Consider the following 129,374-nt stretch of genomic DNA (forward strand, 5'->3'; position numbering starts at 1 on the left):
ATATATGAAGCCCTAGAACATGCCCATAGTAGGTCCTTAAGAGTCTTTCCTTTGAATCTTTTCCTAAAGTTGGTAAGAATGTGTCTCACACAGAACCTATGCTCAGCATGAGGAAACATTGTCTCAACAACAGGCATGAGTCCATATTACCACATTTAACAATGAATCAATCACTAATAACAATAAACAAAAAATATGTATAACACAAACTAGATAAAAAAGAAACATTTAACTGTAATACATACCTTTTGTCTGTTGCTCATAAAGAACCATCCATGGCTATTGTTGATAGGCAATTCATCTGCTAATAGCCTGAGGAACCACATCCAGTTATCTTTTGTTTCCCTATCAATAGTACACCAAGCTATTGGGTATGTGTAGTCATTAGCATCAATCCCTACTGCCGCAAGCAATTTCCCACCATACAAGCCTTTAAGCTAGCATCCATCCACTAATATAACCCTTCTACAACCATCCATAAATTCATCCCTAAGAGGTCCAAAATAGACATACATTCCCATAAAAACAGCCTCAAACCTTTTGAACATAATTGATGAATTAGGATGTGTCCTAATTAGCTCAAGTCTATAGTCATTCAACCTTTTCATCTTCCCACTCTCATCACCATTCAGTAAATGAAGAGTCAAACGATTAGCCCTAAGAACAGGTACTCGTCCTATATTGCTTTCTGATTGGATTTCACTGCCTGTATTATACCATTAAAGGACCAATTAGGGTCAGCTCTAAATTGCTCCAAGTACTTATGTACAATCCACTTTGGATTCATATGCCTAATGTTATGATCCCTAGTACATTCATTCTTCAAAACCCCTGATTTAATATGAACTGTAAGCTTATCCTTGTTCATTAAAGATGCCCATAACTTGAAAGGACATCCTTTCTTGCAATAGGCTTTGCATCTGACCTTATCATTAGGCCTAAACTTCATCACATAATGATTCTTGATCCCATAGTTTCTCACTGCCTCTTTAAACTGTGCAAAACTTCTAAATTGCATGCCAATTTCAAATTTTGGATCTTCCATGTTTTCATCCTTGAACTCGGAAAACCTAGGTTTATGTGACTCAATATCCGAGTCATTTTCTTCATCTGAATGCAACTCATCAGATTCTGCATGATGGGAATCATTAGCAGCCTCATCAAAACCCACATTTGCACATGTAGATGCATCATTCACTGCCTCATTTGTACCATCGGCATTTGCATTATCTTCTTTATCAACGACTGCAATATCCTCTAGCTGCACATCCCCATCTCTATTCATACTAGAATCAGAGTTGTAGTCAGAATCAAAACCCTTGTATAAATCATCATCAATATCTCCTTCTCCATTCTCATCAAAATCATCACCATTTGCACCTTCATTCTCATTGGCACCACCAGATTCCCCCACCCTGATTCAAACACACATTTGTGGTATCTACTAGATTCTCACCCACATCACTGCCCACAACTACATTCACACTTAGTTCATAACAAGCATGAACATCTAGCATTTTATTCGCATCCACACTAAGTGCCATCCTTAGAAAATCTGTGTCAGTGCGAAGACATTATAACCTTAGACTTAAATATTTATGACATTGGTAGAACTTATACCTACCATCATCTGAACCTAAGCCCAAACTAACAGCCATACATATCAACTCTGACATTGACAAATTTATAGCACTACAATAATCAATAAAATCCAAAATCTTATTATCATACCCAATTACAGGTCACATTATTATTTTATAAATTCTCATACTGAAATACAGGGAGTAAGGTGCTGTGACAAATAAACAATTTAAAAAAAATAACACGACGCTCGTTAACCTCAGTGAAGTACATAATATGCAATTAGGGGAAGAACTTACCATGAATTAGAGCTGGAGATCCTTCCCAGCGGAGTCTCCAATTGCGGTCCATCCATTCTGCAATTTGGGATTTCACTCGTCGCTTCGGAACTCAGAGAAAAAACTTGACAAAAGAAAAGAAACAGAGAAACAATTTTAGGGTTTTTATAAGAAAAGGCAACAAAAAAGGGAAACAATTTTAGGGTTCATAGAAGAAAACTATTTTAGGGTTTATAGAAGAAAATAAATCAATTTTCGGGTTCAAGGTAGATAACAGGAATGAATCGATTTTAGGAATCAGGGAATGAATTTGAAAGTTAAAAAATTAAAACGTTGCGTTTTGTTTAGGGTGATGTGGCTATCTTATGTTGCTGACATGGAGGGGAGAGATTTGTGAGCCTATTCTGGCTTGCCATGTAAGATTAAAACGCTGCGTTTTGTTGTAAGAAGGGTAAAAAAACGGGAGAGTGACATCCCTGTGTAATAAATAGCCAACGTTGATGACTTGTAATAAAATTGACTTTAGTGACCTTTTGTAGTTTTCGAAGACTTGAGTGATATAGGGAGTTTAATATCCAAACATAGCCTATAAAAACATATATACACAGACATCAGGTACTATATAAACCATAATTGAACTACTGCTGTTACAGGCCACGATTGGTCTACCATAGACTTTTGCAGCTTTAGTGGAAGGGCATACACTATATATGGCAAAAGGAGACTTATGGAACAAGGGTGGATGCTCAACCACTTCGTATACAATAAACTTGAAAGGAAACACTGTTGGGAGGTCAAACAATACTGAGTGCGATTACACGTTACTAGTGGTATTATCCAAAATAACACCGCATTTAAAACAATATATATATATGAACATATATTATATTCCAAGTATTAGATCCGATAAAAACCCTAATCCTGAATATAACCTGAACTATGTACTTTTCTAATAGTAACGAGCAATATTAACTTTCTTAAGTCCTTATGGTAAGGTCCCGAGATAATTCAACCTAGTTAACCTATCCCATGTGGTAGACTCCCGAGATAATTCGACCGAGTTAAACTATTACCATTTTTTGTAAACCAAACGATCGATTATTATGAGTCCCGAGCTAGTTCGACCGAGTTCAACCCAGTAGACACAAGTCCCGAGATAGTTCTACCGAGCTTAAACTCGTGTCTAATACAACAAGTTAGTCTATTATAATATCTAAGACTTACCCAACACTGGTGATCACACAGTCTTATTAATGTCCAATAGGTAGCTCGTTCCCTCAGATCGTACACTGGTTTTTCATACTTATTAATAATCAACGATATAATAGAATCATACAATATGCGATGCATTCGAGAATAGTACTTATAATATATCAAATAGCTTTAAGTAATATTACACAAAAGTAAAGTGTAACTCACAATGACTGCTATCCATATCACGTAAATTCTAAACGTCGTTCGATTCCCTTAGCTACTCCCATTCATCGATTTGATAGTTCGTCGATCGATCTCTTCAATAAGCAATCTTGTCGACTCGGTAATTCTTCGGATCTTCTTTTGTGATACAATGTCAGAATACATCTAATCAATAGACGCTAGTTCTGGTGATAGCCCTAGGTTTAAAACTAATATCATGCCATCTTTTATTAATCTTTTTCCCCTTTATGTTTTCATAAATCTTGGAATGTAAACCTTTATTCACTCGACATAACTTTAACTCGTTTGACTTATTTTTTACTTAACAAATCTATAGTCTAACACATCATTAGATCTTTTTTTACCAAATCAATAGTCCACACTTACCTTTTGATGTCAGTTTAATCAAGAATCGAGTGTACTATTCAAACGCACTTAAAACGTCCAACTGCCGACGTATCTGCATTGCTGTGAGCCCGCACAGTCCTTTAGATGTGTGTTTTACACAGCCACGGGACTGTTTCCCGGGCTATTCCGTCATGATTTTGGCTAAAAATGCTCCAAATTTGATACATGATCTATACCCAACTCAAAACAACATTCAAGCGACATAACGACATCAAAATGTCTAGGTTATGGTGATTACAATCCAATCAAACCTAACTTTTACTAAAACAGCCCATAAACATCCAAAACGCAACCCACAAATGTGATCCTTACCTTGATTCATAGCTCTAGTACGATAGAGGATCGAATTCTTGAAACAACGGCGCAAGAATCGCTCGAATCAGACTTGAAACGAGCAAACCCTAGCCTTTGCACTAAACCTTAAAAAAATGGTGAAGTTTTGGTTTTTGGAATGTGAATTCCATTTCATATCAAATGCTTCTTATAGTGTGGTTAATATGCCGCTTTAGTTCTTCACTTCTTTCAATGATGCAAATTATCTTTTTAGCTTTTCTTTTAATCAAAACAATCAATTAAACACTTAAACTCAAATTCTCATGTATTTTTCTAAACCATTTGAATAATAGTATTCTGATACTCTATAAAATAATATCCATTAGTCTCTTATAAATTAATCTCGAACGTAACACTTAAATTTCCATTTCGAGTCATAAATCTTGCTTAATAAATATTATTTTTTTTATTCTCATCACTTTTTATTTTAATAAATGCCAATACCCAATTTCCTCCATAGGACTCGATAAACATAAACATCCGACTTTAATAATATTCATTCTTTTACTATCAATTATTCTTTATTTTGCAACTCTGTTCCCTCCTCATAGGACACAAAGCGCACTATTACACTTAAACTTACGGGTTATTACAATTACTTAGATCATTATAATTGTTAAATAAACTATTAAATTTTTATTATTATTTTTATTTTAAAATTTAAAATTTTCAATTAACATTTAGTTTTTTTTTTGAGATTTTATCATTGTAATAGTTATTTTTTAAAAAGAGGATATATATTAAAAACCAAAATGGTTATTGATTTTTTTTAATGAAAATTAAAAAATTAAAGAGGTTAAGTTTCATAAAATATAGTATAAAGACATATTTAAAATGTAATAGTCAATTTTAAATGTATGGAAATATGATAAATATTTTGTAATTTTCAATATCTTTTACTGATAAGTTGGATACAATTGTTGCACATTTGCAATTGACATCGTATTTAATAAGCAAAGAGTTAATCTGAAGGGAAATAGTACTTTTAAATAGTTTATAAGAAAATATGCAAATGAAACTAGAAAACCCACCAATTGTTCAATTCAAAACACAAAGTAAATTACTCCTCAACTAAAAAAATTAAAAATCTTCTAAATTTAAAAGGTTTACAGGTTGAATCAACATCTTGACTTGACCCTACATCATCATCATCGCCATCGTCCATTTCCCTAAATCAAATAAAATAACAGTAACTATTAAACGCTTATAAAAATGATATTATTATTAGTCTAATGGTAGATATCGTGTTTCTATAAAACTTAATATATCAATTTAAAAAAAATTGATGTACTTATCATTTTCGTAATGGAACATTTGATTTGAAGAAATTTTGATGGACTTATAATTTCCGACATTATCGAATTGTTTCCACTTTCTTCATTTTTCTGAGACATCGGAGGATTTGTTCCTTGAGTGATGGACATTGCATCATTATCTTTAACATCTTCACCTTTTAATTTTTTTTCCTCGATATTGCTTTTCTATAAAATTAAAGTACACTTTGTAAATATTATTTTAAATTATAAAAATACATATTAAAAATAATTAATATTATTATTGAAAATCAACTTACATGTGACTTCAAAAACTTTTTATATAGCGACTCGTCCATAATTTTGTTAACAGTGAAACTATCAATCTTAAAACGGCGATTGAACGCATTAATTTTAATATGTAAGTAAAAGCATTTTTCAATTAAATTTTGAATGGGTGTTGGATAATTCTCGTTCTTATCATCTTTTGTTTCTTTTTTTTAACCTCTTAATTCATCTTCTTTTTTGGAGATTTTCTATATAAAAGAAATTAATAAAAGTCCAAAGAAAAGAACATGCAATGAGATTAGCTATAATTCCTAATTCATGTTGGAGTTTAATTTTTCCATTTTATCTTGAAGGGTGAGAGCTGATACATCAAGTATTTTTTTTTCCGCAACCTGATTAAGCAAAACAAAGTTTTTATCTGCAAAACAATCTTTCACTTGAATCTCTAACTTATACCGACAAGAAAGTATTAGAATGTACAGTCGACCCTCTGATAATTAATACACATGGTGGATCAAAAATTTATTAATTATTAGAATTATTAATTTATTGAATTTGTATAAAGAAATTTATAAAAGATATTTTAAAGCATCTACATCAATAGACCTAATATTAATATTATATTATTAAAAAAACTAATTAAATACACTTTATAATCACTCAATTTAAAAGAAAGAATTTTATATTCAATTTAAAAAATATCAATTGATATCAAACCAAAAAATAATTATTAAGAAGTTGTATTCATAAAATAAAATAATTTTTAATATTTTTATATTAGAAATACTTTACTTACTTTAATTTGTTTATCTAATAACTTCTTTTAAAATTTCTCAAAAAAATAAGAAAGTCATATTTTGATGGTATTTTAACTTTCACTTTATGAATTAAGGTTAGTATTACCTCAAATAAATCATCAATTGTTATATATTTCGTTAAAAAAATCTCTCTAATAATTAATATTCATGTATAATTATATTTTAAATTTTATTAATTATTAGATAATAGAATTATTAATTATCCGACGTGGAACGAAGTTGGTTCTCTCAATTTTCTATTAATTATTAGAATTATTAATTTATAGAATATTAACTATAAGAGGGTTGACTGTATATCATCTAATAAGCAGAAAAACTTTATTAATATGAATGTTCAAATTGATTTACCTATTCACTATTATTCAATTTGTTTATCATATTCCTTACATTTGAAAGATGACTCTTCCATTGTTAATTTTCTTTTGCACTGATTGTATGAAACATAATACCATCCATTTTTTTCAATCAACCCGTAAATAGTTGCATAATCATAGAAATATCGAATCTTTTGTAGTATCGTGTAAAAGGAAGTAAAAGTTAAGTACCATTAAATGTAATCTTATTTTCAAATGGAATAAGTAAAATAGTGATCGTAAGTATTTTACCGTCTCCACCGCTAATTGAGAGTCGTTCAATATCTCTATATTTTAGGTCATGGAAGATATTTTTCCACTATTGGTAGACTGGTTAGGCATATTCAACTTCTTAATCTCATAGGTGTCGTCAATAAATCTAATTGTCTAAAAATGTTAATATAAATAATAAAATTCTTCTAAAATAATGTTCATATTAAAATTTAAACATTGATGGCGACCTTTTTTCAAACTCTTTAAGTTGAGAAATTTCGTGGTTGAAGTAGATTTTAATCGATTTTGATGAAGACAAATAAGTGTTATCTGAATGGAGAAAACATAAAAATGTAAATAATTTAATATACATATAAAAGTGTATATTTGATATAATTTATAAGAATATCTACTTTGAAACTCTTTCACCAATGTTGATGTGAAAACAACAATTTTAATTTCATTTTGTGATAAAACTTTTTATTTGTTGTATAGTTCAATCAATTCATTTCAAATGCTCATTACAATAGTAACCATCCTACAGGTGTGATTAATAATCATCGACGGACCCTGACTTTTGAATCTCCGATCACTAAATCCCTGATCTTTATGGCAGCGCTTGCTAAATCTTCTGAGGATGAAAATACCTCAGGCGCCGTCTTTTTTGGTCAACTGACATTTTAACAAAAGAAATTGGCGGCGCCATGTCAGCTGCCACGCCATCAAAATATCTTAAAAAAATTAAACATCCAAAATATCTTTAAATTGAATTAAAAAAATGAACCCAACTCAATCTAACCAAACCACCCGGTCAGCCTGCCCGCTCGCCGCCGCCCGACTGCCGTTGCATGCCGCCAGAATCCGGTCATCTTTTCTGATATGTTCTTGAAGAACAGATCTGCCATGGATCTGTTCCTCGTGAAATTAATAAAACTTAGACTTCCGTCTTAGGTTTTGTGCATGTAATCAATGCAAACCAGTCATACTTTTGCTATTTGCTAGAAACTGTCAAAATAAACTAGCGGCACCGCCACTGACATTGGCGCCATAATGGTGCCGCCAATCCAACCCAACTCAATCTAATCCAAACCACTCGGTCAACCCGCCCGCCCGCCGCAACCCAACCGCCGAAGCATGCCGCCAAAATCCGATCATCTTCTCTGATCTGTTCTTTATGAAGAGATCCATGGTGGATCGCCAAGAACAGATCCGCCATGGATCTGTTTCTCATGAAATCAATCGAACTTAAACTCCCAATTTAGGCTTTATGCATGTAATCAATGCAGACTAGCATGACTTCTGCTATTTGTTAAAAATCGCCAGAATAAACTGGCGCCGCCGCCAGTGACACTAGCGCCATAATGGTGGCGCCAATGATCTTCTGGCACGCGTTCTCTGGGCTCTTTCTGGCTTTTTCCTGTTTGATTTCTGATGATTTTGACTCTGGTTTTGATCCTTTTGTGTTTTCAAGGGAGGGATCCGTTCCGTACTTCTACGAACTTTGTTGACGCGCGCATATGGTACGATTCTTTGCGCCCTGCTATCCGTTCTCGGATGGATACTGCATGCTTTCGATGTTTTGCTAGCGGTCTATTTACTGTGAAGAGAGTATGTGACAATGTTTCCCTGGGTGCGGTGGTGGATGGATACCGCCCATACTTTTCACTCGCCGGTTGGGGAGTTGACAGTGACTCCTTCAGACTTCTCGCTGATCACGGGAATGACTTTTGAGGGTCTGCCCGTGCCTTTTGATAGTGGTTTGGCGTCCTATGATCAGAGAGACGCATATATTTTGGAGATGTTAGGTTTTATGCCGGAGATGAAGAGTCGTAGTCTCCGACATAGTGAGTTGTACGAGCATTACCGAGAGTGCATTCCCAAGACTAGTAACGAGGTCGATCTGATTGCCCGTGCTTTCATCTTCTATCTATTGGGGTCCATATTGTTATGTAGCTCAGGTGCAACTCTGCCTCTTTGTGTGCTGCCGGCCTTGGAGGACTTAAATCAGGATGGGTCTTACGATTAGGGGTCCGCTGCTCTAGCCTATATGTACACTAGCATGGACCGAATGGTTAGTGAGGGATCTCGTCTTTATGGGATGTGGCCCGTTATACATGCGAGTTCTTTTATTAAACCAATTTTTACTTTCTCCATCTTATTTGTTTTTTTTGTTTCAGAACTGGGCCATCCTGATGGGCATCTTGACTATTTTGGCACCCTTCCGAAGTTGGAATTCTCACTGTTGAGATTTTAGAACTTCTTTCATACTTTGACGCAGAGTTAGGGAGCTGAGAATAGAGTCGTTGAGCGAGGTGGCATGGATAGATATGAGTACTGGACTCTGTTCTTGAATTATTTCTGTATCTAAACTATGATACTGACTCGTATTACTGATTGCACGTGGACACAACTTGGAACATTCCACCTAGAGCTCGTTGGCCTCAGTGGGTACAAGGAGCTGTGGATAGGTCGGGCATGCGTTATCTAATGCATGGCCCGAGTTATTGGTCCTAGTTTCTGGGGAGCGTGTTCTCCATTGGTGAGGTGGCCCATATGCACGTATGGTCCCTATTGGACCTCCTCTATCGATTCTACGCGGTAGAGATGTGGTATCGCCCGCTTTTCGACCGGACCTGAGGAGTTATATGGCTATAGATCTGGTATTTGTCCCTCAGTTGAGTTATTTTGACGGCTTCGCGAGATATCGTCTTTTAGGGAGGCTGCCTCTGGATGGAGTGACCGTCATTCAGGTTCAGCGGGCGGCCGTAGGGCCACAGGTATGTGTTACTTTTCTAGTTTTCTTTTTCTAGATTTCTATAACTACTTGAGTTTTCTTTCTAGTGTTCTCTCAGGGAGGATCTAGACGTGGGACTCATGTCGTTCGTGCTAGGGTAGACATTCCCAGGTCTCCTAGTCGAGTCCATACTGGTGGGCGAGCTGGCGCTGCTGACATGGTCTCTGGGTTTTTTAGGCAGATACCGGAGAGATCTTCTCGCTATGGTGACGTGCGCGGGCCTTTGAAGGATTATGTCCCTCTGTGCTACATGACACATTCCTTTACGAACGACGACTGTACTCACGTGAGTGTCTTACTGTGTTTTTTGTTTTGAGTAATTGTTTTCACTCTTGGACTGAGCGTCCTCTTCTAGTTTTCAGGTACCGGTGTTTGCGGTGGTCCAGCTGGATGACGCTGCCTACTACTGGCGTGATCGCTTGTGTGTTGTCTCTTCACAAATGAGGGTGAAACAAAATTGCAATATGTTCTATCCTATATGTACGCATGTATGCAATTTTATAGCTTTGACTGCTCTTTGGCTTATTCCGTAGTTATGCATCGACGATCTTGAGGAGCGGTTACGTCTGGCCGAGCTGGGTCTTACTGACAGTGACATCCCCCCTGGGTTCCCTGGTGGCGGAGGCGGTTTTCGTGCCGGCGGTCGTGGGCTAAGAGCCGGTGGTAGCCGAGGACTTAGCGTCCGTGGAGGTCATGGAAACTTTGACGTGGAGGTCATGGAAACTTTGACTTGTCTTCTAGTGGTGCGCAGACTGGGCGCTATGCTGGTGACACGATCTGTGGGAGCTGCTACAGAGATTTAGAGACATTAGAGCAGGATTCAGACTCTGATGATTAGGCTTTTGTATGTTTGCTACATTTAAGCATTTGCATTTGTCGTGACTGTATATGTTGGCACAATATTTCATACCTCTGGTATCCTAAGTGTCCTGTTTTTATAGCATAGTTTTTCTTTTTTGTTATGTCTATTTTAGCTTTCCCAACGTGTGTAGCTGTATTTTTTTATTCCAGTATTGAGTTGTAGGGGACTTCTGTCTCTCAATTTTTGGCTTCTGGTTGGTGGAGATATGATGCCCCTTGGTTTCTGGCTGGTAGAGGCCCGATGCCCCTGCTTTCTAGTTGGTGGACACCTGATGCCCCCGGGTTCTAGTTGTTGTGAGTAGAGCTTGTCTTGATTCTGAGGTGAGGCTGGCATCTGTTCTGATTCTGTAGGTGGCCGAAAGCCCGTTCTGATTTTGTAGGAATTATTCTATAAATAGAGGCCTGATGCTCGTTGCAAGGACTTTGATGCCCCCTGCTGTCCGGATATCCATCTCAGGGTGGTGGTGGCGTAGCACCTGTTCTATGTACTTCTAAATGGTGGGGACCTTACGTCCCCAGTTTTCTAGATGAGGAGTTCTTCTACCCCCTGCTGTTTAGTCGAGGAAGTCTTTTGTCCCACTATTTTCTGTTATTGAAGGAATTTGATTCCTCCTACTATCGAGATTTCCATCTCTATATAGCGGAGGCATGTCGCGTGTTTTGTGTATTTCTGGAGGTGGAGGCACGTCGCCTGTTTTGAGGGTTTTGATGGCCCCTATTGTCCGGATTTCATCTGCGGGTAGTTAAGGCATGTTGCCTGTTCTTGGGTGTTTCTGAAGAATGCAATCTTAGCGTCTGTTGATTCTGGTGTTGAGTTGTGAAGGTAGTCCTTTAAATTCGGGATTATGTTGTTTATACTTGTAAGAGGGGCTTTAAATGGCCACTCTAACTCTCATCCTTCCTCAGACTGTTTGATTGCATCGCCATGTAAGATCCAACTTAATTTAAATATTATTCTTAGCCAAAAAACACCAATTTAATTGTTAAGATCTTCTCGAAACTAAATAAATTATTAAGATGATAATAATAGTACAAAAAATTTGTATTAATCCCTTTTAGTTAGCCCTGGATAAGTAGTGTACATGGGCTTTAAAAGGCCACTTTAAAGTCATGGCTTAAACCCTATCCTTCATGTTTCGACTCGTCTCGTCACTCCCATCGCCAAACTTCCGCTGTCTTCCTCACAAACAAAACACAGATCCACAAAATGTATAATATCTCAAGAACAACAAACAAAACCCTTCTTCAATCATTAACCTCCCAATTAAACCAGCGTTGCTCAGTGAGTCGAACCGCAAAAGGCAAATCAAAAGACGTCCAGCCAAAGAAAAGATCAAAAATCACAATTAAAAAAGGCGGTTCATCTTCACCACCAGACCCAGCTTCAAAATCCCAACAATCCAACCAAAAAAACATCTTATACGACCAATGCCTCAACGCCCCGACTCCGGTCCGCTTCCTCAAGCCGAAGGAACGCGCCCGCGAAGCGGAGCGCGCAAAATTAGGGTTGGAAAGCAAGGAGAGACAGCGAGAGAAGGCGATCATGAAAGCGGGCGGGCGACAAACTATGGGCGTACCCGATGAGCCGCTCTTAATGGGTACTGCTGGATTGGATTATATCTCACTTGGGTTGGTTGATGCTGAGAAAATTCCGAGTTATGAGTTGACTGAGGAGGATGGGAAGAGGCTGGCTAAGGAGTATAGTAGGGTTTTGATGAGGAAACATAGGGCTAGACAAGCGGCGGAGTCGGGTCTTTTGAGGTTGAAGAAGGAGGCTATTGATGCTTTGCCGGATAAGTTGAGGGAGGCGGCTTTGGTTCCGGATTTGAGTCCGTTTCCGGCGAATAGGTTTATGGCTACTTTGACTCCTCCTATTGAGGGGTATTTGGAGAAGGTTATGGAGGCGGCCAGGCGTAGCTCCGGCAAGGAGAAGATTAGATGAGGTGATGTATAGCTTGAGATTGTTTGATTTGTTGTTTATATTTGTTTAGTTTTCTGTTTTTATGTTGGTTATATTAAATCCCTTTGATTGCATGATGAATTTTTTTGTAGTGATGAATCTGTTTCTGATTGTTCTTATTCTAGGTTAATTAGTACTTAGGAAGTTCATTCAACTAGGAATTTGGTAAGAATTTATGGAAGTCAATTGGGTCTTCAGGACTTCTTTTTTTCATTTGTTGTTATGTTCAATATTGCGTAGCTTTTGTTCGGATTGTGCCATTTCTATTTCTGTTATCTGTAATCAACGAATGAGGATATAGAAAGCGTATGTGCTGTTTGTTTGTTTCTTACTGGTGAACTCTTTCATTAAAAATCAGTGGATGATGTTCATGTTTCTGAAGCTAAAATTAATTTGCTAGCATTAAACAACACAGTCAATGTCTTTATTTTCGCCGTGTCACCTGTCTCCTGGTACATTTGTTTTCTTTCTTTTTCAAAATTCAATATGATGGTTAGATATTATGATCTTAGTTTAGTTTATCTAGTATATTCTTTAGGTAATTAAACGATACTGTTTGTAGAAATTTTATAATGTATACATGATGCTATACGTCATTTGAATTCTTTCAATTCTCAATTAATCTTTTTTCATAACAAAACTGCTCACATTTTAGATTTTGTGTTGGTGTGATCTCATTGTTTGTGTTGGATTACAACTTGAAGTACTCCAATAAGATAGTAGTGAAATTGGGAATATATGCAAGATCATCATGAACTTAGATTTTGATGGACCAAAAACAGAGTAGACATTGAACTGTCGGCAGTCGAATACATGGAATACATGATGCTTCATTCCGTATGGACTTATATGTTCTAATGCAACCTAGATAAAGAGTATTGTGCCTTTAACCTGTATACATCTTATCAATGGTGGTGTTACGCTGAAAGGTGGTAATTCTGGAGTCTGATATGATTATAGTCAACAGAGAAGAGCAAAGAGTGGTTTTCGTTAGTTAAGTGAGCAGGTTCCCTTTTTAGTAGAAAAAACAGTCGCCAGGGCTTTGATTATCAGGCGATTATATTTTTTTGACCTGAAACCATAGCTTAAAAACAAATTCTCTATAATTTTAGCCTATTAGAGAATGGGAGAATAGAGTATTTCTAATGTTTTCTCACCCTCCAAAATTTGGTCTTATTCAGCAATAGAAGTTTAGTACTTGTTATAGTTATGTCAATTCTCCCTTCCCATATTTCTTCATTCCAACCATTATACTCTCTTTTTGTCCTAGTATTTGTTTGTCTACAATTCTTTAAATTTTTAACATGCTGATAGGAGTGGTTTTTTTTTGTTTGTCTTCCTTCCTACAGAATATATTGAAATGTTTTTGCTGTCGATTCATTGAACTGAAATACTTATCATGGGGCAGGTTTGGGTTGAGTCTAATCGGGTCTCATTTTTTATATGCAAGTCCAAATTCGATCCAGGTCTGAATTTAATATATGCAGACTAAGTTCTGGCTTTTTAGGGCCTGAACGAATTTTTCGCTAAATATAAAGGTTTAAATTCGGTCTCGGGTTTGGTAGTACAATTAAGTATCCAAATCGAGTACACGATAGATATCCAGTCCATTGAACTCGTGCTTTCTATGTGCTGCAAATTATGCAATGTGTGTTGAGTTGTTAACATCTTTGGGGATTATGTTATCTGCAGTTAAAAGAAGTTGGAAGAATGATCATAATTCAAGTTAAAAGACCCTCTATTTGCAGTTTACAAAAACCGGAGAGCAGTTGCAATAAATGTGTAAAACTAGAGCTTCTTTTGGTGTTTCAGCGGTAGATCAAATTTTGCTGTCTTTTTATTGTCTGGATGAGCTTACTTCTCATGTAAATCAGGGACTGAGTGATCTTTTAGTGAGCTAGAGTTGTTTTTAGTGAGCTAGAGTTGTTGTTCGATGTTTCAGAACCTTTTTTTTTATTGCCGGCATTGCAGCAACCACTTTAGAAAGCGAGATTATCTTCTTTTTAATTTGATTTTATCATTCAACTATACTAGAATTTGGTATTGTTGATCAGTGACATCAATTGTCCCGTGGCAGAGGTTACGTTGAACCAAATCAAAATAATTCTATAGCTTTTGGTCTAGTTGTAAGCGTTTGATTTAATAGGGCCGGAGTTTGATTTCCGACATGAGATTGTTGTTTAAGGCGAGATTGTTGGACCAAGTAAGTGATGTTAATTATCCTCGAGTTTAATAATAAGTGACATTAGACTGGATACACTTAAAAAAACACTTTTCAACAGGTATTGTTTGTTCTTTTTACAAGGATCAAACATGTTTTCTTAAATTAATTTTTGTTCCAGTAGTCCTTTCTATTTTCTTTCTTAATTTTGTAATTCTGATATAATGATGAAAAAAACTTGTATGAATTGTTTATAGACTTATTGGTATTCTGCTTGTCACTAAACAGTTGCAAAAGAGATTTTTATTTGCAGAGTGTAAGCAAATTTCAGGATGGCAAGTACTTTTCTCTCCATTTTCTTGCTCAATAGTGAAAAGGCTAAGTTTCTCAAGTATGTTTTTGTTATTTGTAAGGAAAAACAAATTATTCTATTCAAAAATATAATCTATATTAAATTTTCTTAATTTGATCCATCTTTTTTTTATTTATAACCAAATATAATAACATAACATGATACTATATAGCTAAGTAAAGTGGATTTTGTATATGTGAATGTATATCACAATTCAAAATCAAACTGGTAGAATTTAAAATCGTAATAGATTTCCCATTTTGTGTCCAGAGGCTTATAAGTTCGAAGGCTCCAATGAGTCTGCATGCCATGAATATGCACATCTATAGAAGCATAATAATGGTGCTTGAAACATGATTTCATTTTTCAATTATATATAAATTATTATATTTTAAACAATGGGTCTCTTAAAACTGTTGTGAAAAAATTGTTTTTTAATTTGTCCTATTCTTAATTTGTCCTTTTGTGTTATTTCAAAACAACATAAATCCCACATGGAAAATGTAAAGCTTCAATAATGAGTTTATAAGGGTTTATACAATATAGGCTCATAAGTGTGTTGAGGGGGAAGCAATGGGCTCGCACGCCCCCCCCCCCCCCCCCCCCCCCCCCCCCTCTCCGGAGTAGGCTTGTGGGTTGGGGTTCGGGATGAAAGTCAAGTGAGCTTGTCCGAGACTTGACTAATCTTTTTGCTATCCGGTTTTATTATTATTTATTATTTATTAAATAATAATTATAACCTTATGTGCAGTGTTTTAAAACCCGGACCGGACCGGCCGGTTCAACCGCAAACCGGAGGCCAGTCCGGTCCGATTGTCTACTAAAACCCGGATTCCCGGTTCAACCGCATTGAATCGGAAAAACCCGCATATAACCGGTAACCCGTTTAACCGGTTGAACCTTAAAATTCTCCGGTTAAATCTTAATAGCTCCTCAACGTTGAAAATGGGTTTGCTTTTGATTTCAGATCAGAATTAGATGAAAATGAAATTCTCCTTTTATACAAGCGTTTTCCACCACGGCTTATTCTTAAATTTTAGTGAAAAGACATGAAAGAAAAAGATGAAAAAAGTAGAAATATAGAAAAAAATTATTCACACCCACCAACATCACACGAAATAAAGAAGTAAAAAAAGAAGTCCATCAGATATAATATCTAGTGCGAGCTAACGAAAAATAAGATCTCTGTATAGTCTGTATTTGTGTTATATTAGTTGAGCATCCATGAAAATGATGAAGAAAAAAAGTCACAAGATAACCTAAACAACACTAAATATATGTAGCCCTAATATTGTGTAAACAGGCGGCTGAATTAATAATTTTGTGCTGGACTAAAGTTCAAGAAGAAAAGCCCAAAAGTTAAAAGTTTTGAATTTGGAAAGATATACATTCTCTTATATGTCTCAATTCAGAAAATCTTATACGTCTATTTTTTAACTATCCGGTTGGACCGGTTCTAAAACCGGTTGAACCGGTTCAACCTCGAACCGTTCACCACACCGGTTCTCTTGCCGGTCCGGGTTTTAAAACATTGCTTATGTGAGAAGGCCTTATTTTAGCATGTGTAACATAATTTTTTGTTGAGGCCTAAAAATCCGGTAACAAACTTTGACTAAGCTTTATTACCTTCAGTTTAATTAAAACGTTTTATTTAAATTTTAACCACGTTTTATTACTGCTCCTCCACTAAGATTTTCAGTTTTGTTTAACTTAACCAATTTTATGTCTACATTCATTTACTTGATAATTAAGTTTGATTTTTTAAACTTCAAATCGTGGCTTGCTGGATTAGGGGAGATACTTGATTCGTATCAAAGATTTAATACTGCTTCTCATGCTTCCAGTTATATAACTGAAGAGCTTGTTGTATCCTGGGAGATATCGCATATACTGCGAAATATTTCTTAAGGGCAGTGACATCACGCCTCAAGCAATTATCAATAACACTCTATTTTTACAACAAAAACATCCATATTCAATTGCAAACGCGGTGAATTTTTCCGTCGGTTTCAGTTAGAGATGAACTCAATGTGTTTGCATGAATAGAAATGGACGAAAGGATTTAATTTGAATGAAATTTATAATAAAAGGACCCAATCAGGATGTTTTTTTAGCACATATATTCAATTGTTAAAAGTTTGATAGTACAAAAACTCAAATAAGCGTTAAGCCTATTAAATACTACTATATTTATATTTTTACTAAAATAATTTTTAATATAATTGTAGATTGCAATAACAATATATTTTACAGACTAATCATATATACATTTAATATCATATGACATTTCATTAAAATAATTTTTAATTATTATTAATATTATTGTTATAGTTTTAGTAAATTTTAATATTAATATACATATACATAATACTTTAGTTACTATAAATAAATATCTTTCAAAAATGTCTAACATTTAATAATTTATATATAATTGATTGAATTTTGTTTGTATTTAAATTTTTTATATATGTAGATATAAACGTTTATATGAAATTAATATACATGAGACATTGTTAACTTTAAAAAGTATATAGATGTGAGTTTTAAAATTTAAAATTTAAAATTTTATATATGTAGATATAAACGTTTACATGAAATTAATATACATAAGACATTATTAACTTCCAATAGATATACCTATAAACTGTATAAACAAAAATAGCAAAACTCTCAAACACTACTCAATTACATAACAAAATTAAAAAAACAAAAATTACAAACTCCTAAATGCTAAAACAAAAATACCTTACTACTAATATTACATTAAGAAGTAACATATACTACAATTGACAAAAATTAAAACAGCCCACCATGATTTTAGTCTTGCCTATTATGTTTACAAATGCTAATTATTTTGTGGTTCCGAGTGATTAGTGGTGCCATTTTGCGTATCAAGAGGTGGGTTATGGCGATCCGTAGGAAGCTTAATAGCTGTGGCAAGTGAAGCATCAGAAGGAACAAGTTTTACATTCTCACAATTGCAAATCTCGATCATGAATCCGTCCGGGTCGTCGAAAAATAATTGGTCTATTTTCGTTCCATTTTGATCTTCATCTTCCATTGTTCTTTTCATGTACTTCACATTGTATTGCTTCAATCTTTTCTCCATTTCCTCCATATCTTGGCACTGCAATTACATAATTATTTAATTAACCGATAAAACATAATATCGGAGTAATTGATTCTGAAATGTAACAAATTGATTCCGGTATTATTCCGGAATTACGAAACGTACCATATCTCCGAATTTTTAAACGTAACAAATTGATTACGGTATAATGCCCGAATTAAAAATCGTAACATATCTCCGAATTTTAACATGTAACAAATTGATTATCGTATTATGCTTTTAGTGACTTTTCCAGGTTAAATAAAATCCGGCAAATTTACGCATAAATGTCAGGCGTTTTGTGCTCCAATTTCCTCTATCTCTATATCAGTCACACAAACCGGAGATACCTCATGTTCCATTCTCCTAAATTAAAAAATTTATACTGAATTTCGGCTACAACGTAGACATAAATTGGCCGGACTTTATGTAAACATATGCCGAAATCACCGAAAGCATAATACGACAACCAATTTATAACGAAGAAGCTTGTGAATTAACAACATATATCAAATTTTTCTTCAAAAAAAGTAACATATCAAATATAGTGTAATCTCCAAAAAAGAGAGCAGAAAAAAGAAACCTGAAAAGAAATGTGATTATCCATAGGGTCCAAGTTCTGATGAATATCAGGTAACCTAGCTTCATCCTTAGCTTGAACAAGATGAATCCCAATACCATAATTAAACAACCAAGCTCCCTCAAAATCCAAAGCCTGCGGCCTTTCGGTTTCCACCATGCCCAGAACTTTAGTATAGAATTCTACAGACTTTTTAACATCTCTGCAAAGCCTCGACACATGATTCAACGCCATTAAAGGAGGATCACCCTGCTGCTGCTGCTGCTGGTGGCGGTGGTTGTCGCGGCGGTGCTGGTGGTGGTGGTGGTTCTCCTCTCCATCTTCTTTCTTTCCCATTGAATGCTGTTCTTTGTTTAAACCTAAATGTGGACGAGAGGTTGGTTCAATGGAGGGTTTTGCGGCTTTAAAGCCCTAAAAAGCAATGAAATATGGAATGTGGTGGAGGATGTGGGTATGTGCCATGTGGCTCAGGAGAGAGTTTGTACGTGGGCTGATGTTAAGAAGACGTCTGCATATTTTTCTGCTCTTAGGTAGCATGGATTCTATTTTGGCTGAATACATAGTTTGACCCCTGAACTTGTACCCTTTTACCCATCTAACCTCCAAATTTAACGTTTCACCTATCGAACCCCTGAACTTGTTAAATAACCCGATTTGACCCCCGAAAACTTGATAAATACGTAAACATTTAACCCCTCCGTACACAATTTCTTCTAGAACATTTCAAGTGACAGGTGGACACGAAGGGTTCAATACTTACTTATTTATCAAGTTCAGGGGTTAAATCGGATTATTTAACAACTTTAGAGGTTCGATAAGTGAGACGTTAAATTTAGGGGTTAGATGGATAAAAGGGTACAAGTTCAGAGGTCAAACTATGTATTAAGCCATTCTATTTTTCTTTTTATTAGCGGTGCATGGTACCCAAGGGTATTTATTAAATGGGATAAACTATTTACCTCACATTATAATTATGCTTTATCACTCAAAAGCTCTCCATTTTTAATTTTTTTTCCAATTATACCCCAACATAGAAAAATCCTTTCAAAACCCCCTCACCTTTAGATTTCTTTTCAATTGTACCTCAAAGTAATAAATTGACCTCTTTTTGCATGGAAAAAAATTTAAAATAATCTTTCATTTTTAATCTATATTCTAATTAAACGCTAATATTATTAATAATGTAAAAAAGCATTCTTTCTAAATTTATATCAATAACTTTTTAAACTCAAAACCATAAAAATTTCTAATTTGGAGTACAACTGAAAAAAAATATAAAGATGGAGGGATTTTGAGAGGATTTTTCAACATGGAGTGCAATTGAAAAGGAATTTAAAAGTGGGAGAGTTTTGAGAGAATTTTTTAACGTCAGGATGCAATTGAATAAAAGTTTAAAAGTGGAGGAGTTTTGAGTGATTATGTCTTATAATTATTAGAATCTCATAACTTTTAAAAAATCAATTATTAATCCTCTAACGTTTGATTAAATTAATTAATTAATATTTTTTATGTCACTTAAAAAGTCTGTGTCAGAATTAAAATATTAATATAATCTATAAACTTATTTTTCTTTCAAAAAAACTTACAAAATTCATAGAATTGTAAACTAAATTTATAATTTATAATGAATTAGACAATGTATTTTGTGTCATTCTATTTATAAAGTAGTTAAAATTTATTAATCTTATGGATTTTTTTGAAATAAAATAAATTAAAGGTTTAAACGAATTATATTTTGGGTTAAATGCAAATTCATACACCAACTTTGACCTAATTTGCAATTACAACATAAACTTTAAAACTTGGCAATGTCAGTAACCAACTTTACACTTTTGGCAAATCGATACACCAAACTCAAAAAACACTAACGTGGACATTGTAATGAACCGCCATTTGTCGTTTTATGATTGGTCGGTGTACCAATTTGCCAAGAAATGAAAGTTGGTTACCGACATTGCCAAATTTAATAGTTTATGTTGTAATTGCAAATTAGGTCAAAGTTGGTGTATGAATTTGCATTTGACCCTTATATTTTTGACAATTAGACCTTTCAACATATCAATTAACTGAGTTAATTAACAGAAGGAGTTAACTGTTAACTTAATCAAATGTCAGTGGATAAAACAATAGACTTTAAAAAAACGTGGAAAAACTATTAATTATGACCTAATTGTAAGGAGAGGAATTAGTAATTATCCCTTATTAAAATCATGAGTTATATAAGTATTTCATTATTACGGCTTGTTATATGATACCACCGAAGTTTGGGTACCACTAATGTCATCAACCGGATTAAACTTGTTATAGCAAGTAATTTTAATTTTTTTATTTAATTGTTTTTATACGTCTTCTTTTTTCTTTCTTTTTAAATTTTCTTTCCTAAACTTAACTTAAGCTATACTCATTGTGTCCACAAATGCATAGCTTTTTAAAAAGAAAAATGTATTTAAATTTTAGGGTTTTTTATTTTGTTTAAAGGAATAGATCGACGATGGCTTCCAAAAGTAGCGATGAGCAGTTATTTGACGGTAGCCAATCACTTTTGACGAAGACAAAGTTGGAAGCAGAGGGCGAAGGCGGTGCTAAAGTTGTTGTTGCTGACGATGAGGCGGAAAACGAAGGCTTATACATTTGCAACAATTGTGACAATTGTGGGCTGCAATTTGACGACCTTGAAGAAAACACAGACAACACCGATTATACAATCACCAATTCCATGAATTCATTGAAGCTTGTATACCATTATTAATTGGTTAGATATGGAAAGTGGAGTTGCCATTATTAAGACCCTCTAAAAATTATCAATCTTAAGCATCAAAATAGAAACCATTCTTCTTCAATTGCAGGTTTGTTTTCAGCTTTTAATCATTTAACTGTGGAATTTTACTATGATTAATTACTTGTATTTTAATGTCGCAAAAGGTTCTTTTGTGTTTGATGCATCACAATATGCATTTTTTGGTGAAGAACTTGTTGAGAAAGTTGAATTAAATGGATTAGACGACAAAGACAACGGGTTACTATTATCAGCTGCTGTTGTGGAAGAGGATGAAGAAGAGGGGAGTTTCTCTTTCATAGACGATATATACGATTTTTACAGTGCTTGGGTATGTTGCTGCAATAGTAAACATGTCGAAGGTTGTCTTATACGAGACTCATTTTATATTGTTCATCAATTTTACTTTTTCTTTTTCAACTCTGTTTCCGCTTATTATACCTCTAATTATAAAACTAGGGTTTTTTAAAATTATACTTAATTATCCGCAAATAATTGGAAACTTTTATGTCAATTATGGCACAAACTATTTCATTTCTTTCAATTTTTTCCTTATTAAAAAGTCTAATGGATCTAATTATATCTCTGTTTAATTTTTATTTATAAGTTTTGACTAAATAGAATTCAAATTGAATTGGAATCTTACTCATTACAGACTTTCCGAAAACATTATAGTTGTCGTGCATATGTGGTTATTTAGTTACATAAACATGAGTATGACTCCCAAAGTTTTCTTGTTCTGCAATTGTTCCAACGTATATAGATATTGTTCTTAATGGAGAAGCTATCATGCTTTTCTGTCACGACCCGATTTCTCGAGCCGCGACCGGCGCTAGGGAATGGGAATTTTGGTTCCAAAACCCGTAGCAAGCCTAAATTTTACCTAAAATTTTTTCGCGTTTAAAAATCATTATAAAACTTAAGTATTTTATTTTTTAAAAAATTTGGCAATATAACGGCTATAATTTCAACTAGCCAACACCTGTTAAATCTCAAACCACCCTGCACGATAACTTATACAACCATACATATATATTGCCAAATACCATTCTAAGCATTTACAAAATACACATATTAAGCAGTTAAACTAAAATTACCTCTGATGTTTGTTTGTTAATCAGAAATCGAGGCCTAACAAAAAGCTATAAACATAAGCGGTTACCAGACCAAGATATACCTAAACCGCTAATAGGACCTCCACAAAATATCAGCCTGAACTACTGCAGCGCTAGAGAGTCAGAAGCTGTACATGCAAAAAGTGATGAGCCTTCCGAAACAAGGAGTGGAGGCTCGACCCGAACGCTATCTATTGGATACCTGAAAAGTTTAATAATCAACGGGTGAGACATAGCTGAGTGAGTTCACTATTTACTAACGGTATTATAATTAAAAACAAGTTCGCATTAACGATCAAATATACTTTGCTTTACGATCAATCAATAACTTATAATTAAACATAATTCGATAATAAACGATAAATTACACATACTTCAATAGTAAATGATAAGTTAAACATACTTTAATAATAGACGATTATTAAATAAAAATAAACATGAAATGTAATTTAATAGTTTCCAATATCGGATCCGTTCGAAACCCTAAACCCAAGTGCTACGGACTTATTTGACATAATCGACATAACTGCTTTTCGAATCATATCGTCCGAGTGGCCGGGTCCCGAGATAGTTCGACCGAGTTACCCGCTACCACGTGGCATAGTCCCGAGATAGTTCAACCGAGTTACTTATGCCACTACTTAATCCCAAGTTGTGGGTCCCGAGATAGTTCGACCGAGTTACCCACTAGACATAGGTTCCGAGATAGTTCGATCGAGTTACCTTGTGTCTATCACATTCCTTTTTATCCTCCTTAATCCAGTAATCGATCGATAGTCATAATTTATCATTTCAAATCATTGACCATAGACGCCTAGACTCGTATCAGTACTGGTGATCACACAGCCTATTGACGCCCAATAGATAGCTCGTTTCCCACGGATCACTTATTGGGTCTAAATAATAATTCCGCAAAACAAAGAATTTATAAAATTCATATAGTAAATGTATACGTAGTGAAGCTAGAAAATAATAATTACTTTAACTAACTTCTTAAATTCTTTATGCCAATATACAAACTTTAAGGCATAAATAAGTAAAGAGCATCAAACTAACTAACATACGCTCTTCTAAAATTCGATACTATTTCAATGGCGGTCTTTCGATCTAACCATCGTCAACTATAAATCACATTATCCATAGTAAAACCAAAATATAATATTAAACATTTTCGATATATCTCAAATTCATTTTTATGCGACCTTTAATAAAATATAACATACTTGAATCGTTTATACATAAAATAACTTAGTAACCGAAAATATAAATTTGCTATTTGAAATATTTTAATAAAGTTCCAACACTATTAATAATAGTTCCACAAGTAGATATATTAGTTTATATTAAAATATCCTATCAAATGCATATATTTATTTTTATATACAAAAATAATAAATACACGAAAGTAAACCGCGAACTCACCTCGATCGCTTAATCTAAATTTTTTTCCAAAAGCAAAATATAAAATAGCCCGTTGATTAACTCCAATTCCTCAATTTCTCCAATCCGATAACGCGTAGAATTTATAATATGAACAAATGCTAAATTAACAATCTATTCAAAACTAATTTGTTTATACCCCTTTTGAACAAAATTTCAAGTATTCGAACTTGAATAATACTAAGTCCTTTTATTCATTCTTGCCTTCTTAAGACCTATCCCGCAAACAACTTTAGTCCAATTTTAAACATTCTCTAAATTTTAGGTTCTAGCTACTCAAACTTAAAACCTATTTAAACTTTAACTAACTTAACTCTTTTAATTTTTTTATAACTCTAATCCAAACGGATATTGTCGTGTTGAACTCTTTTACTCACTTATTAGTCATTTTAAATCCACTTAACACACTTTAGCCCTTATACTTAAACATTTAGGCTTGAATTTAATCTAAGCCATAACTCATTTTTACTTCTATCTCAAAAATCCATTTGTTAAACTTCTTTAAATCCATTTTCAGCTCTACATTGACACTTGAACCAATTTATTTTATATTTTCGAAATACCCTATTTAACGAAAATTTTTCTGGGGGAGCGCGGGTCGGGAGTGACCGGCTGGTCTGCCCATTGAGCAGACCAGTTGGTCTGCTCATGGTTGAGCAGACGCAGGTCTGCTCTGGTTGAGCAGATCGTAGTCTGCTCAACCTGAGCAGCCTGGTCAGGCCAAATGGCCTGACCGGTCTTCCCTCCGGCCACCGCTCTCTGTCCCTAGCCCGACTCCAACTCCGTTTTTCCAAAATCATAATTTTGTAACAACTAGAAAAATTTCCAGCTTTTTGAAAATCATAAACTCTTTAACATTAATTGGTTAAAACTCATCCAACTTCAATCTATATTAGCTTAAACTTAACCCAATTCTTTAATTCCCACTAATTGGTATTTAATCATGAATTAATCACTTAAAGCTCATGATTTCCAGCCCTCTATTTTCTTGTTTATTAACCTCCAAGTTCAATTTTTAACCTTATAATATCAACTTAAACACATGCAAACCAAAACCCATTAATTTACCATAAACCCTATCTCTTTAAATCATAAAATTCAGCCATGGATTGAAGAGTTAACCTTTAATTTAAAGCTCCAAATTGATCTTAGATGAAGAATTCAATCTTTTCTAAGAGTGGGTGTTTGAACTTGATATCAATCCACAAACTTTAGCTCCTCCATTTTTTTTTTCTTTGAGAGTAGAAGGTAGAAGGTGAAGTTTAAGAGAATGGAATTCTCTGGAATGTTTTTATGTCTAGCCTAAGGAATTTAAGTTTTCTGGAAATTTATTTCATAAGCTAAGGAAGTGAACTTGGGCTTTTTAATTTAATTAGGCTCACTTCTATTTCAATCCAATTTCCTTAGGCTCTTTTTTCTTATTTTTAATTTAAATTTAGTAATAATTAATCTCTACAATTAATCAAGTCGTTAACATGTCGGGTTTAAATCCAAATTTTAAATGACTATGAATTATACGGTATCCTTTTCTAAATTCAAAATATTAATTATTGCCTTTTTCTTAAATTTTTACTATTTAGCCGTATAATTTAAATGTCGCGCTTAAACCCGCATTTTAAAATAATATTCTAAATGGATTCTCTTATAATAATCCAAATAATAAAATTTACGGATATTTTTAAATATCCATTTTACAATCATTTATTTTATAAACGGAATTTCTCCAATTTTCCCATTAAATCACAATTTGCTTATCTCGATATCCAAATACGAGATAAAATTTAATTTCAATTAATTTAACCTAATATATATAGTCCAACTTTATTAAAATTCATTCCTCGTTAAAACGCTATTTTCCGCCTCATTTACGGAAATTCCCTTATTTTAGCTCCAATTAGCTAAAATAATATAACTAATCCAATTAAATATTTTTCCAAAAATACGGGGTATTACATTTTCATTGGTATATGTTGGTTGTTCTCTATCTCCCATGCTTAGAATTTGTTTATTGTTTATACATTAAATGATAAGCATGATGTTCTTACCTGTAGAATGCTTTCAAGTGATCCTGGTATCGTAATTCATGGGACTTCTAATTCAGACAAGGTCATTGAAGTGGACACTTTTGATGTTGAAGCTGACGATAAATCAGACTTTGTTCATTTCATGCTCTGCCTCATAAATTAGTGATGAATGACTAGTATTCCTTATGTTTACAAGAGGCATTAGTGTGACCAAGTATTCATTCTTTAAAGCGTGAGTTACAATTACATGAAGCTGAACTAATACAATTGGATTTTGCTTTTGTAGAATTTTGCAAATTTGATTAGTTCCAATAAATGTTTTTTTTAATCGGAGAGCTCTATGTGTCTCCCTTAGCATTGGGGAACACTTGTCCTTTTATTATTTTTGACTTCAATATTATGTACTTTGCAAGGGTTGCATGCCAAATATCTTTCTAATCTTGATTGTGATGTGGCTGAAGACTGTAATTAATACTGGATGTTATGATTCCAGACTTCTTCTTTTTTCCATTAAATTTGCAGCTCCCAAGATTTGATATCTTCCCACTCTTTGAACTCCTTTGTGTTGGGGTTATACTTGTGTGCCTTTCTTGATACCATGATTGATCATTATGTTTCATTTTTTTCATAGGATACATTACTTCTTAAGTGGGTTAGATGTTGTAAGAGCTGCAATGCATATGTGAAGGGATTTGACCATCATTGTCTTGCTTGTGGAAATTGTATAGGTGATTATTGTCTATCCTTATCACTATTTTCCTCGTATGTCATGCGTCTTTCGTTTGTAAAGCATTATAACATACGTTTTAGTTAATTTGTTGTGTAGGGAAAAAAACTCACGTCCTCTTCATGGTTCTGCTACTCGGATTTCTTAGCTTTAAATGTGATATTGATATATTCTGATAAATATTTCTGAATATGCTTGATTTTTTAATAAGAATGTACTTGATTTTTTTATTAATTAAGGCTTCTGGATTTGTTTAAATTTTAATATTGACATATGAGTTTGTAAAAAAAGAAATTAAATTAATTAAAATTTTATTAAATCTACTTAACAAATCTGATCTTATTCATGTAAATTTGATTGGTCTTTTTTATGGTATGAGTTTTCAGCAAATAAAAGAACTATGGATCCAAGCAGATTATGATGGAAACGACATTGTTGGATATGGGGATTTGAAGGTATATTTTTAACAAATGGAACATTTTAGAGTTTATGTCAAGAGCATTTTTAACCTCATTCATTAACATATGGAGTGGAAGTTCACATCAATTCTATTAGTCGGTACAATCACAGATAAATAAAGATTACACCTCACATTTTCTACTTAAGTAGCACATAAAAATTACAGTGCACATAACAGAAAATGGTAATTATGTTTACTAATAAATTTATTTATTTATCATATGTTTGTTATAAAATGGAAATTAGGTCTAAATCTATGATATATGAGTATAGACTATAATTTTAATTTCATACGGTATCCATGGTTGTTCTCTGAATTTCATAAATAAATAAACTAAAAGAAATATAAAAAACATAGATCATTTTATTCAACTAAATTTAAAATAGGGCTAATTACATATAAAATCACCATATTTACACGAAATTGCAAAAGTAACACGACCTTTAAAACGTGGCAATTCAGGGCACCACCTTTCATTTCTTTTCAAAAATAGCACGGGCACATTTTTAGTGGCATTTTTGCTGACGTGGCGTGACACGTGGCACTCTCATCAGGTGTCCAAGTCAGCAAAATTTTATCAAAAAATGTGCCCATGTTGTTTTTGAAAAGAAATGAAAGGTGATGCCCTGAATTGACACGTTTTAAAGGTCGTGTTATTTTTGAAAACTCGTATAAAGGTGGTGATTTTATATGTAATTAACCCTTTAATATACTCAAACTGCCGACCAATTAAATCAATTATATATGAGATCGTATAGGTTTAATCCAATTCCACACGAAATTCAATCAACCAAATCATTGAAAATATATAATTCCAAATTGTTTTGAATAATATCTGAGTGAGTAGAATTTTGACAAATAGCTCCTATAGGATTCATGGGAAATTTAAATACTTTAAATTTAGAATTCGCAGCAATATTTATATTTGAGAAAAAAAGGAGTTCTGAGTTGGTAAAAGGCCCATATTAAGTGGGAGGTCCGGGCGGTGGGATGATGAGACTAGCCTCTCCGAGGGTTTACCCAGGTGGTCGGGCTCCGCTGGGGATTTCCTCGTTATAAAAAAAGAAGTTCTATTGTTATTATTTATCTGCACTTTCTTCAGTAAGTTCAATCCTTCTTCTTGTTTTTATAGTGAAATCAAGACAACACATAGAGCATACATACTCGGAGCGAATCCTCCTTCCACTGACTTTTTCAGTTAAGCTAGGTCATGATCTTCATTGTCGGAAATTTTTCTACATCCATTAAAATATAACCCCATAGGAATGTTAGCATTACTACCCATTAGGAGCAATTTCTCAATTTCCCCTTCGTGTTTATAGAAGTAATAGTTCTTGTCGAGTAGACTCAGTAGATTTATATTTTGTAAAATGTGTTGCTCTGATGCTATTTGATTGAATATGTGACATGTTGACTTGAATCAAATTCAATCCGTCAATGATGAGATTGCAATGATTTCAACAATAGTTGCTAGTATGGCAAAAGGTAGAGATGGTATATTGATTAAGCGTGCTACATTTTTTTTCATTTTGTTTAATCTTGTAATATTTTTTTAGATGGTTGCGTTATTTTATAAAATGACATGAATAATTTTTTTGAAAAAAGGGTCAACGTGCCCCCTAAATTTGTAATACGGGATCATTTTACCCAATTTAAACTTGTTTGAGCAACTAACCAGAAACTCTTTATTTTTGGATCAAATTACCCCATATTTTATATTTTTTATTGCAAAAAATAAATTCACGATAATTTTAGGGTTAATTCTATAAAAAAAAAATCACGACCTATGCACGAAGTTTCATTTTAATCACGACCTTTAAAAGTTGACATTTAAAAAACACAACCTTTCATTTATTTCAAATTTATCATCAAAATAAAATTCGGTGTATTTTTTATAATTAAAAAATTACTAATATATTCTAACTAAAAGATAATAATATTCGGCGTTGATGTATAATTTGGGTCTTTAATTAATGGTTTAATGAAGAATATAGTTAACAAAAATACACTAAGATAGATTTGAACAAGAAAAAAAGGTCATGATTTTATATGACAACTTTTAAAGATCGTGATTAAAATAAAATTCTGTGTAAAGATCGTGATTTTTTATGAAATTAGCCCATAATTTTAATCACAGCAATTAGTGAACTTTCTAATTCTTTTTTCGCATCCCCCGTCTTCAATTTGTATTTTACGCGTTTTGAAAATACTATTATGGGGCAATTTTGACCCAAATATAATAAATTTTGGGGTTAGTTTCTCAAACAAATTAAAATTGGGTGAAATGACCCTGTGTCACAGGGGGCGGGTAGACCCTTTGTTTATAACTTTTTACTATTGAATGTCGATGAAATTTATATAGATGAATATCGTTATATTGAAAATAGTGATTAATGATGATAATTAAATGAGTGATATTAAGCATATTGTTATCGTAAAAGAATTTTAGATAGGTTAAAACTTATAATCTAATTTAAATCCTAAGACAAATAAAACTCTACTCTAAGTCTAAAAGTAAATAATTACAGCAACGAGGAGTTATTTTATACTCTACTATAAGACAATCAGAAGAAAACATTTGAATTACAATTTGTGTTGTGTTACTTCTAGTCAAATATCTGTGAAAGCAAATTACAAAAACACTGACATGAGTACTTCCAGACATAAACGGAAGTCTTTTTCAAAAGGTAAGGGATCGCCAGTGAACTCTAATGCTGATTCTGGTGCAAAAAGTAGCATGGAACAATTACTAAGAGATCCAATGAATACGAATAGGCGCAATTTTTTTTTGGTTCAACTAGACTTGAGGAGACTGATCAATAACTCAGAGAAAATAGCAGTAGCAATTCTGCGCCATATTTTATGCAAGCTACTCAATCCGCTAGAGCCAAGATCCAAGCAAATAGCTCACCTAGATCAAGCCCAGATGCTCATGATAGAGAATACATCAAGAAGAGACATTCATTACCTCATACAAATTGGAGATAGGGTTCTCCACGCATTCAACGGTCAATATCTCAAGCACGTCCAGCTGTAAAGGGGAATAACATCCTCATTGTTCACGATATTCTCTAACTTCCATTGCAGTTACCTTTGTTGAGTTTATATGTTAATTCAGGCCATTAATGTTTGTTTTTATACTATTAGAAAACAGAGAATTACTGATGGAAATTTTTTAATGACGGATTTTAGCCTTTTACCAACGGAAAACTTAATTTACCAACGGATTTCAGTCTTTAGCGACGGAAAAATCCGTTGCTAAAATGCAGTTTTCTAGTAGTGTTAAATCTTGCACTATCCACTTTGATGCGACGTTTGAATGTTGAACTTAATAAGTTCATGCTACATGTTGTTGACGTATAAAATTATGGGTTCTTGATCTTTGTTGTAGTTGTCGCTGCTGTTCGGTTTTCTCTTTTTTTGCAGTAATTTCTTTTAGTAATTTGGGAATGCATGTAGGGTTTTTTAGGATTTCATAGTTTATAGAATTGTATTCGATTTTTTTAGGATTTTATAGTCTATAGTAAATGAAATGACGAACTATAAATATGAAAAGCTAATTAGGTGGACATGCCGAGGATGGTTTGGGTGAAATTCAACACAGACAGATCTCATGAGACTGCAACAAACTGTATTTCAGCCGGTGGCTTAGTGCGAGATTGTAAAGGCTCTTCGTTAGACAATTTTGCAGTAAATTTGGGTCAAGGTACATTGTTTAGAGCTGAAATATTTGGAGTCTACTATGACCTAAATTACTATTGGCAGAAGGGGTTTCAGCAAGTAATCCTTAAAGTTGATAGTAAGAGGGTTGTATGACTATACATCATCGAAATATTTTAGCGAACAGTTTCATTTATTTTTTTAGCATTTTAATTATATCTATTTATTGTTTTACTATGAGATTACTATCAACCACATTATGCTCTTCTTGTTTTTATTGGAACATGATGAATAATTAAACTTAAGTTCAGTTTCATATTTTGGAAAAATAAAAGTTCTCATTTCTTTGTTTGCTTTAGATATTATATTTGACTTTTGACCTTTTTATGTGTGAAAAAAGTGTTGTTATCTTAAAAATCTAATGTCAAATGATATAATCTTTAAAATTATGTTTTGGCATGATTCCACTTCATATATAAAAGATCAGTTTCTTTATTAGTTACACTTTCATGTTTTCATTTACTGCAATCTCGAAAAATGTTGAGTGAATTATAAAGCATCCATAGTGAAATATGGCAGAGGATTCACACTTGATATCTAAATGCTGAAAAATGTTAAGTGAACTTTACACTTGCTACTGAATGATAAGGTATTATTTATAAAGAGCTAATGTATACATCTTACTAGCAGAAAATATCTTCCAAAATTGATAGTTTAACTATGTTCTATGCTTACAGTCATCCTATCTATCTTGAGAAAATCCACTCAATTGTGCCAGGGCAGTAGCAAAGGGGCTTGTTCCTTGTTCGTCAATCAATTTCTATGCAGTTGAAATGAAAAATTACACTGACAAGGGGTGAACTCCACCTAAAATAGCAATTACTTGCTCAACTGATGATTCTAAAACCTCTATAGTAGCTGGTGGACTAACAAACTCAAACTTGTATCCCACTTCATGCTTAATAGATTTGACTGTTATTCTTTGACTGTTGGTGAACATTCGAACAATAATACCTTCCTTGCATGCACGTCATGTACGACCAGATCGATGTACAAAAGTTTCTGGATTATTTGAAAGTTTATAATGAATAACGTGGAGAAAAAGAATGAATGAGGCTAAGATTTTTAACATGTATAAAACACAAGCAAAATTAATTTATGAATTATCAAAATAAATTTATACCAAATCAACATTTGGAATATTAAGTCCACGGGAAACGAAATTAGTGGCAATATCAAATTCTAATTTCTCATGATTGCACTTAGGGTTATAGTACAAACGAGCTAACCTCTTCTTCTTTATTAGTTAAAACCAACCTTTTAAATGAAACAAACCTAAAAAGAAAGAGAGAAAGAAGAGGAAAGGGATAGACCAATATCATAATTTTTCATACATCAAAATTTAGAGGTTTAAAATTGAATAAATATGTGAAATCAAGTTTTAGGTTTTTTGTTTTAATTCTGTTTATGCCAAAAAAAATCAGTTATGGTGTTTTTTTAATATCTTGAGATGTAAGTTTTCAAATTTAACAATTATTAATATTTAAAGTAGTTTATTTTAGTTAGAAGCTTAGACAATTATCTTGAGTATTATAAGTATCTTATTTGCATTGGTACTCTAACTATAATAATTATCTCAACATTTTTTTATTTAATAATCATATTTTATAAAGGTCTAGAGCCTTAAAACAACCCGACCTTATAACTTGTTTTTTATCATACCCTGACGTTGAAAATTTGTCAATTTTAATATATTTTTCATTTTACCGTTTTAATTATACCCTAATTTTTAATTTATGTTAATTCTTTTACTTAAATGATGAAATCATTCAATTAACCATGTTTAAAGATAAAATTAAATTCATTCCCATTCAAAAAAAGTATGAATATAAGTCTTTTATTTTTAAAAACTAACTAAAAATGATAATTAAATTAAAACTAATTTAAATTCTTAATTAATTTAACTAAATATATATAAATTTTAAACATGCACAATTAATATATGCTATACATGGTGAAACGTTTTTGAATTTTTTTCCAAATAGAAAAGACGTCAATTTAATATTTCAGGGTACAATTGAAATGATAAAATGCGAAATAAGGTAAAATTGACAAGTTTTCAACATCAGGATAGGACCGAAAAGGGGTTAAAAGATCAGATTTTTTTTTAAAGTATTAGACCATTATAAAATAAAAAAACATTAACGTAAATGCACCCGTTTCCCGTCCGTATTTTATATATAACATAGATATAGATAATTATTGAACAGAAAATGTTGATTAAAAAGATGAGAACTGGAATATAATTTGAGTTTGAAAATATCAAATTTTAAAATATGAATATACAAACATTAAAGTTGGAATTTGAATTCAGAATATATTTACTTGTTAGTTTATTTATTGATTAAATGTGAAAAAGTCATATACTATATTATATACTGTAAACAAAAAAAATCTGAGATTTTAATATAAGAAAAATTGAAAATTGTGGACCATAACTAAAAAAATTGAGGTTATAATTGTAAACTTAAGTTATAAAATGTTACTGAGTTAACCAAATTCTTTTAACTAAAAGCAATAGGGTTCCACTACTTACTATATTTTGCAGTTTGCGCCGTGTTTAAAACGACATACTATTTAAGTCGTATAGTTAAACTCCTCTAAGCCTTGAGTAGTTAAAAGTCTCCCATAAAAAGAAAGAAGCCGACGACCGTAACTGTCATGTGCAAAGCACGTGAACTAATTTTACTTCCATTTAGATATCAAATCCACGGAGGTGAACTCCACGCGCTTCTGGAAGCGCGTATATGACACCAAAATAATAATCACAGGAAGGGCTGCGTAGAAACTGACCAGACCGAAAAAGTGAACCAAACCAAATTAAAGTTGGTTGTTTGTTTCGGTTTTTGGCAAAAGCGGTCTTGTTTGATGGCTAGTTTGAGAATTTTGGGGTTTGATTAAACGGTTCTGTTTAAAAATTTATAAAACTGAAAAATCGAAAAACTGATAAAACCGAACTTCTCAAAATTAATAAAGATTCTGTATCTAAATTTTGAAATTTCTATTATACTTATACCTAATTTCTTAAAACTTTAATTTAGTTTTGGATCAAAATTATGAACATGTAATAAGTTCATGAGTAGTGCTATATAACCCTCCTTTTTAACCCACCTTTTTTAACCCACCTGACGTGACAATATTAAAAGTTATTTTTTGAGATATATATTTTTAGAGGGTATTTGGACGAATTAAATGCTGCCACGTAAGGAGGGACAATAAATGAGGTAGAAAATGGTGGGTTAAATAGCATTTTCTTAAGTTCATACCGAATTAGAAAACCAAAATCAAACCGAATCGACTGAAAAGTTCCGTATATTATAAGAAAAGTAATAAACCGATTTGGTCAATTCAGAATCGAACCAAATGGTCCAATACTTAGCCCTAATCATAAAAAACCTCTGGGATAACAAATCACTGGACTTGTTTAACCGAGGTCCGGAACGACATCGTTTTAAGCCACGCCCTAATTTTTATTTTTAAAAAAGCCTTATTTTTATCTTCCCCGTTAACCTATATTCCCTCTCCCCTCATTCTGCCTATTTCACTCACCTCAGCAATCAAACAAACAAAAAAAAGAAGGGTTTTTCGCACACACCGATCATCATCCCGATGGAAAACACCGCCGCCCGCTCCGTTTCCCGCCCCGGCCTCTCCGTCGCTCCGCCTCACCAGATCTCCAAAGGTCACTAATTTCATTTTTTGTTAAAAAAAATTCAATTTTATCTCCACGGCTACACTCAAATACACTCAGTCGCATTAAACCCTACCTTCTTGAGCTGACTTGAGGCTGTTATTGTTTGTGTCAGTTAGTGATGGTTTTGATTGAGTGTTGTAGAGACAGGGTTTTAGGTTTATCTTGTTGCAAATTTGGAATGTAGGTTTTTTTAGGGTTTTTTTTTTTTTTTTATGAAGGAAGATCTCAATGTATCACTAATTTGACATGTGCTTCTCTATTAGCTTTTAAAAAAATTGTTTTTTTTTAACTCGCGGTACTTCAGTTTGCTGCTTGGTTAAGCTCTTGCCTTGTGCTCATAGTGTCTCACCCCTAAGAAGCAAGGTGAAGTGTGGAAAAGAGCTAGGATTTTTACATTAGGAGGGCCAAATCGCAGTATGTATTTTATGGAGGAGTTAATTTTAAAAATGGGGGGAGGGAAATCCGTAAAATATTTAAGTTTGTGGACTAAATTTGACATTTTTGAAAAGTTGGAGGGGCCAGGGCTATCTCATGCCCCCCTCTCCCTCTGTCAGTGGAAAAGAGCTACATTCATTAGCTACTTAGAAGTATTATTCTGCATAATGTTAAATTTTTGCACCCTTTATCTTGTTTGCTGTTCTACATGAAAATGTATTTGATTTTTATTTACTGATTGATTCATGTAAATTAGTTGCTTGTTTGCTCTCTAATACAGGAAAGAAAATTTAATCTCGACGTTAGAGTGCGTGTTGGATGGTTTATTGAACTTTTTTTCTCTCAAAGTAACACATATGTGGCTGCTAATTTTATAATGTTGGTTTTGTTTGTTCATTATCTGATATTTTGTTGCGTTTATAGTTGCAATTTATCTGTTACCTTAGTTTTAATGAATTTATGTCTTTGATGTGCCATTGATGGTTTCTGTCAGTGCAGATGCTCAAGGGTCTGATAATTCTATTCCTCTTTCACCGCAGTGGCTTCTGCCAAAACCGAGTGAGAATAAGCCTGGAGGAGTAAGTGGGTTTAGTTATGACCTTTTAATATACTATTGCATTTTCCTGTGGTGTTCATTTTGATTGCTGAGACTTGAGATCATTTTTCACATGCAATTGATCTTCTTGCATGGCATGTTGGGGGTTGTTTCTTTGCAGGAAAGCAATTTCAGCCCTCCAGTTTATGGAAATCGGTCAGAGAACACGAAGTTTTCAGGAAACGGCGAGGAGGTTCTTGATGTCCAGAAGAAAAAGGATGTTTTTCGACCCTCTTTGCTTGATATGGAAACTGGTCGTCGTGATCGCTGGCGCGATGAGGAAAGAGACACCAATTCCTCTCTGGTGCGCAAAGATCGTTGGAGGGATGGAGATAAAGAGCTTGGTGACACAAGGCGCATGGATCGTTGGACTGAAAATTCAGCCACTAGACACTATGAACCGCGGCGTGCTCCATCTGAGCGCTGGACCGATTCAAGTAACAGGGAGAATAATTATGATCAGCGACGGGAGAGCAAGTGGAACACGCGTTGGGGACCTAATGATAAGGAAATAGAAAGTGCACGTGATAAGTGGAATGAATCAAGCAGAGAAGGTGACATGCCTCTTGAAAAGGGTTTGGTTCATCTTCCTGGCCATGGAAAGGATGAGAAAGAGGGTGATCATCACCGGCCCTGGAGATCAAACTCTTCCCAAAGTAGAGGAAGGGGAGAGCCTCCACATCATCAACCTTTATTGTCAAATAAACAGGTTCCAACATTTTCGCATGGCCGTGGCCGTGGGGAAAGTCCACCAATTTTTTCTGTTGGTCGAGGGAAGTTTGGTACTGGTGGAAGCACTTCGAACAGTATCTCTACTCACCCTCAACCTCTGGGAGCCATATTGGACAGGGGTGAAGCTGGCCCTTTAAGATATAATAGAACAAAACTGCTTGATGTGTACAGGAGGACTGACATGAAAGTATTTAACAAACTATTAGATGGGTTTGTACAAGTGCCTTCCCTCACAGAGGAAGAAGCATTGGAGCCACTGGCACTTTGCACTCCTACTCCTGAGGAAATGGTAAAGTTTTTGTATGATTTTAATTTTGCGATCTCTCTCTGTATGTGCCTGAGCTTGCTTCTTGATTGCTTGAGTAGGCTGCTCTGGAAGGAATTGAGAAAGGGGACATTGTAAGTAGTGGTGCACCTCAGATATCCAAAGAGGGATCTATGGGACGGAACACTGTAGATTTACAATTAAGACGACCTAAACATGGTATAATACTTGGCTAAATTGGGTTTAATTGCTCTGTTGTAGATTTGGGAGTGATATACTTTGTTTGACTTGTATAAACAGGTAGTAGAGAAGATGTTGCATTTTCTACTGACAATTCTAAATATGAAAGCACTGACGATTCAAAAGGTCGCTTTGGAAATTATGCAGAAGGATTATCCCATGAAAGGCAGATACAATATCATGGACCCAATGCAAAATCAGAAATTGCGCCTGACAATAAGACAATTCATGATAACAAGTTACACTCTGAAGGTAAAAGAAACATAAGAACTACACATAAAGCCAGTTTCGCATGTGTTCTTATTAAGAAATTGATTTAATGTCTGAAATTGTAGGATGGCTGTGAAGATAACCCTTTTTTTTCCTAATAATCTAAGATTAATTTTTTCTTTGCTTATAATATTTTTGGGCAAATGTTTTTTCTTTTTGAAACCAAGTTCTACTCCCTCCGTCCCAAAACTATAGGCCATTTGGACTAACACAAGAATTAAGAAAAATATAGTTAAGTTTGTTAAAATTAGTTTTATTATTCACCTTTCCAATTTTATCCTTTTACAATTTTTAGATATATCAATAATATATTAATGACTAATTTTTGTTATTGGCGAATCTTGTATTTGGAACATGAAACCATTAATTCAGTTGAGGATAACTATACATATTTTTTAGGGGTATATAAGATTTTGAGTGTTCAAGTTGTTTACCAAATATAGAAGGTGGCCTATAATCTGGGACGTCAAAAATAGAAAGGTGGCCGATCATTTTGGATGGAGGGAGTATATATGTGTGAATTTGCCAGGTTGTCGATTTGTTTAGCTTGATTCTTCAATCAAAAGTTATACTGGACTTTGGTTAATGTTTAAACCTTATCATTCTGTGTTTCAAAATCTTTTGTTTATGATTCATACTTTGTAATGCACTACCCTTTATTCTGACTCTGATAATGTCGACATTTTGTTTGTGGATGCTTAAAAGTTTACCTTCTGCTTGCAGCTATTAAGGCTGGTGTTGATTCTTATAGAAGGGCTGATGAGGCAACTATCACTAGGGAATCAATCATACCTGGAAATAATTCTGCATCTCCTGCCACTCCGTGGCGAGCTCATTCATTAGTGGAACAGCTGCCTACAGTCTCACATGACCGGAGAGAGATTCCAAATGATATCAGGTCAAAATCCCCTGGTATGGGCTGGAATCAATCGCAGAATCTCAATAATCATTGGGAAAGTCATTTGGTCAGCCCTTCATACCCCAAAGCTGAAGCAAAATGGGATGCCAGTGATGATCATATTATCAAGAGGCAGTTATCTTCTGTTCTGGACAGGGAACAAGAAGCCAAGAAACTTTCTCAGCCCTCACCTGAGAGTCTAGTTCTTTACTATAAAGATCCTCAGGATGAACTTCAAGGTCCCTTTTCTGGTAGTGATATTATTGGATGGTTTGAGGCTGGATACTTTGGTATTGATTTGCAAGTTCAGCTTGCAAGTGCATCAAAGGACTCTCCTTTCTCATCACTAGGCGATGTCATGCCTCATTTGCGAGCTAAGGCAAGGCCACCACCTGGGTTTAGTGCCCCAAAACAAAGTGAACTCACAGATGCTTCAAATATGCCTAACTTTACCAACTTTGGAAGTGTTCATTCTGGATTAAGTGAGCATGATCTCATAAGAAATGAACAGAGGCAGAAATCTGGCTCGGCAACAGAAGCTGAAAATAGATTTTTGGAGTCGCTGATGTCGGGCAACATGAGCAATTCGTCTCAAGGTTCAATATCCTCCTTTCTTGTCTACCTTGTCTTAATTTATACATCTTAATTTTTAAGAATAAATTGGGTATCTTGAGATGTGAATGGATTTTATTGTTTATGCTTTTTGCTATTCCCAGATTATCCTACCTTTCTTCTAGCATTTGCCATCATATTGAGCTTAGGATGACCTAGATTGTTGTGTTGATTTGTAGGTTTGCAAGGATTTATTGGAAATAGCCCTGTTACAGCTTCCCAATCAGGTGTTGATAGTGGGAATGACCTGTACCTTTTGACAAAGAGGTTGGCACTGGAACGTCAGAGATCACTATCTAGTCAATATGCATATTGGCCAGGGAGAGATGGTGCATCAGTTGCTTCAAAGTCAGAGATTCTTGCAGACTCTCCATTGGCACATGCAAAACTCCTTTCTTCATTGTCGGAAAATTCTCGCCAGACTCCTCATTCTCAAAGTGCTGAATTGATGTCCATCCTCCAAGGCTCTGCTTCTGGCATAAATAATAGTGTAGCTGGTTGGACAAATTTCCCAATTCAAGGTACCTTGGATCCTATTCAGGATAAGATGGATTTGCATCATGCTCAAAATTTTCCTCCACTTGCTTCATTTGGCCAACAACAGCGGCTGCAGTCTCAGAAACCACCCTCTTTAACAAACCTACTTGGTCAAGCTGCAGATAATCCCTCTGGGATTTTGACACCTGAAGCATTGCTCTCCAGTGGGTTATCTCAAGATCCACAACTTCTAAATTTGTTGCAACAGCAGTACTTGATGCAGTTACATTCCCAGACTCCTCTTCCAACTCAGCAGCTGTCCGTTTTGGAAAAGTTTTTGTTACTTAAGCAGCAGCAGAAACAGGACGAGCAGCAACAGTTGCTGCGGCAACAGCAGTTGCTCTCTCAGGTTCTATCTACAGGACCATTTCATACTTCTGTTGCTACAGGAAATGTATCTGTTGATCCTTCTCGGCTTCAACCATCAAAAGAGATTCCCCAGATCAGTTCTCAGATACCAGTTTCAAATGTGCCAGATGAGCTTACTGCTAGTTTGATGAATATGCGTGCACAATCACAAGCTTCCCAGGGTGTTAGTCATAATGTTGATTCTGAAGTGACGTCTTTCCAATTTCCACATCAAATGTTTGGGACTGTTAATAGTCAAAATATTCGGGGTACTATGCTTCCTCAGAAAATTGGCGAAATTCATCCCAAGGAATCTTTGCTTCCGTCATCACTTAGTTCACAAGATCCTTCTCTTGTGCATGAAACTGTCCTTGCTTCTGATCCTGTTTCCAAGAAGCTATTATCAGAAGACACTCAGAGAACTGTAGAAATTCCAGCAGTGGCAGTACAAAAGGATACCATGGAAACTGTACAACTGAAGTCTCCAGGACTATCTGTTTCTGAATCTGTGCCAGGGACTTGTGGGGATGATGTTACTGGGCCTGAGCATGCCAGTTTTATGGAAGTTCAGCTAGATAATTCTCTCAATGAACAGGTTAAAAGGGACAGATCAAGTGGTGACTCCTCTGTGGTGACGAAAGTAAAAAATATTGAAGTTCATGAAGTGAAAAAAGCTTCAGAGAAGAAACCAAGAAAGCAAAAATCTGCAAAGTCTAACTTCTCTGCTGACCAGGTAAAGGGAGCATCAAAGAATTCAGAAGGTGAAGGACCACATGTTAGTGACAAGAAGTCCGAGTCTCACGATCCAATAGAAGCTCCTCATGGCATTTCTCACGAACAAATGAGGGAGATCAAGTCTGGAATTTCTACTGCAGGAATCAAGGACACCCGAAAAGCTCATGATGTTGAGATAACAGAAGTGAAGGATGAATTTAAAGCAGTTGGGCCTGTTTCTGCCCCCACTGTGCAGGTAAATTTGCCTCAAAGAGCTTGGAGACCTGCTCCCGGTTTCAAACCCAAATCATTATTGGAAATTCAATTGGAGGAGCAGAGAAAGGCCCAGGAAGAAATGGCAGTTTCTGAGACAATTACTTCAGTGAACTCCATGAATTTGTCAAGTCCTTGGGCTGGGGTTGTGGCCAGCTCAGACCCAAAGATTTCTAAAGAATCTCAGAGAGATGCATCTATTACGGAGTTTACTATGGGGAAACCAGAAGTTTCACCTAATTCAAAGAGCAAGAAAAGCAAGTTACATGATCTTTTGGTTGAAGAAGTTTTAGCAAAATCGGATGATAGAGAGTTTGAAGTTCTTGACAGTGTGCCTAGCCTAGCTTTCCCACAACAAACAGCAAATGTGGGATCTATTGATGACAACAATTTTATTGAAGCTAAAGATAGTAAGAAGAACAGGAAAAAGTCTGCTAAAGCTAAGAGTTCTTCTAAGGCTACTGCGCTCGCACCTTCTGCTGATGTGCCTATTAGTTCTAGCCCCAATGACAAAAGCAAAAGCTCTCGTGCAGTGCAACAGGAGAAGGAAGTATTGCCTGCAATCCCATCAGGCCCTTCTTTAGGAGACTTTGTTTTTTGGAAAGGGGAGTCAACAACAACGCATTCCCCTTCTCCAGCATGGTCTACTGACGGCAAAAACCTTCCTAAACCTACATCTTTAAGGGACATCCTAAAGGAACAGGGGAAAAAGGCTTCTCATATGCCGCCTCAGAATCCAATTCCGACTCCTCAGAAACCGCAGCCAACACAAGCTGCACAAGGAAATGCTCCTTCATGGTCACTTTCTGCATCTTCTCCCTCTAAGGCTTCTCCTATGCAGATCAATTCTCATGCTGCTGCACAATCAAAATACAAAGGAGATGATGACCTATTCTGGGGCCCGGTTGATCAATCCAAGCAAGAAACTAAGCAGTATGACCTTTTATCATCTTACTATTGTTTGATTACATGTTATGCATGATAATTAGTTTGAAATGATTATTTTTACTTCATTTTACTGGTTTTCTACCTTAATCACTGAGTAATCTTTCCTATCAGGTATAAAATTGTTTATATTTGATTAGAAGTTTTGCATGCGACCATTTGCAGCCTTTCCCCTTGCATAACATATATTGATCATTGTTAGCTCACTCTACCTTTACCTATCTAAACACAAGAAAGCGGGATTTATTTTATTTGTTCTTGTTTTTGTATAATTTTTAGTAATATCTCTTTGATGACATGAAAATGCTGTCCAATGCCAATGGGTTTAATTTACTGATGTTCGTATGTTCTTGAAATAAATCTAGGTGATATTTAGGATGTACTTGCAGTATTTTAGCTTTGCTGTCAAAGGTCATTGATCAGACTTGCAGTTACTAGAGCACCATTAACTATCTTTACTATTATACATCACAGTTAAATTGGGAATGATTGGTGAAATTAACTCTTTGATGGCATTTTTTGCTACTGATTTTTACTACCTTAAGATTCTGACAAGCATGTTCCCAATAAATATGCTAATTTTTTTTTGTTGCATGCTTTACTGGTTTATGCTGTTTGCTCATGCTATCTTCCCTATTTTATGCTGTTTGTTCATGCTTTCTCCCCTAGTCTATGATGTATACCCTATGACTATACTTGTGCATGCATGTGCAAAGGTCTCTTTTTTGTTTGGGTTTTCCTTATGCTTGGTTCACAACACTGTCACTGTCCATCTGGTTTCCTTTAGTTAAATTGTTTGCAGAGTGGGGAAATAACAATTGATTGTATATTTCTTTCTTTGAACAGGTCCGAATTCCCTCATCTGGCGAGCCAGGGCAGTTGGGGAGCCAAAAACACTCCTGTAAAGGGAACTCCTAGTGGGTCATTAAGCAGGCAAAAATCCATGGGGGGTAGGCATGCGGACCGTGCTCTTTCATCCTCGCCTGCTTCTACCCAGTCATCTCTTAAGGGGAAACGAGATGCAATAAACAAACATTCTGGTAATCTATTATTTGATTGACATCTAAGCGTATTGAACATAATATCAAACATATTAGTTGACCCCTGTATGTTATCACTGTTTGGCAGAAGCTATGGACTTCAGAGATTGGTGTGAAAGTGAGTGTGTTAGACTTACTGGGACAAAAGGTATGTCTGCATTTTTATTACTCTCTGATTTGCTTTGCTAGAAAGAACTGAATATAAGTGAGCATGTTTGCTCAAAATTTGCTTTCATCTCTGTTATTGCATCAAAATTCTAGAGTGAATTAGCATATAATTACTTTTCCTTGAGCGATCCTGTTAATTTTGATAGATACAAGTGTATTGGAGTTCTGCTTGAAGCAATCCAGATCGGAGGCTGAGTTGCTTCTGAAAGAGAACCTCGGACCAAATGATCCCGATGAAGAATTCATTGACAAATTCCTGAACTATAAGGAGTTGCTACCAGCAGATGTACTCGAAATCGCCTTTCAGAGTCGGAATGATCGAATGGCCACTGGATTTGGTGGCAGAGACATGAATTCAGGCAATGCAAGCACTAGGGTCTTGGACCATGATTTTGCAGAGGGAGTTGATGGTCCGTCAAAGGGCGGAAGCAAGAAGAAAGGAAAAAAGGGCAAGAAGGTGAACCCCCTAGTGTTGGGGTTTAACGTGGTGAGTAACCGGATTATGATGGGTGAGATCCAGACAGTGGAGGATTAGACGGCGGTGGTTGTAAATACATTTTAGTTGCAACTGTTTTGTAAATGTTGTCCTAGGATTTTTGTCTCCATCCTAGCAACCACAGCAGTACTAATTGTCTGCTGAAGCGCGATTTTGTGGAGTTATATTTACGTCCTAGAGTTTATGTTATTTCAGTCACAGAGCAAGATTTAATTTTATAAAAAATTTAACCTTGAATCTTTTTATTTTTCTCATTCTTTCATTTTCATTTTCATTTTCACATTGGTGCTTGCAGTATCCTTGTCTAGCATGGGACTCTTCTTCCCTTGACTAGAGTTCTGGAAAGCATATAATTTCCACTTCAATGGTATTTGTTGTGAGGCAGTTAAAGTTGTGGCTCCTTCTTACCTCTATTTGAAATTTATCATTTTTAAGATTTATGTGCAGACCTAGAAATCTCAATAAAATTTAGCTTAAATCCAACTTTAGAATATGTTGGTTGAAAAAAATTATATTTGATTTAGAAATTTATTTACTTATTCTATCTTTAAAAAAAAGAATTGCGGAAATGATCAATGTTTATATCAAATGATATTTTTTTAAAGGATTCAGGTCCTCATGAAAGGACTTGGATTCTATCATGTTCATGAGAGGTCCTATTTATTTAATCTACAAGGTTCATAAAAATTGAACAGTGTAAATCAATTTATTACATATAAAAAATTTCATATGTAATAAAAAATTTATTAACCTACATATTTTAAAAATAATATATTCTAAATATACTATAAATATACCATAAATCTATACTATATATAAAAACACGGATGGGGGACAAGCAAATTTACTGAATAATCCTTTTCAGTTTACTACTAAATAAAGGTTTTATAATCATTAACTAATTAGATATTTAATTAATCACTATTGTAATTAAAGTCCTAATTAGAATAGATAGCTAAATTATCTCCAATTTAATTTTTAGTATGTAAAAGATAACTAAATTGTCTCCAAATTAATAGGAATACCTATCTTTTAGTTTGATTGAACTACAAAATTAAAATATTGTATTTGATCAATATATTATTATTTAAATTTCTATCTTATTATTTTTAAAGATACTATTAATAAAATTAAATTAATTATTTAATTATGGTTATTATAAAATCAAAAGAAGAATAAATTCAATATGGAAAAAAATTTAATAATCAAATATATTATATTTACTTTTACAAATTTTTTTAACTAATTTAATATTAATTATAAATAAAAAATTAATATAATTATAATAAATTTACTAATATGTTCATTGAGGAGTTACGTTACGAGCCACGTGCATAGCACGTAACGCGAAACTAGTATAGTATAAATACACCATAAAAACACCAACAAAAAAAGTAAAAAAATACGAAAAGGGTATTTTTAAAATTAAAAGAACAATTGAAAAAACAAAAAAACAAAAAATATAATTATTTATAAAAAGTGGATACTGTTATAATTATTTTTTTAAATTAGCATATTTTAAAAATTATATCTAATAACTTTTCCAACAATTGAAAAATGAAAAAAAAAAAGTAAACTTTACTTAAAAAACAAGAACAAAATAAATGAAACTATAATATAAGCGACATTCAACGACCCTTCCGCCCACCAAAAGAAATCAAGAAAAACTATAGAATTGAAGGTAAAGATGATGAGAGATTTATCAAACTTCAACACTTACAACTACGGCGATGCTTCCTATTGGGACGCTCGTTACATTCAGGAAGGTGGCAGCTACGATTGGTACCAGAGTTACGCCTCTCTCCGCCCCTTCATTCGCCGCTACATACCCACTTTTTCTCTTGTTCTCATGGTTGGCTGCGGCAATGCTCGTAATTTTCTTCAACTCTTTATTTTCTTGCTTGTTATTCTTGATTTTAACATCTTCTTTAATGGGTTCTTGCATTTGGGTTTGAGTATTTTGTGTTGAATTATGAGGGTAATCAATGAATTTGGTTATTGGGTTGTTTTTGTTAGTGGGGTTCTTGGTAGCACGGATATGGCGAAATGGTGTTATTTTAAGGTTTTTATGTAAAAAATGAAGTTTCGTATCGAACTTTTTTCGAAACGTTTCCGGAGACATGTCGATCGATTGAATGAAGTATCCGTGCTACCTATGCGGGGTTACTTAGGGTTTTGATATCGGTTTCTGGGAGGAGATTATAGGTTTTTATTTTAGAGATTGTTTGTGAGAATTAAAGTAATGGGCATTGAGAGAAATGGTTGCTTCTGTCATCTTTATCTTGAAGAAATATTACTGTCTTACTAGTAGATTGGCTAGCATTGTAGTGTCAAACTATGGTATTTCAATACGGAAATGGGTATCCTTATATAAAATGATTCTTTTTCTTTCTTTCTTTCTTTCTGTTTTCACAAGTTTTGTGATCCTGCTAATGTAAGTAGGGGTGTGCAAGAACCCAATCGACAAAACCGCACCAGTAAACAAACTGAAAAAATAGGTTCAGTTTTGTTTTTAAGTTGTTCGGTTTGGTGTCCGTTTTTGCTTGGATGAACCATAGTAAAATCAACTTAATTGATATAAAAAAATTCACATAACCCTGTGTCAAAAGTCGAAACCGCATAGTAGTTAATGAACTTATCCCTTTTTATAACAAATTTTGTGGAGTGGTACAGGATTTTATATATCTCCCAATTTCATTGTTTTTTTGGTTCTGTTGGAAGATTGAAAAATAAATTGGTCCTTGCATTTTGGTCGGTTTGGTAACTAAACCGACCAAATGCATACCCCTAAGTATAACCGTTGATATCTGTACTTGTGAAGAATACAGACTGCAACATGGTGAAATGAATGAAAATCAAGTGTTGACGTTTGAGATAGAATTTCTATTTCTAATTTTGAATTCTGTGTACGCTGGCATTTATACGGAGTTTAAATGTAGCATTTATAGTTTAACACCAAAGCTTTTTGGTCATTGTTAATCATAATGCCTGCAATTGAAGTCTGTGAACGTGATTAAAAGTTCTCTTGCAATGGTAATGAAATTCTCGTATGAAGTCATTGTGCAATTGAAGTCTGTAATGGGGATTTGTTTTCTATATTATAGTTATATCAGAGGACATGGTGAAGGATGGATATACATATGTAATGAACACCGACATTTCTTTAGTGGCCATTGACATGATGAGGAAAAAATATGAAAATGTGCCACAGCTCCATTGTATCCTGTAAAATGAGTTTTTCAATTTTTGTTATGAAACCTAAGATTTACTTTACTCAGTTTCTAGATCTGTATATTTGTAAGCATCCTATATGATTAACCTAGACAAGCAGATGGATGTTAGAGATATGAGCTCTTTCCGTAATGAGTATTTTGACGGTGTCATTGACAAGGGTATGGCCCTCCCTCTTCCATTAGATGTTCTTATGGCTTATTCAGTTTTGTTGATGCATTATATGTCTGGAATTTTTCTTGCTGCTCACAATTGCATCCATGAACTTGTGGCTTGCTGATTCTCACCTCAGGAACTCTTGATTCATTGTTGGTATGGCACATTCCCAAATTTTCTTATTCCTCCTTGTTTTTAGCTTCGGAAGTTCCTCACCCTTGATATTTTTAATTTCTGTCTCATGTAATTAGTGTGGAAATGATGCTTCAGTTAATGCTACGGCGATGTTGGGGGAAGTAAGCAGGTGGCAAAACCTTTATGATTTTTTTGATTGCATCCAATATTCAATTTTTCCCCCATAAATCTAATTGCTTTCTCTTTACCTATTTGATGCATGCTATCTATGCAACACTGGTTACAACCTTTCTTTTCACTTTTGGCTTGCAGGGTTCTTAAACCTGGAGGAATATATATGTTGGTAACCATTTGCTCATAGATAAAATATACATTTTTTGCATACATCTCTTCCAAAAGTTCTTAAAATATGATAGTTGTTATTGGTTAATTTTTTACTCAGATAACCTATGGCGATCCTAAAGTAAGGATGTCTCACTTAAAACGGCCTGTATACGATTGGGATATTGAATTGTACGTAATACGTAAGTTTCCTCTTCCTTTGAGCATAAAACATTTCCTTTCGTTGTGACCTGGTTTTATAGTTTACTGAAATGTTTTTCATTTACTTATGTTTGCTGTTGATGCCTAGTTTTCTACTATTTCTTTTATTTCTAATTCAAGCTTGATTTGGATCACACATTGTTATGATCCTTACGTACGTAGCTCCGATGATAAGTAAATGCGATTGAACGAGAAGCGATGAATCTATTCTTTCCCATTTTGTTTTTGTGTGGTGTTCAGAGGAGTTAATAGCATATAGCTGCTGTTGGAAAAAAAAAGTTTTTATTTTGAATGTTTGATCAAGACAACTAAAAATTATTTCTGGACGGTGTTAGGAATTGAACTCTCCAACAGATCAAAAACACTTTATAACTGCCATCATCTAAATTGCTGCTTTTGGGAAGCACAGTTTTATCTTAGTGCTGAACAACAAACACGAAAATTTCTTTTGGTTATCAAAGCGAACAAAATATCTGAATTTTGGTTTTGAACAAAATATCTAATTTTGGTTTTTGTCGTATTTTTTAACAAGGCCATCATATAAAATTCACATATCTGGAATAGCTTTATTGATGCTCAGGAGCTAACCCTTCCCAGTTTCCTATTTTAAGTTCAATCTGCAAGATTCAGGGTATGCATCATAGCATGCTGCCTGTACTTTTTTAAATTGTTCTTTAGTACTGTAAAATGGTCAACTAATGCTAACATTATACAAAAGTTGGATTGATTTCTTAGCTTATGCCGCCGGGTATAATTTTCTTCTCGTCAAATTTAGACTTCAGAGCAGTGACTTCATATGTAAACATTCAACATTACCTCATGGTTGAGGATGCTCTTTTAATAGAAATAGCCTATGTAGCAAATGCTAAAATGAAAAAGAGGGGAACAATTTTTTTTTACAAGAATAGAGTATAAATATAAATTTTTTAGAAATATTTATGGAAACGGAAACGAAACACATGCATATTGGAGTTGACTAGTTTTCGCCTAACATACGCAATAGTAATATCATAAGTAGTGTACAATTAGGCATAAGCAATGGCAGAGCATTATTCCATCTTTTATTTGTTGCACAAGAAAAGCAATTTGTGCTAGCTTAATTTGATATGAGGTAACTGCAGTAAAATTAAGTCTCGGATCGTGTCCATAAACTTTACTTTGATTGCTGACTTGTTTCTCCAATGCAAAACATAAGTTTATAGTAAGACTAATCACATATTGTATCTCACTGTCTGATTTGTTGACGAGTATTAGGACAATCACAAAATCAAGTTATTGTCTTGTTTATTTGTATCCATTTCCAAGCTATGACGAAAGAATGACATGGCGATTCTCTTTTGAAACACAGGTTCTCCTTTAGATTTTAGTTACGAAATTTTGATGTTTAATTGTGTCGGAGCAAATGCATGATATTGATAGCATATCAATCCAAATTTAAAACTCCACATATAACTTAATTAGTTCTTAGCCACGTGCTATGCATGTCAATGTTATTTACGTAATCTGTATTACTTATACACTTAGTAATCCATAGGAAAAAAACCCGAATAAGTAAACTTTAAGAGAGAATATTATGGCAAGTTTGCCCCTGGTCATTCCATCTTTTCATTTATCATGCTTTGACTTGCTTTGTGTTTGATGTTTTCATGTCTTTCTTTTAAATTCGTTCGTCATAAAGCTCTATAGGAGGCTAAGTCTTTCTTTTTACATAATTTTGCAGCCAGACCAGATTTTGAAAGGCCCGACGGCAGTTCGTCATCACGCTCCTTCCTGGACCCCATTCCGCTCACCGAAAAGGGTTTACTTCCGTCTGGTTTTGTATTAGAAGATCCAGAATCTCACTTCATCTATGTGTGCAAAAAGAAGTGGAGCTCCCTAGTTCATTAATGGATGATATTCATGGTACACTAACCAATTAAGTTAGACTTGAATATCAATTTACTCCTCGAACTTGCACAATTGACTATCAACACCAATATTACTTTTTTTTATCGATTAGTCTCTTGTTAACTTTTTCTATTAGCTCAAATTTTGATCACATATTCTAAATTCTTGTTCAATTTGCCTACGTTCATTTTTAAAAAATTGATACGTGTAATCTAGTAGATAAAAATTGACAAGTTCAAAAAGACTAGTTAAAAAATAGTTAAATTTGGTGTTAATTGTCTATCGGCGGGAAATTTAGGAGGTATATTGATATTTAATTTGAGAACTAGGCATAAACAATGTGAGTAATCGGGAGAAATGAAGTAGTCGGTGAAATAAAAAGCAATTACACTGAATTTTTTATGTTGTTACTATAGCTTTGAGTTCACTAAAAGACTTTGAAATGTTATATTAGTTCCACTATTTTCTAATCCGATGAATATATACTGTTACTCACTATAAGTTTATTTAATGATAAAATTTATTTTATAATTAAATATGTTAAGTAGAAAATAAATTAAATTTCTTGATTTCTTTTTTAAGTGGTTTTTAATTTAATTGAATAAGTTAATTTGAACTTCTTTAAATTGTCAAACAAGTTTAAATAATTAAGTGTTTAATATATTAATTTAAATATAAAATTATATAGTCGGAATAAATTATAAATTTTTAAAAGAAAAAAGTAAAAACATATAAATGATATTCCCTCTGTTCCAAAATAATAGTCAATTTTTTTTACAGTTTAAGAAACACAATTAATGCTCTAATTTTTCACAACTTTTTCTTCATTTTTCTTATCATACTTTTATTAAATGTTAAGACTAATTTACTTTTTAGGCTAATTGCATTTAATGATAAATTTTAAATAAGAATAATATAGAAAATTAACACTTTAAATTGTGATTTACTAAAAATATAGACAACTATTTGGGATAAAAAAAAGAGAAACTAGACTACTATTTTGAGACGGAGGGAGTAGAAGCTAAAACATTTTTTTAAAGAATTGCACAATGAGATTTTTTTTTGCTAATCTAGTACTCCATCCATCTCAATAAAATTGTCAATTTTATTACTCCTTCCATCTAAATAGAGTTGTACACTTTGAACAATTTATTTCTCCAAAATTCTTATCCACTTTAAAAAATTAATAACTTTTGCACTCAATTTTCCTATATTAACTTAATTAAAATCCACTAGTGAGTAAATTAAAAATAAATTGTAAGTAGACCCTATATTAAATAAGGGTATGACAAGAAAAGTAGTTTTTTTTACAAAACCCATAATAATGATTGGTTTTTTTAAACTGTGTGATAAAGTCAAAGTGGACAACTCTATTGGAATGGAGAGAGTATTATCACACAGTTCAAAAAAACACAATCAATGTTAGGACTGTTTTCTACTCCCTCCGTCCCGTTTAAGAAGGGACAAATGGAAGGAGTTCCCTCGGGTCAAAACGTAATCCGATCTTCTGTCTGCTATTCCCACGCCCTCACTCCTTGGCCTTTCATCATGAGGACTAGACTAGTCTTGCTTTTGTGCCGCTCGCATTCGACTGGATAGCTACAGGCTTTGAACCCGGTACCCTTTATCCCCCTTCCGCTCTGGCTAATGACTTTTTCACATATATTAAAAAAAACATTAACTATTATAGTGTTTTTTTATTTTACCTCTATTTATGATAGTGTTGTATTTTGTGTATGGACTAATATTCATTAATTATGGAAAGAGAAAAGAGGGTAAAAAAGGAAAATTCATATAAATTGACACAAAAAATATAATATGACCTTCTTAAATGGGACAAATAAAAATTGTATATCTCCCTTTTTAAACGGGACGAAGGGAGTAATTTTTTCTCTATTTTTTTACTATATTCTTATTTAATGTAGCTCTACTTACAATTTACTTATAAAATACTTAAAAACAAATACTAGTTCATTAGCGTATTTTAAATAGGAGTAGTATAAAAAAATTTAATTTAAAAATTATTACTCCATCTATTTCAATAGAGTTGTCCACTTTCACTATTTCACACATTATAAAAAACATAATTAATATCATAAACATTTACAAATTTAGATTAACTTTACTTACTATACTCTTATTTAATGAATAATAATAATAAATAGTCGATGAGTGAATTTTAAATAGGATTAATATAGAATACTCTATTTTAAAAATTGTTATTTACTTGAAATGAACAAGAAAATTGGATTTTTTTTTTTAAAAGAGGACAATTTAATTGGGATAGGACAATATTTTTTTTTAAAATAGAAACAAAAAGTTTATAAAAATGACAACTCTATAGGTACAGAGATAGTATTTTTTATTGCCCACATGACTGTTCAAATTGAATCATATCTGTGCCATACATGGTTTTTCAGCTTTTATAAACTTGTTTAATTTTTAGTACTATATGCTTTTAATGTTGAAACGTCATATTCCAGATATGTATTTTAAATTGATTTGATAAATAAGTCAAGTACAACAGTTTTGATAGTATGACCTGATATTTTGTTCAAGTGTACGATGATCTAACCTATAAGCGTGTGAGTTGTATAGTCTGTATAAAAGACATTTTCTAATTGAAGTAGGTGGCGATTCAATTTATTTCAAAACTAATTAAATCCGAGGTCAGCCATAAATATGAGCGAGCGCCTCCAAAACCTACTCGGCTCACAATGACATTTTTTTGTCTGTATTTTTTTGACAATTTATCATCAGTGCATAATTTCAACCCATCAGAATTTTTTTCCGATTAAATTATACATATATGACAAATTTTTAGGCAAAAGAAAGAGTAAAATCCGGTTGGCATGTGTGTATTTTTTACCGGAAAACTTCATATTGAAATAAATTAAAGCCAAATAGTCAAATTGCAAAAATAAAATAAAATATAATAATCAAATAAAATGAATTAAACTTTTATCGTCAAAATAAAATAAATTGGATACCTAAAATCAGTAACTCCTACTTTTGTCCATGTTAATAAATTACAGTTTTTTATGCCATTTATTTTTCTAAGAGATTTTAAGTTTAATACTTTTAAGAAAAGTATGGAAAATAAAAGATCATACAAGCTAAAATTGGTTCAAAGAAAGAAAGCATTCTAAATATAGAAACAGAGAAGTGCACTCTGCCTCAAAAACCCACTAAACCAGTCCAATTAAGAAATGCTAGTACTAGTAGTAGCAGATTATGCTAAAACAGTAAGATTTTAAGTTAAATATCTAACCATAAATAGCCAAAATCACTAAATCTAGTAATTAAATTAAAATCCAAGAAATCACCCACTTACATAAGAATCCCATTAGTGGCAGTTGTAAATAACTAATACTCTAACTATTCCTCCAAAAATAACAATAAAATGTGAAAATAAAAATAAAAAATAAAATATTTTTGGGATTATTTTTCAAATACCTGTTTTGGATAAAATATTTACACCATTTTGGCTTATCTTTTCCTCTTATCCTACATTACCTAATAAGCTAACTTATTTATCAAAAATACCCACTATATAAAGAAACCTTATTTCATTTTATATTAAACTTTTACATAGCCATCTTTTTCTCTCTCTCTCTCTCTCTCTTCTCTCTCTTCTCTCTCTTCTTTTCTTCTTCTTCTTTTTCATTCGATTTTCAATTTATCTCCTCTGATTACTTTTCCGTTAGTCTTTTCCTTTCGTCTTTCCGGCCGCGATTCCGTTCGTCTACTTCCGATGGATTTTTCGTCGTTTCCGGTCGTTTTCCGTTCGTCTTTTCTGTTCGCGCTAGTCCGTTCGTCTTTTCCGTTCGCGCTATGGATTTCTCGACTCGTTTTTAGATTTGTGTAATTTTTTAGGTTTTTTTAATGATTTGAATATTTTGTAAATAAATTATTGTAGATCTATAATTTTTTGTTTATAAAATTGTTCTATTATTCATAAAATTATTTATTTTGTCCTCTCTTATTCATAAATTTGTTTATTGCTACTGATTTTGTAAAAAAAAATATTGATTTATGGTGCATTTGTAATAATTTTATAATATCTTTACGTTTTAGTGTATTTTTGGTGTATTAATGGTGTATTTATGCCGTTTTTAGTATATCTATGGCGCATTTACAGTATTTATGGTGTATATGTAGTGTTTATGGTGTATTTGCAGTGTTTCATGGTGTATTTGCAGTGTTTCATGGTTAAACCACAAAAAACACTACAAAATGCCATAAATACACTACTTATACAATACTTATACACTAATTTTACACTATATAAACACCATAAAAACACTATATATACACTACTGTTACACTATAAAAAATAAAATAAAAAATTCCAGAAAAAAAATCTATAAAAAATAAAAATTTACACTATATATACATTAATCTTACTCTATATAAAAAAACTGCCGGTCGGTTCGGTTGACCGAACCGAAAAACCGAAAACCGAAATTGAAAAACCGAAAAAGGTATTTTAGTAAATAAAAAAACAAAACAGGTAAATAAAGTTAGGGTAAAAAGTCAAAAAATAAAACTCAAAACTTGCAATGTAAAGTTGTAATTATTTTGGCGAAACATGTATTTAGGAAAATTAGCACAATATTGTTTCCCTAGTAAGTATAATTAATTTATTAAGAGGTTATTGATTATAAAAAATTACCAACAATTATTGATTTCTTTGAAATAAATACCAAACTATAAAAACTATTAAATAATTATCAAACTCTAGTTTTTTTTTACAAATGGTTATTAGTTTGCTGTTTGATTGTAGATTTTTACTTTGTCCACATAAATAATTTGATAATCGTTTTATATAAAAAAGATTATAGTTCGGTAATCATTTTATAATTATTTTATAAAAAATTATAATTTAATAACTATTTTATTATTTTTTATAATTAAATTATTTTTTATATAAAATTATAATTTAGTAACTGTAAAAATTATTAATCTAGAAATTACAATTATGCCACCGCCCTGTTCTATATATGGCAACACCTTTACCAATTGTAGCAATAATAAACTTCTAAATGTAGTATGATATATACACCAACTATAAATGCCATTTTCCCAAAAAAAAAAAGAACTATAAATGCTTGAAATCGATATACTATTAAGGGTCCACAAAGAACCCATTTTAGATAATATTTTACACTAGAAATAGAAATGCAATTTTGTTCTCTATATTTGGTAGTTCATTTACTAAAAGTGGTAAAAGATAAAATTAATAGATATAGAAATGGAAAACTTTAGTAAAGATGTGCAAGAAGCAATATATAGGTAAAGGAAACATTTATCTAAAATTGCTTTTTTTTCTTTTACTAATTGTAGCAAATTACTAAATCCATAATCACAAGCAAATGCAACTTTTTTTTTTTATCAAAACCGAATTAGAAAAACTTAAAAACATATAATTCAAAAACAAGAAATAGTGATTATCCATTTACCATTTCTCTAAAATTAACACAACCATAACCAAATATAACATGGGCACAAAATTACACAACAAAACAAAATAAATATATATTTATAGGTTTTCCAAAATATTAATACCCATATATGCACCCAAAAAAAATCCAAAATAAAGATAAAATAGAAAGCTAGACATTTTTACACCCAATAAAGTAAACTATATAAAATAGGGTGTCACTCCTTTTTCTATCTTTATTAATAAACGGGATAAATTTACACCTAGATATATTTATAGATATTAATAATTTATATTTACAAAGTAAAAATAATATTAATTAGTTAATTAATTAAAAATCAGACTGGAGGGTTAAACTGGTTAAACTAAAAATCAATCAGCTATTCGATCTAATACTCCATAAAAATAAAAAAATTAAAATTCGGGTTAATACAAATTAGATCGACAGTTGAACCAGTGATTAGTCCAGTTCGACGTTATTTTAAATTTACGCTTCACATACTATTTATTCGACCGGTTGAACCGTAAACCGATACAATTTGGAGTTTGAGAAAAAAACAAAAGAAAAAAGGAAATGGGACCCATAAAAAGAGAGTAAAGAATAGTAGCTAACCAGTCCAAATGTAGGAAAAAGAATCATGCAGAGCTAATTTAGTATAACAAAGCCATGCAAAGTTGCCGTTTCTAGCCTATCTATTTCTCGCCATTTGTGTCCTAAAAAACGCTCTCTTTATTTCTCATCCTTCTTCAATTTAGCCACTCCGCCTCTATAATTAGCAATCCCACCCCAAATATCCCTTCATTTCTTCTATATCTATATATCCAGAGAAATTCACGAAAAAAGATCACATTTTTATTTTCTGTTGAGCTCGGATTTTGAAAAAAGTTGGGATTTTTGTGGGGTTTGATCAGTTGGGTATTTTTGATATTGGGAGAGGTGAAATGGGTAGGGGGAAGATTGAAATAAAGAGGATTGAAAATGCAAATAGTAGGCAAGTTACATTCTCAAAAAGACGAGCTGGGCTGCTTAAAAAAGCTCAGGAACTTGCTGTTCTTTGTGATGCTGAGGTTGCTCTTATTATTTTCTCTAATACTGGCAAGCTTTTTGAGTTTTCTAGCTCTGGGTATGATTCTTTTTTTTTTTAATTTTAGTTTTTGGGTTTTTTTTATTGGTTTGCATGTGTTTGATTCATGGGTCTTCTTGTTTTTCTGTTGATTTTTTGTTGCTTGATTGGTTTGTTTTGTTGTTATCTAGACTAATTAATGATAAGGGTTCTTGGATTTTGTTTTTTGAAGTAGTTTTTTTGGGTCACATTGCATGTGATTTTTTGATCCTTAATTTATTTGATCATCTCTTTTAGTGGTTTAATTTTTATTTTTTATTTTTGACTTCATTAATTGCTGCTGCAGATTTCTTAATTGGAGCTTTTGAAGGGCATTTTTATATTAGTTTTTTATATGCAAGCTTTATGAACTATTGTTTTGCTTGTTTGCTTGAAGCTATCAATTGTATTTGCTCTTCTTTTTATTGGTAATTTTGTATGGTTTATGTGATTTTTTTTATTTTATAGGTTAATCATTTGATCATTTTTGTTTTTATTTTTCTGATTTTGGACTTCATTGCATTTGCCAACTATACATTTTAGTTGTGTCTGTAATAGGATGATCATGGGACATGGTAATAAGTTGAAGCATAGAACAGAATGTAGGCTTTTAAATTTGCTTTTGGAACTTAAGATTTATGTCAACTGTCAACATTGATCAATATGAAAGAAATTAGGGGGATTTGTAACAAATTTAGTTCATAATCATATTGGAACTAATTTAGCTTCACCAATACAAGCTCTAAAGTTTGATTCTTGCAGCAACTATGATGATGGAAAATCAGGAATATGTGTCTTCAATTTGGTATTTAGCATTCAGAACATGTCTGGATTTGAGCATGAATTACCTCATCTTTATGTGTTGGTATTGTATCGAATATGGTGTTTCAGTACTAAAATTATATTAAATTCTGGTAAGGTCGAACCAGCTGAGAGACATTCAAGCAGAGTACATAGGAAATGATGAGAATTAAATGATTACTCATATGAATATGGAAAGAATCTGTGAACATTTAATTGGCTTTCATTTGCTGTTTGTTTGTATGTCTTCAGAAGAATCAGGCAAAAACGACTTATGTAATTTTCTCTTATATACAGCATGAAAAGAACACTTTCAAGATACAACAAGTGCCTAGACTCCCCAGAGCCTGCTAGAATAGAGTACAAGCCAGAGGTAACCCTTAACTAGCATTCACATTTGACAAATCTGCATTTCTGCATCTACATATATGTACTGCATCATCCATTTTATGGCCTATGGGGAATAAAGTTTATGATAATACACTCTCAATCTATATTTTAAATGTGTGTCGAATGTTATCAATTGTTTAGTGTTTCGAAATTCTTGCGTCTGCTTCTTTACCGGTATCAGTTTCCAATTCACACCCACATTTTTGCTTAAGAATGCTACACAAATGGCCTTTGTTTTTGTAAGTGTAAAAAATCCATAGAAAAGACAGATAACACTAATTCTCATTTTATTATCCAATTTCTGCATGTTGTGATATCCTGCGATACTCAAGCTTTCGTATTTGTTATGGTAAACAAAGATTTTGACCTTTGGGCTCAGGAACTATACATAAGAATGCTAAAACGTTTCCATGGTATATGTTATTTGGATCTCCTTGCTTCTAGCTTCAGTTTTAATGTCTTGATCTCTATGGACATTGACGATGGTTTTCTAGTTTAAGAATTACATATTCTAGATGATATTTGAGGCTTCTTTTTCCAGTAAAGATACTGTTCAATTTTACATGGGAACTTTTTGAGTTTTATATTTTGACATTTCATTTCTATTCCCGGAAATATTATTTTAACTCCGAAACTCTTTATTTATAATCCATTCTTATAAAATATATAGTGTTTCTCATATCGGTGTTTCTGTTTTCAAGCTACATTTATGTTGTCTACTTGTTCAGTTTTTTTTCCTACACTAGCCCTTTTGAGATTTGTCCACAGTATACATGTTACATGGTTTCGATAATTATATTACTTGGTTATGATTATTCTCAATTATGAATATTTTCAATTTAAATTTACTGTTAAGATCTAGTCCCTAGATTCAAGTATTTATTGGCGTTTCCAATTGTAATGTTTCTTCTTCAGAAACAGAGTTTGAAGGAAGTAGATGTTCTAAAAGAAGAAATAACAAAGCTGCAAGCGAAACAGTTGTACGTATTATTTATCCGACTAATTATGTTACATTTTAAATGATAAATAATTTTAGGATAGTGCCAGACCTCATTTTTGTGTGTATCGATCCATAATTCTTTTTCTACAGGAAGCTTTTGGGCAAGGACCTGGCTGGTATGGACTTGAAAGAATTGCAACATCTAGAGCAGCAACTAAATGAAGGCTTGTTATGTGTGAAAGAGAAAAAGGTTCGGCTCAACCTTTTTTTCTTGTCCAAGAATCATAGCATTATGTTGCACGAAAACTTTTTGAATCCTACGTTTCAGCATTAAATGCTTCCGAAACTCCAAAGTTCTATATTTTTAAGTTATTACCAATTTCTTATAAAAAATGATGTTTAACCATTTTCTGTTCGTCGTTTGCCATTTCAGCATTCCATTTCCATTCTATATATGCTAATGTTATTATCCAATGTGGTTTCACATGTCAAGAGGCTTATGAAAGTTTTGTATTTTCAGGAGCAATTACTGATACAACAATTAGAGTATTCAAGAGTACAGGTAATCAGAACTTAACTGTTGCATATGCTTTAGCTGAAAATGTGTTTCTTGCATAATGCACATATAATGGATATCCAAGAAAAATACCTTTTTTTTGATAATTTGGGGAGGGGGGAGCGCTTGTGGGAGGAATCGAACCCACGACCTAGCAGTTTGCTGCTTAGCGCTTATACCATTTGAGCTATAGCTAATTGGTATCCAAGAAAAATACTTGGAATAACATTTTAACTTTGCTGCTTTTGGTCATAAAAGCTGAAACTTGTGTTTGAGAGATAACCTATTCAGATAACATCTCTTCTTTAAGAAAAATGTTTCGGATCCAAATTCCTTTCCCCGTAATCTATGTTGCACGAAAACTTGTGGAAACTTTGAAACTTTATATTTCCAGCATATTCTTGTAAAAAATATTCAGTTTTTAAATTTTTCCTTCACGCAACACAGCTCATAACTCGTAAGAATGACATTTAAATTTTACAATTACGTAGCAAGTTTTGGGTCAAATTCAAGATAAAATCATGATGTGCTCTTGTATGATTTTGTTAATAAAGTTTATTATTTTTTTGCTTACAGAGTGAAACTTCTTACTTTTCTTTTGACACCCAATTAATCAATTTATTCGTAACAGGAACAGCGTGCTATGCTGGAAAATGAAACTTTGCGCAGACAGGTAAGCAATACTTTTGCTAATGTCGATGCGAGTCTCATAATCACATCAATTTGAAAAGTGTCTCATGTGTATCCCATTTTTGCTTGTTTGTTGTTCAAGGTGGAGGAGCTTCGAGGATTCTTTCCGTCAACTGATCACTCAGTTCAACCTTATCCTGAATACTATTCCATAGATCAGAAGCATTCTCTCGTAAACAATGGTTCTGCCAGCCCTGACACAGCAGCGTACAATTGCTCAATGGATAAAGGGGATTCAGACACCACCTTGCACTTAGGGTATGCTACTTCTTCTTATGCACTCATCATTAGGGGTGTGCATTCAGTCGGTTCCATTACCGAACCCACTGAAATGCAAAAAATCAAATTCTCTTTTAAATTGTTCTAATCAATCCCAACCCAAAAAAAAGATTTGGGAACATAGTCTTGTGCTACTCAACTACTTCAAGAATTTGTTATATAGTTAGAATATTGAATACATATTTCAGTCCGCTTGGTTTTTTCAAAACCAAAACTGAATCGAATTACTAAAATACCGAACTTAACCTACTCCGTCTGATTCTCGTATATATCTTTGTTTCTCAGGCTGCCAAACGATGCTTATCGAAAGAGAAAGGCACCCGAGGGAGAAAGCCAATCGAATGATTCAGAGAGTCAACTAACCCTGCGGTGATTTGCATTTTGCTTTACTGTTAATAGAAACAGAACTGAAATGGTAGAGTTGGTTCTAGCAGTTTCTTGAGGCATCAGTTTAGCTTTAAAACAAAAATTAGCTGTTAGTATTACCTCAGTTACAGATGTTGGTACTGTAGGAGTAAAACTGAAGTTTCAGGTGACAGAAATGGAATCAAATGGTAGCTAGTGTTACCCAATTTTGAGTTAATGAAGGTTTATAGATCCTTTTTCATTCTTCTGTATCAGAGTAGTCGATCCTGCTTCATGTACGAATTCATCCATAACTAGGTTGCACTTAGCAGTTTCAAAACTGTTGCAATGATACCGATGTCATCGCGCAAAAGTTAATATGAGTTTTCAATTTTTTAAGATTAATTAAACTGCTGTACTAGCTGTATCGCTAGATTCAAAGCCGTGGAAATAGATCTAAAGTAGCAATGATGCAGAATATATAATTTCATGATGATCAAAAGTGTATATATATTTATAAAATTTGCTTTGCAGCTTACAATTAAAGTAAATCTATTTCTATATACAGCATATTTATAGACAAACAGTAGGTAGAAACTTGTAATCATTGTTGCTACTGTTTCCGAAATCGTTAAGCTATTACTGTTTCCGAAATCGAATACCATTAAGCAACTGGTTTCTCCTAGCTAACACATCAGAGAAGAGACTGTTCACAGTCTTTCCTAAACCATCCAGCAGATTCTCAAACACCTCCAATTTTCTCTGCATCTCTTCTGCTGCATCTCTGCTGCGGTTCTCGCCTGCGGAAACCGCAGCAGCAACGAAAAGACCCGAATCTTTCAGCTCTTTTACCTCTTTCAACACACATCTTTTCGCGATTACAACTCCTGAAATCACCGAATCAAGATTGACCAAACTCGGGTTTGATAAAACTCCAGCTGATTTTCTCATCTGCAAGTATATCTTTGATTCACCAGACAAACCAACCATCATAATACTGCATAGCCAAAGCTCTACACTTCTCATTTCCATTAAAGCTTGAAGAACAACCCGTTCTTTCCCCGAGCTACACGATCCCTCTTTCCGATCTTCCTCGTTTTCTTGAACTTTAAACTTATTTCCACCACCACCTGACCTCTTGAACTCGATCGCCCTGAGCCGGTCAATCCCCGAGGAATTCGGAGAAGCTTGAACAACACTCAAAGCATGAGAGAAAGAAACTCTAGATTGCTCTAGATAAGAGATTGAAGAACTAATCGAGTTAAAAAGATCCAAAATCTCCAAGCTATAGTTGAGATAAGCTTCCATGGAAATTTCCTTCCATTCACTCATATCATATTCTATCTCCACAACAAGCTTGGCAAAAGCCTTGTTGATAGAGGGCAACACCTGAAAACATTTCTGAATCCATTCCAAGGATAGAATATCAAATCCTCCGGGCTTCGAGTTCGATAACAATTGAGTTACCGAACTCGAAATTTCCGATCTAAACGCCCGTAAAGAAGCCGATAAGGCTTCCGGGTCGTGATCGCGGTGGTGATGATGCAAATTCTCCAGTTTGGAGTATAATTTGCCAAGTCTTTCTACCAAAAGTACCATTTAGAGCTAAGTTTTTTTCTTGAAGGGTAGCTAAGTTTTTTTGAAGGGTAGCTAAGTTTGTTGTTTCTTAAAGAAGTTTAGGTATTGATTGGTGATATAAATGAAAGTTTGTGGCTTATATATAAGTTTGAAAAGTTTGGTTCTCTATTTTTTAATATTATTTTATAGCTGAAACAGAAAGAAAATAATCTAAAACCAAAAGTAGTATAGCAGCTGTTTTTGATGTGTATGTGTGCTTTGAATATTCTAAAGAAATAATTAGTCAAATGTGCTAATCCAATTGATATTTTTAATAGATTTAATAATAAATTAGAGAGTAAGTATTCCTTAATTATTTGTATTAGTAATAATATTTATTTCTTCAGTTGCACTTAAACACGTTTTAGTATTAGAAAGTGGTAAGACCACACGCTGTTCGTACAACTATGCCCACTTGGGAGTGTTTGCTTCAAGAGAAAGATAAGAAGGAAAGGAAGGATAAAGGAAAGAGGAGGTGTACTTCCATTTTTATTTATTTCTTTATTATCTTATCAACTTAAACTTCATTTTTAAGCTTTTTAATTACTGATCTTCAACTAATTTAATAAATATTTATGTGTTATTTCAAAATGGCTAAACTCATCCTGAGATCCTTTTACTCTGCACTTCTTTTTCATTGGGTTCCTTTACTTCATTTTCTCCTTATCGAGTCCCTTTATTTTCGTTTTCGTTGCTATTACACCCTTTTATGGATGAAATTCGGAGAGAGCAACACACTCTCTGTTACTTAAGAGTGGCGAAAAATAAAAATGACATTTTAACCTTAAAATAAAAATAAAAATACATTAAACCTATTGTATTTAGTCTATAATACAATAAAACCCTTGTACTTATCATACAAAACAAAATCAAACCCAAACATTAAAATTAAATTGATTAATAAAAAAATTAACTCGAGACTTAATTTTTTTCCGAAATAAAATTTAGTTCGTAATTTAGTCTCGTTACCCTCACATAAATTTAATTAAATTAAATTTCAATTTATTTTAATTTATTTTTTTTAAAAAAATTCAATACAAAAAAAAAATTATACCGGCCACCACTGAAAAGTTGTGGCCTTTCTTTCCTCCATTAATGGAGGAAAAGGTTTCCTCCATGGAGGAAACGAGCACAGGTGAATCTCGTTTCCTTCATGCGTTTCCTCCATTAATGGAGGAGAGACATCTCTCCTCATTAATGGAGGGAAGAAGTCTCGCCGGAAAAATATTTCGGCTTTATGTTTTTGTTGGAAAAAGTGTTACTTGATCCTTATATTTTAGACATATTATTTTTTTTATTTTATTTTGACACATCATTATTTAACAGAAGTTTAATATTTAACGGAGAGTGTAGCACACTCTCCACATCTCATATGTTTAGGCGTATAAAAACAACGAAAACGAAAATAAAGGGACTCGAGAAGGAGAAAATGAAGTAAATGGATTCAATGAAAAAAAAAAGTGAAGAGTAGATGGATCTCATGGTGGGTTTAACCTTTAAAAATTTCAAATTGATAAGTAAATCGATGTTTATTATATTTGTCTGTAAAAAGATAATATATTGTCTTTCGTGTAGAGACATAAATTATCATTTTTATCTATTGTCATTCTACCCTTACTAAGTTAAGTATGAGAATGAATTTGAGTTTAGAAACTCTGTCGCAAAACATTCATATTACGGACGCAGTTCGGCCTTCACTCACTCTTGCTGGATCCGTCATTTGACATCATGTGGGAACACAAAACTTCCTAATCACTTTGTTAAGGTACGGTAACATGATTAGGAAAAATAATAACTTACCTTCGCGATATCGATAGAACTCCACTAGTGAAATTGTGAGCAAGTCTTCCGATCACATTCATCCCAACAACATCCCATTATGTGCCTAGGCCATTCACGCTCGCAACAAGACCTCTCAGTAGGTCGCTGGTCCGATTCCAAGGCTACGCGACCCCTTTTGGCCACCACCAGCATTAATGCTTGGCAGAAACTTCAACAACAATTTTAAGAAGAAAATTAACAATGTCATGAACGTGACCCTACCCCAGTTCCATGCTAAATTGCTACTGTCATCAGGGTAGCCACAACAATAGTTACCCCTCTTGAAGGAGGTATAATGGAACAAAAATGAATCAGGAAAGTACCGTGGCAACCACCACCGAACTCGTCCACAAGAGTTCCTAGAAGCGACTGTAATAACTCCCCCTCCCATGAGAACAAAGGTGATTACAAACGCTAACAAGAAAAATGAACAAGCTTCCCCCTTAAGGGGAAATCATACAAGAACTGGATATTGACTCGATCATAATAGCATGTATTCTCCCGATGTAGAGTAGAGAGAATAAGGCACTTATGTGCAAATCATTGGTGTAAATGAAGACCAAAAGTCGCAAATTCGAGGGCCACTATGAGCGGAGCGAGGTTCGGGGGGCCGCTCGCCCAGACTTATAGTTGACTTCGGATCTGGTTAGGTTTTGAAAATAATAGATTCGCCACCTAGTTAAGTTAGGAAATGCCTTTTTTACCGACTGGGTATATCTCTCACGCTTATGAGTGAGACCACCTTGCATTAGACCAAAAGACCAAGTTCGTGCACACTACCAAAACTCTTGTACTTGACTTATCGAATACTTTGTATATTTGCGTGATATATCCAGTTATCTCATCTTAACACTCATGCAGTCCACAAAATATAATATTGGAAATGTAAATACGTCTAAAAGCAGTAAACAAGTAAGACCTGTATATGACTCGATCTGGACTGGCATGTGAGACATGTAGCATGTACTCCTACAATCATCTAGTCCTGGTGGTTTCTATCATATAGCAGACAATGGTTAGTCTTTACCATTTTACATGCATAAAGCCTAAACTAGATGTATACGTGAGGTCGATTTTATTAACTCATCTTGAATGCCTATACAACCACTATTATATTTTCATGGAAATCCTATGATTTCTAGGTGATTTGCTGGACTTGTTGGATTTAATATTAAGTTAATGTGGTTAAGTTCATTAGCCTGTTAATATTGGATTTGGAAATGGTTGGAAAGCAGTAAACAGTGCAAGCATACACAATTAGCAATTGATTTACATATAAGGTTAGAGATACTTTTAAACCTTATAGATTATGAGTGTCTGAAAATCGTTTGTCATTTGGCTGTATGTGTGATCGGAATCTGGACTCGGCCAGAGCAGAAAATTCTTCATTTTGTCGATATGGATCCATCGGTTTAAAACGAGGTAGATTATGAGTTCAAATAAACCCGAAATCTCGTCTGGACTATTCTAGTCTTGGCGGGCTTGGGCTTTGAGGCCCAATTGGCATGGCGAGTTACAAATTTAGGCTTACGGACCAGAAATAAATCGGGATTGATCCATTATAATATACAAAAAGATCCTACAACTAATTACAAGTCCGTGGGCTCAAAAAGACCCAATTCCGAGATCAAGCCTAGAAACACAAAAACAGCGCTACAACTACGAATCGAAGATCTGGGAGCATCTAGAAAAGAAGAACAGTGGCGCCACAACAAGGTGATGGCGCAACTATGGAGTGGCGGCGGCGCCACCGTGGCTGGGTCGAAGGGGCTCGTCGTTTTGGTTCGGTTTTATGCAAAAATGCTAAAAACCGATCAAAATACATAAGAAAACACTCTGAAACGTATTGAGGTCGAAACACAATGTCTAAAATTGAATTAAACACCCTAAATACATGTTTCTAAGTTGATTTCATGGCTATCATGACAAAACAACTAAGAACATAGCAACCTTGGCAATTTAAGCTACAAGCATACATTCTAAGCATCAAGATTAAACAGTTTCGACATGTGATGATTAAAACATATAAAAAAACAGCCTAAACATATTTCTAAGTCAATTTCACGGAAATCATATCAAAAGCTTAAAAACATGGCAGTTATGGCAAAGACACAGTTTATAGAAATTTCACAGCACAACAGCATAACATGAAATCTAAGGTGTTGATTCTAGCAGTTCTAAATTAACAGGATAAATAATGATGAAATAAGATTTGAGTGCTCAAAAGTACCGTTCTGATCAATGTGGAATCCAGCTTCTGATCAATCTGCAGTAGTGCGTTCTTAAATGATTAAAGCGTTTCTAGCTTTGTTTGATCCAATGGTGTGCGTGTGTGGGTGTTGGGGGGGGGGGGGATGGTGGGGTTCGGCCAAAATTATGATTTCTAGGGTTTGGTGTATGATTTTTCTTATTAAAATTTTCTCTCTAGTTCGACCTCTAGCTAGGTTAGACTAAGGTCCTATTTAGGTTGACATAGGGCTTACTAGGTGTTCGCATTGCATCAGGAGTGTTAGAGTGTGTGGAGTGATTGCAATCCAAGATACAAGCAATAAATAAACGAAATAAGACAGAAGGTGTTTAGTAGAATTTTTATATTTTTATATGATTATAACATAAATTATCATCAAAATCAATTAGAAATGCTATAGCTATATATAAACACTTGTACACTATATCGTATACCATCATAATAAAAATTGAACAAACAATCATTTTACACCCCCTTAATTTGGCACAAATTATTAAAAAAAGTCTGAAATTGAAAAATCAGATTATTTTTATTCTGAATTTGGCAAAACCGGCTCAAAACCCCTCTATAACGTGGCAATTTAATTGGAGAGTAGATTTCTAATTAATTATATATTAATTAATCATAACTAAAACCTATTTAATCTTGTTTCAAAAAAAAAAAAATTTATTTCCGGCGAGGAGGAGCTACTCCTCGCCGGATAAGAGGAGCAACAACTTTTATTCTTTATAACAGACGCTTGTCTGTTCGAATTTTTATAATTCTTTTTTTGTTAAAAATATAATTTTTGAGGGTTAATTTGCTATATATATAAAATCTGGGGATTAATTTGTTGTATAAAGTTTTAAATTGTGTTTTTTTAATTATTAAGTATTAATTTAAAATGTTAAAAAATAGAATCATTTTAAATAATTTACATTAAAAACCACTTAGGAAAAAAAATCATCATCACAATAGGAGAGTGTGTCTCATCTCTTGAGTGAGAGTAGGGATGAGAGTTTTTAATCCGATTTTGCCTAGTTCAGAATAAAAATCATCATTCTTTTTATTTTTAATATTTTTGATATTTTGTGCCAAATTGAAAGATAAATCAATAAAAATTACTTAAATTGTTTAAGTATTTTAATATGTTCTACAAAACTCATATTTAATGGCTTTAGATGCTGGTGTGCGTGTAGTTTTGCACGCTGTTTGTTGGGGTAGAACCGTAAAAAGGGTTACAGCCGTAGTCCTTCACTTAATTAGTTGAATGCTTGCTTATGCCCACTGATTTTCGGCTCATGGTATTACAAAACTAATCTTTTTTATGTGCATGAATTTCCATATTCAGAACTAATTTATACTTTATATAATTTAAAATTTTAAGAAGATAAATCAAAAGATACTAAAGGCTGTCACAATTTTTAATTTTAATAAATAACTAATTTTCTTATTGCTTAAACTAATAAATCTTAATGACTACAATAGTATATTTTATGGAAGGGAAAAGGTGCAAAAATGACCCTCATGTATACCTCATGTATCTTATTGGCACTTCATGTATTTCGGATCTCAAATATGACCCTAACGTTGCGAAAAAGTATCAAATAAACACAAAACATGGACGACGTTAAACATAAATGTGTACGGCCTTAAACGGAAATGTTAACGGAAGGGTCATTTTTGACACTTTTTCAAGACGTTAGGGTCCTTTTTGAGATCCGAAATACATGAGGTGCCAACATGAGACACGGGCTATACATTAGGGTCATTTTTGCACCTTTTTCCTTTATGGAATGGTAGAATTAGAAAAAACTACTTGTGAGTAAGATTAAAGGGTCAAATTAGAACTGCACCAACTAAAACGAAAGAAAATTCAAACCACCCCAAAAATAGTCACTTAGGTTTCTTTTTAAAAAATTAATTTGGTCTAATTATCTATTTTAAAAAATAAAAAAATTGTAAAAGTTGAACTATATATAAAATACAGTATAATTTTTTAAGGAATAATATGATTTTTATAAAGAAAAATGTGTTTTCATATCCATAATTTTAATTATTTTATCAAATATATTCTTTTTTTTTTTGATAATTTGGGGAGGGGAGCGCTTGTGGGAGGAATCGAACCCACGACCTAGCAGTTTGCTGCTTAGCGCTTATATCATTTGAGTTATATCTCATTGGTATATATTCTTAAATTATAATTTAAACATTTTGATCCGTCTTGAAATAAAGATAGCCAATCTCCAATTTAAATTTATTTTCAAACACATAATTTTCCTTTTAAATACAGATAATCTTTCTACCTCAAATTAAAAATGAATTGTGTGTAACACAATCATTTAAAATAAATTCTACAAATACATTTAAACTAAGGGTTGAATACATTATTATCTTAATTTGTAAAATTGACGGCTCAAAATATTCAAATTATACATTAAAAATATATTTAATTAAAATACCAACATTCTAAACATAAAAAAATGATTATGCCTTTTAGAAAATAATATAATTTTATATAATTTTAATCATTATAATATAAAAATTATTTTAAAAACACCTGAATTTGCCAATTTATTTACACCCTTTTCACCATTTTTTTATAATTTCTTACGCTACCTTAAATACAAACATAATTTATAAAAATACCCTATTATATATAGAAGACTTACACTCATTTTATGTCATTTGTACGCACACAGCCGCACTTTTTTCTCTCTCTGTCTACTTATCTTCATTTTAAAACTCTCTTTTTCTTTCTTCTTCTATTTTGTTCATCTACTTCTCTCAATTTTTTCTTCCATTCGTCTTCTTCCGCCGCACATCGCTTTCTTCTATCTCGCCGTCGCGCGTCTTCTGGTGGATTACTCGTCTTCTGGTGGATTACTCGTCGTGTTTCTTGCAGTCGCGTTTTTTTCGGTGGATTTTGCGATGCATCCATCGATTTTCTCGTCACCATGTTTCTTTCGATAGATTCCTAGATATCGTTTTTAGATTTTTTTTATGATAATTTAGATTTTTGTAGATATAAAATTTATTTGTTTATAAATTTTTTGTATTATTCATATAATTATTTTGTCTTTTTCTTATTAATAGATTTGTTCTTTTATTTTGATGCTGCTGAATTGATTTACGGTGTATTTACAATGAATTTTATAATATTTCTTTATGAATACTTTTAATTTTTTCTTTAAAAATATATTATTCTAATGTTGGTCAAGCAACAAATTCAATCAGATGGAGTTGAATTAAATATGTTCTAATTCAGTTTGATTACCATAGATTTACAATTTGAACGTAATTAAGCTTGAGCTAGTGTTTTTAGGATGAGAATAATAACTTGTGTGTCATGGCACTATTAATCATGAGAGTTGGCAAAGACTAGAACCCACAAAAGCAGCACCCAGTTGTGCAAATCCACGTGAAATATACTCATTTCAGTTTCAAGGAAATAAGACAAAAATATAAAAGAATACTTCTAGAAAATTAAGCATCACAATATTACAACTTAATCAACAATCTCAATTTGTCATCTACAAAGGATGCTGACTCGTTTCTAGAATATTTGAGAAAACAAAAAGAAGAAACAAACAGAAGTTTCTATTCCAATGCCATGAGCGGTCATACCTATAGAAGTTTTTCTACCTTCATATTAATAAGGAATAATTACAGATTTAGACGTTTTTTGAACCCAAATTACATGACTATTTTATTTTTCAAAAATATTACATATATACAAAAAAAATGCTAAATTATTACAATTCCTACCTATTTTGCTGATGTCACAACGCATCACTATTTGTTTGAATTGTTCATTGAACAATTCAAAGGGTCTGTCCTTTTTTGAATTGTTCAATGAACAATTCAAAACACATTACAAATATTTATTCTATTTTGATAAATATATTAAAAATAATATTTATATTTTTTTTCTTAAATATAATTATTTATTTATATATATATATATATATATATATATTTATTTATTTATTTATTTAAATTATACTAAAAAATAACCTGTTTTAAAATTCTATTACTAATATGTCTTTTTTAAATTCAAAAACATTATTTATATATTTTCTTATTTTTTATGTCTTTTTAAAAAATCTATTACTAATACTTTTTATACATCTCAGAAACTTCTCGAAAATAATTTGTTCTATATAAATTTAAAAAATATTTAATATTAATTTAATTTAACAAATGTAAATAATTGAATTAATTAAAAAATATTAATATCAATTTTTTAAAAATCTTGGATCAAGAAGTGAATTATATGTAGTAATTTGAAGTTTACTCAATTTGATACATACAAAAGACATTTAAAATATTTCCAATACATATTTGATACATATTCGTTTTCTGAAACCTTTGTTTTATTTTTATGTCTTTTTTTAAGTTCTATTACTAATTTTTTTATACATATCAACGACTTGTCAAATATTTAATTGAATCAACCGATGCATATATGATACATACAATTGGTATTTGAAAAATATATTTGATGAATATCCGATACATATTTGATACATCTTCAATAAATATTAAATACATATCTAATACATATTTGATACATTTTCGTTGTTTGAAACCTTTTTCTTATTTTTTATGTCTTTTTTTCAAGTTCTATTACTAATATTTTTATACGTCTCAAAAACTTATCGAAAATTTTAGTACATGCTTTACATATATATTTACTATATACATTTTTTTTAGATGTAGTGAAGTTTGATTATTTTTACATTTTTAATTGTTATTTTTTTTATTTTATCAATTTAATTGAATCAAATGATGTATATTTGATACATACAAAAGGTATTTGAAAAATATATTTGATGCATGTCCGATACATATTTGATACATTTCTGATACATATAGAGTACATAGTTGATACATCTCTGATACATACACAGTACATAATTGATACATATTCGCTGTTCGAAACTTTTTTCTTACTTTTTATGTCTTTTTTAAGTTATATTACTAATATTTTTATACATCTTAGAGACTTATCAAAAAATTTAATAGATGTATTTCATATATATTTTGTATATATATATATATATATATATATATATTTGATCTATACATAATACATAATTTATTTATATATATATATACGATAGATACATTTTAAAAATGTATTAAATAGATAAATTATTGATACACAATTTATACATAATATATATATTTTTAAATATATTTAATAAACACATTTTTTTTAATATACTTAGTAAATACATAATTTATGCATAATAAATATATTTTTAATGCATCAAATCCGTATTTTGGTGTGTAAAATAATGTATTCGATAAGTAATTTATAAAATTATATAAGATAGATATATTTTTAAAATGTATTAAATAAATAAATCGTTGATACATATAGTTAATTTGTTAAAAATTTATTTAATTTTTTGCAATCGATTTAATATCTTTTCAAAATGATTTATAGCATGTGACATTTGAATTGATAATTATTTTTTTCAAATTAACTTATTCAATAGTTATTGTGGACATAATTAAATCAATTTAAAAAAAAAGAAATAGATGGATTTATAATGAATTTGTCAAATTTGGATAAATTTACGACTTTTGAAAGGTTCGGATTTTTTTTAAAAAAAATCAAAATTTTTTGGCTTTTTCATACCATTAGGATTAAATATTTTATAAACAAAGTAATTAATCACATTTATGGTCTGCTTAGTTAGTTTATCTTTAAAAATCATGTACGTCCAACAATTACTCTTTAGGAAAATTGTTAATGTGAAAGTTTAAATTATTTTCTCCGTAAGCATGGGCAGAATTAAAAGTGAAGATTGTATTTTATGGCTTGCCTGCCCATGTGCTTTTCATTTGCAATTTGTTCATTAAACATAACAATAATAATCTAATAGGGGGCAAAAAAAAAAACCTTACTTGCAAGGTAACTATAAATAGTCTCAAAATAAGGTAGCATAAAATTGACCTATTTCGTTGAATGTAGAACCATTGCATTGCGACTGTCGATAAGATTAAATTAGAATTAATTGTTAAAACTTTTATGATTAAATTAAACTAACTAAATGTGTTTGATAACCTCTTTTTTTTTCTTAAAGGCTAAAACTTTCATTAATAATAATAAAAATAATAGATGAACGATTTTTCAACACATTGAGTGAACTATATATATGTAATTTAAACTATTGGATTAGTTGAAAGTCACTTAAAATAATAAATTAAATTTTTTTGATTAAAATTTGAAATTGAAACACACTCGGAGTAAAGTTTTTATTTTTTTATTAAATTGACTTTTATATGCTTATTATGTCAAATAATTGTAACTTCTATTTTCACACAGTCGATTAATAAAAATAATTTTAATACATCAGTTTTCTTTTTTTTTTTTGCCAAAAAAAATACATCAGTTGAAGTATGTGAAATTTGATTAGTTTTGTTGGATTGGCGGCTTTTGTGTTGACATGGTTTGGGATTTAAGTGTTTATTGATAAATTTGAAAGATCAAATTATAAAATAAATTGAAGAACAAAAGTTTAAGAATTAGTCATAATAATACATATATTTAATTTTTAATATTTATAATATGCCGCTAAAGTTTATAATATTTATTAACAGAAAGATAGAAATTTTGATCGATAATACACAGGCATAACTACCCTGAGGATTTCATCCTCGACTGGGATCAATTTTTAAATGAACTAGAGATTTATTTTTTGAAAATAGAGATTAATTTTTAAAAATATAGGGGGTTTATAGTGAATACATGGTTAAGCCCATCTTGACAGAAAATCAAAGTCAATTCGAACTCTCGGAATAAAAAATATCATGAATCTGATCTCATATATATATATATAAATAAAACAGAAGGAGAGAAATTTAAATCTAAAAATTTAAAATCTAAAATAATTTTTGAATCAGTTAATTAAATTCCATTTTATGGAGATTTTTTTTTGCCAAAGCATTTTATGGAGATTGGTACACTCTTTTTTGGTGTTACTCGTAGGAAAGCAGGGCCGGCCTTAAACAAATTGAGGCCCTAGGCGGTAAAATATGTTAAAATTAATTACCTTGATTGTTTTTAATTTTTTTATTAATTTAGCTTATTAAAAAAATTTAAAATAAGCTGAATTAATAACCAAAAAGGAGAACAATAATTATTAGCTAGAAATAATGGTTTTGGAAGAGAAATAATGAGGTAAAGAAAAATTATGAGATTTGAAAAAAAATAAAGACAATTTATGGAAAATGTTTGAGATAGTTAAGGTAATTTTTATTTGATTTTTTTGAATAATGCCATTGCTTAGAATCTTTAATTGCTGTTATATAGTACTTATTAGATAATTATGAACTATTCATGATATCTTTTTTTGACGGAAGTTATGGTATCTTTGACTCAAAAATATTATGCATTAATTGTACTGCTAAGAGTTGAATATCAAAAGATTTACTATACTCTGACAAAAAAACTTTTTTACTATACTAATAAGGGCTTTTTACACAAACAACCTACTTTGCCAATTTCTTATCTTTTATACGGGTCCAAGTTTGCCTTTTCTAAACTACCATGTGCGGCCTATTTTATTACTTTTATACGGACTCTATATATTAAACCCTAACAGCATACAAATCATAATTTCATTTATTTTCTCTCTCCTCATCATTCAATTCTCTCTTCCTCTCAGTTCATCTTCCTCTCTCTTTTTACCGTTCGCCGTCTTCTGCTGAGCCGTCCTCTGTTCCTCCGCCCCTCCGTCATCGTTCTCATCATCGCCTCCGTTGTCATCTTTGTTAACGCCATCATCTCCTCTGCTCATCGTCGTCATCTATTTGATTTCAGATCTATAATTTATTCATTGTTCTTCTTCTTCTTCTTTTTTATTTTCAGATCTACAATTTTTTTACTGTTATTTCACCATTAAACATGTATAGAGATTATATTTTAAGAATATAATGCTAATTTCATGTTATGTAATATAAATTTAAGGTTATATGGAATAAATTTTTGTTATTTCTGTATTTTTTGTGTTTGGTTGTATTTCTGTGTTTTTTTTTTATTCTGCAGTTCGATTTATTGATGATGGTTGATTGCTGAAATATTATAATATTACAGTGTTGTTGATTTTATGTTGATTTTGTGTTGATAATCAGTTGGTATTTCCTTAATTTTAACATTGAAAAAATTTATTCTAAAAAAAAACTTTAGCAAATTAGATAATTTCGTGCGTGAAATAAACTAAAAAAAAAACAAAACTTAAATGATATTAGATAATGATATGTTAGCATTATCATGTTGACATGTTGTTGATTTCTTGTTGATATTTTATAGATTGTCACAATTTTTCAAAAAATTATGTTTTATTTCATTGCTTATGTTGATTCGTTGTTGATTTATTGTTGACATTATATTGATATGTATTTCAACTTTTTTTGATTTTCAAGTTTATGTTGACATGTTGTTGATATACTGTTGATAACATGTTGATTTTTCAATCATTGAAAGAAAAATAAAGTTAGTCTTAAATTGATGTATTAATGTACTATTGATATGTTTTTGATAATATGTTGATTGTTTTTGACTCAAATCAATCAATGTTCTCATTTTACAAACATCTTGACTAAATTAGCATTAATTGTTGATTCGTTGTTGATTTATTGTTGACATTATGTTGATAAGTATTTCTACTTTTTTTGATTTTCAATTTTTATGTTGACATGTTGTTGATATACTGTTGATAATATGTTGATTTTTCAATCATTAAAAGAAAAGTAAAGTTAGTCTTAAATTTCTTTATTGATGACCTGTTGACATGTTTTTGATAATATGTTGATTGTTTTTTGCTTAAATCAATCGATGTTCTCATTTTACAAACATCTTGACTAAATTAGCATTAATTGTTGATATCATGTTGACATTATGTTGATAATTTGTTAATATGGTAGTGTTAATTCTACTAAAGAACAACAAAGGTATAAAATGTTTAAAATAAATGAATTAGATAAAGATATTAGCATAGTAAGTAATCAAAACAATATGAAAAAACAACAACAATAATTCAAATGAAAAAATAAAATTATTCTTACATATAAAAATAAAAATATATTAAATATACATCAACACAACAGTTCAAAGATATCTATTTTAAAATATTTTTTTCCTCAATTCTCTTTGCAGCTGCACAGTTTCTTCAAAATCACTTGTATAACTGTTTTGCGTTCCACCTCTCATACCTAACTAAATTTCGACAAACACGGTTATGATACAGTTTCATTTCATCTAACGAAAGTTTATTTCACAGACAATATTATCTTATTTGTCAATGTTAAAATAAAAAAAATCAGTAGATATCAACATAATATCAACATAATGTCAACATAAAATCAATAACACTGTAACATTACAATAATTCAACAATCAATCATCATCAACAAATCATTCTGCAGAATAAAAAAACCGCAGAAATACAACAAAACACAAAAAAATGCAGAAATAACAGAATTTTATTATATAAACTCACAAAATTATTCCATATAACATGAAATAAGTATTAAATTCTTTAAAAATACTCTTTATACATGTATAATGGTGAATCAACAGTAAAAGATAAACAAATTACAGATCTGAAAATAAAAAAAAGAACAAAAAATTTCAGATCTAAAATTAAAAAGATAAAAGAAAGATAACACGGCGAGACAAAGTCGGAACGATGGAGGCGAAACGGCGGAGGCGGTACGGCGAAGGCAAAACGGCGGAACGAAGGAGGCGGAACGGCGAAGGCAGAACGTCGAAGGCAGAACGGCAAAACGGAGAAGGTGGAACAGCGGAAGCGAAGGAGCAGAAATCGTGAAAATTGTCTTCCACAGCTCAAAAGAAATCATGGAGAAGAAGAATGATTGAGAGAAATAAGAAAAATCGTATAAAAGAGAGAAATTTGAAGTACAGGTTATTAAAGTAAGAAAATGAGGTAGGTAAAGTAAAGATTTAACTTGTCATGTATAAAAGTAAATGGGCTGTCAAAATCAGTATTTTATATAAAAAGCCCTACTAATAAATGATAATAAAAAAATCCGAGGCCCCTAAAAATCTGAGGCCCTAGGCCTAGGCCTTAGTGGCCTAGGCCTAAGGCCGGGCCTGTAGGAAAGTGATCCTCCAACTCTTCTTTTTGGGCGTAAGGATCTAACCCTTCAGCATGGGCTTCCTCAAACTTATCTAAACATGATCCAATTCCAGTCCATTGTTTTCTTTTTGGGCCCTAAAAAAGATGTATAATCCTTTTGTAGTCCATAATCCTAACAGCAATATATACGGGAAATTAAAAAAAAAAGAAATAAAAATAGGGAATGTTTTTATAAAATATGTACTTTCCAAAAAAAAAAATTACATTTAAAACCTCAAATGTTTATAAAAAGACGAATAGATTTTCACTTTTTACTTATTATATCAGAGATGTATTGATAATATATCAAAAATGTATCAAAAATCTATCAAAAAATATTTGTATAGTCTAAAATACGCAAATTATGTAAATTTTTTTAATTTTTAGGTAGAATTGATTTTTTTTGACTAAATACATATTTTTACAAATTAAGTGATTTTTTGGATAGTTTTGTAGTTATTCCAATATATACACACATATTTGTTTTTGGTAGAAAACAACCAAAAACTCATTTAATAAAAGTTAAACAAGAAAGAACACAAGAAACAGGTCGAACTCTATTACAGACTCTCAGAGGGCCAAAACCAGTTAAACAATTTATGGGGTTTTCTTTTTATTGCATATTTATTAGAGATGTTCTCTCTTTAGTGATTCTACACCAATTTCGTACTCCTTATGATGATCAGTGGATGCCTCGATCATTTTACCCGTGGATGTATAACGCCGAATCACATAAATCTATTGTATTGTTTATTTATTTTGCTGAATCATTATTTATTGAACAAATCCATAATTAAATTCTTAACGGATGATTTCGATTCCGCTGCGCATTACCAATCCGGTCATGAACCAGTCACGACAATTAATACTAAATATTTAACAATCGGTATTAGGTTTCCATCAATAATTAATGAGGTTAGTTAAGTAATTTTTCTAACACCATTTATGTAGCCAATATGTGTAAGTTGATGTGGCAAAATTGAATTAGTAAATAATTATTCGTTCCACATAAATAAAATTTTATTTATATTCTTTCGTTTTAATAAAAATAAAAATTGAATTAATAAAATATAAAGATAAAATGTCGATTATAGAAATGTAAAATGTCTATAATTTTATTCTTAATTTTTATTTTAATGTGCCAAAAGTACACGCTGGAGGATAATTTTAGAGTGGAAACTTTCTAACTTAAACAGAATGTATCATTATTAGTTTATTTCATCAAAGTTGTCAAATTTTAAATATTATTTTATTAAGTTTTTTTGATTTTATTTCATATATATGATTCATCTAATTTAAAAATATTTATTATGTTGATAAAAAATTTCAAATTATAATTTTATTTAAATATAAATTATAATTTATTTGGCATATAACTTAATTATTAATGTGATAATTCTATCTTAAATAGTTTAGTTTGGACGGCGACGTTATTAAAACTAGATTGGAAATAGCTTTTCAAAAAAAAATTATTTTGATGATTTTAAAGAAATAAATTGAAATTCGACATTTTTTTCAAAATAATTTAAAATTTTAGAGAAGATCACAAAAATACCACAAAAATAGCTCAACATTTCACACATTGTCACCTAACTCCCTTATTTATCATTCCTACCACAAAAGCAAAAAAGTTTACAACAAACACCATTCCATTAAATAGGTGACACATGGCAAGCATAATACCATCTTAATAAAAAGGAAACACAACAACTAGCACATGTGATTTTCGTGTCAGAGCGCGTCAGCGCGCGTCATAACGCGTCAGCACGTCAGAGCGCGTCAGCGCGTCAGCACCTATAGCAAGCAAGCATCAACAAATTATAGACACAGTTTTGTAATATCATATGATACATCTCTGATACATCTCTGATACATCTCTGAGACATCATTTCAAAAAAAAAATTGATAGTAATCTATTTATTTTTTAAAAATATATACTGATTATTTATAGTATTTTATTATTTCTGTACATTTACAAATATAAAAATAATCCACAAAACTATTCAAAATAATATTTACAAAAAGTAAAAAATTAGTTTAATTAACTAACAATAAATAATTGTGTATCAATGATGTATCAAACAAATATAATATTGATATATATCGGACACGGGTCCGATGCATGAATAATATATTTTTCATGTATAAATTATGTATCGAAGATTTATCAAATATGTACTAAAAATAATTTTATTAATTATTATCGAATATATTGTTCATACATACCGAACACGGGTCTAATGCATGAATAATATATTTCTCATGTATAAATTATGTATCGAATATGTATCAAACATATATTAAAATAAATATATAATACATGTAATAAAAAATTTGATACGTCGCAAAATGTATCAAATAAGTGTAAAAAATAAGTGTAATAAAACTGTATATATCATGTATCTATTTAAATATATATATCGTGTATAAATTTAGTAAAAATGTATCTATCATGTATATATTTAAATATATTTAAAAATATATCTATCGTGTATAAATTATGTATCAGTGATGTATCTATTAAGTACATTTAAAAAATATATCTATCATGTTTAATATTTTTTTTTATAAATACCACGTATAAATTATGTATCGAAAATGTATCACGTATGTATCCAAGATGCATTAAATATATATCGGAGATGTATCAAATATTTATCGAATATTTTGCACTTATACTCGTCTTTCTCATTTGTTCCACCTTGGGACTTTCAGTCAAATAATGAAAACAAACTGATCAAATATATATAAAACAATAAATATAATAATATTAATTATAAGCTTTTTTAAATTTAAAAACGAACCAATTAAATTAGTCAGTTAATTCAATTAATGTATCAAATATGTATCTATAATGTATAAATTGTGTATTAGAGATGTATTAAAAATATATTCGGGTTACAATTAAATATAGTCGATTAGAATTAAATAAAATATGTATCGGAGATGTATCCATTTTTTAAAATATAATAACAAACGGATCTGATTAGTCGGTTGATTTAATAAAATCGATAAAAAAATAAAAAAAATGTCTAAACGATCTAAATTATATATCAGAGATGTATCAAATATGTATCGAATATGTATCCAAATATGTATCAAAAATATTCACTAGCAAATTAAGGGTTATATATATATAAAACAATAAATATAAAGAATTGGTAAACACATATGTGATTTGGTAGACACATATGTGAAATTGCAGGTGTTAGACTGACGTGATAACCAACTACACCACGACACCATTCAAGCTAATTATCTCAAATAATCTAACAATAATTTCATCAAGAGGGCTAAATTCAACATCACAGAGCAACATCTTAGCCAAAACCAAACAGTTGAAGCGATAGAGCGAGCCACCATGACGAGCAACTCAACATCTCCGCTCACAATCTCTGCTCACAGTTCAATTTCATTAAGACCATGGCAATCCAAAAGATGAAAATTTCATACTGAATGCCTAATTTTGATTTCGTTTTTGATTAAGATCATTGATAGAATAGATAAAACTGACCATATCGGCTTCGATTGAATCAAACCCGAGAACAATATCATCAAGCTTCCCTGTAATGCGAAATCAATCAAGAAACAAAATTCATTGAATTGTTAAAAGCAACCTTGGTTATCGGGAACAAAGAGGGAAGTGATGGTGGCACCATAGTTGGTGAGATGGAGATGAATGGTTCCATTGTTGAGTTCAAAGAGCTGCTGGCTCATCTTTTTTATTGTTTGGTTGTGTTATGGTGTTTTCCTTCTTCTTTTTTTCACCTGCAATTTCAAAAAAAAAAAGAAAGATGAAAGAGAAGGCAAAGGATGAAAATGACGTGGAGAAAAAGAAATTGGTAAACACATATGTGATTTGGTAGACACATGTTGTCTTGGAAAGAAGGTGGTGGTGGTTGAAAATAATAATGAAAGATGGTATTTTATGAAAGAATAATTGTAAGAAAGTAAACAAATAAATTAAAGTTGTATTATGTGAAAAAGTGGGTAATTATTATGGCTTTCTTGTTATTTTCTCAAAATTTTATTGATCTTAAAGTATTTGACCTCTTTTTTTTATCTGATCATGAGATGTTCCGAACGGGTTCCAACTATGAAACAGCACCTTTAAGCCTTTCACATTTAGACTAATTTCCACTCGAGCCGGGTAGGTCCTTTCCGGGAGGAAAAATTCTGGCCTCAAATTTTAAACGGCTGCATACATGAGTACGGTTCGAACCCGCAACCTCTCTTTCTTTCACATGACGTTAAAAATAAAGAATAGAACAACTAATCCTGTTGTCTTGCATGGCTTCCACACCGAGTTAACAAGACCCACAACACAATTATTTCATTGCAAGATTGTCCCATACTGAGTCTACCTATTTGGATTTTCTTGGTTGTTTTCCACTTGCCAGAAACTTTGATTCCATTCAAAGAAAAACAAAAAAAGATGAGATAATAATATAGAATGTGTAGTTGCATACAACCGCAGGATAAAAAAAATTAAGAAAATTTTACTAATAACTGAGAAAATAAAATAAAATGACTAAAATAATGTTAAATTTAAAGAAAAATATGAAGTAATTATTGAATTATGGATAGAAATTATCTTCCATTTTGTTTTTATGTTTTTGTATACCGATACATGCAATTATAAAAATGACTGATGAAAACAATTGGTCATTAGGAGAAACTTCGTTGTTTGCATAAGTTTGGTGGAGTCACGAGTGGTTGGTCCTTTAGCATATAAGTTGTCTTTAGTATTGTAAAGAGCCCCCTTAGCACCTATCCATTTGTCTTGCACTTTTGTGTTATACTCCATCCGTTCCGAATTGATTGGCAATTTAGCACAAATACGGATATTAAAAAAGTTAATTTCTCAAAATAAAATAAATTAAGATATAAAAGAATATCATATTTATACTCATTTAATATAATGGTATTGTTTGTTTTTTTTATAAATTTTATTGTCTTTTCAAAATATTCTCTATAATTAATGAAGATATATGAGACAATTACTTAATAAAAAAAAATATCTAATGCCTATAATTTAAGATAAAAAAATTAAAAATAGTGCATGTTGATGGATAAAGGAGTTAGAGATTGCTCCTCATCATCTCTGAACTTCATTGACTTATCAACGATGAACCATGCATAATGAACGATGAACAATAAAGGAGAAGTAGTTGATGGAATTCGTGATGAAACAACAAAGGAGAAGTAGCGGATGCAACGATGAAGGAGAAGTAGCGGATGAAATGTGTGATGGAACGATGAAGGAGACCGGTTAGAGATTTGTTATAGAACGATGAAGGAAAAGGGTTATCGACATAATTATTTTAAAAATTTATTTTTTTAATTTTTAATAAAACGACACTACAAACTGCATTAATTAGGATTAGTATTACTCATCCATCACAAATTTCATTACAAATTTGTGATATGTATGTTTCTATCACAAATATGTTGAATTGTGATGGACAATCACAATTTGATATCTTATGACTGCCCTGTCCATCACAAATATTTTTAACGGGTAGAGCTGTCATTATTCCGTCAAAAAAAATGAGAATTTGTGATAGAAATTAATCTGTCATTAAAATCCGTTATAAATATTAATATCAAAAAATTATGTTAAATCATTTTTTCCGTCACTATCTCCGTCACAAATTAGTGTCAGATTTTTCCATCATTAAATGCCGTCACAGATTTACAGTTTTCTTAGTAGAGTAAATGGTTAAGCAGGAAGTATGATTTTTGAAAAACTTACAGTCTTTTTAAATAAGTATTATAAAAAGCGAATCATAAACATTTTTCATTAGTCGAAGATATATTTGACTATAAATTATAAATTTTAAAAAGAAATCGATACTTAAAGTCTAAGGCCTCACTTAATTGGAGGTAAATAGGATAGGAAAGTTGTACTTTCTGAAAAGTAATTTTTTTTCCTTGATTTAATTTAAATACATTTTGCTTTCCGGAAAGTTAGATGTTTGACTTTCCTTTGACTAGGGAAGTAATGCCTCGCTTGGTTCGTTTTATAGCAATTCCTGGGAAGTAACTTCCCGGAAAGTGTAGTTCTTGGGAAGTTAACTTCTCAGAAAATTTGATAAATGTTACTTGTTTCAATATTTACTTCCCGGAAAGTACAAAATTAATTTTAATATAATATTATTTTTAACTAAAAGACATAAATGTCCTTTGATAATTTTTATATTGTTAAACAAATAATTTTTAAAAAAAATTGAGCAATAAATAATTTAATTTTTGCTTATTATCTCTTATTTTACGATTCAAGTACTATTTAGGAGAGTATTTAAATATTAAAATTTAAAAATTATATTTTTTATTTGAATTTTACATAATATAAAATATTTAATAAAAATATTTACTTATTATAAATAATAATTATAAAATAATATAAGTATATTTTTTGAAATAATAAAAATAATTTTATATGAATTTTAAAAAAAAGAAGAAAAGAATTAAGGTTAAATTAGTAAAAACCAACAAAAATGCTAGGGAGGTTCTACTTTCTTGTGTTTTGTTAGGGAAGTTACTTCCCTAGTCAAAGGGAAGTCAAACATCCAACTTACCGGGAAGTAAAATGTAAAATTTGAACCAAGCAAAAAACATTTGCTACTTTCCGGAAAGTACAACTTCCCTATTCTATTTACCCCCAACCAAGCAACGCTTAAATTCCTTAACAAAATCTAAGGAAGTCGAATTTCCCTAAAATTCCCTAACAAAATCTAAGGAAGTCGAATTTCCTTAACACTTTTGTCGGATTTTCCTAATTTAACCTTAATTTTTTTTTTCTAAAATTCATATAAAAATTATTTTTATTTACTTCAAAAAATATACCTATATTATTTTATAATTATTATTTATAATTAAATTAAATATTTTTATTAAATATTTTTATCGATAATTTTTATATTATTTAAAATTAAACTAAAAGAGTATAATTTTTAAATTTTGATATTTAAAAATTCTCTCAAATAGTACTTGAGTTGAATCGTTTGTTTAAAAAAAATACTTATTTTTTTAATAATATAAAAATAATCAAAGGATATTTATATTTTTAAATTAAAAATATAATAAATAACAAAATTAATTTCATATTTTTCGAAAAGTAACAATTGAAACAAACAATATTTATCAATTTCTTTGGAAAGTTAACTTTACAGAACTATATTTTTCAAAAAATTAATTTTTTAAAAATTACTATAAAGCGAATCAAGTGAGGCCTATTTACTTAATTCATGCTATATAGAGCATAATCTAATTTCCACCGCTCTTCTAGAAAGTGAATCACTTATATTATTCACTTCTTCAATGTAAACATGATATAATTGTTTAGATGATTTTCAAAATGTAGATATGGAAAAATTAATAAATACTATATTGACAGACTATTATCTTAAACAGTAAGCAAAATATGGAATTAATTTCTAAGTATCTGTATTGATTTGGGAAGATATCTTAATTTATTATTGTGGTTGTTATGACATAAAATTAAAATTATAGCATTTCATGAGCAATAAGGTCAATGTCAAGGGATAAATTGTATATTTAGCATAATGTATATATGTCAAAATTAAATTTATTTATGTTATTTATTTCTACAGGCGTAATTTAAAGGTGGTAATAATAAATATTCTCCTTGTTACTAAAACAAAAATAAAAATTATACCCTTTTTTTACTTGCATTTATTTTAATATATCAAATATTAATATTTTAAAAATAAACACTACTAAAAAACAGGGGTTTAGCGACGGAAGTTTTAGCGACCAACATTCTCAATCCGTGAAAAATTTAGCGACGGAAAATCCGTCGCCAAATTTGCTAATCCGTCGGCATTTAGTCTCATTTAGAGACGAATTCTGAGACTAATTGGCGACGGATAAAGATATATTAGCGACGGACGTCTTCGTCGCTAAATGGTTACATTTAGCGACGGAAATATTCGTCGCTAATGAGTCACATTTTGTCTCATTGTGTTCATTTTAGCGACGGATACGTCGCCAATGGTGTATTTTTGGGCAAATTTCTGCCGTTTTCTGTTGTTTTTTTTTTTCGCTGACGTTTAAAACCTGCTAAATACAATAATTAAATTTTATTTTAGATTACACCTAATTGAAACTGAATAAAAGTATATATATATAAAATAAAATATCAAAGTATACATATAACGTTGTCTGAAAAAAAACATCGTACATAATATATTTCAGAAAACAAAATAAACAGGAAACTACAAATCTGTAGTGTCGCCACCGTCTGGCGGGGGAGGGGGAAACTGTGGCTGATACTCTGGTGGGAGATTCGGCATCATCCTTGCAATCTCATCACGTATCATCTGTGCCATGCTCGCCTGCTGCGCCGCCAACCGCTGCTCAACCTGCCGCAGGCCCTCCTGGATGCCGGCCTGCACACGGCGCTCGACCTCCTCATCCGCCTGCTGTGATGTCCGTGAAGAGCTGCCTCTCTGCGGTGTGATACTCGGGCCTACATACCTGCTGGTAGCCGAACCCAGTCCGTACACCCGGTGCTTCTTGTTGACGCCCTCGATATCCATAAATATCTGCGTCTCATCCACAGGACTCGAGGTGCTCCCCTCTCCGGTCGGCGAATGTGTCGCAGCAGCAAGCCTCTCAGCGATGGCGTCCTACGTACAAAACAATTACAAAACATATCAGTTTAGTTTTATAACAAATAAAAAAACATAACACTTTATAAATAATTCTAATTATTAAGGAAATTTCGGCAGCATTTTCTCTGTAATATGAACATCACACATTTTTCAGGGAAGTCCTGCAAGCAAATTACAATATATAACCCAACCAACCAAATATATTGAGTTCTAATTACACAAACGTTAAGCCTATACAGTTTAACACTTCATGTATAATATATTCAACACTTAAGCCTATATACACAACTTATAGAATTTTAATGTGATAAGGACTTACAGTCATATCCTGAGCCCTCTTGTCGACCGGTTTCTTCTCAGCCTTCGTTTTATGAAGGCGACTGTACAGTTCTGTCGCAGTCGGTGGGAATAAAATTGAGGTCATTTTAGGTTGAAACAGCTTATAAAATTAAATAATTATATAAATTAAGATAAAAATAATAACGGTACTTACTTGTTGCAGAGCAGAACCGCAATAGATAAAAAAGATCGATGAAATCTGGGACCGCTGCAACCAACTGACGGCTATCAAACCTATCACACAAATAGTTTCAGTTTTTAAATTTGTTATTATATAATTAATAAATAAAATAATTTTCTAAAAAAAATTGGGCAGCACTTCCCTTAAAAAATGAGCATCGTCCATTTTTCAGGGAAGTCCTGCAAGTAAATTACAACAATACGCAATCCAACATACTACTAAAATTCAATTTATTATATATTTAAGTATTAAACTAATAACCTAATAACTTAATTATCAATATAACAATTCAATTTACAATTTAATTAAATAATTAATTACAAAGTAATCTAATTATCAAATTAAACTAAAGAACACCTAAAAATTATATTAAACATTCATATAATGTTTTCACAATTAAACTAACAATGCTACTAAATTTAAATACTTAGCTTACTATTTTTCCTAATAAATAAAGATCTAATAACTGAAATTAAAAATTAACCTAAAATTATAATAACAATTTAAAATTAATAATTCATTTAACTTTTTAACAAATAAACTAACAATTAACCTAAATTTAAATATTTAGCCAAACAATTAACCTAAATTTAATTATTTTAACCTAAACTAACAAAATAGCCTACTTATACAATGAATTAACCTAACTAAATATGAATTAACCTAACTAAATTTAATTAGCTTAAACTAAATTAACCTAACTAAATTAATTAACCTAACTAAATTAATTATATAATAATTGAAAAAACCTTACCTGACTGAAACGGAGCCGACGAGCACAGCAGACGGAGGCGGCGGCAAGGCGGCTAGGCAGCGGCGAGGCAGCTGCAATAGTGGAAAACGCCGGTGAGGAAGCCAAAACAGATGGGAACCGCCGGTGAGGAAGGAATCGCCAACACAAATGAGAATCGCCGGTTAAAAATGGAGGAATCGCTGGTGAGGAAAAGGAGAAATGAATCGCCGGTGAGGAAAAGCTGCGTTTTTTATTAACTGCTGCTGAATGAGGAAGAAGAGCTGTGTCACGACCCAAATTATTGAGCCGAGACCGGCGCTAGGGAATGGGAGTGGTAGCTCCGAAACCCGTAGCAAGCCTAAAACCACTCTAACTTTTTCGCGGAAACGCAAACACAACTATCCTATAAACATGTAATAAGAAGACACGTTTACAATCATAACGTACATCATATATATCACACCATCGATACAACCATAGTGGGCATCTCACTTCCGTAACTTGTACGTACTAGCCCGTCTATCGATCAATACAAAACTGACAACCAAAAGACGTCACATCAAACAAACATTAAATATGTACACAACCTATAAGACCTGACTATTCTATGCTAAGACTCGTCATACGTATACTACTGCAGCACCAAGGGGACTCGTACCCAGCACACCAAAAATGGTCTGTCTGATCCGACTCTATACACCTGAAAAACATCAATGTGAGGGGTCAGTATTTGGGGAAATACTGAGTGAGAAAACACATTACTAGGGTATTATAGAAAATAACATCGCATTTAAAACAAAACACATATATATAAACATATTATACTTCAAGCATTTGATCCGATCGAAACCCTAGTCTCTTAGCATGCATACTGAACACCATCACAACATTTAACGATCGATCGATCGATATGAGTCCGGGATAGTTCAACCAGTCGACTCGCAGATATAAGCCCCGGGATAGTTCGACCAGATAGGCCTTGTATCGCATGCACGAACAAGTACGATAAACAATCAATGCAATCTCTATCTATGACTTACCCGGACGCTGGTGATCACACAGCCTATTGACACCCAATAGGTAGCTTGTTTCCCCCGGATCATATACTAGTTTTCACAATCTATATATATTCGATAATACGATGCACAAATTCATTTCTATCGATAAAATACTATAGCATGCGATGTAGTTTAATATTATACTTATAATATAAAAACTATCTATTGCGTAATAATACTCAAAGTAAAGTTTAACTCACTACGATCGCTATTCCTCATATCCAAACGTAAGCTCCACGGGTCACTCAATCTCTTAGCGATTCCAACTCGTCGATCTCGTACCTCGTCGATGCATCCACATCCTATTCAAATCATACGTACGTTTAATTCATAAACGTAGACTTAATACTAAAACTCTAAGTTATAAACTTAGGTCAATATGATCGTATTCCCAATACGTCTCTTAATATTTACTTTTAATGTCCGACGTACTTAAAGTCGGAAATATTAACATCCGATCCGATTAAGGCTAAAAGTCCATTTTAGTCCTTCAGGCAAAAAGTCCGTTTCGGTCCCTCGGGTAAAAAGTCCGTTTTGGTCCCTGTGTGCCTTCACAGGGTGGTGTGCGTTCGCACACCTAGTGTGCGTTCGCACACCTAGTGTGCGTTCGCACACTTCGGTGTGCGATCGCACACCGTGCGCGATCCACACACAGTGCCCGGAAACTTCGTTTCCGGGCTTCCCGTCATGCTTAAACTCGATTCCGACATGCCCCTATCTCGTTTTCACCTAAACTCAACTCCAAATTCATCAAAACGCCAATAGAAACGCGATTATAATCCGTTTAATTCGTTTAAAACGAAATAACCCTAATCCTATCATTTCGATATCAAAAATCATTAAATTACCTCGACTTGATGCTCGAGATTGATAGAGGATTGAATTCTCAATCCATCGGCGCGAGAATCACTCGATTCGGACGAGAAACGGCGAAACGGCGACGGATCGTAATCGTTCGTCAAAACCTTCTGTAAGTTTCTTCCTCCTTCTTCTTCCTCTATCTGATCTCTTTCTTTTCTTTATATAGATTGGCTAATTAGCCACTTTAGTCCTTCATTTCTTTAACTTAACCAATTCTCTTTTAAACTTTCTAATTTTAACCGAACGGTTAATTATTCACTTAAACTCGAATATCTACGTATTATTTATATCCAAATAAATAATACTACTCCAAATATAACTATTCTCGTCGATAATATTCCGATTGCTATTCTCGATGCTAAATTGGCTAATTTGCACTTTGATCCTTGAATTCTTCAAAATTGACAATTTAGCCCAAAATGAATCCGCGTCCAAATTTTAAAAGGTCTCCGATTGACCTGAAACTTTTACCACCAATACTATAAAACATTTCGCGGACCTTGGCGAATAATTCCATTTTCGGACTTATTGGTTAAATTACCACTTTAGTCCCTGAACTATAATTGTGACTTTTCTTGATATTTTTCCTTATTTTCTTATTCTAATCCTCAAACATACATGTCTTACTCCATATTATCCTTTTCTTTAATATCCAATATCTTTATCTCTGCAACTCCGGTCCTTCTCTGCCGGACACGTTGCACTAAACGGTACCTGAACTTACGGGGTATTACATTCTTCCCCCCTTATAAAAATTCGTCCTCGAATTTTCTTACAACCTTTTTACTTATCTTAAACCCTTGACCTTTTCATTTGTTCCTTGTTTGACCTTCAATACTATATACTTTGTATTCCATCACACGCTTTCTTGACTCGTCGCTCCTATCCTTGTACGTCTATCATCGATATCCTTATTAAACCCGACGTCTTTCTAATATCACACAATATTCACCTCCTCTTATCATAAGGGCAATCTCCTATCTCCAAAGCATAACTATAAATCGATTCCTATACTCAACTATCCTCTTTTCATACTACTATCATACAGTATGAACGTCCTAGTTCACCGTCCAATCATTTTCATTCCGCTATTCACGCACATCTATCATTCACTTCTTCTCTTATATCGTCATTTAAAATCTTTGACATCCCGTCAAAGAGATATTTACTTTCGAGGACATCACTAATCGAATACATGTCACTGTCCAACGTTTTCACGATCTTAGTTATATTCTAGCTCGTTAACTCAAATCTATGTTCATATCCTAGAAGCATAACGTCTATGTTTTCGCAACGATACGTATTCATTCGCCTCGTGGCCTTGATCGCAGCTTGCTTGTGAGCACTTCACTTCCGTTACAGAGTTCTGGTCTAGGTATACTTACATGAAAACAAAACTCTTTTAAAACTCTTTCGATAAAACGATTCATTTTGAATTCCAAATCAAATTCCATTTTCATTTTAGCAAAATTGTGCACTAGGGTGATGACGTCTCTCATCCCCAAAGAGTTGCCACATCTTACCTCTTCATTTGAACATAATGCATATGATGCATGTCCTATCGATGTATGTACAGATATATGTAGTGATGCATTTCTATCGATGTCGTGGCACTTATCGATGACTATCGCGGGTCTAGGCACAATTATGTTTTCAAAATCGTTTAAACAAACAACTTTCAAAAAGTTTTAAACTTCGAGTTTTGTAAGTTCTCTAGACCTTTAAACTCTGCACACGATAAGTTCTTCCACTTCTGTAACTTCATACTTCTTCTTCATGCATACCATAACCCTTCGATCGATTTCGATAACTCAATTTCGATACCATCTATACATCGTATTTTGCAAAGGAACAGACAAAGATTTCACAAATCTATCGATTATATTTATCATAATGGAACAAACAAGAATTTCACAATCCATCGATCATACTTATCATAATGAAACGAACAAAAATTCTCGATTAATCAATAATTTACTATCAATCAATTCGATCTTTCACAATCCATCGATAATTCACTATCAATCAGCTCGATCATAAAACAAATAATACAAACGACTTGGATCAGACATGGTTCAATTCTATAGCTGCAGTAGTTCCTAACTTAGTCTAATGACCTAATACCTAGGAACAAACATACATCAATCACAGACTTGCAGTGGTATCATGGACTAACTGCACACAAATCACATATTAGCAGAGGTAACTGGACCAACTGCTCTGATACCAACTTTGTCACGACCCAAATTATTGAGCCGAGACCGGCGCTAGGGAATGGGAGTGGTAGCTCCGAAACCCGTAGCAAGCCTAAAACCACTCTAACTTTTTCGCGGAAACGCAAACACAACTATCCTATAAACATGTAATAAGAAGACACGTTTACAATCATAACGTACATCATATATATCACACCATCGATACAACCATAGTGGGCATCTCACTTCCGTAACTTGTACGTACTAGCCCGTCTATCGATCAATACAAAACTGACAACCAAAAGACGTCACATCAAACAAACATTAAATATGTACACAACCTATAAGACCTGACTATTCTATGCTAAGACTCGTCATACGTATACTACTGCAGCACCAAGGGGACTCGTACCCAGCACACCAAAAATGGTCTGTCTGATCCGACTCTATACACCTGAAAAACATCAATGTGAGGGGTCAGTATTTGGGTAAATACTGAGTGAGAAAACACATTACTAGGGTATTATAGAAAATAACATCGCATTTAAAACAAAACACATATATATAAACATATTATACTTCAAGCATTTGATCCGATCGAAACCCTAGTCTCTTAGCATGCATACTGAACACCATCACAACATTTAACGATCGATCGATCGATATGAGTCCGGGATAGTTCAACCAGTCGACTCGCAGATATAAGCCCCGGGATAGTTCGACCAGATAGGCCTTGTATCGCATGCACGAACAAGTACGATAAACAATCAATGCAATCTCTATCTATGACTTACCCGGACGCTGGTGATCACACAGCCTATTGACACCCAATAGGTAGCTTGTTTCCCCCGGATCATATACTAGTTTTCACAATCTATATATATTCGATAATACGATGCACAAATTCATTTCTATCGATAAAATACTATAGCATGCGATGTAGTTTAATATTATACTTATAATATAAAAACTATCTATTGCGTAATAATACTCAAAGTAAAGTTTAACTCACTACGATCGCTATTCCTCATATCCAAACGTAAGCTCCACGGGTCACTCAATCTCTTAGCGATTCCAACTCGTCGATCTCGTACCTCGTCGATGCATCCACATCCTATTCAAATCATACGTACGTTTAATTCATAAACGTAGACTTAATACTAAAACTCTAAGTTATAAACTTAGGTCAATATGATCGTATTCCCAATACGTCTCTTAATATTTACTTTTAATGTCCGACGTACTTAAAGTCGGAAATATTAACATCCGATCCGATTAAGGCTAAAAGTCCATTTTAGTCCTTCAGGCAAAAAGTCCGTTTCGGTCCCTCGGGTAAAAAGTCCGTTTTGGTCCCTGTGTGCCTTCACAGGGTGGTGTGCGTTCGCACACCTAGTGTGCGTTCGCACACCTAGTGTGCGTTCGCACACTTCGGTGTGCGATCGCACACCGTGCGCGATCCACACACAGTGCCCGGAAACTTCGTTTCCGGGCTTCCCGTCATGCTTAAACTCGATTCCGACATGCCCCTATCTCGTTTTCACCTAAACTCAACTCCAAATTCATCAAAACGCCAATAGAAACGCGATTATAATCCGTTTAATTCGTTTAAAACGAAATAACCCTAATCCTATCATTTCGATATCAAAAATCATTAAATTACCTCGACTTGATGCTCGAGATTGATAGAGGATTGAATTCTCAATCCATCGGCGCGAGAATCACTCGATTCGGACGAGAAACGGCGAAACGGCGACGGATCGTAATCGTTCGTCAAAACCTTCTGTAAGTTTCTTCCTCCTTCTTCTTCCTCTATCTGATCTCTTTCTTTTCTTTATATAGATTGGCTAATTAGCCACTTTAGTCCTTCATTTCTTTAACTTAACCAATTCTCTTTTAAACTTTCTAATTTTAACCGAACGGTTAATTATTCACTTAAACTCGAATATCTACGTATTATTTATATCCAAATAAATAATACTACTCCAAATATAACTATTCTCGTCGATAATATTCCGATTGCTATTCTCGATGCTAAATTGGCTAATTTGCACTTTGATCCTTGAATTCTTCAAAATTGACAATTTAGCCCAAAATGAATCCGCGTCCAAATTTTAAAAGGTCTCCGATTGACCTGAAACTTTTACCACCAATACTATAAAACATTTCGCGGACCTTGGCGAATAATTCCATTTTCGGACTTATTGGTTAAATTACCACTTTAGTCCCTGAACTATAATTGTGACTTTTCTTGATATTTTTCCTTATTTTCTTATTCTAATCCTCAAACATACATGTCTTACTCCATATTATCCTTTTCTTTAATATCCAATATCTTTATCTCTGCAACTCCGGTCCTTCTCTGCCGGACACGTTGCACTAAACGGTACCTGAACTTACGGGGTATTACAAGCTGCGTGTTTTATTTAGGTTTAATTTTAGCGACGGATATTGGAATCTGTCGCTAAAATTGAACTTAAATGAAACGCAGCGTTTCATTTACAAAACTTAGCAAAGGACAGGAGATTCCGTCGCTAAATATTGGCTCAAAACGCAGCATTTTGATACGTTAATGCATTAGCGACAGATTTAATCATAAATTTGGGACAAAACTTAAGCGCCAATTATTCCCGCCTTCAATTTAGCGACGGAAAAGTACATCCGTCGCTAAAATTGGCACCAAAAATCAGCGCCAAGTCTTCCCGCCACGTTCCCGCCAACTTGGTGACGGAATAGCGACGGACTTTCCGTCGCTAAGTTATTTTAGCGACGGATCGTAAGTCCTTCGCTATATCCGTCACAAATGTTATCAAATAGCGACAGATTTGGTGTCCGTCGCCAATATCCGTCGCTATTTGCCTGTTTTTTAGTAGTGAAATATGTCATGGCTTCATTGGTTGAATTCGCTGAGGTGGAGGTCATTTTACACAAATGAATGAGTGTCACCTCAGCACCGTGTATGAATTTGAGAAAAAGTGGTAGTTCGTGTAGAAATTTTAAACTGCGTGATTAAAATGAAAAAATGGGTAAAGTTTGTGATTTTTTTGTAATTAACCCTTTTATTAATATCATACCGTCAATTTTAATAATGCATAATCAAACAATTAAAATATTAATTTTTTTTATTTTGATACGTAGACAACAATTAAAATTGTGCTTGATATTAGATAAGAATTAATACACGGTAGTTTTTCTTTTATTGATTTTACTTGGAAGAATAAAAAAATCATATATATTTTCTATCAATATAAAAATCTAAAAAATATTTACATCTTTTGATTAAAAAAATAAAATATAATGTCAAAATTAATTATACATTTTTTGAAAAAAAAAGAGAGGAAATAGATAGTTTTTATTTGAATTTCTCAAAGAGTCAATGTTCCGAAAATCTACTTTACAATAAACCAAGTGACAACTTAGTTTGTAACCATTTATGGTATTAATCTAGCAATTAATACTTTCAGATTCTTCATATATAAACCTTATGCATTATCGTTATTTCACAATTTAATAAAAACTCATAGAAAAGAAAAAAGAAAAAAACTACCCATTTTTTCTATCTATAATTGAAAGAATTCAAGTCAATGTCAAATTGTTGAAAATGCATATAACTTTGTACAGTATTTTCTAAAGGATAGGAAGCAATAGAAACCGTATATGCATGTGATACTAATTGACCAATCACTTAACTAGTACTATCCACATGGTATAACATGTTTAGTATTGAATATCATATAATATATTAAAATAAATTTGGTCATTATTATTTAGATTTAACTGTATTAAAATGTCCAATTTTTTTTGAAATTTTAAAAAATATTAAATATTTAATTATTTATCCAATTCGCTGAAAATCTTTTTAAAATCGATTTAATTGTGTCAAACTGAGATAAATCGAAATATAAACACAATTAAATTAATTTTAAAAATTTAAATAAATATTCCGCGAATTAATCGGATTATGATATAAAGATTATTATTATACTACTTTTAAATATAGTTTGTCTTCACATTTCTTATAAATATATTAATTAAAATAGTAAGTTCTTCTTTTATGTAATTCTTGTATTAACTTGGAAAATGTTGAATGTTGAATGATTGTTAAATATATTAATTAAAATAGTAAGTTCTTCTTTTATGAAATCATATTCCTATAATTTTGCATTTGCACAGCAAGATTGCTATGGATCTACTCTACACTTGTAAACCTTGGAATTTTCTTGTTTCCTTCCTTTTTTTATTTAATTGCAGCTGGCTCATCATTAGTAGATTTCTTTAATAATATAATTTAATAATATAATTATCTATTCAGATCAGTAGAATTAGGATAATGAATGATAATTTCTTATCAAATAAAATACGTTACTGAATCTGATAGCAACTCTAACTATAAAACATAAAAATTAATCTCTTTCAATTATATAGGATCGCTTGTATTCTATCTATAAATTCCACTAAATTTAATATTACAATATAAATATTTGACAAGTTTTTTCATAATAAGCATGACACTTTAATATTAATAATAAAATAAAGATAAAAAAACTCTAAGAGAAAACTGTTTAGACTCTTTAATTAGTTTCTAATTTTTCTAACCTATTTTTTATTAAGTTTTCGTATTTATATTACATTTTTTATATAATAAACAACTTAAATTAAAGTTTACAAAGAATAAAAATTATATTAATTTCGGAATATAAAATAAGTAATAACATAACTCAAACTCGTATACAAATAATTAGTATTTGAATCTAATTCATTAATTTGTTTTATCAAAAAAAAAAAAAAAAATTCATTAATTTGAGTTTGACCCAAAATATAACACCCATAAACTCGGGGTATTATCGACTTTATGCTAAACATTCTGTTCTATAAATTAAGAACCAAAATCTAAACTCGATTATCAAAATAAAACTGTTTTTTCACAATGGGAAACACAAATAGAAACTTCTCCGTTTTCTCCATTATTATATTTTCATGTTTCTTTGTTCAATTTGCTCATGCCAAGAGCAAAGGAGAAGCATTTGATCACTATTTTCATGCAAAATATAGGGGTAATTCTGGAATTGAGACCAGTCTTCTTCAAGTAAACCCTAATGAACATCATGTTAATACACCAAAGATGATGATTCCGGGGGATTATGTTGGATCGAAAGAGAATGATAGAATCGACAGACTGCCCGGACAGCCTGACGTCGATTTCGAGCAGTACGGTGGCTATATTACGACCGATGAGTCGGCCGGCCGGGCGCTTTATTATTATTTTGCTGAGGCTCAACATTACCCTAAAGAGTCTCTGCCTCTTCTTCTTTGGCTCAATGGAGGTATTTTTTTTTCTTTTATGTTATAGAAATTATTTGCTTAAGCAATGTTCTTATGAATTATTATGGTTAGTTTCTGTTTGAATTTAAATATGAAACTTCTTTGTTATGTTCGTGGTTTCATGGGGATAGATTATTCAGAATTTAAGTTTTTTTAATTGGATATATATTTTTAAAAAATTACAAGTGAGTGTACCTACTTATTGATATTTTATTTTATTATTCATTAGTTTATGTGTTTAATTTTATTAAAAATTTATTATTTTGACTTGTACATGATGAACTACACTCTCACAAGAACTCCACTACCCTTGAATTGTGGAGTTTTAGATAAGAATTTCTCTAATCTTTTCAAATATTATAATATTTTTATATTATGTTTAATAAGTTTACTTTGAATTTACTCTAAATGTTGATCTTTGAAAATTGAATATAAATAATAAAAAGAAAACAAAATTAAGACTGCGTTGAGTTTTTAATTTTTTTGATGGTAAACTTTATGTTGTTTTAATTATTTTTGGATGGTTTCGTGATAGATAAGATGGTATGTCATCGAATCTTTTTGCAAAATTTTGTACGTTTTCTAATGATTAATTATTTAGGCAATAATTGTTAATTTTTTTCCATAATAGATTAACATGTTTTATGCAATAATTGACCCTATCTTAAATACTTTACAATTTTAATCATTATTCTAGCAATTAATTAACTACTTTGTTTTGTATTTTGTTTATGTTCTTTTTTCTATAAAATAAACAACACATTGCATAAAATATTGCAATTCTCAAACTAGGTTGTACTTTTGCATGGCTGGAAATAATTATTGAAAGAACATTTTAGTTTATATTCTCTTATGATAATAATTACTTTAATTCTCAGATACGTACAAAAATTCATTTTTGTTCTCTTTTATCAATCTAGATAATAAACCAAAAACCAGGTGTAATACCCCACCCTCAACACTATTATGAAGTAAAATAAAAAACTAAACATTAACATAAACATAAGAAATCTTTAAAAAATAATCAATTATTAATTATAAAACCTCACATGGCCAAGTTGTATAATGCCACTCTTCTGACGTACAATCCCATATTTCATTCTTGTTGAGGATTTTCCGGCGTTTATGTTGTACATTAAAAATATTGATTTCAACTTTAATTATAAATTATAATTTAATCCACAACCATTATTATTATTTCCTCCAATTTTGACTTTTGAGATGAATCTAAATCGAATTTTTAATACGATTAGGTTTTCATGATGTAATTCTAAATCGATTTGATCTGAAATTCAGAATTCAACTGTTTTTTTATTAAAATAGATCTAATGAAATTAATGCCTATGATAATAATTGATATACTATAAGGTTACTGATACTACTTTATATTTTCATTTAATTTTTGTATTTATACAATTTCTTCAAGTGAAAATTTGTAATAAATTTTATCCAATATTTTTTTACAGGACCCGGATGTTCATCGTTAGGGTATGGAGCTATGCAAGAGCTCGGACCATTCCGAGTACGTAGTGATGGAAAAACACTTTTCAAAAATCATTACTCATGGAATTACGGTAAATATATACATACTAATTTTATTTCTCCAATTTTAAATATTAACTAAAAATTACTATTTCATAAATAAATATTTGAATATTTATTTATTTTTCAGCTGCCAATGTTTTGTTCCTCGAGTCGCCCGCCGGAGTAGGGTTTTCGTATTCGAATACGACGTCGGATTACGACAAGAGCGGAGACCAAAACACAGCCGATGACAACTATAGATTTTTGGTAAATTGGCTAGAGAGATTTCCTGAGTACAAAGATAGAGATTTTTATATTTCTGGAGAAAGCTATGCTGGACGTTATGTGCCTGATCTTGCACATGCCATTCTTGACAATAATAAGAAGGCTGGCAACCCTATTATCAACCTCAAGGGCATTTTAGTAAGTTTTTTTTAATTTCTCTTTATTTATTCACTATTTAATTGAAAATTCCATTCTAGTTAAAATTTGAAGTATCTAGTTTTAATCAAATACATGTTTAAAATATAGGCGTATTACCCAAAAATTGATAAAAATCAATTCCAACTATTTTTTTTTTAATTTTATCGATCATATTTTAATTAGAATAATTTTATTCAATTGTAGCCAAGTCCGTTCTATTGAATTAAGTGAGTTTGATGTTACTTACGTGACGGATATGCTTTCAATAAGCCAACCTTTCAATGAAGCTACAACTGAAAAATAAAATAAAATTTCAGTCTATAATATTATCTATTTTATTAGAGCTAATAAAAGCTGTAAACATGTGTATTTTTTGAATCATTAACTAAGATTTAAGAGGAAACGATTGTGATATCTCACCAATTTTGTTTTTTCTTTATTTCTTCTACTACTTCCTTTAAAATATTTTAGTAATTAGAGATTGTATTTTAATTAATCGTTTTAATTTGATTTAGAAACTAACCATTTTGACATTAATTTGCAGATTGGAAATGCAGTGATCAATGACGAGACAGATAATCTTGGGATGTATGATTACTTTGCAACACATGCTATAATTTCTCAAGAAGATATAGCAAACATCAAGCAACATTGTGATTTCTCACCCAATGCCACAACTCAAACTCTTGAGTGCAATTCAGTCCTTGATAAAACTGACAAACAAACTTCTTATCTTGACATTTATAACATTTATGCCCCTCTTTGCACCAATCCTAACACCACACCAAAACCCAAGAAGGCTTCTGTAAGTTAACCCTAATCTCAATCTTTTATTTATTGTGTGCATTCGATTCAAATTGAATCAAACTGAAATTTAACTTTTTAATAGTATTATTTCATAGTAATTTTTTAAAGTTTATGGGGGAAATAGTATTTTAAACTAAACTCAAGGGTTTATATTAATAATTAGTCTGTTTTTTATAAACTGAACTGATTTTAGAAGAACTATTTAAATTAGTTTAATTTTTGCATATGCTATTACATTTTGTTACTTTAGTTTTACATACATTTTTAATTTTATTATAGCATTAAAAATATTTATATAATATCGAGACTCGTCTATTAAATTATAAACTCGTATTGCAGTTGGTCAATTTCGATCCGTGCAGCGATTACTACGTGTACGCTTATCTTAATCGAGCTGATGTACAAGAAGCAATGCATGCTAATGTGACGAAGCTTGATCATGATTGGGAACCATGCAGTGATATTATTAGGCATTGGGCATATGGATCTTCAACTGTCCTTCCATTGTTACAAGAGTTCATGGATAACGGACTTCGTGTGTGGATATTCAGGTGAATTAAATTAAATTATGGTTAAAGTAATTTTAATTTCCGATTATCGTTATTTCCGTCGCTAATTCGTCGGTAATGTTATGCAGTGGGGATGTAGATGGAAGAGTACCAGTAACTTCTACTCAGTATTCTATTGAAGCAATGAACCTTGACATCAAAACTGAATGGCATCCTTGGTACCTCCAAGGAGAGGTAAACAAATTTATTCTGTCTCGATTTATAAAATAGTCATTTCAGTCCATAAATTTGTATCATGAAATTAAATAGATGCATGACATTATAAAATAATGCTTTTTTTTTTAGGAAAAAAAATGCAGTTTTTTTATTTGCTTTTTCGTAAAAGTACATCTTTTAAATACGTTTTTCTTATAAGAACACACTTTATGTTTTGTTTATATTTATTTACAAAATATATTTTTTATTTTTTTTACAAAAATATATTGCTATTAACTATTTGGGTTACTTATAGTTGATTTAAGTAGCCAAAAAAAATCATTTTTTAAGTCCTTATAAAGTGTAATGTCCTCGATGTAAATTTCTAATTATATTTGATCTTAATGAATAAACTCAGATCTAATTGATGATACCGCATAAATTTATGGACGTAATTGATATGTTTTGCCTCTTTTATGTAAAAAATTTAAAATTTATGTTATGATCTTAATTTTAATTAATTTTGTTAAAATTAGGTTGGAGGGTTCACACAAGTATACAAAGGAGACCTAACATTTGCAACAGTAAGAGGAGCAGGACATCAAGTTCCAAGCTATAAGCCTTTCAGAGCTCTTTCATTGATCAAACATTTTCTTGATGGCACTCCTCTCCCTGATACTACCAGATATCCATCTTAGTTTTTCCATTAAAACATTGCTAATTTTTTTTAGTTAGGGTTTAGAATTTGGATCTTATTTTGCCCTTTAATATTTTTATTAAAGTAGTTTTTTTTTTCTTTTGAGTAATTGGTTGTGACTTTGATTATTTTTATTTTTATGAAAGATTGGATTGATCCTATATATTACAAATATTGTTTGAAGCTCAACAATTAGTTTTCCAATGTCAAATTTAACAAAAAAAATTCAAAATACTATAAACAATATCGTAATGTGCGACTACATCAACATCAAAAACTCGCATGCAAATTGCAATATTAATTAAGTCGATTTTGAGTATCGTTATAGTTAATTTAAAAGTTTTGTTGCGTAAGAAAAAAGAGACAAGATAAAACTCATAAGTCACACATATTATAAGAGTCAGAGACAATAAAATTTTAATTCATATGTGTTAACAATTATAATTCAAAATGACGATTATTTAACAATGTAGTGTCATACATCTATAATTGAAATACTTAGAATCCGAACATTGATGGTCCTTATTTGATTAATTAAACATTTGAGCATAAGGTATAATAAGTATATATTTGTTCACTTTTTAAGTATAGTTTAATAATTTTTTCTCGGAAATATGTTAGAAATAATAAAATCATATATGAAAATTTCACCAAACAAATTAAAATTGTAACTTATTATTTGAAACTGATAGTACCTGCAATGACAGTATTTAGAACTCACCAAGAATATTTACATATTTATATAATCAATTATAGAAAATATATAAACCAAATCGTCATTTCTAATAATTCTGTTTAAGGGAAGAGAACAACAAAATCTTGAAAAGTATTTTGTATGAGTAAATGGCTAAATACATTTCTTTGAACAACAAAAATAAAATTTTGATTGAATAATTGGTCAACAAAATTCTATAATCCACATGCAAAACTTAGAAATAAATCTAAATTTAGAAAGCCAATCTCTATTCTTGTGGTTAATCTTGTCCTAATCTATTTTCCTTCCTGTCATCTTGGAGAATACTTCAATCTCATAACTTATATATAACTCAACAATTAATTTACACCCTGATCAAAAAAATTTAAAAAAATCCTTAAACAATCTCTAAAAAAATGAAAAATAACCCGAATTCGGTTATTATTTTATTTGTGATAATAATTTCATGTTTAATTAATGGAATCCATAGCAAGAGGCAGGGTGATTTGCTTCATAAGCTGGCCAAAGCAAAATTTAATGGTGACCCAAAAATTGATACAAGGCCTTATAGTTATGAAGCACATGATATTTTACCAGTACAAATATCTGATTTAGTTAATGATACACAAACATTAAGAGGATTAAATACAGGCTCTAAAGAAGCTGATAAAATTGTGAAATTGCCAGGTCAGCCTGTTGTTAAATTTGATCAGTATGGTGGTTATGTTACTGTTGATCAAGCTGCAGGTAGGGCTTTGTATTATTATCTTGCTGAGGCTCCATATGGTAAAGAAAAGTTGCCTCTTCTTCTTTGGCTAAATGGAGGTACTTAATCTCAACTTTACCATTTCATTTTCTTTATTTTTTTTTGTTTTTTCTATGCATGCTCTCGTAGGGGTGTGCAGCGGTCGGATATAACCGGACGAACTAAATTCAAATTTTAGTTTCTCAGTTTCCGTTCATTTTTTCTTTTTAAGTATTGGTTGATTAGGTTATGTTCGGTTTTCAATCCAAAATCTTTGAATTAACTGAACCGACTAAATTAATTAATTGAATCAAATCGAAATTTTTGTTTAGTTTGATTTTCAATTAATTTGGTGAGATTGCGAATTTTTATCAAAAAAAATTCGGTTTTTGGTATGAAATCTTTGAATTAGTTGAACCAACAGAAATAACCAATTGAATCAAACTGAAATTTTAATTTAAGTTGATTTTCTAATAATTTGGTTCGGTTAAATAATTTGGTAAAAACATTGGTTGATTAGGTCTGGTTTGGTTTCCAGTCTGAATTTTTTTGAATTAACTGAAGCAAGTGAATGAACCGAAATATATAGATACAATGCTATGTTTATAATTTTCCAGAAATTTAACATAATATTGTAATTGTTTGAATGACTTAAATATCAATATCCCTTCAAAATTTGTATTTAATGAGAAACTAACACCAAAACAAATCTTTTTTATTATTTATTAATAATTAATGTTAGTGAGAAATTAACCCCAAAATATAATTAAATTTTGGTTGATTAGATTTGGTTTGACTTTCAATATGAAAAATTTAATTTAACCGAAGTAAAACTAAATTTTTATATAAACAATGTTAGGTTTGTAATTTCTAAAATTTTAAGGAATTCGAGTAGTTTTTATTTTATCAAATTTAAATATCAACTTTTTTTGTAAACTTGTGTTTAATGTACGTGCAATAAACTAATAAAACGTTTGTCAGGACTCAGGTTGAAATATGTAAAAAATCAAATAATAATTAAAAGATTATATCGTCAATATTCATTAACTTGTTGTAAAAATAACGTGGCACGCTATGAGATAAACACCCGTAAGTTTATATGTATTATGAAATTAACACCAAAATTAAGCGAATTTTGCAAATTGACAGGGCCTGGTTGTTCATCTATGGCTTATGGAGCAATGGAAGAGCTCGGTCCATTTAGAGTAAACAGTGATGGCAAAACACTTTACATTAACAAACATGCATGGAACAACGGTATATTCTTATTCTCATCCTTCTACTTTTCTTTTGTTAATTCTAAACCAAATAATGGTTGGTTAATTATACAACTAGTACCTAATATTTATCGAACATGCCAAATCAATACATAAACTTGAATTGATGTTATTTCTATAATTACTTTGCAGTTGCAAATGTTCTATTTTTGGAGTCACCGGCCGGAGTAGGATATTCATACTCAAATAGATCATCAGATTATAGTAATTCAGGTGATAGAATGACAGCAACAGATAATTATCAATTTTTGGTGAATTGGTTAGAAAGATTTCCTGAATATAAAACTAGAGATTTTTACATTGCTGGTGAAAGTTATGCCGGCCATTATATTCCTGAACTTGCTCATAACATTCTTCTTCATAATAAGCAAGCTGGAAAATCCATCGTCAACCTCAAAGGAATTGCTGTATGTAGCTCTTTCTCTATAGTACTTTTTTTTAATAGTATTAGTCGGACCGCCTACTACTAGAAAATAGAGAATTACCGACGGACATTTTTTGATTTAACGGTGAATTTTAGCCTTTTACCAACGGAAAACTTAATTTACCGACGACGGATTTTATTTCCGTTGCTAAAATGCAGTTTTCTAGTATTGGTTCGACCGTAAATCATAGGTTAGTCTTGATGGGTTTTCCTTAAACTTAAAGGAATTTAGGATAGCCTCTAGCCCCCGTTGGGACTAATATTTTTTTAAAAAAAAATATTAGATTTGTCAAAAATTTAAGGTTAGGTGGAGATTAAGGCTCATATGCCGGACGATCAAAGGTGAAATTGAAGTTAAATTAGGACTAAAAAAATCATGATTTTTCCATTGCGTACCTCTTTCTTTCAAGTAACTTTTGACTTACTATGATAGTGGCAAGAAGGGTTGTTGTTGAATGTGCTAACACGATTAGAAAAGTTCATTAGGTTTGAACCGAACTATTTTTTTTTTCAAAATTAAACCGAATCAAATTTTTTAAGATTTAAATTTTTCTAAACAAACTAGTCTGACTGGCCGTAAGAATCGTGAATCGGAGGTCAGTCCCGTTCGGTTTTTTCTTAAATTGATTTTCTGGTTGAACTTCTTTGAACCAGACAAAATCTCAAAAATAAAAAACCTATTAGTTTCTTTATCTACCAGTTAAAATATTTAATTTTAAATATGTAGACTTATTTTACAATATACTATGAATAAAATAAATAATAATTGATGAATTTGAAGATAGAGGTTTAGTATTAAGCTTTCAAATCTTTGAAGAAACTTCATATTATGAATGTCTCCATCAAATCCATAAGTTATCTCAAAGATAGTAAGGTAACACCTACCTTTTATTCAGATGTCTTCCTTTGTATGCCATGTCGTTGATCTCCGATGACTTTTAATTCTCTTGGCTTAGTTTTTTGATCTTCGGTTTGCTGATATTTATATCCCTTTCTTTGGTTGGTTACATCTATGTGGTTTAAAGTTTCTTTGATGCCCCTTGGATGTCGTGCAACTGCCAATATTATCGCGCGTGTTGGACGTTTTTTATTCCACGGCGTTTTATCTTCTAGTGATCGCTTAATATGTAGATATTTCGAATGATATAATTTTAAAATATATTAGATTACATAACGACTTTTGTCTGTTGAGTTTGCCTATTTTACGTTTCTTTCGTAATCTGCTCTTACAAATAGCCTTTGAATACTTTATTCTTTTATTTTCTCTCTCTATTTCTTTGGATATTTTTTTTTCTTTTTTATCTTTTGAGATTTGCTAAAATTGTATTATACTTTTCTTCATTCTTTGTTCTTTCCACAAACTTTTTATTCACCATTTTTAGCATTATTTTCATAGAGATGACAAAAGATTTGTTCGATGCCGTGGGTTTCAAATTACTTAGTAACGATGATGATACCGCTATGATTCTTCCCATATCAGACTTCCCTACCACTCCTTTCATATCTCTTCTAACGAGCCAGTTAGAGAAGATATGTCTAGCCTTTTAGTTATTACTATTTCTTTACCTACCGTTCCACTCCCTACTTCTTCTGCTCCTTTTAATGTTTTTATTATATTCTGGCTGTTGCTACAAATGTTGTGGTCGTTTCTACTTTTTTGTCTCTTTTTCCGCCTTGGTAGTTGCTTATATTTTTGTTGGTTCTGTTTTATTGTCAAGTGCTTCTACTACTCTAGCATATTCTAAAAAGCACCCCTTGTTCGTTGCTCTAGATTCTTCTTCGGATCGTTAGCAGCGTCTCAAGACCGCTTCGAAAAAGAGACCCCGAGTACCATTTTTCTCAACAAAGTGGGTTTTTTTGAGAACGATAGCTTCATTTTTTCAGAAGGCAGCTCTCTAGGGGACAACTATGCCCATTAGGCTTTGGCTTTGTTTGTTGCCGGTCAATGTCCGGTCTCACCTTACCAACCTTTGAAGGGACATGACATTTCTTCAACTTTATATACATACATTCTGCGGGTTTTCAATCGTGCACATCGTCTAGAGGGTGAGCACACTTCGTTTTTCTCGTTGGATTCGGGAGAAGACAAATATTGATATAAAGTTTAACGAGATGTCTGATCCTTTGAAGAGGATTCAAGGTGTCTCACTTCGTTAGGGGAAAGAAAATTCATCTTTAAAGGCCGAAACTGATTCATTGAAGGTTAGTCTTCAAGAGAAGACGACTGTTAGCAAAAAGCCAACTCGTAGTATTCGACAAGTCGAGGTCGAACATACAAGGACTAGAGGTTTAAAGTGAATGAAGTTGATTGTGAAGTTCAATTCGGAAAGCAACGAAAAGAGATTGGTTTTAATTAACACTACAACTTAACTCAAGCAATTAACAATTAACAATTAAATATAAGCAACAACAAACAACTAATTGAGAATAAGGATTAGATACGATAAATAAAAACGCATAAGGGTTGTCTAATCATGGCAAACGAATCCTAGGACAAATAGGTCGGATCTATGGATAATGGTTCGGATCGAGCTATTCGTGGGTATCAAATCCGCTCTCTCGAGCCGGAGGTTGAAAGAATCACTACTTGATTAAAACACCGAAATCTAACTTACTCTCGCGCAATTAGATTTCGATAGGACTAATCAACCCGATTGATTCGCAAACTACACAACCGCACAAATTCTAAATCACTCTCGTGCATTCAGGTTTCGAGCTTATGCTAACTAGGTCCGCTCAATTAATTTAACTCTCGTCCTCATTAATCGAGCAATAACCAAGATTAAGGGATCAACTTAATCTAGGAATTAGGTTCAAGTTAACACAACAAACCCTAATCCAAAAACCCAAATCTAATCACTTATTCATAATACATGGCAATCACAAATAACCCCTAGACTAGGGATTTAGCCAACCATAGCGACACAAACATTAACTACTAAGCAAAAATTAATAAGCATAATGAAGATTAGAGTAGTTACCTTAAGTAGAGATGGAGAACAATAAATTATACAAGATAATGAAGATTCAATACTAAATAAACTTGCATTAACAATGAAGACCTTGTTCAAACAAACTTATAAGTTTCAACTTCACCAACAGTGGTGGAAAGGATGGAGCACACAATTCAAAAGAGATTCTAAGCTATTCCAGGAGGCAACACAAAAGGAATAAAAGTAATGAATGTTTCTTGACCTAAAAAATAGAGATAAAATGCCTTTTATATGGTTCACAAATAAAGAAATAAAAACTCCAAGAACATAGATGTGTTGGGCCAATAGAGGGGCTCGATCAAGCCCTTTATTAAATCTTGAGGGCTCGATCGAGCCCTCTTTCTGAGGGCTCAGATTGAGCCATAAATGCAAGGGCTCTCGATCGAGCCCTTCATTAAACTCAGGGGCTCGATCAAGCCCTACCTCTGAAGGGGGGGGGGGGGTCGCCGAAAATGCTTTACGACTTCACTTCTTGTCTGATTTGCTAACCTTCCTTTTCAAGCCCAAAAAGACTCTATTTTGCTCCGATTTTCCTAAAATACAAACACACACAATAAGGTATACAAAGTAACCAAAAAGTGTGGTAAAACATATGCAAAGCACACGGAAAACACCTATAATAGATAGGAGTATTTTACTCCTATCAACGACGCTGGCCTCAAATCTAGAGAAGCGACTCGCTATTTTAGCCTATTTACCTGATGCTTTGAAGGTAGAGCTTAAGCAGCGGGAAATCTATATCAAGAGCATTTTGAAGGAGATCCGGAATCATGGCAATCAGTTGGCATACTTTGTTAAGCTTCATAATAACATTGTTTTGGATCAAAATGAGGTTGCGGTTGATAAGGATTTGGACTTACAGGTTGTCGAGGCTAAGCTTCAGGAGTTGTGTGAGGTGATGCCTATGATGTTGCAGTTTTATCAGCAGCATGTTTGCGTCGAGATTCTAAAGGCTCGTCCTAAGAAAGATGTTTCCTTTTTTAATGTGGATTTTAGTCACTTTCGGGATCAATGTTTGATGGCCTTGGAAGATAAGAAACTTGGTGTTCCCACCAATTCACATGCTGCTCTTGTTGTCTCGTCTTCGGGGGACCCTAGTGGGACTGTTATCCTCCTTGGGACGGTCCTCCAAGTGTGTCTCAAAGAAGTGATTAAGTAATTGCTTTTATTTTCTTTTTTGTTCTTATTGTGGTTGTTTTATTTATAGTTCAGGGAGGGTGACCCCCGTCTTGTGCCACCATGTTTACTTATTAATATATTGTCTTGTGTAGTCTCTTTCTCTCATTGTACTTGTTTCTTTATTATTTTAAGAAGTATCTCGTGTTCTTTTTAATTTGCTCACTTTTCTTGCTTTGACTCAGTGTTTTTCTTTTGGAGCCTATCTTGTTTTTCTTTTTTCAAAACTTCCTTCTTCTTGGTTATATCCTTTGTTTTCTGGTTTTTTGAGTTGCTTCCTTTGTGATTTGGTTCTTTGGTTTTGAAAGAAAATGTTTCGAGTGTTTAGCCATTGCCTTTTGAAGAGTAGATCTTCATGATTTCGGTCGGTGCCTTTTGAAAAATAGATCTCAATAGTTTTTGGTTGTTTCCTTTTGAGGAATGGACTTTCATAATTTTGGATGCTGTCTTTGAGAAATGAATCTAAATAACTTTTAGTCGTTACCTTTTAAAAGATTGATCTCTATAATCTTTTGCTGTTACCTTTTGAGAAACGAATTTTAATAATTTTTTAGTTGTTTTCTTTTAAGAAATGGATCTCAATAATTTTCGGCCGTTATCCTTTAAAAAATGTATCTCAATAAATGAATCTCAATAAATTTTTGGCCGAGAGATTTAGCCCAGACCAAGTCGATCTGCCAACTTTACCTACCATAACCTGCTTTACTTTTGACATCCTTATTTTCCAACCGAATACCGATCTTCCTCCTCCGATGATCACATTGAGCACTCTTAATATTTCTTTTCTTTTAGCTTTTCCTTCTCTTTCTTGGCTTCTGTCTCGGGCTCACCTTTTCTAAGCTCTTTCTCCTCCTTCTGGTATGTAAATTTTTCCAGAATCTCGATTTCGGTTATTCTTTCTTTCTCTCTTAAGATCATATTATTCCTTTATGTCATGGTCATGATCCTCAAGAAACTTGCAATATCTGCTCTCATCATTTGACCTAGTTTTGTGCATCATTTTCCTAGGCTAGGTTACTAGTGTTCTGTTCTCTTTAACCCACATTAATATGTTGGCTCTCATTGTGTTTAGTGGGTTGAATATATAATTTTCCTCTCCGTATCTTCCGGCTCGGTGGTCGTTGGCGTTATACCTTCCATTATAACGTCCAGGCGCTTACTTCTTATAGAGAGAGTACTGGTTGACAAAAGGAAGATGGACTTGGATTTTTAGGCACATAGTCCACTCTGATACTTAATTTAGTAAGATAAAGAGATAATTTATATGTAAAAATAAGGATAATTACGTAACCTTTGAGAAGTGATATTATTACTCTTTTATAGATAGTTAGTTAAGACTCCTTTTTTCTTATCGATGTGGAATTTTAGAAGGTGTTCCATTACTAATTGAGGTGCATCAAATTAGCTACTACTATATTTTCTAATCATGATGAAATTTGTGAAATTGCAGATTGGAAATGCAGCGATAAATGATGAAACAGACAATTATGGACAATACGAGTTTTTCTCAAGCCATGCTTTGAATCCGCCGAAAATTCTAGCGGACATTAAAAAGTTTTGCAATTTTTCGCCGATTGATACAAGCAAACCGTCGCAACAGTGCAACGAAACTATTAGCAAGTCAGACAATAATACTATTGGTATTGATGTTTATAACATCTATGCTCCCTTATGTCACAATCAGAATCTCACTGCCACACCTAAGAGTGTTTCGGTAAGTATATTCTCACATTTCTTATTTTATTTTTAAGACCTCATTTATATATTCATGTTTTTCTTCACAAATTGTCAGAAAAACCATAAAATTATTATTTACAACATTAATATAATTTATATAAAGGTTAATGTCTCAGCAACTTTACACGTTTTCTCATTTTAATCATGCAGTTTAAATGTTTCTCATTTTCATGCACAAACTACTACTTTTTCTCAAATTCGTGCACGGTGCCGAGGTGTCACAGTTCCATTAGTGTAATTCGCTAAGGTGTAGGTCATTTTACACCAATGAATGAGTTCACCTCAGCACCGTGCATGAATTTGAGAAAAAATGGATGTTCGTGCATGAAATTGAGAAAATTTAAATTGCGGGATTAAAATGAGAAAACGTGTAAAATTTGTGATTTTTTTTTGACATTAATTTTTATATAAAGAGAGTAAGACTGTCAAATTATTGATTAGATTATAGTTTTTTTTTTGAGGGTAGATTAGATTATAGTTAGATTTTATAAAAAGGGTCATTTAATTGTTAGATTTTATAAATTCTTTTTTCATCAACTTTTTCGGCCAACAGTTGTTTTTTTTCTCTCAGTCATTTTCTAAATCTTAAATTTTTAGAGTTACTAAATTTTCTTGTTATTTCATAACAATAAGAAAAATGCATGTGTTTTAATTTAGACATTAAATTTTAATTATAAACAATATACATTTTTTCTTTGCAATTTCAAGTCAGAGTAGTTTATGTGACATTTAGATCTTGTCACGTCACAATGCTAAAAAGAATATGACTTAAGCATGTTGACTCAATTTGATATGAACTCACTAAAGAATGTTTATGTTGCTTGTAAATCTGAAGTTCAATTTTCTAAATTAATACAAAATAAAGTTTATCAGGAAAAATTAAATAAAGTAAAAATTTAATGACTCGGAAAACTCAATACCCTCTTTTTAAGTGTTTTTTCATAATATCACTATATGCAAAAACTACATAAAATTAAATACATTATTATAGTTTATTTTAAAAGGAAATTTGACACAATAAATTTGTTAATATGTTTTGCAGTTTACAGAATATGATCCATGCAGTGATAATTATGTGTATGCATATATGAATAGAGCAGATGTTCAGCTAGCATTGCATGCCAATGTTACTAGACTCAATTTTACTTGGAACCTCTGCAGTGACCCCATTTTTAATGGTTGGAAGGATAGTCCAGTTTCTACCCTTCCTCTATTACAGGAATTCATATCCAGTGGGATTAGAGTCTGGATTTATAGGTAATTTTACATACACCATCATTATCTTCTTTTCAAATTATAATTTTTTTTTTCAATATTTGGTAATAATCGTATTTAATGGACCTAAATCTTTTGAATAGAATTGCGTCTAATTTTCAAATTATTTGCTCTTACATTTAAATTTTTTCATTTTCATGCACGAATTATCACTTTTTTCAAATTCATGCACGATGCTTGTTAAAGTGGGAAATCCCGCATTGGTTGTGTATGTGAATGGACATGTGTTTATATATTAGTTGGGCACCTCCATTTAATACCAATTGGTTTTAAAATGAAATCTAACATGGTATCAAAGCCGTGTCCATTCACACAATTTGAGTTTGGCCCGGCCCACGTGAGATTTACGTGAGGGGGGACTTTGTTGCTCGGCCCGTACACGCTACGCGTGAGGGGGAGTGTTAAAGTGGAAAATCCCACATTGGTTGTGTGTGTGAATGGACATGTGTTTATATATTAGTTGGGCACCTCCACTTAATACCAATTGGTTTTAAGATGGAATCTAACAATGCTGAGATAGCACTCATTCATTGGTGTAAAATGACATCCACCTCAACGAATTACACTAATGTAGCCGCAACACTTCAGCACCGTGTATGAATTTGAGAAAACGTGGTAGTTCGTGCATGAAAATGAGAAAATTTAAACTACGTGATTAAAATAAGAAAACCTGTAAAGTTGGTGAATTTTTATGACATTAACCCTAGTTTAAATAAGTTTTTAATGTTTTTAAAAATACTAAAAACTAAGAATATGCGTCAAATATGGATCTGAATCTCTTTTTAAGTGGAAAAACTTCAATTTTGAAAATTAGAAAATAGAGTGAAATAGATGATTTTGAAGGTTTGGAAAATCGACAAAAATGTTTTAAAAAGGGTTAATTCCAATAAAATATCAAACGTGTGCGAGTTTTGCCAGTTATAGTCAAATCTTTCAAAATCGTCTAGTTTAGTTTATTTTAGAATATTTAAAATCTTTTCTAGTCATTCGTGAATCAAATTAAAAAACTTAGTCCATTTTGGAATAAAATTCATCTTAAAATTTTAGATTTGATTTAAGAATGGCTAAAAAAGATTTTAATATTCGAAAATAGGCTAAACTAGCTAATTTTGAAAAATTTTGGTTATAACTAATAAATCTCGTAAATATTTGACATTTTATTGAAATTAACCCTAAAAAGTATTTTTAGATGATTAAGCGGATTATATATGTTGGAAAGTTCACTTTATCAAATCGATCGAAATTTGTCATTATAATTGATGACCGATTACTTCTTTAACCGCTATTTATTCTTTTTTTTAAAATTTTTTTTTGATATTTTCAAATTTTTTTGTCTTCTTTACTTATTAGATGTTTTTCTCTTTTTGGTCTATTTTTTTATTTTTTAGCTCGCAATTCAACCTAAATCTAATTCAACCTAAACCTAATACAAATGTTAAATTACAATGTTATGCAGTGGTGACACAGATGGAAGGATACCTGTTACTTCTACACAATTGTCACTTAAGAAGATGAATCTTACTACCACAACTCCATGGTATCCTTGGGCCCTTGATAAAGAGGTGATTCTTTATTTATTTAATAAATAATTTAGTTATAATATATCAATATTGCATAAAGAAACGTAATTTTTTTTTGTTATTTATCTTTTTATATTTTGACTAATTAATTCAAAATTTTAAACTATCACGTAAATTCAAGTTTTACAAAAGATTATATTATCGGTGTCTGAATTTTTATAAAAATATTAGTTTGGTGTCTGAATTTGTATTTCTTTTAAATTACTGTATCAACTTCTTTAAAATGCTTAAAACAAGTATTGTCAATCATTTTTTGATCACTGATGTACTGAAAAGTACAAATATTTTATTACTTAAATTTATATGTCATATTTAATAATAAAAAAAGATAATTGTGTGATATATATTTATGAAGTTGAAATACTAATTTTAAAAAAAATTAGATACTAAAATAATATAGTAAGAAAAATTTCAGATACCATCACGATAACTACTCTTTCTACTTTTATTAATTCTAATATTTTGGTATGTGGAGATTCATTATATTTATAACATGAACAAGGACATATCTATTTTATTTGAAATGTGAATTTATATTTATTAAATAAAGATTATTAAAAATCAAATTATAAAAATTTTGTGTTTCAGGTTGGTGGATATACAGAAATATATGAAGGCTTGACATTTGCTACAGTAAGAGGAGCTGGACATGACGTACCATCTTTCCAGCCTAGGAGAGCAGTTGCTTTGATACAAAACTTCATGTCTGGCAAGAAGCTTCCACTTTTTATTGCTGAATAATTTCAATTCTATTCATGGATTTAATTTATTGGGATTTTTTTATTGTTTTATTTATTTTTAATTGTAGCCCAAGTTAGGGTTTTTAATGAGTTGATGTAGATCTGATGCTACGTTTTTCATTCATGAGTAATCTTTAATAATGAAAAAAATGTCAAATTGTCATTCAGATTGCATAAATATAATGTTAGCTTAATACATAAGTGTGTTCCTGCACTTTTGATTTTTGCATATAAATTCCCTACACTTCATTACACCTATTATAAAGCCCTACAATCCTTAAATCAGCAGCATGTGGTCCCTCCTTTAACAGAAGTTGACGAGTGTCTTGCACGACTTCATGGTTGCGATTCCTAAAAGAAACTACTCGTCAACCTCATAGAACTTGCCAAATCACCTAGCCACATCAGCTATCTCATTTAACCTAAATTTTTCATTTCTCAACCCCTAATTCCATCGAGGGAAATCCAATTCCCCTAAACCTAACCTAAATACAGAACAATCAAACAAAATTGAAGATCTGTGAATGTTAATTTCTTGGCGGTCCACAAATTAACGAGGAGCAACAAATTGAAGAATTCTAATCGACGTGAAGATAAAGAAAAAGAGTGCAAGGAAAAAAGTTGGTGGGATTTCTAGAAATCAAAATGATACAAAACAAATTATGGTCGCAACAGGTTAGTTTTTTGCTTTTCAAATGCTTTTGGTTGTTAGGTTAATGATTTCTGGAAATGAAATGGAACCCATGTGTTGTTTTTAAAAAAACTAAATGATTTTAGGTTGTCTTTGTATGAGTGTTCTGTAAATGAATCCAATTTCTGGAAAGATGTTGAATCCTATTTCTTGTGGTTCTCTTCGAATGATTGTTCTGTAGATGATCCCCAATTTCTTGTCTATTCTGTAAATGGTCCCTTTTTTATCTGTTAGTGTTAGACTGGTTCTTTTGTGTAATTGAAATTATTGATGGTCCTCATCGTTGTCTGTTATTGTAAATGCTCCCTAATTGCTTGTTGTTTGTTGTTGATTATGATTGGCATGGTTTGACCCTATATTTTATTTAGGTAATGATAGGTTGAAGGCCAAGATTGTCAAACTGATTTTATGTTATGGGGGTAGAATACAAATGAATGAGGGTAGGTTAGCTTATGTAGGAAGGATTGAGGAGATACGTGATCCCACATTTAGCTTAGACAAACTTTCTTACTTCAATATTTTGTCATATCTGCATTATTTTGAGATAGAAAAGGGGGATTTATATTTGAAAATATGATAGGACAGAGTTAAAAAATTTGAGAATGACAGATTTGTCCTTGTCTTCTGGAAACAGCTTCTAGACAACAAAGAGAAAATAATTTCTGTCAGTGTTGATTATTCTAACATCTTAGATTCTGAGGACCTACAACCTAACAGAGAGGGGGATTGTGAAGCTAGTGGTAATGTTCTGGCTTACTGGTAATAGATGTTGGGGAAGACTTGACTTTTGATGATATTTGCATAGATATAGAAGATCACAATGATGATGATGATGATGATGATGGTGATGAGGTATAATTACAGGAGGCTAGGGAAAATGTCATAGAATCTAGACAAGATTTAGCAAGTTTAGCAAAAGTTAGGGCATGGGATCACATTAATGAGTTAGGGGATGAAGATTAACCTAGGGATGCAGAGGTGGCTGGGGATCACATTGATAAATTAGCATAAGAACCTAGAGATGAGGATGAGGATGAGAGTGAAAGGGAGGTACCTGAACCTAGGGTAGAGGTGGCTGGGGATGAAGAGGAAGATAGTGAGTTAGCAAACTTAACCTATGAAAATGGCAGTGTTTACCACAATAGTTCTGATGTAGGTAGCCATTTTAGTGAGAATGAAGATGAGTATGGTGCTGAATCACAGAGGGAGGAGAGTATAAGGGTGTAGTTGATGCCACTACTGAGATTCCTAAGTTTGCAGTAGGAATGATTTTCAGTAACTTAGCAGAGGATAGAGATGCAATAGACAGGTATGCAGTCATGAAAGGGATGTGCATTAGGTATGTGAAGAATGATCTACAAAGAGTGAGGGCTAAATGCATTGTTGGATGCCCATAGGTGATACAAGTAATTCCTCATAATGCAGAGCAAAACTAGACCATTAAGAGCGATAAACATGATCATAGATGTACTAGAAGCAGTAGAGTGTCATTTTGTGACAGTAAGTAATTTCTTAGCTAAGAGGTATAAGACCATAATCACCAACCAACACTATATCAAACTTAATGACTTTAGGTCCATTGTTATGAATGAACTAAAACAAAGTGTTAGTTTGAATGTGTACAAACATGCAAAGACCAAAATTATAGCTGAATTGATGGGTTTTTATAGGGAGGAATATGCCATGCTAAATGAGTATGCTGAGATTATCTGCCAAACCAACTTAGGCACACATTGTTTTGTCAAATCCACTTCTGAAAACCATGAGGGTAAACAAGAATTTCATTGGTTTTATGTGTGCTTTACTGCCTGCAAAAAGGGTTGGGTTCAGGGCTGTAGGAAAGTGATAGGCATAGATGGGTGTTTTTTAAAAGGAATATGTAAAGGGCAGTTATTGATTACTGTGGATAGAGATTGAAACAACCAAATGTTTACAATAGCTTGGGGATTGGTGTTGGTTGAGAATAAAGACAATTGGAGTTGGTTTTTGAGATTGATTCAATATGATCTGCAACTTGAAGATGGAGAAGGATTTGCAGTCATATCAGATATGAAAAGGGAATGATACCTTCCATAATGTTTTTTGATATTGTATAACCTTCTATTTTTGTATGTGCTTTCTGAATTTGGCAAGTGATTAGACTAATATTTTGTAATCTTTAGTTTTAGTATGTTTAGATTGGTACATGCAGGGCCTTGAAAGTTCTTTGAAAGAATACTTCCCAAAGCAGAACACAGAAGATGTGCCAGGAATGTATATGCTAACTAAGCCAAAGAAATGGAGGGGTGATGAGAGAAAGAAAGCGTTTTGGAATTGTACAAAGGCACTTATTGGATCATATTTGAAATTCAGACTAAAACACCTAGGGACTTTAGAGAAAGATATAGTGAAGGATGCTTTAGGTTATGGGATTGAGATATGGTGCAAGGTATACTTTGACACATCAATCAAATGTGATGTGGTTGATAACAATCTAGAAGAAACATTTAATGGTTGGATTTTAGAGTCTAGGTGTAAGTCTATTATTAGTATACTGAAGGATATTAGGATTAAGGTGATGAACGGGCTGTGGAATAAGAGAGATTCCTCAAGGGGCTGGATTTCAGATGTTTCACTTAGAGCCCTACAAGTTGTTGAAAAGAACAAGAAACTATCCTTTGAGTGCGAGGTGGAATGTAATGGGGCTGATGCATATGGGGTGGCATGGCTTCAATATGGAAGGAACAAGCACACAATGGACCTTGCAAAGAGGACCTGCACTTGTAGGGAGTGGGACTTGACTGAGATCCCTTGCAAGCATAGTGTTAGTGCTATATATGCAAAGCGTGAAATTCCAGAAGCTTATATACATGCTTGTTACATCAGAGAGTGGGAAGGGACCAATAAACCCTCCACCTTTCAAGAAACTACCTGGAAGACCCAAAAAGAATAGGCGAAGAGAAACATTTAAATTAAAGAAGAAAGCCAGATTTTCACTTCATGGGAGAGTTATGATATGTGGAATATGCAGCGGTATTGGGCATAATTACAGGAGCTGCAATAAATCTGCAAACATTTAGGTAACCTTCAAACTCAAAGCTTACAAAAGGTTGATTGTTGAACTATTTGCTAACATTTTGTTTATGCTTTTAGTACAAGCCAATGCAGAATAAGAAGAAGCAACCAGAGGCAACACCTTCGCAATAACTAGAGGCAACACCTTCACATCAAACTACAAACAGAAGGAGAAAAAGGAATCAACTTTTTGTAAGTTTCTTAATTCATTTCACTTGATAGATGTTGGTTTCTTTATGTTTTTTGTTGAGATATTAATAATGTGGTGGTGCTATAATTGATGTGCAACTGGGGTTAGATACAATATTTAATTTGTCACTGGTTTGGTTGCAGGGAGATGCCTCCACCACTACTACTGCACGTGCCAAGCTAAGGTCGAGGAAAAGGCAAACTCAATGAATGTGCAGCATATTTTATGTCTAGTAGGAAAAGTTTTGTATTGGACAGTGTTTTAGTTTTTGGACAGTTTTTGTATAGGCAATGTTTTTTGTATGGTGGATTTTTGGTTTCTTTCTGATGTGATAATTGGCATAGTAGAGGAACAATTGTTGCAATATTCCCAAGACTTTATAAGTTGTCTCAGCAAAAAGAAGCTTCAATCGGCATCATTAGTCGCGATGGCTGGTTAATAGTGCCAGCGTTTTAGAATAACAAAGAAGAAAGATCTTCCGCAGTTGCATGTTTGGATTAGTATTGTATTCAGCAACTCCACCGGGAGAGAGAGTTTTTCTTGGCGAAACATCTGTATAGACTACACGACAATATCGTTCATCAAACTTCATCAGTTGCCGAGAGTTAATAACAATCCTTTCACTCTCATTTGGAATTTTATTTCATCTCTTCAGGTGAAATTTTTTTATAGATGGCTCTCCATGGTCGGATACCTTCTATTTGTTTCTTGTTTTTAGATACATTAATCTGAATGAAAATATTAAATGTGATGTTTAAGTTGATTTAAAACATCAAAATCATATGTTTATGTCTTGTTCTTTTGCAAAATCGGTTTAGGATATCGACTTTTTTTTGTTTGGTTTGTATTGCAGTATGACGAGGTTGTTTGATGATTTTTTCGTGGCGATTCTTAATTCAACTGGATGATTATTTCAATATATCGTGCTCTATCTGGGAGTTGTGGAAGTCTCCAAATATAAGAGTCTTTCATCATAAGACTATGGATAAAGTTGCTCTTGTTCAAATGTGTTTTACTAGGTCGGTTTTTATTTATAAATGTGAAAATGCTAGGTTTCTTTATTCTAGTATAAAGTTTTTCAAAAATTCAGATTGTATTTCCTAAATTTAGGTTTATAATTTCCTTTTTCAGAAACGTAGCCTATAGTGTGTATTTTTGTGTGTCATTTTTTATACATAAGCTCTTGAGTATTTTTTGTCACTACTTGTGGTCTTTATTCTATTTTTATTCATAAAAAATAATTAGCTTTATTATAAGGCTTAATCACCAAAAACTACCAAACCTATACGTCTTGTGTCAATTATAGTCAAACCTTTAAAAATCACCAGATTTAGCCAAACCTTATATGTTCTGTTTCTTTTTTATCCATTTTTGAATCGAACCGGTTTTTTTGACACCGTGTCGTCCACGTCACCGCCAATTAAGCAATTGGCTGACATGACAGCTGAAATATTTAAATAAGGTTTGGCTACAACTGACACAAAATGCATAGGTTTGGTATTTTTTGGTGAATAAAACTAATTTTAAAATTAAATAATTAAATGATTAATTATATTATAATAAAATTCATATATATTTAAAAAATAATATTTTTATTTAACGCTAATTAAAATAAATTTATTTTTTTACTAAATTTAAATAATTCTAATAGTTTTTTTTTCATATTTGATGTATATATAATTAATTTAAATTTTATTAAAAGCAAAAAATGTCATATTCATCTTAATTTTTTTTTTTTTTTAAATTCCAGTGATCGGTTCTTTGACACCGCCGCTGTTTGAGACCCAATTGTTCGTCTTCTGACGAACAATCTGAGAGTAATATACACAATAAACATACGACAGTGTTCATAATTTAACTATACATACATACACATAAAAATAATCACTGAATAGACTGCTTATTTAAAGGACGAGTGTAATTATTTTCTCATTTTTTTCTTTAAAAAGTGAAGTTCATTGTGGTGTAATCAATATATATCATGATGTTTATAAGCATAAACTCATATGCCATTTTACTCGGCATAGCCAAAAACTTACCTTAATTTACACATAACTATTTTATTTATTATCTAAACCAAGTCATAACAAGATCTCAACAACATTAAAAATAATAAATCAAGTTCAAAATCATCATGAACATTAAACCATTTCACCAAATTTAATTCAACATTAATTTCTAAGTAATACATTAATTTTTTTTTAATTATATATTTATTAAAATATGTTATAATATGAATTTATTAGATTTAATTAGGTTTAATAAAAAATTAAAATTAATTTTAAGTAGTATTAAATAGGAAATATTAATTATTTTTAAATATATATAAATTTTATAAATGATATATTTAATTTACTCATTATTAAATTTAAAAATTGGCTTGAATTTAAAATTAGATTTATCCACCCAAAAAATACCAAACCTATTTTTTTGTGTCAGTTATAGACAAACCTTATTTAAATATTTCAGCTGCCATGCCAGCCAATTGCTTAGTTAGCGGTGATGTGGACGACACGGTGTCAGAAAAACCGGTTCGATTCAAAAATGGCCTAGAAAGAAACAGAACATAAAAGGTTTGGCTAAATCTGGTGATTTTTAAAGGTTTGGCTATAATTGACACAAAACGTATAGGTTTGACATTTTTTGGTGATTAAGTCTTATTATAAACTGAACTGCTTAAAAAATTGATTATAAAAGAGAATTAAAAAAGCTTGCATTTTAGCAAAAATACGTAAAACACTCTCATTTTTTTTATTGTTATCAATAACCTTCTTCTTTATTCTCGCTATTGTTTCTTCATATTTCTTCATTTGTCTCTGCAATTTATATAAAATTGATAATATTCAAGAAAACAAATATCATAAATGTACAATATTAATAAATCGAGAAGGACAAATTTATCATTGACATATCAGCCAACCCCAATAAAATCTCCAAATATTTGTCCATACCTTTTCCACACTACAAATAAAATAGAAAAAAAAGGACTGTAAATAATGATTGTTCAAATCTAATAATCACATGCTACATTTTTTAGTAACAGAATATAATAAAATAATAAAAATAAGAAATCTAGAATAATATTTTGTTATTGTAATATTAGGGAGAAAAAATAGACAAAAAATTGTATGGCCAAATATTTATAGGTGTAAAAAAAATACTATATAAGACTTGTAAATAAAATATTAATTATACTTAAAATTATTTACATTAGTTTATTACAATTTATCATGTAGTGAAATATTATCTTCCGTTTAAAGAAAGAAAATGGACGCTTAATTTTCCATTTAAGTTGCAAACTCATTTATTTGCAGACAATAGTTAATTCTTGAGCGATAATTCGTAAATACGAGAAATTTTTAGATAAGTTCAGTCCACCACGTCATTTATGGAGTAAACCTCACATTATGATATGTTATTAAAATAATGGCACTATCGTAATATTACAATTTAAAAGTGTACTACATAAATAATAAATAAAATTACAATAGTGCTACTATTTTAATGACGTGTCATAATGTAGTATGCTAGTTCACGGATGACGTGGTAAACTGAGTTTACCTAAAAAATTCTGTTGCAAACACATATTTGTTATTTACATGATTGTTGTTATTTTAGAGTTGATCTTTCCTTGTTTTTCATTATAAATTTATCATAATAATAAAAAAAAATTAATATATACTAATAATAAGTCTTTGGCTATTTGCTATTGTATTTTTGTTGACATTCAGAATTAATTACCATTTTCTTTTGAAAGTGTCAGAAGTAATTATCATTCATATTGGAGTAATGTAATTATTACTAGGAAATTACATAATTAATGTGCGGATCATTCAAAACTAGTATTTTCATAAATATAACATCTAGGTAATTAGTTACTTACGAGACCAATGAGCTATAACTTAAACGGTATAAGCGTTGGACAACAATCTGCTATGTCGTGGGATCGATTTCTCTCATAAGCACTCCCCACCCCCCTAATTGTAAAAAAAAAACAAGTTACTTATGGTAGCTATTGCATTTTATTAAACGATATCTGTATTTTCAAGTATCTTAGTGACGGATTTATTAAGAATTATTTGCATATTATTGATATATAGGTTTAACTGTTAAAGAAATGAGAGATTCTTAGGTAGACTCATTCTACCACGTCATCCGTGGACTAACCTATCATATTGTGACACGTCATTAAAATAATGGCACTATCGTAATTTTATTTATTACTTATTTACACTTTTGAATAATAATATTACGATAGTGCCATTATTTTAATGACGTGTCATAATGTAATAGGTTTAGTCCACGGATGACGTGATGGACTGAGTCTACCTAAAAATTTCTCTAAAGAAAATGTGAATTATCTAGAAAGTATTTTTTTTCAAGTAATAAGATAATTAGTTTAAATTGTTTTAATTTCTCCATTAAAATATAATCATAATCATAGCTTCAATGATTTCAAAAAACTTAGTGTATAAAAAACATAAATAGAAAAACTAAAAAGATTTATTCATCAAAAAAAACTAAAAAGATTTTTAGCCTTTTAATTTAATTGTTTTAATCTATTGATATATTTTTTAGATATGGATTAAAAATCTTAAATAGAAAAACTGAATTTTTTTTCTTTATTAATGTTTAACTACCATTTAATATGACTATATGACAGTAAGCCACCGTCAATAGATTTTTTACTGTGTAAAATCCATGATTTTTGATCATCCGAATTTTCTGTGTAATGTAATCATAGCTATATCCTACATATTACCAAAGAAGGAAAGAATAATAGTCAATATTTAAAAAAAAATATCACTTGTCAATCAATAGGGAAAACATAGAAATAAGAGATTTATACAAGCAATTAAAAAAAACCATTTTCTTTTTCTTGAATTAAACCTTATTTAAAATATTTGACAAAGAAAGACACAACAAAATTAATGCTATTTCTGTTTCAAGAAAAGAAAAAACAACATTTAAAAGAGTATTTTGTATGAATTAATCGCTAGGTACATTTTAAAAAAAAAAACAAGAAATTGACTAAATAATTGGTCAACAAAATTCTATAATCCACATGCAAAAATTAGAAATAAGTATAAATTTAGAAAGTCAATCTCAAATCCTGTGGCTAAACTTGTCACAATCTATTTATAGTTGGAATCCTTCAATCTCATCACTTATATATAAACCAACAATCAATCTACATCCAAATCAAAAAAAAAAAAAGAAAAAAAAACCCTAAAATAATCTCTCAAAAAACAAAAAAAAATGAAAAATAACCCGAATTCGGTTCTTATTTTATTTCTCATAATAATTTCATGCATAATAAATGGAAGCCATAGCAAGAGGCAAGGTGACGAGCTTTATAAGCTGGCCAAAGCAAAATTTAATGGTGACTCAAAAATTGATACGAGCCCTTATGTAGCACGAAATGATTTACCTCTAGAAATTTCTGCAGTAATTAATGATACACAAACATTAAGAGGATTAAATACAGGCTCTAAAGAAGCTGATAAAATTGTGAAATTGCCGGGTCAGCCTATTGTTAAGTTCGATCAGTATGGTGGTTATGTTACTGTTGATAAAGTTGCAGGTAGGGCTTTGTATTATTATTTTGCTGAGGCTCCAGTTGCTAAAGAAAAGTTGCCTCTTCTTCTTTGGCTAAATGGAGGTACTTTATTGCAACTTTACCATTTTTTTTTTTCTTTTTTTGATTTGTTATATGCATGTTTGGTACGGGTGTGTAGTAGTTCGATATAATCGAATTGAGTGACCGTACTAAATTTAAATTTTGATTTGGTTCTGTTTTCCATTAATTTGATCGGTCTATAAATTTTTTTATAAAAAGTTGATTATGTTTTGTTATGTTTAGTCTGTTATCTTCGAATCAGATGAACCGGCCGAATTAACCGATCGAATTAATTTGGTTCAGTTATGAATCTTTTGAAAAAAAATTGTTCAGTTTTCGGTCTAAATTTTTTAAATTGACCGAAGCGGCTGAATTAACCTGATTCTGTATATACAATGCTGTTTTTTTATATCTTTTAAAAAAATATTATTTTCCTGTAATTGTTTGAATGACTTAAATATCGACATACCTTCATTAAATTTAATAGAAATTAACACAAATATTAATATTTTCTGATTTTTTAATAAGTAATGTTAATGAGAAACTAACATCAAAACAAAATTTTGGTTTGGTTTTCGGTAAAAAAAAAAAAATTAACCTAAGTGACTGAACTAATTAAATTTTTATACAAACAATGTTATTTCTATAATTTCTAAAAAAATTAAGGTATTCAAATAGTTTTCTGTCAAATTTAAATATCAATTCACCTCGTAAATTTGTATACAATGATAAATTAAGTCCAAAATTAAGCGAATTTAACAAATTGACAGGTCCTGGTTGTTCATCTCTGGCTTATGGAGCAATGCAAGAGCTTGGTCCATTCAGAGTACACAGTGATGGCAAAACGCTTTACAGCAACAAACATGCATGGAACAACGGTATATTCTTCTTCTGGTCCTTCTACTTTTCTTTTTGTTAATTCCAAACCAAATTATGGTTGGTTAATTCTACAACTAGTACCTAATCTTTGTCCAACATACCAAATCCATACCTAAACTTTTATTTATGTTATGTTTATAATTACTATGCAGTTGCAAATGTTCTATTTTTGGAGTCACCGGCCGGAGTAGGATTTTCATACTCAAACAGAACATCAGATTATAGTAATTCAGGCGATAGAACGACAGGAGCCGACAATTATCAGTTTTTGGTGAATTGGTTAGAAAGATTTCCCGAATACAAAAACAGAGATTTTTACATTACTGGTGAAAGTTACGCCGGCCATTATGTTCCTCAGCTTGCTCATAACATTCTTATGCATAACAAAAAAGCTGGCAGACCTATCATCAATCTCAAAGGAATTGCTGTACGTACCTCTTTCTCTAGTATTGAAATTTTCGGAACCCATGAGTATCGAATAATTATTTTGAGGGGAAACAAATATATTTTTAAAATTGAACGAAATAATATGTCGTTTGTTCTAAAACAGTTTAAAAAGCAAAACAACATGTCGTTAAAAAAATAATTGAACGACGTATAGTTTGACAAAAAAAATCACTCAACCTAGTTTCGAGATCCGCCATTGCTAGCATCATAACTTACGAAACCAAATTGTTACTGAATGTGTTGATACGGTTAGGATTTTACATTCAGTTTCAATCAAACAACTCTTTTTTCTTCAAAACTAAACCGAATTAAATTTCCAAATTTTTTTTTTTTAAAAAAAACTATTCGGATTGGCCTGTTCAGTCAGTATAATAAAAGATTGAAGGTCAGTCTCGTCGGGTTTTTCCTTAAATCAGATATCTAGTTCAACTTCTTTGAACCGGAAAAAAACTCAAAAGGAATTGAGCGCATACGATTGTTCATCACTTTCGAGTCACAAGTTTAAGAACCGGATTGATCTTTTGCTCTTTTTAAAACCCGACAATTCAATAAATAAAATGAAATTGACTACTACTATATTAATTTATTGATAATGATAATGTTTGTGAAATTGCAGATTGGAAACGCAGCAATAAATGATGAAACAGATAATTACGGACAATACGAGTTTTTCGCAAGCCATGCTCTAAATTCGCCGCAAACTCTAGCGGACGTAAAACAGTATTGCAATTTTTCACCGGCAACTAAAGACAAACCGTCGCCACAGTGCTTAAAAGCTCTTGGCAAGTCAGACAATGACACTATGGGTATTGATGTTTATAGCATCTATGCTCCCATTTGTCACAATTCCAATCTCACTGCCACACCTAAAAAAGTTTCTGTAAGTTTATTTACCATGTTGCTTATAATTCTGAATTTTAATGTTTAAATTGAAGCAAATTAAAGTTCACTTACACCAAAATTTAATAACACGGCCAAAAATTAAATAAAATGAAAGTTTAATGACTCTAAAATGTATAATACTCTCTTTTTCAGTGTTTTTTTTTTATTATTGAGAAGGAGAAGTGCATGTGAAAAGATTTGAATTCACGACTTAACAGTTTGCTGTCCAACGCTTATACCATTTGAGCTATACCTCGTTGGTCCTTTTTTCCGTTTTTTGTTCTGGAAACAGCAAAACATCATTACATGCCAAAAAATAGTAATTTTATATTTGATTTAAAAGGAAAATTGACATAGAATTTGTGGATGTGTTTTGCAGTTTACAGAATATGATCCATGCAACGATTATTATGTGTATGCATATATGAATAGAGCAGATGTTCAGCTAGCATTGCACGCCAATGTCACTAAGCTCAACTTTGCTTGGGACCTCTGCAGTGATGCCATTAATGGTTGGAAAGATAGTCCTCTTACTACCCTCCCTCTGATACAGGAAGCCGTCTCCGGTGGACTCAGAGTCTGGATTTACAGGTAATTTTACACTATGCAAGCATATTACCTTTCATTTAAATTACTCAAAATGTATTTATTTATCCACGATTTTAACATATTTATTATATATACCATCATATGTCAATCTTATCATATCGTCAGGTTTTTAATCTTTGCCAAATATATCAACGATTTAATTTTTAGTGATGTGACGCGATGCTATTTGTCTAAATATATGAAACAATCTTAAATGACGCATCACACCTGATAAGCTTCAAACGGATTGTGGATATATTTGACAAAGGTTGAAAAGATGATATATATTATATATGACACGGTTTAAAAATTATGATATATTTGACGAACAATCTAAAATGTCATGCAGTGGTGACAAGTAATGAATTACTTTCTTGTCCCGTAACTCGACTTAAACCTAATGCCAATGTTATATTACAATGTCATGCAGTGGTGACACAGATGGCAGGGTACCTGTTACTTCTACTCAGTTGTCACTTAAGAAGATGAATCTTACTACCACATCTGTATGGTATCCTTGGACCCTTGATAAAGAGGTAATTTTTTTATTAATCTAATAAAAAAATTCTAATTATAAAACCAATTCATTTTTTTCGTGATGCGCTTATATATGTGGTAATCAAAATATAATTAAAAATACTTATTTGAATTTTATTTTTTCATAAAAGTAACATACTAATTTTTTAAAAAAATTAAATTTAAATACTAAACGTATTATGAAAAGTTCGGACACTAGTATTATAATTCTTTCTAGTTTTATTAATTCAATTCCACATTAGCACACTTATTCCGAAGCGAAAATCTACTGATTCTTCCGATCTTTACCGGCCTCACTATTCTATATAAGATGATAGTGACTTGCCTATCGCTTCATGTATACACGTTTGTGAGACCTTAGTCGGGATGCATAGGAGAGTCAACCTAATATTTTCATTCGCAAGCATTCATTAGATTTAAAACGTGAACAAACACATATTTATTTGATTTTAGATTAACTAAATAGAGATTATTAAAATGGAATTATAAACATTTTGTGTTTCAGGTTGGTGGATATGCAGAAGTATATGGAGGCTTAACATTTGCTACAGTAAGAGGAGCGGGACATGAAGTACCAGCTTACCAGCCTACAAGAGCACTTGGTTTGATTAAATATTTCCTTTCTGGCCAGAAGCTCCCACTTTTTGTTGCTGAATAATTTCAATTCTATTCATTGGTTTGATTTACTGGATTTTTTTATTATTTTTATTTATTATTAATTGTAGCCCAAGTTAGGGTTTTTGATGATTTGATCTGTAGATGTGATGCTACATATCTCATTCATGTGTAATAATGAAAAAAATATCAAACTGTCATTCATATCTTGTAAATATAATGTTATGTATAGTGCAAGACACATACATATATATTATTTAAAGTTATAAGAACATTTTGATTATCATTTGTAATAAAATTCATTTAGTAAAATTTGTTCTTTGATAAAAAATTATTTGGAAAACAAATTACCTTGGAATTTTGAGAATGTGTGTCTAAAATCAGTATTGTATTACTCTAGCATTTACACATGAATCAAAAAAGAAGCAGATAAATTTACCTAAAGTACCATCTTTTTTGAAATGCTTTTCTTTTTAGTTTTTCTCATATTTTTTCAGACTTTTACATTTGCACCAGATTTTGTATTTTTTTTCATTTATTTTTATATCATATCTTATCTTATCTCTTTTTAAGTTAGACAAAACATACAGATTAACCCTTATTGTCAGAGTTTAAAAATATTTTGGCCTCTGTGGTGGATTGCGTTTCATTTACCTCCCATAGTTATAAAAAGGCCTAATCACTCAAAAACCTCTCACCTTTAAACGTTTTTTCAATTCCACCCCGACGTTGAAAATTTGTCAATTTTACCCACTTTTGAATTTTTCGTTTTCAATTGTACCCCAATATTTTAATTTTTGTTAATTTTTTTACTTAAATGATGAAATCATTCAATTAATTAAGTTTAAATATGAAATTAAATTCTTTTTTATTCAAAAAAGTACAAATAAGTCCTTTATTTTTAAAAACTAACTAAAAACCATAATCAAATTAACACTAATTTAAATTCTTAATTAATTTAACTAAATTTAAATAAATTTTAAAAATATACAATCAATATATGCTAGACATGGAGAATGTTTTAAACAAATTTCCAAACGCAAAAGACGTTAATTTAATTTTTCAGGGTACAATTGAAACACAAAAATGCAAAATAGGGTAAAATTGACAAATTTTCAACGTCAGGGTATGATTGAAAAGGGGCTAAAAGGTCGGGGGTTTTTAAGACATTAGGCCTTATAAAAATGGTACAAAAAAACCTGACCGTTAATTCCGTTAAAAATTATGTTTCTTTCAAATAAAAAGTATAGAAAATAAACCCTAGTTGGGGATTAACATTGACTTGATGATTAATTCCACCCCAATCCAAGTCACGACCGGCGTTAGGGAATGAAAATAGTAGTTCCGAAATCCGTAGTAAACCTAGAACCTCTAGAAATTTTTCGTAAATATTATTAAAAGATCGCACCTTTCGTACGATTCGTTTTTAAAAATTACCGTTAAATTTTTCTCTTTTAACGTCAACACATTTCTAAAATTATACATATAAGCAAAATCTGGTTTTCAGAAGTACTGGTTGGATAACCGCGTTATCTCAACCTCGCTTCCTTCTGAAAACCTGGCGGGTGATCACTGGAACCAGAGACTTAAGTCTCGCTTGTCTTAACACATAGGCAGCTATGTTTCAAGCCACACACCACTGTTAAATATGTTTAATAAAATAATGCAGACACCTTCGTGTCTCACAACGGTGGTATTAAACATATTATAAAATACACAACTGACCGGTTACACATACCCGGCGTATATAAAACATATTGTTTTTGACACTCACAAAAACACACGAGGCCGACTCGGTAACTATATACAATATGCCATTACGCATCCACCTACAAGGTATACTCACGTGCACTACATCTTATCAAAGTATATATAAACAGAGGACTAGTGGCTAGACTGCTGGCATATTACACTTATACTATTGCAGCACACTAAGAGTACAAAATCATATTTACAATACCCAAAAGAAGAGCTCCCCTGAAGTAGGAATGTTAAAGCTCGACTGACCTCAAAACACGTCTCCTGAAAATGGGAAACAACAACGAGGCCAGAAATATAAATATTTTTGCGTGAGTAAACAGTTTACAGATAAATACCAAAATCGCATGATATATATAAAACAGTTATATATATAAAATATTACCAATTTGTCGATTCATATGGAACCCTAGTCTACAAGTGTCCTAACAGACAAACTCGACTCACGAGCTAATAGCCAATATAATAAGGACCGTGAATTGAATCAATGTCGTCCACTTCTGTTTCTCTAGTACCTATACCGTAATCAGAAACTGCCATAGCGGTTTTACCTGCGACCGTAACTGTATTACTGTCGTCTCAGGGTTTACCCGTTAAGTCAGGGCATTCACTTTCCCAATGACTTAACACGACATACATACCTCTATATCTCGACAGAAGTACATCTAAAATTGGTGTCGGTGATCACGCAACCTTATTGCCGCCCAATAGATAGCTCGTTCCAATGAACCTCTTTTGGCTAGTTTATACTACTGTGATTATGGATTTAAAACAGTTGAATACTGATATTCAAAAGTAAACACGTAAACTCACAGTACTACTAAGTTAGTAGTTAGCCCCGTCGTATATGTGACAAACTCCCCTGAGTCCTGGTCTGACTGCTGCACAGCTAGTCGGATCAAACATATAAAACACACAAGACAAACATCAATACCTGTTTCTAGTATAAACATCTAGATCCTGAAACCTAGGTTTAGTCAAATCATTTAATTCAAATAACACATATCACTTATGGTCTCTTTATTTTTAAAACCCATATAAATTGTTTTCACCTCGAGAAATCATTTAGACTTCACTCTAAAAGTCCTTTTAGGTATAGCAATAACTGAATAAAATTATTTAATAGTATAGACTTGATTGTTAAAACAATTCACAGTCGTATACTAATTATTTAGCAACATCGTTTGCTAATTCTTTTTAAATCTGTTAAACGTTGACTTTAACTATTTTTAAAGTCCTATTTAAACGTTTAACTCTTTTTAAAGCATTGATTTGGCCTTTTCTCCATCAAACAATTAGTATTAAATTAATGTATTACTTGAAGTAAAAACAAATTTATAAATATTTCAATTTTTTTATTTCGAAACATTAATTTTAAAAGTTGTATTATTTATTAAAATATAATAATATACCTTAATAAGGGATTCATTTTTCATCAAGAAAAGTAATATTAATGAAGATATATTCTATAATAAAACAAAATTTGGAAAAAAAACAAAGAATAAAACAGATAAAGAAGACTTAAATGCACAGAACATTACCAACTTTTGCGTGTTTTTAATATTTAACATAATTTTTTAATTTTGGCATATTTAACATGAACTTTTCAATTTTTTGGAATTAAGACCACATGTGTTTTTTTTTGTAAAATAATGTCATTTTACATCCAAAACGGCGCCGTATTAATTTAAAACGGTGTCGTTTTACATCCAAAACGGTGTCGGTGTTTTTAATTGCAAATTTTTAAAAGTTCGTGTACTTTTTTTCCAAAATCAAAATATTATGTTAAACACCAAAGACACGCGAAAGTTTGTGATTTTTTGTGCATTTAAGCTAATTAAGAATAACACGATAAATTTAAAACTATCGTTGATATAAATAAAATATTATATAAATTTAAATTTATAATAAAAATAATTAGAGGTAAAATTTGTAAATAATACTCCATCCGTCCCGTAAAAATAAAAAAAATAGCTGCTTTTTTTTGTTCAACAAAAATAGGAGAAGTAGCATTGAGGAAATATAAAACTATTAAAATACTCTTAAAATTTATCATATTAATATTAATTAAATGATAGTTCCAATATATGAGTTCTATGAATTTAAAATTGTATTAACCAATATTTATATAGTAGTTTTGGATTGTGTGAATCACTAATTGATTATGATTTATTTCAAGAAACCAAAAGGATAGTTTAGAAAAACTATCATAAATTACCTATAATTAACCACTTTCATAATTCTTGAGAAAAGTTAATTTTTTCTATCTATACCGTACGTAGAGAGTTTATTATTAGATTCACAAAAGCATTATTTTTTTTTGAATTTATTAAATGAAAAAAATTGACTGTATTTTATTGGTGCCAAAACATATTAATATTAGTTTTTTAAT

The 129,374-nt window shown here is 31.8% G+C and overlaps 9 protein-coding genes and 1 non-coding gene across 10 annotated transcripts; 8 read left to right on the forward strand and 2 right to left on the reverse strand.

Annotated features, from left to right (window-relative positions):
* Positions 1-11,702: 11,702 nt before the first annotated feature.
* Positions 11,703-14,809, forward strand: LOC126660650 (uncharacterized). The gene is made up of 2 exons (XM_050354230.2): positions 11,703-12,539; positions 14,249-14,809. The coding sequence occupies exon 1, from the start codon at positions 11,804-11,806 to the stop codon at positions 12,536-12,538; it is 735 nt and encodes a 244-aa protein (XP_050210187.1). The 5' UTR covers positions 11,703-11,803; the 3' UTR covers position 12,539; positions 14,249-14,809.
* Positions 12,877-13,016, forward strand: LOC126662394 (small nucleolar RNA snoR137). The gene has a single exon (XR_007635771.1). It is a non-coding gene; the product is annotated as a small nucleolar RNA snoR137 (small nucleolar RNA).
* A 2,941-nt stretch (positions 14,810-17,750) lies between the features above and the next one.
* Positions 17,751-19,258, reverse strand: LOC126660651 (glyoxylase I 4). The gene is made up of 2 exons (XM_050354232.2): positions 18,762-19,258; positions 17,751-18,196 (listed from the first exon to the last, which is right to left on the reverse strand). Exons 1-2 carry the CDS (start codon positions 19,092-19,094, stop codon positions 17,915-17,917), a joined length of 615 nt encoding a protein of 204 aa, XP_050210189.1. The 5' UTR covers positions 19,095-19,258; the 3' UTR covers positions 17,751-17,914.
* Positions 19,259-34,522: 15,264 nt separating this feature from the next.
* On the forward strand, positions 34,523-43,527 carry LOC126662273 (protein ESSENTIAL FOR POTEXVIRUS ACCUMULATION 1). The gene is made up of 10 exons (XM_050356198.1): positions 34,523-34,702; positions 35,648-35,727; positions 35,866-36,765; positions 36,843-36,960; positions 37,042-37,233; positions 37,975-38,745; positions 38,941-41,566; positions 42,425-42,618; positions 42,707-42,766; positions 42,933-43,527. Exons 1-10 carry the CDS (start codon positions 34,630-34,632, stop codon positions 43,319-43,321), a joined length of 5,403 nt encoding a protein of 1,800 aa, XP_050212155.1. The 5' UTR covers positions 34,523-34,629; the 3' UTR covers positions 43,322-43,527.
* A 1,371-nt stretch (positions 43,528-44,898) lies between these two features.
* On the forward strand, positions 44,899-49,357 carry LOC126662188 (uncharacterized). Its single transcript, XM_050356087.2, has 8 exons — positions 44,899-45,153; positions 46,387-46,500; positions 46,606-46,674; positions 46,806-46,825; positions 46,921-46,973; positions 47,117-47,147; positions 47,247-47,328; positions 49,068-49,357. The coding sequence occupies exons 1-8, from the start codon at positions 44,970-44,972 to the stop codon at positions 49,232-49,234; spliced, it is 720 nt and encodes a 239-aa protein (XP_050212044.1). The 5' UTR covers positions 44,899-44,969; the 3' UTR covers positions 49,235-49,357.
* A 5,978-nt stretch (positions 49,358-55,335) lies between these two features.
* On the forward strand, positions 55,336-60,043 carry LOC126662213 (agamous-like MADS-box protein AGL15). Its single transcript, XM_050356118.2, has 8 exons — positions 55,336-55,801; positions 56,879-56,954; positions 57,887-57,951; positions 58,062-58,161; positions 58,432-58,473; positions 59,099-59,140; positions 59,240-59,415; positions 59,722-60,043. Exons 1-8 carry the CDS (start codon positions 55,620-55,622, stop codon positions 59,807-59,809), a joined length of 771 nt encoding a protein of 256 aa, XP_050212075.1. The 5' UTR covers positions 55,336-55,619; the 3' UTR covers positions 59,810-60,043.
* A 231-nt stretch (positions 60,044-60,274) lies between these two features.
* Positions 60,275-61,480, reverse strand: LOC126662212 (uncharacterized). The gene has a single exon (XM_050356117.2). It carries the CDS (start codon positions 61,378-61,380, stop codon positions 60,421-60,423), a length of 960 nt encoding a protein of 319 aa, XP_050212074.1. The 5' UTR covers positions 61,381-61,480; the 3' UTR covers positions 60,275-60,420.
* A 33,010-nt stretch (positions 61,481-94,490) lies between these two features.
* LOC126659632 (serine carboxypeptidase-like 40) lies at positions 94,491-99,243 on the forward strand. The gene is made up of 7 exons (XM_050352946.2): positions 94,491-94,927; positions 96,392-96,499; positions 96,598-96,872; positions 97,417-97,677; positions 98,019-98,230; positions 98,317-98,422; positions 98,920-99,243. Exons 1-7 carry the CDS (start codon positions 94,531-94,533, stop codon positions 99,079-99,081), a joined length of 1,521 nt encoding a protein of 506 aa, XP_050208903.1. The 5' UTR covers positions 94,491-94,530; the 3' UTR covers positions 99,082-99,243.
* Positions 99,244-100,162: 919 nt separating this feature from the next.
* On the forward strand, positions 100,163-111,888 carry LOC126661289 (serine carboxypeptidase-like 40). The gene is made up of 7 exons (XM_050355111.2): positions 100,163-100,599; positions 101,669-101,776; positions 101,929-102,203; positions 107,840-108,103; positions 109,169-109,383; positions 110,858-110,963; positions 111,570-111,888. The coding sequence occupies exons 1-7, from the start codon at positions 100,191-100,193 to the stop codon at positions 111,720-111,722; spliced, it is 1,530 nt and encodes a 509-aa protein (XP_050211068.1). The 5' UTR covers positions 100,163-100,190; the 3' UTR covers positions 111,723-111,888.
* Positions 111,889-120,871: 8,983 nt separating this feature from the next.
* LOC126661290 (serine carboxypeptidase-like 40) lies at positions 120,872-125,486 on the forward strand. The gene is made up of 7 exons (XM_050355112.2): positions 120,872-121,318; positions 122,047-122,154; positions 122,308-122,582; positions 123,219-123,482; positions 123,864-124,075; positions 124,503-124,608; positions 125,115-125,486. The coding sequence occupies exons 1-7, from the start codon at positions 120,916-120,918 to the stop codon at positions 125,265-125,267; spliced, it is 1,521 nt and encodes a 506-aa protein (XP_050211069.1). The 5' UTR covers positions 120,872-120,915; the 3' UTR covers positions 125,268-125,486.
* The last annotated feature ends 3,888 nt before the right edge of the window (positions 125,487-129,374 follow it).

Source organism: Mercurialis annua, linkage group LG8 (genome assembly GCF_937616625.2).
Source record: "Mercurialis annua linkage group LG8, ddMerAnnu1.2, whole genome shotgun sequence".
In the NCBI taxonomy this organism is placed as follows: Eukaryota; Viridiplantae; Streptophyta; class Magnoliopsida; order Malpighiales; family Euphorbiaceae; genus Mercurialis; species Mercurialis annua.

Coding starts and splice junctions, on each gene's coding strand:
- LOC126660650 (XM_050354230.2), top strand. CDS start 11,804: ATGTATAATATCTCAAGAACAACAAACAAAACCCTTCTTCAATCATTA.
- LOC126660651 (XM_050354232.2), bottom strand. CDS start 19,094: ATGGGAAAGAAAGAAGATGGAGAGGAGAACCACCACCACCACCAGCAC. Junction 18,197..18,761: donor ATAATCACATTTCTTTTCAG/GTTTCTTTTTTC, acceptor ATGTAATTGCAG/TGCCAAGATATGGAGGAAAT.
- LOC126662273 (XM_050356198.1), top strand. CDS start 34,630: ATGGAAAACACCGCCGCCCGCTCCGTTTCCCGCCCCGGCCTCTCCGTC. Junction 35,728..35,865: donor GTGAGAATAAGCCTGGAGGA/GTAAGTGGGTTT, acceptor GTTTCTTTGCAG/GAAAGCAATTTCAGCCCTCC. Junction 37,234..37,974: donor TAACAAGTTACACTCTGAAG/GTAAAAGAAACA, acceptor TTCTGCTTGCAG/CTATTAAGGCTGGTGTTGAT.
- LOC126662188 (XM_050356087.2), top strand. CDS start 44,970: ATGATGAGAGATTTATCAAACTTCAACACTTACAACTACGGCGATGCT. Junction 46,675..46,805: donor TGACGGTGTCATTGACAAGG/GTATGGCCCTCC, acceptor TTCTCACCTCAG/GAACTCTTGATTCATTGTTG. Junction 47,329..49,067: donor TATTGAATTGTACGTAATAC/GTAAGTTTCCTC, acceptor ATAATTTTGCAG/CCAGACCAGATTTTGAAAGG.
- LOC126662213 (XM_050356118.2), top strand. CDS start 55,620: ATGGGTAGGGGGAAGATTGAAATAAAGAGGATTGAAAATGCAAATAGT. Junction 58,162..58,431: donor TATGTGTGAAAGAGAAAAAG/GTTCGGCTCAAC, acceptor TTGTATTTTCAG/GAGCAATTACTGATACAACA. Junction 59,416..59,721: donor GACACCACCTTGCACTTAGG/GTATGCTACTTC, acceptor TTTGTTTCTCAG/GCTGCCAAACGATGCTTATC.
- LOC126662212 (XM_050356117.2), bottom strand. CDS start 61,380: ATGGTACTTTTGGTAGAAAGACTTGGCAAATTATACTCCAAACTGGAG.
- LOC126659632 (XM_050352946.2), top strand. CDS start 94,531: ATGGGAAACACAAATAGAAACTTCTCCGTTTTCTCCATTATTATATTT. Junction 94,928..96,391: donor TCTTCTTTGGCTCAATGGAG/GTATTTTTTTTT, acceptor ATTTTTTTACAG/GACCCGGATGTTCATCGTTA. Junction 96,500..96,597: donor TCATTACTCATGGAATTACG/GTAAATATATAC, acceptor TTTATTTTTCAG/CTGCCAATGTTTTGTTCCTC.
- LOC126661289 (XM_050355111.2), top strand. CDS start 100,191: ATGAAAAATAACCCGAATTCGGTTATTATTTTATTTGTGATAATAATT. Junction 102,204..107,839: donor TCAACCTCAAAGGAATTGCT/GTATGTAGCTCT, acceptor GTGAAATTGCAG/ATTGGAAATGCAGCGATAAA. Junction 110,964..111,569: donor CTTGGGCCCTTGATAAAGAG/GTGATTCTTTAT, acceptor TTTGTGTTTCAG/GTTGGTGGATATACAGAAAT.
- LOC126661290 (XM_050355112.2), top strand. CDS start 120,916: ATGAAAAATAACCCGAATTCGGTTCTTATTTTATTTCTCATAATAATT. Junction 122,583..123,218: donor TCAATCTCAAAGGAATTGCT/GTACGTACCTCT, acceptor GTGAAATTGCAG/ATTGGAAACGCAGCAATAAA. Junction 124,076..124,502: donor CTCAGAGTCTGGATTTACAG/GTAATTTTACAC, acceptor AATGTCATGCAG/TGGTGACACAGATGGCAGGG.